This window comes from Ranitomeya variabilis, chromosome 3, assembly GCF_051348905.1.
Source record: "Ranitomeya variabilis isolate aRanVar5 chromosome 3, aRanVar5.hap1, whole genome shotgun sequence".
Lineage (NCBI taxonomy): Eukaryota > Metazoa > Chordata > Amphibia > Anura > Dendrobatidae > Ranitomeya > Ranitomeya variabilis.
This window is the reverse complement of record NC_135234.1, coordinates 230,265,240-230,409,418: the sequence shown is the minus strand read 5'-3', so window position 1 is coordinate 230,409,418 and position 144,179 is coordinate 230,265,240. Positions and strand designations below refer to the sequence as shown.

Sequence of the window (144,179 nt, the reverse complement as noted above, 5' to 3'; positions counted from 1 at the left end):
AAGCAAATTCACAACAGTACCCCCCCCTTAGTGAGGGGTCACCGAACCCTCACCACGACCACCAGGGCGATCAGGATGAGCGGCATGAAAGGCACGAACTAAATCGGCCGCATGAACATCAGAGGCGACCACCCAGGAATTATCCTCCTGACCATAGCCCTTCCACTTGACCAGGTACTGAAGTCTCCGCCTGGAGAGGCGAGAATCCAAGATCTTCTCCACCACGTACTCCAACTCGCCCTCAACCAACACCGGAGCAGGAGGCTCAGCAGAAGGAACTACAGGCACAATGTACCGCCGCAACAAGGACCTATGAAATACATTGTGAATAGCAAACGACACAGGAAGATCCAGACGAAAAGATACAGGATTAAGGATTTCCAATATCTTGTAAGGCCCAATAAAACGAGGTTTAAATTTGGGAGAGGAGACCTTCATAGGAACAAAGCGGGAAGAAAGCCATACCAAATCCCCAACGCGTAGTCGGGGACCCACACCGCGGCGGCGGTTGGCAAAGCGCTGAGCCTTCTCCTGTGACAACTTCAAGTTGTCCACCACATGATTCCAGATCTGCTGCAACCTATCCACCACAGAATCCACCCCAGGACAGTCAGAAGGCTCCACATGACCCGAAGAAAAGCGAGGATGGAAACCAGAGTTGCAGAAAAAAGGCGAAACCAAGGTGGCGGAACTAGCCCGATTATTAAGGGCAAACTCAGCCAACGGCAAGAATGTCACCCAATCGTCCTGATCAGCAGAGACAAAACACCTCAAATAAGCCTCCAAAGTCTGATTGGTTCGCTCCGTCTGTCCATTAGTCTGAGGATGGAAAGCAGACGAAAACGACAAATCAATGCCCATCCTACTACAAAAGGATCGCCAGAACCTGGAAACGAACTGGGATCCTCTGTCTGACACAATATTCTCAGGGATGCCGTGCAAACGAACCACGTTCTGGAAAAACACAGGAACCAGATCGGAAGAGGAAGGCAGCTTAGGCAAAGGAACCAAATGGACCATCTTGGAGAAGCGATCACAAATCACCCAGATAACGGACATGCCCTGAGATAGCGGAAGATCAGAAATGAAATCCATGGAGATATGTGTCCAAGGTCTCTTCGGGACAGGCAAGGGCAAGAGCAAACCGCTGGCACGAGAACAGCAAGGCTTAGCTCGAGCACAAGTCCCACAGGACTGCACAAATGACCGCACATCCCTTGACAAGGAAGGCCACCAAAAGGACCTGGCCACCAGATCTCTGGTGCCAAAAATTCCCGGGTGACCTGCCAACACCGAGGAATGAACCTCGGAAATGACTCTGCTGGTCCACTTATCCGGGACAAACAGTCTGTCAGGTGGACAAGACTCAGGCCTATCAGCCTGAAATCTCTGCAACACACGTCGCAGATCCGGAGAAATAGCTGACAAGATAACTCCATCTTTAAGAATACCAACAGGATCAGCGACTCCAGGAGCATCAGGCACAAAGCTCCTAGAAAGAGCATCGGCCTTCACATTCTTTGAACCTGGTAAATACGAGACAACAAAATCAAAGCGGGAGAAAAACAATGACCAGCGGGCCTGTCTCGGATTAAGGCGTTTAGCAGACTCGAGATACATCAGATTTTTGTGATCAGTCAAGACCACCACACGATGCTTAGCACCCTCGAGCCAATGACGCCACTCCTCAAATGCCCATTTCATGGCCAACAACTCCCGATTGCCCACATCATAATTTCGCTCGGCAGGCGAAAACTTCCTAGAGAAAAAGGCACAAGGTTTCATAACAGAGCAACCAGGGCCTCTCTGGGACAAAACGGCCCCTGCCCCAATCTCCGAAGCATCCACCTCAACCTGAAAGGGAAGTGAGACGTCAGGCTGGCACAAAACAGGCGCCGAAGTAAACCGGCGTTTCAACTCCTGGAAAGCCTCCACGGCAGCAGGAGCCCAGTTAGCTACATCGGAGCCCTTCTTGGTCATATCCGTCAAAGGTTTCACAATGCTAGAAAAATTAGCGATAAAACGACGGTAGAAGTTAGCGAAGCCCAAGAACTTCTGAAGACTCTTAACTGACGAGGGCTGAGTCCAATCAAGAATAGCTCGGACCTTGACTGGGTCCATCTCCACAGCAGAAGGAGAAAAAATGAACCCCAAAAAGGGAACCTTCTGCACACCAAAGAGACACTTTGAGCCCTTGACAAACAAAGAATTTTCACGCAAAATTTTAAAGACCAACCTGACCTGCTCCACATGCGAATCCCAATTATCAGAAAAAACCAAAATATCATCCAGATAAACAATCAAAAATTTATCCAGATACTTCCGGAAAATGTCATGCATAAAGGACTGAAAAACTGAAGGCGCATTGGAGAGCCCAAAAGGCATCACCAAGTACTCAAAATGACCTTCGGGCGTATTGAATGCGGTTTTCCATTCATCACCTTGCTTAATGCGCACAAGGTTGTACGCACCACGAAGGTCTATCTTGGTGAACCACTTGGCACCCTTAATCCGGGCAAACAAGTCAGACAACAGCGGTAAAGGATACTGAAATTTGACAGTGATCTTATTTAAAAGCCGATAATCAATACAAGGTCTCAAAGATCCGTCCTTTTTTGCCACAAAAAAGAATCCCGCACCAAGAGGGGAAGAAGACGGACGAATATGTCCTTTCTCCAGAGACTCCTTGATATATGAACGCATAGCGGTATGTTCAGGTACCGACAGATTAAACAGTCTTCCCTTAGGAAATTTACTGCCTGGGATCAAATCTATAGCACAGTCACAGTCCCTATGAGGAGGCAGTGCACTGGACTCAGACTCACTGAAGACATCCTGATAATCAGACAAATACTCCGGAACTTCCGAAGGCGTAGAAGAAGCAATAGACACAGGCAGGGAATCCCCATGAATACCACGACAGCCCCAACTTGAGACTGACATAGCCTTCCAGTCCAGGACTGGATTATGGGTCTGTAACCATGGCAGCCCTAAAACGACCAAATCATGCATTTTATGTAAAACCAGGAAACGTATCACCTCGCGGTGTTCAGGAGTCATGCACATGGTAACCTGTGTCCAATACTGCGGTTTATTTGCTGCCAATGGTGTAGCATCAATACCCCTAAGAGGAATAGGATTTTCTAATGGTTCAAGAGTAAAACCACAGCGCTTAGCAAATGAGAGATCCATGAGACTCAGGGCAGCACCTGAATCTACAAACGCCATGACAGGATAAGATGACAGTGAGCAAATCAAAGTTACAGACAGAATAAATTTAGGTTGCAAATTACCAACGGTGACAGGACTAACAACCTTAGCTATACGTTTAGAGCATGCTGAGATAACATGTGTAGAATCACCACAGTAGTAGCACAAGCCATTCCGGCGTCTATGAATTTTCCGCTCATTTCTAGTCAGGATTCTATCACATTGCATTAAATCAGGTGTCTGTTCAGACAACACCATGAGGGAATTTGCGGTTTTTCTATCACATTGCACCGAATTAGGTGTCTGTTCAGACAACACCATGAGGGAATTTGCGGTTTTGCGCTCCCGCAACCGCCGGTCAATTTGAATAGCCAGTGCCATAGTATCATTCAGACCTGTGGGAATGGGAAAACCCACCATAACATTCTTAATGGCTTCAGAAAGGCCATTTCTAAAATTAGCGGCCAGTGCACACTCGTTCCAATGTGTCAGCACGGACCATTTCCGAAATTTTTGGCAATACACTTCAGCCTCGTCCTGCCCCTGAGACATAGCCAGCAAGGCCTTTTCTGCCTGAATCTCAAGATTGGGTTCCTCATAAAGTAAACCGAGCGCCAGAAAAAACGCATCAAGATCAGCCAATGCCGGATCTCCTGGCGCCAGCGAAAAAGCCCAATCCTGAGGGTCGCCCCGTAAGAACGAAATAACAATTTTTACTTGCTGAGCAGAATCTCCAGATGAACAGGGTCTCAGGGACAGAAACAATTTACAATTATTAACGAAATTCCTAAACTTAAACCTGTCTCCGGAAAACAGTTCAGGAATCGGTATTTTAGGTTCTGACCTAGGATTTCTGATAACATAGTCTTGTATGCCCTGCACACGAGTAGCCAGCTGGTCCACACTTGTAATCAAGGTCTGGACATTCATGTCTGCAGCAAGCATAGCCACTCTGAGGTAAAGGGGAAGAAGAAAAAAAAAAACTCAGAATCTTCTTTCTTATAATCCCTCTTCTGCAATGCATTAAACATTTAATACTGGCCTGGCAAACTGTTATGACCCCAATGGCGAGGGTCTCAGAGGAACGTGGAAGTCTGCAGAATACAAAAATCCAGCTCATAGGGCAGTGGTAACTGGGTTGACCATATATCTACTCCTAACGCCAACACTAGAAGTAGCCGGGGATCATTCCTACGTTGATTCTAGATGACACGCGCCAGCCGGAGAATCTAGCTACCCCTAGTAGAGGAAAACAAAAGACCTTTCTTGCCTCCAGAGAAGGGGACCCCAAAGCTGGATAGAAGCCCCCCACAAATAATGACGGTGAGGTAAGAGGAAATGACAAACACAGAAATGAACCAGGTTTAGCACAGAGAGGCCCGCTTACTGATAGCAGAATAAAGAAAGGTAACTTATATGGTCAACAAAAACCCTATCAAAATCCACACTGGAAATTCAAGAACCCCCGAACCGTCTAACGGTCCGGGGGGAGAACACCAGCCCCCTAGAGCTTCCAGCAAAGGTCAGGATATAGATTTGGAACAAGCTGGACAAAAATACAAAACCAAAACAAATAGCAAAAAGCAAAAGGCAGACTTAGCTGATATAACTGGAACCAGGATCAGTAGACAAGAGCACAGCAGACTAGCTCTGATAACTACGTTGCCAGGCATTGAACTGAAGGTCCAGGGAGCTTATATAGCAACACCCCTAACTAACGACCCAGGTGCGGATAAAAGGAATGACAGAAAAACCAGAGTCAAAAAACTAGTAACCACTAGAGGGAGCAAAAAGCAAATTCACAACAGTACCCCCCCCTTAGTGAGGGGTCACCGAACCCTCACCACGACCACCAGGGCGATCAGGATGAGCGGCATGAAAGGCACGAACTAAATCGGCCGCATGAACATCAGAGGCGACCACCCAGGAATTATCCTCCTGACCATAGCCCTTCCACTTGACCAGGTACTGAAGTCTCCGCCTGGAGAGGCGAGAATCCAAGATCTTCTCCACCACGTACTCCAACTCGCCCTCAACCAACACCGGAGCAGGAGGCTCAGCAGAAGGAACTACAGGCACAATGTACCGCCGCAACAAGGACCTATGAAATACATTGTGAATAGCAAACGACACAGGAAGATCCAGACGAAAAGATACAGGATTAAGGATTTCCAATATCTTGTAAGGCCCAATAAAACGAGGTTTAAATTTGGGAGAGGAGACCTTCATAGGAACAAAGCGGGAAGAAAGCCATACCAAATCCCCAACGCGTAGTCGGGGACCCACACCGCGGCGGCGGTTGGCAAAGCGCTGAGCCTTCTCCCGTGACAACTTCAAGTTGTCCACCACATGATTCCAGATCTGCTGCAACCTATCCACCACAGAATCCACCCCAGGACAGTCAGAAGGCTCCACATGACCCGAAGAAAAGAGAGGATGGAAACCAGAGTTGCAGAAAAAAGGCGAAACCAAGGTGGCGGAACTAGCCCGATTATTAAGGGCAAACTCAGCCAACGGCAAGAATGTCACCCAATCGTCCTGATCAGCAGAGACAAAACACCTCAAATAAGCCTCCAAAGTCTGATTGGTTCGCTCCGTCTGTCCATTAGTCTGAGGATGGAAAGCAGACGAAAACGACAAATCAATGCCCATCCTACTACAAAAGGATCGCCAGAACCTGGAAACGAACTGGGATCCTCTGTCTGACACAATATTCTCAGGGATGCCGTGCAAACGAACCACGTTCTGGAAAAACACAGGAACCAGATCGGAAGAGGAAGGCAGCTTAGGCAAAGGAACCAAATGGACCATCTTGGAGAAGCGATCACAAATCACCCAGATAACGGACATGCCCTGAGATAGCGGAAGATCAGAAATGAAATCCATGGAGATATGTGTCCAAGGTCTCTTCGGGACAGGCAAGGGCAAGAGCAAACCGCTGGCACGAGAACAGCAAGGCTTAGCTCGAGCACAAGTCCCACAGGACTGCACAAATGACCGCACATCCCTTGACAAGGAAGGCCACCAAAAGGACCTGGCCACCAGATCTCTGGTGCCAAAAATTCCCGGGTGACCTGCCAACACCGAGGAATGAACCTCGGAAATGACTCTGCTGGTCCACTTATCCGGGACAAACAGTCTGTCAGGTGGACAAGACTCAGGCCTATCAGCCTGAAATCTCTGCAACACACGTCGCAGATCCGGAGAAATAGCTGACAAGATAACTCCATCTTTAAGAATACCAACAGGATCAGCGACTCCAGGAGCATCAGGCACAAAGCTCCTAGAAAGAGCATCGGCCTTCACATTCTTTGAACCTGGTAAATACGAGACAACAAAATCAAAGCGGGAGAAAAACAATGACCAGCGGGCCTGTCTCGGATTAAGGCGTTTAGCAGACTCGAGATACATCAGATTTTTGTGATCAGTCAAGACCACCACACGATGCTTAGCACCCTCGAGCCAATGACGCCACTCCTCAAATGCCCATTTCATGGCCAACAACTCCCGATTGCCCACATCATAATTTCGCTCGGCAGGCGAAAACTTCCTAGAGAAAAAGGCACAAGGTTTCATAACAGAGCAACCAGGGCCTCTCTGCGACAAAACGGCCCCTGCCCCAATCTCCGAAGCATCCACCTCAACCTGAAAGGGAAGTGAGACGTCAGGCTGGCACAAAACAGGCGCCGAAGTAAACCGGCGTTTCAACTCCTGGAAAGCCTCCACGGCAGCAGGAGCCCAGTTAGCTACATCGGAGCCCTTCTTGGTCATATCCGTCAAAGGTTTCACAATGCTAGAAAAATTAGCGATAAAACGACGGTAGAAGTTAGCGAAGCCCAAGAACTTCTGAAGACTCTTAACTGACGAGGGCTGAGTCCAATCAAGAATAGCTCGGACCTTGACTGGGTCCATCTCCACAGCAGAAGGAGAAAAAATGAACCCCAAAAAGGGAACCTTCTGCACACCAAAGAGACACTTTGAGCCCTTGACAAACAAAGAATTTTCACGCAAAATTTTAAAGACCAACCTGACCTGCTCCACATGCGAATCCCAATTATCAGAAAAAACCAAAATATCATCCAGATAAACAATCAAAAATTTATCCAGATACTTCCGGAAAATGTCATGCATAAAGGACTGAAAAACTGAAGGCGCATTGGAGAGCCCAAAAGGCATCACCAAGTACTCAAAATGACCTTCGGGCGTATTGAATGCGGTTTTCCATTCATCACCTTGCTTAATGCGCACAAGGTTGTACGCACCACGAAGGTCTATCTTGGTGAACCACTTGGCACCCTTAATCCGGGCAAACAAGTCAGACAACAGCGGTAAAGGATACTGAAATTTGACAGTGATCTTATTTAAAAGCCGATAATCAATACAAGGTCTCAAAGATCCGTCCTTTTTTGCCACAAAAAAGAATCCCGCACCAAGAGGGAAAGAAGACGGACGAATATGTCCTTTCTCCAGAGACTCCTTGATATATGAACGCATAGCGGTATGTTCAGGTACCGACAGATTAAACAGTCTTCCCTTAGGAAATTTACTGCCTGGGATCAAATCTATAGCACAGTCACAGTCCCTATGAGGAGGCAGTGCACTGGACTCAGACTCACTGAAGACATCCTGATAATCAGACAAATACTCCGGAACTTCCGAAGGCGTAGAAGAAGCAATAGACACAGGCAGGGAATCCCCATGAATACCACGACAGCCCCAACTTGAGACTGACATAGCCTTCCAGTCCAGGACTGGATTATGGGTCTGTAACCATGGCAGCCCTAAAACGACCAAATCATGCATTTTATGTAAAACCAGGAAACGTATCACCTCGCGGTGTTCAGGAGTCATGCACATGGTAACCTGTGTCCAATACTGCGGTTTATTTGCTGCCAATGGTGTAGCATCAATACCCCTAAGAGGAATAGGATTTTCTAATGGTTCAAGAGTAAAACCACAGCGCTTAGCAAATGAGAGATCCATGAGACTCAGGGCAGCACCTGAATCTACAAACGCCATGACAGGATAAGATGACAGTGAGCAAATCAAAGTTACAGACAGAATAAATTTAGGTTGCAAATTACCAACGGTGACAGGACTAACAACCTTAGCTATACGTTTAGAGCATGCTGAGATAACATGTGTAGAATCACCACAGTAGTAGCACAAGCCATTCCGGCGTCTATGAATTTTCCGCTCATTTCTAGTCAGGATTCTATCACATTGCATTAAATCAGGTGTCTGTTCAGACAACACCATGAGGGAATTTGCGGTTTTTCTATCACATTGCACCGAATTAGGTGTCTGTTCAGACAACACCATGAGGGAATTTGCGGTTTTGCGCTCCCGCAACCGCCGGTCAATTTGAATAGCCAGTGCCATAGTATCATTCAGACCTGTGGGAATGGGAAAACCCACCATAACATTCTTAATGGCTTCAGAAAGGCCATTTCTAAAATTAGCGGCCAGTGCACACTCGTTCCAATGTGTCAGCACGGACCATTTCCGAAATTTTTGGCAATACACTTCAGCCTCGTCCTGCCCCTGAGACATAGCCAGCAAGGCCTTTTCTGCCTGAATCTCAAGATTGGGTTCCTCATAAAGTAAACCGAGCGCCAGAAAAAACGCATCAAGATCAGCCAATGCCGGATCTCCTGGCGCCAGCGAAAAAGCCCAATCCTGAGGGTCGCCCCGTAAGAACGAAATAACAATTTTTACTTGCTGAGCAGAATCTCCAGATGAACAGGGTCTCAGGGACAGAAACAATTTACAATTATTCACGAAATTCCTAAACTTAAACCTGTCTCCGGAAAACAGTTCAGGAATCGGTATTTTAGGTTCTGACCTAGGATTTCTGATAACATAGTCTTGTATGCCCTGCACACGAGTAGCCAGCTGGTCCACACTTGTAATCAAGGTCTGGACATTCATGTCTGCAGCAAGCATAGCCACTCTGAGGTAAAGGGGAAGAAGAAAAAAAAAAACTCAGAATCTTCTTTCTTATAATCCCTCTTCTGCAATGCATTAAACATTTAATACTGGCCTGGCAAACTGTTATGACCCCAATGGCGAGGGTCTCAGAGGAACGTGGAAGTCTGCAGAATACAAAAATCCAGCTCATAGGGCAGTGGTAACTGGGTTGACCATATATCTACTCCTAACGCCAACACTAGAAGTAGCCGGGGATCATTCCTACGTTGATTCTAGATGACACGTTGAATCTAGCTACCCCTAGTAGAGGAAAACAAAAGACCTTTCTTGCCTCCAGAGAAGGGGACCCCAAAGCTGGATAGAAGCCCCCCACAAATAATGACGGTGAGGTAAGAGGAAATGACAAACACAGAAATGAACCAGGTTTAGCACAGAGAGGCCCGCTTACTGATAGCAGAATAAAGAAAGGTAACTTATATGGTCAACAAAAACCCTATCAAAATCCACACTGGAAATTCAAGAACCCCCGAACCGTCTAACGGTCCGGGGGGAGAACACCAGCCCCCTAGAGCTTCCAGCAAAGGTCAGGATATAGATTTGGAACAAGCTGGACAAAAATACAAAACCAAAACAAATAGCAAAAAGCAAAAGGCAGACTTAGCTGATATAACTGGAACCAGGATCAGTAGACAAGAGCACAGCAGACTAGCTCTGATAACTACGTTGCCAGGCATTGAACTGAAGGTCCAGGGAGCTTATATAGCAACACCCCTAACTAACGACCCAGGTGCGGATAAAAGGAATGACAGAAAAACCAGAGTCAAAAAACTAGTAACCACTAGAGGGAGCAAAAAGCAAATTCACAACAGGAAGCTCTAGGGGGCTGGTATTCTCCCCCCGGGCCGTTAGACGGTTCGGGGGTTCTTGAAATTTGATAGAAATTTTGATAGGGTTTTTGCTGACCATATAAGTCATCTTACTATCTTCTGCTATTAGTCAGTGGGCCTCTCTTTGCTAAATACCTAGTTCATTCTTACGTTTGTCTTTTCTTCTTACCTCACCGTTATTATTTGTTGGGGGCTTGTATCCAACTTTTGGGGTCTTTTCTCTGGAGGCAAGAAAGGTCTATCTTTTCCCTTCTAGGGTTAGTTAGTTCTCCGGCTGGCGCGAGACGTCTAGAACCAACATAGGCACGTTCCCCGGCTGCTGCTATTTGTGGTGCTAGGATTAGATATACAGTCAGCCCAGTTACCACTGCCCTATGAGCTGGTTTTTTGTGTTTGCAGACTTGGTATTTATTTCTGAGACCCTCTGCCATTGGGGTCATAACAGCTCTGTGAATTAAAACATCAGGTTCGATGGAACCACACTTCATGACGTATTGCAAATGGCTGCTGATCATCATAACGAATAGCCAGAACATGTGATTGTCATTTCTTTTTTTTACATTGGATTTTGTGTTACACCAACTCTGCACCAACCATGTTGGAGTGGGAAGTTCTGGAATAGTCATTTTATTCGGTAAATGAACCTGTTCATACATTCTGTAGACCGCCACCAATATGTTGCTGTATCTTCTGCTAAGGCCTTGTCTAACAAGAAACTGGCTGTATGAACGAGAAAACAGATGGCTGATAAATAATATTATTAGCACAGGTACCATATAGTGCCTAAAATTAGGCAAAATTCTATTTGCCACTAAAGACAAAGCAGACAACTGATGTAAAACAGATTTTTACAGCATGTTACATTGCATACATTCTTACAAGTAACAGAGTATACTGCACTTACCGAATGACCTCTACTGCGTTTGCCTTATTGCATTAATAGTCATAGAGGTCATAAGGGTTTATTGTCAGAGAATGTAAACTGATACATCGGCCGCTTCTCATATTAATCCGCATCCACTGGAAGTTATTTAGAGAAATGGCTTAAAGAAAAATTGAAGAATGCATGAATGAATGAAATAACAGATCTATATAATGTTCTTACTGTGGACCATAGCTGGGGAACATAGCCTTAGAATATTGTACTGCTATTTTTAGCAACACTTGGCTCTAAAATGGGTATTTATTATGTAAAGCCCCAAAGTATGGTGCTTTGTTTATTTAGCGTAAGTTGTAATTATTTTTTCCTATAAATATGTTATAATATTTCTGCATTCCAATTCTGTTCTTCCTCACAACGGTGAAAGGAAAGATGTTTAATCTTCACATTCTAATCTGCTTAATCTTTCATGTGCAGAAATCTCTAGCTTTCTGCCGGGGATAATCTGTATGTTAGCTTTTGCGGCTGCTATTTTTTCGGGTTTGATGTGTTATGGAAAGCTCCCGGTTAGCTCACTTATGCGCCAGCTGGTGTTTCTCAGACACAGGCAGGAGCATCTGAAAGATGCTGATCGGGTTTCCATGGTGACAGATCCTCGGCTCTGGATGCTCAGAGTCGGAAGGGTTGAATTCACAGCACTATTTATAGCTTGCCATCAGGGCACTTATGGAAATAGGTCTGCAGAGGACACGTGTATGGGGGTCTCGTCACCAGTCCTAGGGCACAATAACTGCAGCCATTCACATGGGTGTGCGACTTACAAACGATCAGTTCTCTAATAACACACATATCGTGGTAACACCAAGATACTCATTAAAGTGGTAATTGTAGATTTCAAGACGAGAGAGCATGAAACCCCCGAAGTTCAGTTTACTCGTGCTGTGACTCATGATGTTCATGATCCAGGGCAACGTTTCTGCGCACATTACTATAAACCAGCCATTATGTTTCCAAACCAATGAACTGTGAATTTCATTAGCATCGTCAGCTCATTTTTGGGATGATTGTCAAAATGGTAAAACAGATCAAGAATGATCTAATAGCAGCAGGTAGTAGACTATGAGCAACAGTGATGTATACTAGAACAACATATTATTGCTTACAAACTAGAGATTGGCAAATCTATTACTCAAGGAATGGGTTAAAAAAAAATTATACTCACCTTTTCTCACCTGCTCCTATGTTACTTCCTCAGCCTCATTCTTCCAACCCAAGAATCTCTTTATTCTGGTGCTGAGGCCAATCACATTCCTCAGATTGACCTCCTACAGTCATGTGTTGGAGTGACGCATGTCATGGTCTCAGCGGTCATTGTTACTGTAAAAGAAAGTTGTCCTGGAAAGTTAAGAGAACAATTACCTGTGAACATGTGCAGTAAAAAGCTCGTCTATTGTGACCCAGAGAGAGCTTGACACTATGTGGCATAGATTATCTCCAGGTCACAGTGGTCTTTCAGCATTTAGAAAGCCATGGTGGACAGCGGTGTGAGCAACCTCTTCTTAACTCAGCTGAGCACTTTCGTATCTGCGGTGTTAGATCAGAAATATGGTGAACAGCAGTGTGAGCAACTCCTCTTACCTCAGCACCTCTGGTATCTACAGGATTAGATCAGAAAGACAGGGTGGAAAGTAGTGTGAGCAGCCTCTTCTTAACACAGGACTCCTAGCATCTCCAGTATTAAATCAGAAAGACAGTGGACAGCAGTGTGAGCAGCCTCTTCTTACCTCAACACTCATGGTATTGCCAGTATTTGATCAGGTAAACAGGGTTCTCAACAGTGTGAATAGCCTCTTCTTGCCTCTGGTATCTCAAATATTAGATTAGAAAGACTACAAGCATCAGTGTGAACCTCTTCTTACCTCACCGTCCCTGTTATCTCTGGTATTAGATCAGATAAATAGGGTGAACAGCAGTGTAAGCTGCGGCTTCCTATACTAGCACTCTTGGTAACTTAATTATTTATCAGATACAGGGGTTTACAAATGTATTCACCTCCTTTGGCATTTTTCGTGCTATGCTGCTGCACAACCTGGAATTTCACTGTTTTTTTTTGAGGGTTTGCATCAGTTCATGTAAAAAACATGCCTACAACTGTGAACATTCGATTTTCTTTTTAGGGTATGTGCGCTCATTTCGTTTTTGCTTGCAGAAATTTCTGCAAGGTTTCTGCATCTCTTGGCAGAAAAACGCAGCGGAAAATACACGCGTTTTTGATGCGTTTTTGCATGTGTTTTTTCATGTGTTTTTGTAAAGCCATAGAGCTAAATAACGATATATTATTTAAAAAAAAAGAAAAAGAGAATAGTGATGTTATTTCCCTGTTCAACCTCTTCTTTTTCATTCTCCATTTTGGAATTGAAGACCATAATGTCATTACTAGGGTGGAGCGACTTTTGCTTTTTTAGGATCGAGTCGGGTCTCGTGAAACCCGACTGTCTCGAAAGTCGGATCGTGTGAAATCGGCCGATTATTGTGAAAAGTCGGGGGCCAACCGAAACACGAAACCCAATGCAGGTCAAGGGGGATTTTTTTTTTTTCCTCCTCCTCCTCCTCCTCCTCCTCCTTCTCCTCCTCCTCCTCCTCCTCCTCCGTTAAGATGGCGGTTTTACCCCCTGTGACGCCGCACAGCCGGAACCTATGTCATCATGCTGCCCACACTCCATTGGCTGAAAAAATGGCGGGGAAAGCGCCATATGAAACGCGACTTTGGCGCGAAGATCGCCGACCGCATGGCCGATCCCACATTGGGATCGGGTCGGGTTTCATGAAACCCGACTTTGCTGAAAGTCGGCGACTTTAGAAAATGTCCGATCCGTTTCGCTCAACCATAGTCATTACATACCATGTTCAAATTTATAATGCTTACACACATAAATACAAGTGAATATATACAGTGGGGAAAAAAAGTATTTAGTCAGCCACCAATTGTGCAAGTTCTCCCACTTAAAAAGATGAGAGAGGCCTGTAATGGACATCATAGGTAGACCACAACTGTGAGAGTCAAAATGAGAAACAAATCACCATGTCTGATTTCGCAAGATTAATTTTGCAAATTATGGTGGAAAATAAGTATTTGTTCACCTAAAATCATACAAGATTTCTGGCTGTCACAGACCTGTAACTTCTTCTTTAACCCCTTAATCCCATATGACGTACTATCCCGTCAAGGTGACCTGGGACTTAATTCCCAGTGACGGGATAGTACATCATATGCGATCGCGGCCGGGTGTCAGCTTACTATCGCAGCTGACATCCGGCACTATGTGCCATGAGCGGTCACGGACCGCCCCCGGCACATTAACCCCCGGCACACTGCGATCAAACATGATCGCAGTGTTCCGGCGGTACAGGGAAGCAGAGAGGGGGCTCCCTGCGTGCTTCCCTGAGACGATCGGCACAAGGCGATGTGCTCACCTTGTACAGAGCATCTCCTCCCTGCAGGCCCCGGATCCAAAATGGCCATGGGGCTACTTCCGGGTCCTGCAGGGTGGTGGCTTACCAAGTGCCTGCTCAGAGCAGGCGTTGGTAAGCCAGGAGCAGGGCACGTCAGATCGCTGATCTGACACAGTGCTCTGCAAAGTTTCAGATCAGCGATCTGTCACTATACAGTGATGTCCCCCCTGGGACAAAGTAAAAAAGTTAAAACATTTTTTTAAATGTGTTAAAAAAAAAAAAATCCTAAATAAAGAAAAAATATATATATTGTTAACCATAAATACATTTCTTTATCTAAATTAAAAAAAACAATAAAAGTACACATATTTAGTATCGCCACGTCCGTAACAACCCGACCTATAAAACTGCCCCACTAGTTAACCCCTTCAGTGAACACCGTAAAAAAAAAAAAAAAAACGAGGCAAAAAACAACGCTTTATTATCATACCGCCGAAAAAAAAGTGGAATAACACGCGATCAAAAAAACGGATATGGTACCATATCCATGGTACCGCTGAAAACTTCATCTTGTCCCGCAAAAAACGAGCCGCCATACAGCATCATCCGGAAAAAAATTAAAAAGTTATAGTCCTCAGAATAAAGCGATGCAAAAATTATTTTTTCTATAAAAAATGCCCAAAAATGGTACCAATAAAAACGTCAACTCGTCCCGCAAAAAACAAGACCTCACATGACTCTGTGGAACAAAATATGGAAAAATTATAGGTCTCAAAATGTGGTAAAGCAAAAAATATTTTTTGCAATAAAAAGCATCTTTTAGTGTGTGACAGCTGCCAATCATAAAAATCCGCTAAAAAAAGCCGCTATAAAAGTAAATCAAACCCCCCTTCATCACCCCCTTAGTTAGGGAAACATAAAAAAATTAAAAAAATGTATTTATTTACATTTTCCCATTAGGGCTAGGGTTAGAGCTAGGGCTAGGGTTAGGGCTAGGGTTAGGGTTAGGGCTAGGGTTAGGGCTAGGGCTAGGGTTAGGGCTAGGGTTAGGGCTAGGGTTAGGGCTAGGGCTAGGGTTAGGGTTAGGGCTAGGGTTAGGGTTAGGGCAAGGGTTAGGGCTAGGGTTACAGCTAGGGTTAGGGCTAGGGTTAGGGCTAGGGTTAGGGCTAGGGTTAGGGTTAGGGCAAGGGTTAGGGCTAGGGTTAGGGGTGGGGCTAGGGTTAGGGTTGGGGCTAGGGTTAGGGCTACAGTTAGGGTTGGGGCAAAAGTTAGGGTTAGAGCTGGGGCTAAAGTTAGGGTTGGGGCTAAAGTTAAGGTTAGGGCTACAGTTAGGGTTGGGGCTAAAGTTAGGGTTGGGGCTAAAGTTTGGGTTAGGATTACATTTACGGTTGGGATTAGGGTTAGGGGTGTGTCAGGGTTAGGGGTGTGGTTAGGTTAGGGATATGGTTGGGATTAGGGTTAGGGGTGTGTTTGGGATAGGGTTTCAGTTAGAATTTGAGGTTTCCCAATTTTTTAATTTTCATGGCTCTACATTATAAACGTCTGTGAAACACTTGAGGGTTCAAAGTGCTCACCAAACATCCAGGTAAGTTCCATAGAGGGTCTGCTTTCCAAAATGGGGTCACTTTTGGGGGTTTCACTGTTTAGGCACATCAGGGCTCTCGAAACGTGACATGGCGTCTGATCTCAATTCCAGCCAATTCTGCGTTGAAAAAGTAAAACAGTGCTCCTTCCCTTCCGTGCTCTCCCGTGCGCCAAAACAGGGATTTACCCCAACATATGGGGTATCAGCATACTCAGGACAAATTGGACAACAACAACTGGGGTCCAATTTCTCTTGTTACCCTTGGGAAAATAAAAATTTGCGGGGCTAAAAAAACATTTTTGTGGGAAAAAAAATAATTTTTATTTTCACGACTCTGCGTTATAAACTGTAGTGAAACACTTAGGGGTTCAAAGTTCTCGCAACATCTCTAGATAAGTTCCTTGGGGGGTCTAGTTCCTAATATGGGGTGACTTGTGGGGGATTTCTACTGTTTAGGTGCATCAGGGGCTCTGCAAATGCAACGTGACGCCTGCAGACCAATCCATCTAAGTCTGCATTCCAAATGGCGCTCCTTCCCTTCTGAGCTCTGCCATGCGCCCAATCGGTGGTTCCACCCCACATATGGGGTATCAGCGTACTCAGGACAAATTGGACAACAACTTTTGGGGTCGAATTTCTCCTTTTACCCTTGGTAAAATACAAAACTGGGGGTTAAAAAATAATTTTTGTAAAAAAAAATTTTTTTATTTTCACGGCTCTGCGTTATAAACTGTAGTGAAACACTTGGGGGTTCAAATTTCTCACAACACATGTAGATAAGTTCCTTGGCGGGTCTAGTTTCCAAAATGGTGTCACTTGTGGTTGGTTTCTACAGTTTAGGTGCATCAGGGGCTCTGCAAATGCAACGTGATGCTTGCAGACCAATCCATCTAAGTCTGCATTCCAAATGGCGCTCCTTCCCTTCCGAGCTCTGCCATGCGCCCAAATGGTGGTTCCCCCCTCTTATGGGGTATCAGCGTACTCAGGACAATTTGGACAACATCTTTTGCGGTCCAATTTCTCCTGTTACCCTTGGAAAAATACAAAACAGGGGGCTAAAAAATAATTTTTGTGGAAAAAAATGATTTTTTATTTTCACGGCTCTGCGTTATAGACTGTAGTGAAACACTTGGGGGTTCAAAGCTGTCAAAACACATCTAGGTAAGTTCCTTAGGGGGTCTACTTTCCAAAATGGTGTCAATTGTGGGGGGTTTCAATGTTTAGGCACATCAGGGGCTCTCCAAACGTGACCTGGTGTCCCATCTCAATTCCAGTCAATTTTGCATTGAAAAGTCAAATGGCGCTCCTTCCTTTCAGAGCTCTGCCATGCGCCCAAACAGTGGTTTACCCCCACATATGGGGTATCGGCGTACTCAGGACAAATGGCACAACAACTATTGGGGTCCAATTTCTTCTCTTACCCTTGGGAAAATAAAAAATTGGGGGCGAAAGGATCATATATGTGAAAAAATATGATTTTTTATTTTGATGGCTCTGCATTATAAACTTCTGTGAAGCACTTGGTGGGTCAAAGTGTTCACCACACATCTAGATAAGTTCCTTAGGGGGTCTACTTTCCAAAATGGTGTCACTTGTGGGGGGTTTCAATGTTTAGGCACATCAGGGGCTCTCCAAACGCAACATGGCGTCCCATCTCAATTCCAGTCAATTCTGCATTGAAAAGTCAAATGGGGCTCCTTCCCTTCTGAGCTCTGTCATGCGCCCAAACAGTGGTTTACCCCCACATATGGGGTATCTGCGTACTCAGAACAAATTGTACAACAAATTTTCAGGTCTATTTTCTCCTGTTACCCTTGGTAAAATAAAACAAATTGGAGCTGAAGTAAATTTTTTGTGAAAAAAGTTAAATGTTCATTTTTTTAAACATTTTTAAACATTTTAAACATTATTCCTGTTAAACACCTGAAGGGTTAATAAACTTCTTGAATGTGGTTTTGAGCACCTTGAGGGGTGCAGTTTTTAGAATGGTGTCACACTTGGTTATTTTCTATCATATAGACCCCTTAAAATGACTTCAAATGTGATGTGGTCCCTAAAAAATATTGGTGTTGTAAAAATGAGAAATTGCTGGTCAACTTTTAACCCTTATAACTCCCTAACAAAAAAATTTGGGTTCCAAAATTGTGCTGATGTAAAGTAGACATGTGGGAAATGTTACTTATTAATTATTTTGTGTGACATATCTCTGTGATTTAAGGGCATAAAAATTCAAATTTGGAAAATTGCAAAATTTTCAAAATTTTCGCCAAATTTCCATTTTTTTCACAAATAAATGCAAGTTATATTGAAGAAATTTTACCACTAACATGAGGTACAATATGTCACAAGAAAACAGTGTCAGAATCACTGGGATCCGTTGAAGCGTTCCAGAGTTATAACCTCATAAAGGGACAGTGGTCAGAATTGTAAAAATTGGCCTGATCATTAACGTGCAAACCACCCTTGGGGCTTAACGGGTTAAGAGACTCCTCTGTCCTCCACTCATTACCTGTAGTAAAGGCACCTGTTTGAACTTCTTATCAGTATAGAAGACACCTGTACACAACCTCAAACAGTCACACACCAAACTCCACTATGGTGAAGAAGAAAGAGCTGTCGACGGACACCAGAAACAAAATTGTAGCCCTGCACCAGGCTGGGAAGACTGAATCTGCAATAGACAAGCAGCTTGGAGTGAAGAAATCAACTGTGGGAGTAATAATAACAAAATGGAAGACATACAAGACCACTGATAATCTCCCTCGATCTGGGGCTGCACGTAAGATCTCACCCTGTGGGGTCAAAATGATCACAAGAATGGTAAGCAAAAATACCAGAACCACACGGGGCGACCTAGTGAATGACCTGCATAGAGCTGGGACAACCATAACAAAGGTTACCATTAGTAACACACTACGCCGACAGGGACTCAGATCCTGCAGTGCCAGACTTGTCGCCCTGCTTAAGCCAGTACATGGCCGGGCCCATATGAAGTTTGCTAGAGAGCATTTGGATTATACAGAAGAGTATTGGGAGAATGTCATATGGTTTGATGAAACCAAAGTAGAACTGCTGGGTAGAAACAAAACTCGTCGTGTTTGGAGGACACAGAATGCTGAGTTGCCTCCAAAAAACACCATACCTACTGTGAAGAATGGGGGTGGCAACATAATGCTTTGGGGCTGTTTCTCTGCAAAGGGAATGGGGCCATATATTGTGAGATTTTGAGTGCAAACCTCCTTCTATCAGCAAGGGCATTCAAGATGAAACGTGGATGGATCTTTCAGCATGATAATGATCCCAAGCACACCGCCAGGGCAACAAAGGAGTGGCTTCGAAAGAAGCATATAAAGGTCCTGGAGTGGCTTAGCCAGTCCCCAGATCTCAACCCCATAGAAAACCTTTGGAGGGAGTTGAAAGTCCGTGTTGCCCAGCGACAATCCCAAAACATCACTGCTCTAGAGGAGATCTGCATGGAGGAATGGGTCAACATTAGTGTTGAGCATTTCGATACTGCACGTATCGGGTATCGGCCGATACTTGCTGTATCGGAATTCCGATACCGAGATCCGATATTTTTGTGATATCGGGTATCGGTATCGAAACAACATTAATGTAAAAATGTGTAAAAGAGAGAATTAAAATAAAAAATATTGCTATACTCACCTCTCCGACGCAGCCTGCACCTTACCGAGGGAAGCGGCAGCGTTCTTTGTTTAAAATTCGCGCTTTTCTTTCCTTTACGTGAGTCCCGGCTTGTGATTGGTTGCGTGCCGCCCATGTGACCGGGACGCAACCAATCACAGCAAGCCGTGACGTAATTTCAGGTCCTTCAGGATTTTAAAATTACGTTCCGGCGTTGTGATTGGTTGCGTCGCAGTCACATGGGCGACGCAACCAATCACAGCAAGCCGTGACGTAATTTCAGGTCCTTAAGGATTTTAAAATTACGTCCCGGCTTTGTGATTGGTTGCGTCGCAGTCACTTGGGAGACGCAACCAATCACAAGCCGTGACGTCACGGGAGGCTGGACACGCGCGCATTTTAAAATGGGCGCGTGTCCAGCCTCCCGTGACGTCCCGGCTTGTGATTGGTTGCGCCGCGATCAACCAATCACAAGCCGGGAGGCTGGACACGCGCGCATTTTAAAATTTTAAAATGCGCGCGTGTCCAGCCTCCCGGCTTGTGATTGGTTGACCGCGGCGCACAAAATGAGTGAGGATGAACTAAACCAAACAAGGGGAAACTGCCAATGTTGTCAAAACATCAATTGTTGCATAATAAGTTTGGTCGAATTTGCAGGATGTGTCTCACATTCCCATGTATCACCTCTCAGCTGATGTATTATACAAGCCTCCCGGCTTGTGATTGGTTGACCGCGGCGCAACCAATCACAAGCCGGGACGTCACGGGAGGCTGGACACGCGCCCATTTTAAAAAGCGCGCGTGTCCAGCCTCCCGTGACGTCACGGCTTGTGATTGGTTAATGGCGGCCATGTTGCCGGGACGCGGACCAATCACAGCAAGCCGTGACGTAATTTCGTCACGGCTTGCTGTGATTGGTCCGCGTCCCGGCAACATGGCGCCGTGACCAATCATAAGCCGGGACGTCACTGGAGGCTGGACACGCGCGCTTTTTAAAAAGCGCGCGTGTCCAGCCTCCCGTGACGTCACGGCTTGTGATTGGTTAATGGCGGCCATGTTGCCGGGACGCGGACCAATCACAGCAAGCCGTGACGTAATTTCGTCACGGCTTGCTGTGATTGGTCCGCGTCCCGGCAACATGGCCGCCCTGACCAATCACAAGCCGGGACTTCACGTAACCAAGTAAAAGAGCGAATTTTAAACAAACAACGCTGCCGGTTCCCTCGCTGAGGTCCAGGCTGCGTCGGAGAGGTGAGTATAGCGATATTTTTTATTTTAATTCTTTCTTTTACACATTAATATGGATCCCAGGGCCTGAAGGAGAGTTTCCTCTCCTTCAGACCCTGGGAACCATCAGGAATACCGTCCGATACTTGAGTCCCATTGACTTGTATTGGTATCGGGTATCGGTATCGGATTGGATCCGATACTTTGCCGGTATCGGCCGATACTTTCCGATACCGATACTTTCAAGTATCGGACGGTATCGCTCAACACTAGTCAACATACCACCAACAGTGGGTGCCAGCCTTGTGAAGACTTTTACAGAAAACGTTTGACCTCTGTCATTGCCAATAAAGGATATATAACAAAATATTGAGATGAACTTTTGTTAATGACCAAATACTTATTTTCACCATAATTTGCAAAATAAATCTTGCCAAATCAGTCAAGGTGATTTTCTGGATTTGTTTTCTCAATTTTGACTCTCATAGTTGTGGTCTACCTAGGATGTCAATTACAGGCCTCTTTCATATTATTAAGTGGGAGAACTTGCACTATTGGTGGCTGAATAAATACTTTTTTTCCCCCACTGTTTATGCAGCGCCCCAGAGTCCTGGTCGTTGCAGTACTGTTGCTCCGCCGCTAAGGGGGGCTATGGTACGTCTGATGGCACTGAAGGAGTTCATCTGACCAGGTATCACAGACACCAATACACTTCACAGTCTGGCCTCCGGGGGGAGCTAAGGGTGCTATGTATTAGGCCACTCCTCACAATCTGGTAAAACTGGGGGTTAGGCAGGAAGTTAGATCAGAAAGCTGACTGGGTTGGAACCAGGCAACACCTTGTGGCAGAGTGTTTGTAGGGGAAGATTCAGAGGGGTCCCTGTCAGGGGTGGGATCCTGACAGAGGCCTAGCAACCAGAGAGAACGCTACGGGACCGCGCCTGCACGATATAGCGGCGGTACCCTAAGAAAGGACAAGAAGCGAGGTTTATTGTGCTGAGTGAGAAACGAGAGCAACGCAACAAAAAGAATACCAGTAGGAGTCGTGCTGTAAGACGAGGCAACATCCTACTGAGGCGCAAAACCGGTGGCCGGAACGCCGAGGAAGTATAGAGCTCCAAGCCAAACTTCAAACCTACGGCAGGACAGTCAGTTATAGGCGGGCTGTCTCACCCAATTGACCTAGGAAGACACAGGGGGGTAACAACAGGAGTGGGGCGACGCTAGAGTCCCGGAAGAGCTCCGAGCCTCCCCGTCATACGGGTGCGTCCTAACCATAAGATCTGGGGGACGTGGAAGAACATCAGAATCGAGTTGTGAGGGAACACGAGAAACAGACACAACAGTTGTGGGGACTATCCTGTAAGCACAGCAGGGGAGGACCACAACACACAAGCGCTAGAAGGTAGGCACAGATTTCCACCTGCAAAGGGAACTCTGGAGGTGCCATCGGACCGGCCGGACTTGCGCAGCCTGGTTAACCGTATTCCAGACTGAGGACCCTGAAGCCTTCAGTAAAGAGGTAAAGAGACTGCAACCTGGTGTCCTCGTTATTTACCGTGACCGGCACTTCACCGCACCATAACGACATCCCATACCCCCCACCTTCATTGTACGCCCCTCAGCAGGGTCACGGACCGGGTCTAGCCACCGTGACAACCCCAGAGCAGAGACTCAGAGGCCCGGTACCGGGTACCCCTCGGCCCTGCAGCAGTGGGGGCGCTACAACTTGGCGTCACGAACAGGATCTACTTAAGCCTAAAGAGTCAGGTCATGTGTGCCTTGGAACTGTGATTTATTATACTTGGACTGTGACTTATTGCAAAGACTGTGGATTGCCATTTGCCACCAAAAACCGCCGCCATTGCAGCGCTGAGGAGAGCGCAGGAGAAGAAGAGGGGCGTGGAGTAGGCGTGGACCAGCTGAAGAGCGCGAAAGACAATGGCCGCCCAGTCTAAACATTTTTGCATCCTGAGGACGTGTCCGTCAACAGCCGAGGTCCGCCTTCTCATCCTCTTTGGAGGGTGGAGACCATGGAGACGGGGCCGCCCATGAAAGAGACCGCGGGAAAAGGACACTGGAGAGGAAACAAAGATGGCGACGCCGGGAGTACCGCGTGGGAACGACCCGACCCAGCATGAGGTTGTACCACCCGACACAGCCCCAGATGCCCCATCGTTGCAGGGACTGGCCCTTACGGAGTTACCGACGGGCAGACCCAACTGGCCGCCGTCTGAGGAGTGTGTGGCCGCAGCCGAGGCCCGGCAGATAGCACACCGCCTTGAGGCCGACGCTCGGGTGATCGCTCGGCTGGGTCAGCCTACGGAGGTCCGCCTAACTCCGGTGTCCCCTGCTTCCTCCATCCCGGCCGCGGCAGAGTGTGAGCTGCAGGCACAGGGCCTGAGGATCCTGCCGGAGGCAGAACACCTGCGGTGCCTGATGACAGCATGGCGGAACAGACCCCAGCCTGCAGCCCAGGTCGATCTGACGAGCGTCGAAGAGACCCCGCCGTCACACTGGGGTGTTGTGGTATCCTTCAACTCCCGGAAAGGAAGGGGAGTTATTCAGGAGATCGGGGAGCCACTACAGGTCCGCGTTGATCGGGAAGAAGTGGAGCCCTGCAGGGGAATGTACGATTGCGACCTGGAGCCTGGCGACGCAGTGACCTATACCCGGTGGAGGAGGGAAGCTGGCGAAACTGGCTGGATAGCTCGAGGCGTCCAACGGTGCATCGCCCTCCAGGCTGCTGCCGGAACGTCGGAGGAAGAGTCTCCTGCAGGGAAGGTGCCGGAGCCCGTCCCCACGGAACCTCAGGAGGTCCGGGCCCACCGCGTGCCCCTGGGTCGCGCTCGCCCACAAGCAAGGAGGGCATCCCGACGAGGGATCCTGTCGTTGCTGGAGCCGGGACCGGTCCTTCTCACGTCAACGCGACCCGTTGGCCGGGTGAGACCCGGAAGGAGACCGCCCCCTGCGATTCCAGAAACTGAGTAAGCAAGAATGCTTCCTTATGTATATAGTTAACTGTTTGTCCTTCTGATGTTTTTGCTGCTACAACCCGATCAGGGTTAACTCTTAAAGGGATCCCTTTGTTTACCCGGGATCCCTTCTTCTGCTTTTTGTTTTTGTTTCCTGTTTATTCATCATTGAAAGAACTGCTGAATCATGAACAATGCATGATTACAAACTTTTTGTACATAGTTTGCACCTTCTTAAAGGTGCTCTCTACTGGTTTTACACAAGGAAAGGACTCTTTGCGAAGACACTGGTCTTGGAACCAGCACCGGAGTCCTTACTGCGAACAGACTTGCAGCTTGAGAAGTTGCACTACCTCATAGAGACTTGGTCCTCTCTTAAAGGGGATGTTCACATATTGCACTTATGAACAGTGTTGCCTTGAGATGGTTAAATGGCAATAATGTCTTGAAAGAAGAAGTTAAATGTAGTTGATTGTGAGAAATGTTTAATGATGTTGATAGAAGAATGAGGACAGAAAGTGAACCTGTACGGGGTTAGTCAGTGAGTCCTCCTAGGAGCCATACAGAGATGGCTCAGTAATCCGAACTGAAAGATGGATAAGTTCTATACCGTGTATAGTAGTAGAAAGGCAGTAGGCCCGGGCGGAAAGGGGCGGTCCTGTAACAGAAAGGAGAGGCAGTGGGCCTGGAGCAGTTAGGACAGGCGGTCCTGCAGATGTAAAGAAGGAGAATGCAGAAAAGTTGATTAGCCTTATAATGTTTTATAAGAAGGTCTTTAGTGGATTCAGCGAGTACGTCCTTAAAGGCAATGTTAAATTATTGTTCACTTGTGATTGTTTTGTATTGTGCACTTAGTAGAATACCCGGTTGGGTAAGAAAAGTATTTATAGTATGTTATTTAAAGTATTTAACCATGTTTGTAACGTTCAAGTGTCCTCACCTCCCATAATGGGAAGCTCTGTTAAAAAGTTTACTGGTACTTGCATTTTCAAAATTGTATGTCTTTTTGCTGACATGTATTGTTGTTTTCTTCCCAGTCCAGAAGTACTGGATTTAACCGGGGGGGAGTGCAGCGCCCCAGAGTCCTGGTCGTTGCAGTACTGTTGCTCCGCCGCTAAGGGGGGCTATGGTACGTCTGATGGCACTGAAGGAGTTCATCTGATCAGGTATCACAGACACCAATACACTACACAGTCTGGCCTCCAGGGGGAGCTAAGGGTGCTATGTATTAGGCCACTCCTCACAATCTGGTAAAACTGGGGGTTAGGCAGGAAGTTAGATCAGAAAGCTGACTGGGTTGGAACCAGGCAACACCTTGTGGCAGAGGGTGTTGTAGGGGAAGATTCAGAGGGGTCCCTGTCAGGGGTGGGATCCTGACAGAGGCCTAGCAACCAGAGAGAACGCTACGGGACCGCGCCTGCACGATATAGCGGCGGTACCCCAAGAAAGGACAAGAAGCGAGGTTTATTGTGCTGAGTGAGAAACGAGATCAACGCAACCAGGAGAATACCAGTAGGAGTCGTGCTGTAAGACGAGGCAACATCCTACTGAGGCGCAAAACCGGTGGCCGGAACGCCGAGGAAGTATAGAGCTCCAAGCCAAACTTCAAACCTACGGCAGGACAGTCAGTTATAGGTGGGCTGTCTCACCCAATTGACCTAGGAAGACACAGGGGGGTAACAACAGGAGTGGGGCGACGCTAGAGTCCCGGAAGAGCTCCGAGCCTCCCTGTCATACGGGTGCATCCTAACCATAAGATCTGGGGGACGTGGAAGAACATCAGAATCGAGTTGTGAGGGAACACGAGAAACAGACACAACAGTTGTGGGAACTATCCCGTAAGCACAGCAGGGGAGGACCACAACACACAAGCGCTAGAAGGTAGGCACAGATTTCCACCTGCAAAGGGAACTCTGGAGGTGCCATCGGACCGGCCGGACTTGCGCAGCCTGGTTAACCGTATTCCGGACTGAGGACCCTGAAGCCTTCAGTAAAGAGGTAAAGAGACTGCAACCTGGTGTCCTCGTTATTTACCGTGACCGGCACTTCACCGCACCATAACGACATCCCATACCCCCCACCTTCATTGTACGCCCCTCAGCAGGGTCACGGACCGGGTCTAGCCACCGTGACAACCCCAGAGCAGAGACTCAGAGGCCCGGTACCGGGTACTCCTCGGCCCTGCGGCAGTGGGGGCGCTACATTTACAGTATATGTAATACCAAGCCCAAGGTTTAGTAATGAACAGGTGTCAGCAAAATACCCTCATCAATAAAACGGTACATAAAGAGTTAAATAAAGACACACACACACACACACACACTCACCAGCCTATGTAGGAGCATTAACATAATTAGCCTACATATGCTGTAACAAAACAGCAACTCTCAGAAATCTGAGTGAAATGCAATATCTGTTTATTTTTCAAAATTAAAAAAAAAATTACATGTGCTCCTGCATAATTTTCATAACCAGCAATGGGAAAGCCGAAGGCTGAGGGCTGATGATAATATTCTGGAAAGCAGCCAATAGCCATAAAGGTTCCCACTCTACTAATATCAGCTCACTGCTGTTTGCTTAGCTTTTAATGGATAGTTTACAGGGGCACCTCAGAAAAAAACTGACATGGGGTCAACTTATAAAATCAAACCAACAAGGGCTAGGCAGACAGCTGCAGGCTGATATTAATAGCCTGGGAAGTGGCCATGGATATTGGCACCCCCCAGGCTAAAAACATCAACTCTCAGCCGCCCCAGAAATGGTGCATATTATAGATTTGCTAATTCTGGCATTTAGCCTTGCTCTGCCCACTTGCCCTGTAGCGGTGGCAAGTGGGGTTCATATTTGTGGGGATGATGTCATCTTTGTATTGTCAGGTGACATCAAGCCCACAGGTTAGTAATGGAGAGGCGTCTATAAGACACCTATCCATTAATAACCCCATAGTGATATTGTATAAAACACAGACACCCAGAATAAAGTCCTTTATTTGAAATAATCACACAGACCTCTTTATTGAATCTAAATTTACCATGCTTACTTACTGAATGCCTAATCCCCGACGCCCTCGTCTCCTACAAAAAAAATCAAAAAATAATAAACCAACATATAATACTATCCTATCCAACGTAGTGCATTTAATACCGACTGTCCCACAGCAACCTCACGTGTAGAACAGTCACATCGAGAGATGTAACTGCTCTGCGATACACTGACAGAAGGTGATCGCTCCCGCAGTGTATCACTGTGCTGCCATGGGGATAGAGTTCTTTGGCTGATGAGCTGTGTTGGTTTGGCACCAGACATAGTGTTTACCTTGGTGGACAAAAAGTTCAATTTTGGTCTCATCTGACCACTGCACCTTCCTCCATACATTTGGGGAGTCTCTGGGCAAACAGTACACCTGCATATGGTCTCACAGTGGGTCTGAGGATCATCCTGGTACCTAATGGCAGCCAGACCCTCTAAAGAAATGCTACCCCACACCATTACTGACCCACTGCCAAACAGGTTATGCTGGAGGATGTTGCAAGCAATAGAATGTTCTCCACAGTGTCTCCAGACTCTGTCAAGTCTGTCACGTGCTCAATGTGAATCTGCTTTCATCTGTGAAGAGCACAGGGTGCCAAAGTCGAATCTGCCAATCTTGGTGTTCTCTGGCAAATGCCAATAGTCCTGCATGGTGTTGGCTGTAATCGCAACACCCAATTGTGGATTGCTGGAGGTCATTTTGTGGGGCTCAGGCAGTGTTCCTCCTGTTCCCCCAAGCACAAAGAGGGAGGTAATGGTCCTGCTACAGCCCCCTTGACATCTCCTGGTGTAGTGACCTGTCTTCTGGTATCTGCTCCATGCTCTGGACACTGTGCTGACAGACACAGCTACCCTTCTTGCCACAGCTCGCATTGATGTGCCATCCTGGATGAGCTGCACTATCTGAGCAACTTCTGTGGGTTGTAGACACTGTCTTATGCTACCTCTAGGGGTGAGAGCAATGACAAAATGCAAAAGTGACCTAAACAACAGCCAAAAAGGATGAGAACAGAGAAATGGGCTGTGGTCACCCCCTGCAAAACCACTCCTTTATAGGGGTTGTCTTGCTAATTGTCTATTATTTCTACCTGGTGTCTTTTCCATTTGCACAACAGCAGGAGGAATTGATTCATAATCAATGTTGCTTCATAACTGGACAAGTTGATTCCACAGAAGTGTAATTTATTTGGAGTTACATTGTGCCGTTTAAGTGTTCCCTTTATTTTTTTGAGCAGTGTATAAAGTAGTGGCATATATCTGTATGCCAGATTATTAGTCTGTGCACTATTAGTTCAGAGGTAGTTATTAGGGCATTCCTAAGTATTCGAATGCCACAATCATTGTTGTGATATTTAAAGGGTTAAATGGCAGTGATCACCTCTTTTAGTACCCAGGAGGCCGTATAAATTAGACCAAGATCGGGACGCAATGCCTGGATACTTCCGAGTGTCCGACATGCTCTGTTTGAGTACCGAGTACTCGAGAATTTGTATACCTAATATTAGCTGGGGGGGCTTCCCAGTATCTATGCTGAGTACTTTCCCAATATAGCAGGTTGTTTAGCTCACATTACATGCATAGATCATCGGCAATGAATGTGACAGGTGGCGTACAGGTAGCTTATTGTAGGCAGCACTTCCCTGGTTACAGAGGGAGATGTGCTGCCACCAAACAATGGTTTTACAGGGGTTATCCACTACCTGGACAAGCCCTTTGTAAAGGAAGCTGCCCACTGTTTGATCTAAAACTAACACTGGTTCTGTTAGGGTATGTCTCCACGTTCAGGATTGCATCAGGATTTGGTCAGGATTTTCCATCAGTATTTGTAAGCCAAAACCAGGAGTGGGTGATAAATACAGAAGTGGTGCATATGTTTCTATTATACTTTTCCTCTGATTGTTCCACTCCTGGTTTTGGCTTACAAATACTGATGGAAAATCCTGACCAAATCCTGATGCAATCCTGAACGTGGAGACATACCCTTACACCACCACATTGCCCCTGACACTGTTATGCCACTTTTGGTAGCTGTGCTCTCACTTCTTTTACTTGTCTGACATTTGTCCAAAGAACGTGAGAGGGGCAGTAACCCAACAGCGGCCACTGATTGGCAGCAGATCTCAGGTGGCACCGGGAGACTAAGCTCTGACATCGCTGGAATGGCGCAGGCACCAAAGTTGAGTAGAGCTGTTATTTTATGGGGGGTAATATAGCAATTTATAAGGGGTTGTCCGAGTGGTGGAGACCTTTGAAGGCTATCCGATCTCACGCGAGCCTCTGGAGACCTGGTGCTGACCGTCAGGATGGCACTAGGCCAGGAGGTGACTGTGTTTTATTTACAAGGGGGAGTACTTAGTTTACATAGGCATTGTTCAGGTAGTGGACAAACCCTTTAATGTCCACATTAACGGTACAATCAATGGCAAATGAGTAGTGGCTTATTGGTGGCCATGTTTCCATAGACCATTGCTTGGAATGAAATGTCCACATGAATGTTTGATTGACTATTGGCCTGTGATAAAGGGTGCAGTGCTCGGCTAGCTTCATCAGTCCCATAGACAATGAATGGGGAGGTATTGCTGTGCTCAGCCATGCTGCAGAATACCCCTAAACTAGAGATCAGTGGGATTCCCAGCAGTCAGCTATTTATAACTGGAAGCCCCCATATATGTGCAGTAACCAGTAGAAGAGCACAGAGGATGCTTGCAGCATCCCTCATGCAGGCAGGCCGGCACATCGCAGCAGCCCCACCACTGCCCTCCCCCATCCTCCCCATTCACAAGTGACAAGCATCTCTGGATGACTCAAGCCTGGCGTCAGCGGCCCCCATCACTGGCGTCTGCAGGCAGGTAAGACGACCCTCGGAGCTGGCAGTGCTGACGTCACGCCTGCGTGCTCCTGGTGAATGGGTCTGTGGTCCCCTCCCCTGTGGTCCCCAGTGGTCCTCCCATCCCCGATGCTGGCGCACAGTCCCTCCTACCTGCATTAATCCAGGCGCATCCGTCCTCGCAACATCACATGTCGGGTAAGGGCTCGCGTTTTCTGCTGGTGGCACATCTGCCAGGCTGTGCCCTGCTGATGGCGGTGTGAGGGGCAGGGGGCACAGCCCCCTCCAGATTGCTGTTATGTCTGGTGGTCCCCAGGGTGACATTGAAGGATGCCCTCACCTGCGCAGGGCTGTGCTGGTCCCAGTAACACTGGTGTGGAGTGATGGGGGAGCAGGACGTGTGCCACCTGGAGGCCTGGCACAGCTCCTCACACCTTGTATCTGGGCTGTGCCCAGCCTCGCCTCTCATTGTGTGACCTTGAGTGCTATCATCCTCAGAGCTTCTGAATATTTCATCCCCGCTGCCATGACATTGTGTGACATTTGCAGCAGTCTGGGGCTGGCCAGCATCTTGCATTGTTACATTGGTGCTGGGCTGGTGGTTAGTTTGGCTCTGGTAGAACTTCTGCCCGTGCCGTGTGTGTCTGTGCCACCAGCATTGTGCCCACTCTATCCCACCTGTAGCCCAATCTGTGATACCGTACAGCTCGCCAGCCCTACAATGGCCCCTGTGTGTGATTAACACTCGCATGCCTCATGGGATTTGTGCTCTCCTATTATGATCACGTCACACGGCTGCTTTTCCTATGGAGTGGCTTGTGCTGGATATTATTAACCCTTAAATAGCATGCTAGTGGGTCCTATAGCGTTCAGTCAGTGACGTACACAGACAAGGTCCCCTGTGGGCTCTTTGCTCTGGTTTGGAGGTAGATGTGGCCCCCCTGTCCGACCCTGCTCTGTGATCTATGGGAACTGGGCGGAAATCAGAATTCAGGGCAGACTGGGAATGCAGCGTATTAGGAAGTGATCCCATGAGATCCATTATACACAGGGACCTGTCCCATAACATTACATTGCAGGGATGTGTTATTATTGCAGCCCGGTGTGTGATTTCCTGACGGAGCGTGGCGGAGTTATGGGGCATCTGATAGTAAATTCATGCGGGCTATCACTCACTAATTGCTTTGTTGCCTGGTGACTGTACACGACTGATTGATAGTGTGTGCTGCTCATGGCAATGCCTGGTCCTCGGTGTGCTGCCTGGTGGTCTTTAGCCTGAGAAACCATGTGCTTCTCCCTATGGAAAGACATAAGGAATAATTCTTCATGGTTTCACTTGTGGAGAATGGAGATCTCTTCCATAATTAATGTGCCTCTGACCGTGTCTGCATCTGTCAAGTATTCCATTAATACATTGTTACGAATACATCGCTTTGTTGTCTTTTTATGTATTCGTATATTTTCAGATAGTCCCACAATTCCCTGTTGGGGCCTGGCTCATGGCATACAGATGGCTATGATGTGTAGGGATCCGGTGTGGCGGAGCTGGTGCCCTTATCTCACTAATACCTCAGTGATATGGCATGACGCAGGCCTCCTCCGGTGCCTCTTGGCATCATATTACCTTCCCGTTACAAGTAATTCAGTTATATGACCACATATAGAACGCTTTCCCTAAAAATGCCATAGGACAATTGATTCTGGCATGGTAAGGCATTCTAGCAAAGGAACGTCTCTGGAAAACACTAAGGCCTCGTTCACACTTGATTTTCTGTTTACACCATACGGGATGGCAGGGGCTCAGCCCTTGTACAGGTGTCTAGATATCAGATAGTAGGAAGCTAATTTGCACTCCAGAAGAGAGGATCTAACGTTTTGCTCACTGGCTCGGACCTTCATCAGGTGCATAGATGGCTTCTTCATGGATCAAGTTGTGATGAAGGCCAGGATGGTGAGAGAAGAGCAATTCCTACTGCCTCATATCTATATACGTGACTAGTTCTTAGAATTGACTTTATTCACAATTCCATGATTTTTCATGTATGCAAATGTTACAAGTGTCATCAGTGTTTTGTCTTTTTACCATCATTGATTTTCACATATGGAACAATAAATCAGTGACAAAGTTCCTCCTATCTATTCCAATGATAATCACGGACTACACAATGATGACATCCGTGCGCTGTCCGTGATTGTCACAGACCCATAGACTTCTATGGGTGATTTTGATCTGTGACTCCAATCAAAACGGACATGTCTTTAAGGGGGATACTCAGTCCACATAAAAAACACGGCACCATAGACTTTGAATTGGTATGTGTTCTATCCGTAAAAACCGTGCATAGAACATGTAAGTGAAAAACGGATGTCTGAATGAAGCCTAATATTTAGTATAATTGGACAGCACATTCAGAAACTGATATTTATTGTCTTTTTTTTGTTGCACCACCTTATAAAATAAAGATAATTCCTTGAATGCACATAGAGGTAGGAGATCCTGTATGTACAGTCCAAAAAATTAAAATGATATTTTAGATATTCCACAATCAGGACCTGATGTGTCTGGAAACTTGCAGCTAGGCGTAATATCCGAGGCTTGTGTGTCTTCTGCAACAATTTTAGGCTTTGATTACAAGAATTGCTATGACATAACAAATAATTGTAAAATTATTACTATTTTTTTCTGGCTAATAGATCAGGATCAGCACATGAAAATGTGTATGGTGGCCTCTCAATGGTTCTCCTAATGATGGGGTAAAAAAAGAATGGACATATTGGATTTCAGCATGCCTCATCATTTGTTCCCTTGTTAGATGACCCGCTGTCAGAGAGGTCTAGAATCATCTTATTTCCCCCATATATTGAAATATTAATGGAGTTGGATTGAATGGGTCCTCCGAAGATAAGCTCAGATAAAAGTGTATGTGATGGAGTATAGAACATTTACTTGTGAAACAAGACAGGACTTGGCGGTACCATAAATAGTCGGTGTAATGATGACACATCGTTGCATAAAGCTTTACATAACTGAACGCGTGGTGCACAGGCCAGACTAGTCATGATGAGCAGATCACATCAGTGGGGTTCATTCATAAGCTGGAACTTCATGATCAAACAGTGATGAGAAAATCATCTAAGCTTCGATATCAGACGCCAACACAATGGAAAGTAATCAGAATTCTAGACAACGGAAGCTGCAACCTTGACTTTCCGGGAAACGTGTTGTGTCAGATGCAGCTAGCAAAACTGCACTATTGATCATCTGCTAAAGATACAGAGCTAGTTGGAGAATATGGCATTGGCTGAGTTCGGTGTAATCAATAGACCTCTAACCAGTTGCTCTACAATTAAGAGTTAATTTATCTAAAGAGGATTGCCAAAATTCCGATCAAGGTCTTGGAGCTCTGAAGCTGTAGCTCCATTTTTCTGATACAGTGCGCCACATTTCCTGTATAGACATAAATTAAAGGGAATCTGTCACCAGGTTTTTGCTGCTGCATCAGAGCGCAGCATGATGAATAGTTACAGACCCTGATTCCAGCGATGTGTCACTTACTGGGCTGCTTGCTGTAGTTTTGAGAAAAATACCAGTTTTATCAGCGGAACTTATCACTAGAGGACCTGCTGCCATATAGTTCTCCATATTTATGAGTGCTGTATAACCCCGCCCCCACCACTGATTGGCAGCTTTCTGTCTATGCACAGTGTACACACAGCTGTCAATCAGTGGTGTGGGTGGGGTTGTACAGAGTCTGCAGCATATAAAACAGTGATTTTATCAAAACTGCAGCTAGCAGCCCAGTAAGTGACATGTCGCTGGAATCAGGGTTTCTGCCCCTACATCATGATACTCTAGGATGGGGTAGAAAAAACTTAGTAAGAGGTTCCTTTTAATAGATTACATGCTGGCTGTCAAGAGCTGCGACTAGCGACTACAAGCGACTGGCTCCCTCTAGAGGCGACTGCAGTCAGCCAGCAAGGAAGATTTTCAACCACCGTTTCCCAAAGCGTAGCTCTAATCCCTGATATCAAACCAGTGATAATCAGCAGAGATTCACTATTAGAGATAATGTATTTTAGAATTTAAGTTAAAGATAGAACATCGTGCCATTTCTTATCCCTCTTAGTGTCTTCCTTACACCAAGGCCTTGTGCCAGATCAGCTTTAAAGAGGTCCTATCACCAGGCCAAAAGTTTTCTCTTGTATGCCTGCTGCCCTCCTAAGTAATACTGTTTTATGTTTTATTTTGTTTTGTTTTTAATCTGTCATTTCAGTTGTAGAGACTTGGGCTGTTTTCGTTTAGTGGTTCTTTTTAATTGTCTTTACCAATGGGGCGTGACTCACTGGAATATCCAGGGCAGGTCTTATAAACTGCTCTGCATAACTTCCCTGTAAGCCACGCCCTCTTGATAAAGTCCATAAAAATTTGCGCTAAATAAAAAGGCCCCATACCTCTGGAACCGTACGGCAGACTAAAATGATACAAAAATCAGAATATTCAGCTAAGCAGTGGGAATAAAATAAGCCAAAATTGGCCACTTTTGACCTGGCTACAGGTCCGTAGTAAGTCACATGACTGCCAGGACCCTTGATTTTTCAGCAGAACATTGACCTATTCATCACTGTTTCCCAGCCGATTTGTATTTTTCATGGTGCATCCTGGTGCCATTTCTTCCGGATGTAAAAGAAAAAAATAGGTTTGGTACTGGTTTAGCCAGTTTAAAAAATATATATATTAATGTCAGTATTACAGGGGTTGTCCGGCCTTAGGGTACAAGTCTGCAGTTACTCTATGTGACCGCAGACCTGTGAATCCTCACAGCGCGCGCACTGCACACTGTGAGGATTCGCTGATGCGGGCAGTCATTTGTCCGCAAGTATGCAATTTGTATTCTCTTGGCTACATTCCGACTAGACTTGTCCGGCGTCGCTCAATGCAAGTCCATGTAGTCTACCGCTTCCAGGGGAGAATCATCACAGAAGTGTGTATGATGTAAGGATTCACAAGTCTACAGTCAAGTAGAGTGACTGCGGACTTGTAGCCTAAGGCCGAACAAACCCTTTAATGACCTACAGGAGTAAAGAGCTATAAACAAAAATCAAGTTATCCATTGTAGAACTTGCTAATCACTGGGGGTCTGACCGCTGGTTCCCAGTAATCCCAAGATCGGGACTCTGGAAGAAGATTTTACAGTACTAAAAAGACTGGAAGTGCCGGTTCACCTTGCTACCCCTTGATGCGATTGTGGGGTCCTGATGAGTTACCATGACAGCTGGGGGCCTGCTGAGCTTCAAATCAGAAGAGCGCTATTTTCACATGGAAGTATATAGTGCAAGCATTTGTGTTCAGAAAATAATTTTAGTAAATAATTTTTTATTCAATTTTACGTTGGGATGAAATTTATTCAATTCCACGAATAATTCAATTAGTTTTTGTTCAGAGCTAGATTAGGATTAAAGTTGAGTTAAAAATGTTGCAGAACCTTGGTTCAGTGGCCTGGTCGGTGGTCTATCACATCTGGCCCAGGGCCGTGCAAACCTCCTCCTATGTGCTGGAATCCCCGGCTCCTCTTCCGATTTCTGTGCCCAACGCATGATGTGACACATCTATGACTTCATGCCAGTCCTACTAATTAAAAAAAAGCTCTGGGATGGTAGGAGGATATCTTGCAAGAAGTGGGAAAAAAATGATTTCAGGCATTTAAGCCACACAAGAGGGCAGCTGCACCGCTAACCTTTTGATCAAAATGACCATTGATTGAGTTAATGGGACAAGGACACAGCACCTTGCCATGTCACTACTAACTAGGCGTGCAAGATGGATTAATCTAAACATAAAAGAGATTTAGTGGCAGCTACAGGGCTGAAGGTGATAATGCAAACATGGTTGCTGGACCAATGTTCTTGGTTAAATTGTCATTCTCTTGACAGATGGATTGGGTAGAAGCATCAATGAGAAACAACATGGAAATAACTTGGTGTGTGGTTTCACCTTAGCTATAAATTAAAGTGGCAACAACTAAACCCATGAAAATTAATTTTATTGATATATAATCATTTAAAAACACTTACAAATAGGAAAGGTACAAGAATATTGGAGACGAGAAGTACGGTAATATATTGCTAGCGGACAGATGAATGCATTGTAAGCCTTACTAAATGATCCAATACCAAGTAGGTATCAATTACCGTACAATGGTATATTTCACAAATAATGACTCCATTTTCCAAAGCTGGAGTACTAGTAGTACAGTGTAAAGGAATATTCACTTACAAAGCTGGGTAGTTAGATCATCCAACATTCATTCTGGTATAATCTTATAGTTATCAATAGATTACAGAGAGGTATTTTTTGTGTTGGTTGACCACAAGATGCTTGATGTTTGTCTGTTTTCATAATTTCATAGGAGTAGCATTTTGTGGATGAATCACTCGTTGCAATGAGGTGGTTTTGGTCTAATTACCCAGCTTTGTAAGTGGATATTCCTTTACACTGCACTACTAGTACTCCAACTCTGGTACATGGAGTCATTATTTGTGACTCATTCCTGCCCCCCATATGTCTCCATCCTGCCCCCATATGTCCTCCCATCGTGTCCCCCATATGACCTCCAATCCTGCCCCATATGTCTCCATCCTGCCCCCAAATGTCTCCATCCTGCCCCCATATGTCCTCCCATCCTGTTCCCCAAATGACCTCCAATCCTGCCCCATATGTCTCCATCCTGCCCCATATGTCTCCATCCTGCCCCCAAATGTCTCCATCCTGCCCCCAAATGTCTCCATCCTGCCCCTAAATGTCTCCATCCTGCCCCCAAATGTCTCCATCCTGCCCCCAAATGTATCCATCCTGCGCCCCCATGTCTCCATCCTGCCCTCCCTTTTGTCTCCATCCTGCCCCATATGTCTCCATCTTTCCGCCATATGTCGCCATCCTGCCCCCATATGTCTCCATCCTGCCCCCATATGTCCTCCCATCCTGTCCCCCATATGACCTCCAATCCTGCCCCATATGTCTCCATCCTGCCCCATATGTCTCCATCCTGCTCCCATATGTCCTCCAATCCTGTTCCCCATATGACCTCCAATCCTGCCCCATATGTCTCCATCCTGCCCCATATGTCTCCATCCTGCCCCCAAATGTCTCCATCCTGCCCCCAAATGTATCCATCCTGCGCCCCCATGTCTCCATCCTGCCCTCCCTTTTGTCTCCATCCTGCCCCATATGTCGCCATCCTGCCCCCATATGTCTCCATCCTGCCCCCATATGTTTCCATCCTGCTCCCCATATGTCCTACTATCCTGCCCTCCATATGTTCTCCCATCCTGCCCCATATATCTCTACCCTGCCCACCAATGTCTCCATCCTGCCCCCATATGTCTCCATCCTGCCCTCATGTCTCCATCGTGCCACCCTATATATCCTCCAATCCTGCCCCATATGTCTCCATCTTGCCCATATATCTCCAGACTTTTCTCCACATGTCCTCCTATCCTGTTCCTCATATGTCTCCATACTGCCCTCATGTGTTCTCCATCCTGCCACCACATTTTTCCATCCTGCTCCCTCATATGTCCTCTCATCCTGCCCCCTAATATTTCTCCATCCTGTCCCCCATATGTCTCTATCCTGCCCAGGGCTGCCACCAGGAATTTCAGAGCCCATCAAACACCAGATCACATATATAGCCATCAGCTTTTGTTTTGACCAAAATATTTTGTTGAGCCGACACCATGACAAGATAGACTCTATTGACAGGGCCCTACTCTACTCTAACCTATTAAACATTTGTTACAATATTTAAAATATTCAATACTCTTTTTAGGTATATTTAGATTTTTTTAAGGGAATGTGTCACATACATTTTTTAAAATTACCAATAATACCAAATCCAGAGACAAACACCACCACACCATGGCCAGACAACATATTACCACCACATAGTGACCGAATAATACCACATACAGGGAACAAATATCGTCACACCATGACTTGACCACATTATTACCACAAAGTGACTGAATAATACTACATGCAAGATACAATACTGCCACACCATGACTAGCCGACATATTACCACCACATAGTAATTGAATACTACAATACTGATCATTAATTAAAAAAAACCCACAATACTAATATTACCATCAGTGTCATAATATACAGGAGCTCTGTTTATAGTATACAGTGTATAGTGTCAGAGTACAGGTAATAATGACTCACCAGTGACATTATACACAGGAGCAGTGTACAGGTAACACACTGACTTACCAGTGATGTCTCAAGTTGAAGATACTCACTTTCGCTTTGCTTCTTCATTCAGTGCAGACCGCCATCACTTCTTCCAGCCAGGACTCGTCTCTGCAGAAAATAACACAGTTATCTAGCGCACATTCCCCAATTTTTCCCCAATTTCTACACTACGCCAGGTGAAGAAAAAAAAGCGACGGTGTCACCCTGCACAGTAACCAACAACCTACTCTGCACGGGTCCTGCATGGCAATAGATTTTAACTGAATGTGCATCCAAGGATGCACATTCAGTTACTGAGCAAATGGCCGAATCCTGCAGATCGGGCTCCCTCCTCGCCGCAGCAAATGTTAGGCCACACCTCTGACCACACCCATTCATAACTAGCCACACCCATATCCACGTCCCAACCACACCCATTTAGCACTGCTGATCACACTGTTTCATAAAGAATAATTATAAACAAAAAAATATGGCCACACAGTGCTCCATACTGTATAATGGCCACACATGATGCTCCATACTGTATAATGGCCACACATGATGCTCCATACTGTATAATGGCCACACATGATGCTCCATACTGTATAATGGCCACACATGATGCTCCATACTGTATAATGACCACACATGATGCTCCATACTGTATATTGGCCGCACATGATGCTTCGTACTGTATAATGGCCACACATAGCTACTCCTACACACGCGGCTGCGCTCCGTACACACGCGCTCCACTCCATACACCTCGTACACACACGGCTCCTCTCCGTACACCTCGTACACATTTAGCTCTGCTCCATACACCTCATACACACACGACTCCGCTCCGTACACCTCATACACACACGGCTCCGCTCCATACATCTCATACACATTCAGCTCCGCTCCATACACCTTTTGCCTTTTGAAAAGATTTTTTATAATTTTTTCTATTTTTTCTCTGGCGCCCCCTTAGGGTCGGCGCCCTAGGCGGCCGCCTAGTTCGCCTATACGTTCGGGCCGGCCCTGTGAGTCTCATCAGTTATATAGAAGAAACTAGTGCATGCTGCGTTTATGGGATTTTCTTTTATGCTCCGATTTGGACCATGAAAAAAAAGGCTTATCTGAGCAGCCTAATTGAATAACATTGGTCCTAGTGACGCCAATATTTTGCGAACAGACTCAGGCCGAAAATACGATTGTGTGAACTTGGCCTTACTGCGACTGAAAAGATAAAGGGACTTCCTGGTATGTGCAGAGGACAACAGAGGGTGAGTGCAGGTGTCGAGATCTGAAGGGCTTTTCAGAAACGTAATTGTGACTTCTCCTAATTACCGTTGGGGTCTCGTAGATCAAGTATGTGTGCGCCAGCAGCACATGTATGGTGGGACAGATGCATAGGTCAAGGTACATTTTGGAGCGCTTTTTCTGTTAAGAACTTGGTAGGGAAACATAGAGATTGTGCAGATGGGCATTATGGGAAAGGTATGGCAGGTGTGGACATATACACTCACCGGCCACTTTATTAGGTGCACCATGCTAGTAACGGGTTGGACCCCCTTTTGCCTTCAGAACTGCCTCAATTCTTCGTGGCATAGATTCAACAAGGTGCTGGAAGCATTCCTCAGAGATTTTGGTCCATATTGACATGATGGCATCACACAGTTGCCACAGATTTGTCGGCTGCACATCCCAAAGATGCTCCATACAAGGCAGGATGGATCCATGCTTTCATGTTGTTTACGCCAAATTCTGACCCTACCATCCGAATGTCGCAGCAGAAATCGAGACTCATCAGACCAAGCAACGTTTTTCCAATCTTCTACTGTCCAATTTCGATGAGCTTGTACAAATTGTAGCCTCAGTTTCCTGTTCTTAGCTGAAAGGAGTGGTACCCGGTGTGGTCTTCTGCTGCTGTAGCCCATCTGCCTCAAAGTTCGACGCACTGTGCGTTCAGAGATGCTCTTAGGCCTACCTTGGTTGTAACGGGTGGCGATTTGAGTCACTGTTGCCTTTCTATCAGCTCGAACCAGTCTGCCCATTCTCCTCTGACCTCTGGCATCAACAAGGCATTTCCGCCCACAGAACTGCCGCTCACTGGATTTTTTTTCTTTTTCGGACCATTCTCTGTAAACCCTAGAGATGGTTGTGTGTGAAAATCCCAGTAGATCAGCAGTTTCTGAAATACTCAGACCAGCCCTTCTGGCACCAACAACCATGCCACGTTCAAAGGCACTCAAATCACCTTTCTTCCCCATACTGATGCTCGGTTTGAACTGCAGGAGATTGTCTTGACCATGTCTACATGCCTAAATGCACTGAGTTGCCGCCATGTGATTGGCTGATTAGAAATTAAGTGTTAACAAGAAGTTGGACAGGTGTACCTAATAAAGTGGCCAGTGAGTGTATATACATATACAAATATTACATATGCTAGATCAATGCACATTATTAAAATAAGTAAATTAGGGGATTCAAGGGGTTTTTACATGAACAAAGTTAATTTTAATCAATAGATCTTGGAAGAATAATAGCTTCCACAATTGGATGTGTTAAAAAATGTTACTGTGCTGACATAATCTTATAAATGTGCCCCTGCTTTGTGCTATGTAATGGCTGTGTACTCTTTTGCATCCTCCCCTGCCCAGGAGATGTGGTATGATCAGACCATGTCCCTATATGGCAAGACATAGCCATTACACAGTACACAGCAGGGGCACATTTATAAGATTATCTCAGCACAGGAACATTTTTTTTAACACATCCAATTGTGGAAATTACTATTATTCTTATTAATTAAAATGTAATTTATTTGTGGGGAAAACTCCATTAAGTGTTTGGATGTGTGGCAACTAGAGATGGGCAAACACCTGGATGTTCGGGTCCGGGTTCGGCCAAATAGTTACAAAAATTTTGGTTTGGGTACCAGAACAGTACCAGGACCCGAACCCAGACCCCATTCACTTGAATGGGGGGCCCGAACATCCAGTGTTTGCCATGCTGTCATGTGCATAACAGCGCAGCAAACATTGCTTCTGATCAGTCACCGCCAGTCAGCCAGGGCAGTTCTCACGCTGTCAAAACACAGCGTGAGCAGGCAGCTGCGATCAGAGGTATAATGTTTACCTCTGGTCGCTGATGTCAGCTGATGGGACTACTGATCCCATCAGCTGGCACCTGCTGCCGCTAATAACAGTGAGAGGACGAGCGGCTGATGGGAGTATTCATCAGCCGGCGCCTGCGCTGTAAATTAATAATTAAAAAACAAACAGTGTGGGATCCCCTGTAATTTTGATAACCAGCCAAGCAAAACTCAAAGCTGGGGGCTGCAACCCTCAGCTGTTAGCTTCAGCAAGGCTGGTTATCAAGGATAGAGGGGTCTCCACACCGATTTTTTAAATTATTTAAATAATTTAAAAAAACAGCATGAGTCCCCTCCATTTTTGACAGCAAGCATTGCTAAAACAGATAGCTGGTGGCTGGTATTCTCAGTCTTGTAAGGGGCCATAGATATTGACCCCCCTAGCCTTAAAATAGCAGCCTGCAACCACTCAGAAAAGGCGTGTCTATTAGTTGCCACCTACTGCGAGACCCGGCAGCTCTGAACAGCAGTGACATCAAAAACCACACCGCTTCTCGGAGTTGCCGAGTCACGCTGGCCTCTATGGGACTCGGCGACTCTGATGAGCGGTATAGTTACTGATGTCACCTCTGTTCAAAGCCGTTCAGTATGCTCTCCCAGGATCATTCTCTTCATCAGTAGGGGTTGATGCACAGCAGATTTCACAGTACATTTTTCGTTCATTATTAAAGAGTAGCTAAACTTTTAGGATTTTTTTTATATGCTGAAGGCCACTTAATTCTGCACAGATTGGTGAAGAGCTGGGTCCTGATAGCTTGAAAGACCTCTGAGTGTAGTTGAGGAAGCAGGAGCAGGTGCATAGAATGGAATAATTATTGAATATAAAGTCAAAGACATACCGTAGATTCAATAGAAAGTGTTACGCACACAGGTGGCGCACGTGGTTTGTGGAACCACTGTGTCACGGGGCTGGGCTTACCTAGGAGGAGTGTAGCTAAGCAGCTACCAGGTGTTCATTGGAGCTCCTGATGGTGGACTCAGGCTTGGCTGCAGGTAGCCGACAGGTTTCCTAGACAGTCCCCAGTACTGCAGCTGCTGACCCCAGGGGTCAGGTATGCAGACACGGATAGGACTAGGGCTCCTTTCAGACTACTAAGTTCTGGATCTTCTGTAGAACGGTTACTGACACGGAAATGGACTCGAGCTTTGTTTAGACTACTAGGTCCAGGATCATCTGTAGAACAGTTACTGACACGCAGTCTCAGACAGGGCTGATTCGGAGACGGTTACAACAGTCCAGATACACGGAATACTTGGATAGGCACACGTTCAGACACACGAGTCTCGGATATTTATTCAGGGACTGGCCGCACACCAACCAGGGACTTTGGGTTCTGAACTGACCGCACATGGGCCAGGAACTTCAGATTCAGGACTGGCAGCAGAAGGTCCAGGGTGTACGGTTTCAGGACTGTCCAACACAAGTTCCAGGGACTTTGGGTTCAGGACTTTGACTGCATTAAGACCAGGCACTTTGGGATCAGGACTCTGGCCACACCATGACCAGGGGACCTCACAATTTCATTAGGAGTCTACCTCACTCACTAATGATTCACTGTGTTGCTTGGCATTGTGGATGTGTACTCTGTTACTAAATGCCTTCCTGCTATTGGCTGGGGGCATTTAACTATGTGCACGCACTGTCCCTTTAAGAGCAGGGTAGTGCTTGCATGCACACTAGATGTGCTGCCGGAAATCCGTTGCGCACACTGCAGGAGACAGGAAGCACGCCGGGGACCACACCGCGCAGGTCAGGGCAGTGAGTATGTCGGCGTCCCTTCATGGAGGAAGTAGGGGAACCATACAGGGGTGCCGGCAAGCAGTGTTACAGAGAGTCATAAAAGTGATTGGACCCTAGTGCAGTTTCTATGAGCTATGTTGCGACATGTTAAACATTAATCTAGTACCGACAGATATTCAAAAATAAGACACTTAATCACAACTGCAAGAGCATGCATCTCTGTACTATGGTAAAAATTACCGCTCTTACAATCTTACTCTGGTTTACTAAAATAAATGAGGTGTTGGTAATGCAGGAGCTCTCTTTAATAATTAATAACTCTTATGATCTTTTTTTACAAAACCTGGTATTATTGGCTGGATTTTAAATCTTTGGCTATGTGGCCCTTATTGAGGAAATCTGAATCATCATTCTTTGGGCCCCACCTTTGAACACTTTCCCCAGTGGCATAACTAGAGTCTGATAAGTATCGGTGTAAGATTTGGACCAGGGCCCCCATGCTTATTATATACACTCACCGGCCACTTTATTAGGTACACCTGTCCAACTTCTTGTTAACACTTAATTTCTAATCAGCCAATCACATGGCGGCAACTCAGTGCATTTAGGCATGTAGACATGGTCAAGACAATCTCCTGCAGTTCAAACCGAGCATCAGTATGGGGAAGAAAGGTGATTTGAGTGCCTTTGAACGTGGCATGGTTGTTGGTGCCAGAAGGGCTGGTCTGAGTATTTCAGAAACTGCTGATCTACTGGGATTTTCACGCACAACCATCTCTAGGGTTTACAGAGAATGGTCCGAAAAAGAAAAAAAATCCAGTGAGCGGCAGTTCTGTGGGCAAAAATGCCTTGTTGATGCCAGAGGTCAGAGGAGAATGGGCAGACTGGTTCGAGCTGATAGAAAGGCAACAGTGACTCAAATCGCCACCCGTTACAACCAAGGTAGGCCTAAGAGCATCTCTGAACGCACAGTGCGTCGAACTTTGAGGCAGATGGGCTACAGCAGCAGAAGACCACACCGGGTACCACTCCTTTCAGCTAAGAACAGGAAACTGAGGCTACAATTTGTACAAGCTCATCGAAATTGGACAGTAGAAGGTTGGAAAAACGTTGCTTGGTCTGATGAGTCTCGATTTCTGCTGCGACATTCGGATGGTAGGGTCAGAATTTGGCGTAAACAACATGAAAGCATGGATCCATCCTGCCTTGTATGGAGCATCTTTGGGATGTGCAGCCGACAAATCTGCGGCAACTGTGTGATGCCATCATGTCAATATGGACCAAAATCTCTGAGGAATGCTTCCAGCACCTTGTTGAATCTATGCCACGAAGAATTGAGGCAGTTCTGAAGGCAAAAGGGGGTCCAACCCGTTACTAGCATGGTGTACCTAATAAAGTGGCCGGTGAGTGTATATATACTGCATATATGTCCCTCATCCTGGTATATCTATATATATATATATGACCTCCATCCTGGTATTTATGTCCCTTATCCTGGTATATATGTCCCTCATCCTAGCCCATCCTGGCATATATTCCCCATGCCGGTATATGTCCCTTAATCTGGGCCCCATCCTGGTATATACAGTGGGTAAGGAAAGTATTCAGACCCCTTTAAATTTTTCACTTTTTTTTTATTGCAGCCATTTGGTAAATTCAAAACAGTTCATTTTTTTCACATTAATGTACACTCTGCACCCCATCTTGACTGAAAAATAAACAGAAATGTAGAAATTTTTGCAAATTTAATAAAAAAGAACAAAACTGAAATATCACATGGTCATACGTATTTGCTTAGACACTCATATTTAAGTCATAAGCTGTGCATTTCCCTGAGATCCTCCCTGAAATTGTTCTACTCCTTCAGTGGAGTGTTTAGCTGTGTTTAATTAAACTGATAGAACTTGATTTAGAAAGGCACACATCTGTCTATATAAGACCTCACAGCTCACAGTGCATGTCAGACCAAATAAGATTCATGAGGTCAAAGGAACTGGCCAAGGAGCTCAGAGACAGAATTGTGGCAAGGCACATATCTGGCCAGGGTTACAACAGAATTTCTGCAGGACTCAAGGTTCCTAAGAGCACAGTGGCCTCCAAAATCCTTGAATGGAAGAAGTTTGGGACCACCAGACGTCTTCCTAAACCTGGCCGTCCAGCCAAACTGAGCAATCGTGGGAGAAGAGCCTTGGTAAGAGAGGTAAAGAAGTACCCCAAGATCACTGTGGCTGAGCTCCACAGATGCAGATGGGAGAAAGTTCCACAAAGTCAACTATCACTGCAGCCCTCCACCAGTCAGGCCTTTATGGCAGAGTGGCCCGAAAGAAGCCTCTCCTCAGTGCAAGACATATGAAAGCCCGAATAGAGAAGCTAAAAAAACACATGAAGGACTCCCAGACAATGAGAAATAAGATTCTCTGGTCTGATGAGACGAAGATAGACCTTTTTGGTGATAATTCTAACCGGTATGTGTGGAGAAAACCAGGCACTACTCATCACCTGCCCAATACAATCCCATCAGTGAAGCATGGTGATGGCAGCATCATGCTAAGGGGGGTGTTTTTCAGCTGTAGGGACAGGACGACTGGTTGTTATTGAAGGAAACATGAATGCTGCCAAGTACAGAGATATCCTGGATGAAAACCTCTTCCAGAGTGCTCTGGACCTCAGACTTGGCCGAAGGTTCACCTTCCAACAAGACAATGACCCTAAGCACACAGCTAAAATAACAAAGGAGTAGCTTCAGAACAACTATGTGGCCATTCTTCAGTGGCCCAGCCAGAGCCCTGACCTTAACCCAATTGAGAATCTCTGGAGAAACCTGAAAATGGATGTCCACCAACATTCACAATCCAACCTCACGGAACTGGAGAGGATCTGCAAGGAAGAATGGCAGAGGATCCCCAAATCAAGGTGTGAAAAACTTGTTGCATCATTCCCAAGAAGACTCGTGGCTGTACTAGCTCAAAAGGGTGCTTCTACTCAATACTGAGCAAAGGATCACATGGTCATAAGCAAAGGATCTTATGACCATGTGATATTTCAGTTTTTCTTTTTTAATATATTTGCAAAAATTACTACATTTCTTTTTTTTCAGTCAAGATGGGGAACAGAGTATACATTAATGAGAAAAAAATGAACTTTTTTGAATTTACCATATGGCTGCAATGAAACAAAGAGTGAAAAATTTAAAGGGGTATGAATACTTTACATACCCACTGTATATCCCCATCCTGGAATATGCCGCTTTTCTTTAATGTATATAAGAAAATAAACCATTATACTCACTAGGGGCACACATAGAAGTCATGGGGCCCCATAGCAGAAGTATAATGCTCTCCCTATAGTCCTACATATAGTATAATTTCACAGACCATAGTCCTTAATATACTAGAATGTGCCCCCCATAGTCCTCCATATAGTATAATTTGAACACTGTAGTCCTCCATATGGTATAATGCACCCCATACTCCTCCAAATAATATAATGCATGCCATAGTCCTCTATATAGTATAATTCATGTTCTATAATCTTCCATACTGTATATAACACACAAACCATGGTCCTCCATATAGTATCAAGCACAGCCCATAGTCCTCCATATAGTATCATGCACCCTATAATATGATACACCTCTATATATAATGCACAGCCCATAGTCCTCCATATTAGTATAGTGCACATCCCATACCTTCATATAATGATGCACAGCCCATAATCATCCATTTAGTATACTGCACAGCCCATAGTCCTCCATATAGTATAATACACAGCCCATAGTCCTCCATTTAGTATAATGCACAACCCATAGTCATCCATGTAGTATAATCCATAACTCATAGTCATCCATGTAGTACAATGCACAGCCCTTAGTCATCCCTGTAGTATAATGCACAACCCATAGTCATCCATGTAGTATAATGCACAGGCCACAGTCATCCATATAGTATATTGCACAGTCTATAGTCATACATGTAGTCTAATACACTACCCTTAGTCATCCATGTAGTATAATGCACAGTCCATAGTCATCCATGTAGTATAATGCACAGCCCATAGTCATCCATATAGTATAATGTACAGCCTATAGTCATACATGTAGTCTAATACACTGCCCTTAGTCATCCATGTAGTATAATGCACAGCCAATAGTCATCCATGTAGTATAATGTGCAGTCTATAGTCATCCATGTAGTATAATGAACAGCCCATAGTCATCCATGTAGTCTAATGCACCTCCCTTAGTCATCCATGTAGTGTAATGCACAGCCCATAGCCATCCATGTAGCATAATGCACAGCCCATAGTCATCCATATAGTATAATGCACAGTCTATAGTCATACATGTAGTCTAATACACTGCCCTTAGTCATCCATGTAGTATAATGCACAGCCAATAGTCATCCATGTAGTATAATGTGCAGTCTATAGTCATCCATGTAGTATAATGAACAGCCCATAGTCATCCATGTAGTCTAATGCACCTCCCTTAGTCATCCATGTAGTGTAATGCAGAGCCCATAGCCATCCATGTAGCATAATGCACAGCCCATAGTCATCCATATAGTATAATGCACAGTCTATAGTCATACATGTAGTCTAATACACTGCCCTTAGTCATCCATGTAGTATAATGCACAGCCAATAGTCATCCATGTAGTATAATGTGCAGTCTATAGTCATCCATGTAGTATAATGAACAGCCCATAGTCATCCATGTAGTCTAATGCACCTCCCTTAGTCATCCATGTAGTGTAATGCACAGCCCATAGCCATCCATGTAGCATAATGCACAGCCCATAGTCATCCATATAGTATAATGCACAGTCTATAGTCATACATGTAGTCTAATACACAGCCCTTAGTCATCCATGTAGTATAATGCACAGCCAATAGTCATCCATGTAGTATAATGTGCAGTCTATAGTTATCCATGTAGTATAATGAACAGCCCATAGTCATCCATGTAGTCTAATGCACCTCCCTTAATCATCCATGTAGTGTAATGCACAGACCATAGCCATCCATGTAGCATAATGCACAGCCCATAGTCATCCATGTAGCAGTATAGTCACCGTGTACTAACAATTTTTTTTTTTAAATAATACATTTTCTCCGCTCCCCTGCTGTTAGCGACAGCAGCACATAACATCACTGCCATGTGACCCCGGTCATGTGCATGCTGACGTAAGCTGCTGGCCTCTGATTGACTGGCGGCGTGTATTGCCAGAGGACGCACATCCAGCTGAAGTATTTGCTGTCAGCGGCGAGCCCCTCACCCGTTGGACCCGGCCGCTGCGGCGATTGAGATAGTAATGTCCCTGTTTTTCCCTATCACCATCCCTACCTTCCTCCTCCCTACTTTCTTCTCTATTTGTTTCTTTTGCCTTTCTTCTTATCTCTGTATTCTATATTCTTTCTTGTTCGTCTACTATTTTGTGTGGATTACTCTGCTCAGTCTGGGTGATTTTTGATATGTACTTTCTTATCCTGCTCCTTAAGGTTCATTTTGTGCTATCCAGTACATAATACACCGCGCGGTGGTAGTACTGACTATTGGCTTACATCTGAGTGAAGCACCATATACAGGGGTGTGGTATCCATCTGTAGCTTGAGAAATCAGAGTGAGCGCAGGTGCCCTGTACTACATTACTATATCATTTTGTGCTATTGTCTTTTCAGGGTTTGAGTACCAAGTTAATAACTTAATTTGTTATTTCCTCTCCCTCAGTAATTGTTTATATTTATTGGCACAGTTAGTGCAATGTGATTGTACTTTTTTCTCTTTATTAATTTAATAAAAACAGACAAGGTTTAAAAAACAACAACATTAATCTTGTTATTGTTTGGATTCTTTTCTGTAAACTAAGATGTCTTTTATTTTTGGAGTGGGCTCCATATTCTACTTTCCGGAATAGTAACAGTTGTACAAGGTTCAAGGATGAGATGTCAGTTTTGATTGCATCAGTTTCTCTTTGTGCATAGTGAGTAAAGGTCAAATGAAGGATTTTTCAGGATTTCATTAAACTATAGACAAAATATAGAATTGTTTGGTTGGTTGCAGATGTCATGTTAAACCTCCCCCGGGATATGATTCATGTAATGACATCCAGTAAGTGTGATTATGTGCATTAACAGCATAGTTTTCTCTTTTCAAGTTTCTCTGGTGGTGGGATGGCTTTTACGTTTTTTTTTTTAATCCAAATTATGTTAACTAAGTACCCTATATTATTTTTATGCACTATTGCTATTTATTTATTTACTGCAGGGTATGTGCTCACTTTGTTTTTATTTTAGGTTTTGGCTGTTTAGTGGTCAGTGTGAACATGCGCCTACACACTGCATGCACACCGACTTATATTCCAGTTCATATCTAGTTTATGGTACAGCTTATCATTGGCTTTTCAGGTTTCCAGCGCATTCTCAATTTCTACATAAAGTTCCATCCCCTCTTCAACATAGCCCTCCTGCTACAAATTTAGTGCGGTGTGACCCACAGCAGTATGCTTTGGATAGTTGCTAACCTATAATCTTGATACAGACCTTTAAATGCCCCTGCTCTGTAATAACGCCTGCTGTAATAGTGCTCGCTGTACTTTAATTCCTTCCTTTTGACCCCACACATCAGTAGTGCTCCTTGAACCCCCAAATAATAATACTTCATGCTTAGTGCACTCAACATATTAATGATGTTCCCTTAGTGACCCCTACATTATTAGTTTTCCCTTAGTGTCCCACACAATAATGGCATCTTTCTTGTATTCACTACTCACTAATCATGTTTGGAGCGCCCCCAGACGCAGGGCCGCGGGGTACTCGGTCCTGGGGTTGTCACGGTGGCTAGACCCGGTCCGTGACCCTGCTAAGGGGCGTCCAATGAAAGGTGTGATGGTGGTGCGTGGTGCAAGGTGCGATGAATAACGAGGACACAGGGTTGCAGTCTCTTTACCTCTTTACTGAAGGCTTCGGGATCCGCAATCCAGAGCACTGCTAACAGGGCTGGCTGAGACCGGCCGGTCCGAAGGCACCTCCAGAGTTCCCTTTACAGGTGGAAATCAGTGCCTACCTTCTAGCGCCTAGGTGTTGTAGTACCTCCGTGCTGAGCACCACGGGATAGTCCTCACAACTGTTGTGTCTATTTCTGATGTTCTTTCTCTCTCCGTCCCCCAGATGATATGGATAGGACGCACCCGTATGACGGGGTAGTCCTGGAGTTATTCTGGGACCCTAGAGACGCCCCTCTCCCACAATTGCCTCCCTTGTCTGCTTAGGTGATTTAGGTGAGACAGCCAACCTATAGTTAACTGTCCTGCCGCTGTTTGAAGTAATGCTTAGAGCCCAATACTTCCTCGGCGTTCCGGCCACCGGCTACGCGCCTCAGTATGATGTTGCCACGGTCTTAGGGCACGACTCCTACTGGTTCTACTCTCCTTTGTGCTGTGATCTCGTTTCTCACTTCTCCACAATAAACCTCGCTTCGTGTCCTTTCTTAAGATGCCACCGCAACGGGTGCAGGCGCGGCTCCGTAACGATCTGTCCTTTTCGCTAGGCCACTGTCAGGATCCCACCCCTGACAGAGACCCCCCTGAATCTTCCCAGGAACTCCCTCTCTCACAGGATGTTGCCTGGGCAAAACCCAGTCAGCTTCTCTCTAACTTCCTATCCAGCCCCCAGTTTTACCAGAGTGTGAGGAGTGGCCTAATACATAGAACCCTTTGCTCCCCCTGGAGGCCAGAGTGTGAAGTGTAATGTGTGACTGTGATACCTGGTCAGGTGAACTCTTTTAGTGCAATCAGACGTAACATCACTCCCCTTAGTGGCAGAGCGACATTACTGCAACAACCAGGACTCTGGGGCGCTGCATGTTCCCTTAGTGTTTCCCACAGTGTACGTGCACCATTAGTACCCTCCACAGTATAGTTGCCTTCTACTAAAATAACAAAATTATACCACACAATTTTATAATTACCGTAGTCTTCGTTTGCACAATGTTGTGAATTTGGATTCTGGGCTCCCCCGGTGGCCGCTTGTGGAATTGGACTTGTCATCCTCTTTCCTGTTTCACCTGGTTCCATCAGTAGTGGGTGTCGCTATTTAAGCTCATTTCTCTGGTGGTTTCTTGCCGGTCAACAATGTTATCTGATGCCTCTCAGTGCTTGTTCCTGCTTCTAGACAACTTCTAGATAAGTTGGACTTTTGTCCATGTTTTGTTTTGCCTATTTGTTCCAGTTCACAGCTGAAGTTTTGTTACTGTGTCTGGAAAGCTCTCGTTGATCAGGGATTGCTACTCTGGCGTTATGAGTTAATGCCAGAGTTTAAGGTAATCTCTGGATGGTGTTTTGTTAAGGTACCGTCACACTAGGCGATATCGCCAGCAATCCGTGACGTTGCAGCGACCTGGATGGCGATATCGCTGTATTTGACACGCAGCAGCGATCTGGATCCCGCTGTGAAATTGCTGGTCGCTGCTAGAAGGTCTGCACATTATTTGGTCGCTAGGTCGCCGTGTATCGCCGTGTTTGACAGCAAAAGCGACGATACCAGCGATATTTTACACTGGTAACCAGGGTAAACATCGGGTTACTAAGCGCAGGGCCGCGCTTAGTAACCCGATGTTTACCCTGGTTACCAGCGTAAAAGTTAAAAAAACAAACAGTACATGCTCACCTGCGCGTCCCCCAGCCTCTGCTTCCTGACACTAAAGCGCCGGCCCTAAACTGAAAGTGAAAGCAGAGCGGTGACGTCACCGCTCTGCTGTTAGGGCCGGAGCTCAGTCAGTGTCAGGATGCAGAGGCTGGGGGACGCGCAGGTGAGCATGTACTGTTTGTTTTTTTAACTTTTACGCTGGTAACCAGGGTAAACATCGGGTTACTAAGCGCGGCCCTGCGCTTAGCAACCCGATGTTTACCCTGGTTACCCGGGGACCTCGGCATCGCTGGTCGCTGGAGAGCGGTCTGTGTGACAGCTCTCCAGCGACCACACAGCGACGCTGCAGCGATCGGCATTGCTGTCGCTATCGCTGCAGCGTCGCTTAGTGTGACGGTACCTTAAGTGTTTTTCTGCTGACCATGAAAGTATACTATCTGTCTTCTGCTATCTAGTAAGCGGACCTCAAATTTGCTAAGACTATTTTCCTGCTGCGTTTGTTGTTTCATCTGAACTCACCGTCATTATATGTGGGGGGCTACTGTCTTCTTTGGAATATTTCTCTAGAGGTGAGCCAGGTCTTATATTTCCCTCTGCTAGCTATTTAGGTCTTAGGCCAGAGCTAGGCATCTAGCTATAAATAGGAAATGCTACCTGGCTATTTCTAGTTGCGCGGCAGGCTTAGTTCATGGTCAGTATAGTTCCATCTTCCGAGAGCTTGTCCCTCTATAGGCTTGCTATGATCTCTGTCTGCAGAGATCATGACAGTTTGACCGGCCAATAAAGTGTTAAAGACCCAGGTTGAGAAAGGAGAGTTATAAGAAGTCTGCTGGAATTTTCTTTTTTTTTTTTTCCCTCCAGTCTGCCTTGCTGCAGTCTTTTTTCTCTCTCTCCTCCTAATCTCTGTATGGCTCTGTGTGCACCTGACAATAATGGATCTCCAGAGTGTAACTGTGGGTTTGAATAATCTCATCACGAAAGTACAAAATTTACAAGATTTTGTGGTACATGCTCCGGTATCTGAGCCGAGAATTCCTTTGCCGGAGTTCTTTACAGGGAATAGAGCTAGCTTCCAGAATTTCCGAAATAATTGTAAGCTTTATTTGTCCCTGAAGTCTCGTTCAGCTGGAGACCCTGCTCAGCAGGTTAGGATTGTGATTTCCTTGCTCAGGGGTGACCCTCAAGATTGGGCCTTCTCATTGCCAGCAGGGGATCCTGCGTTACGCGATGTGGATGCGTTTTTTCTGGCCTTGGGCTTGCTTTATGAGGAACCTCATTTGGAACTTCAGGCAGAAAAAACTTTGATGGCACTATCTCAGGGGCAAGACGAAGCTGAAGTTTTCTGCCAAAAATTCCGTAAATGGTCTGTGCTTACTCAGTGGAATGAGTGCGCCTTGGCGGCAACTTTCAGAGAGGGTCTCTCTGATGCCGTTAAGGATGTTATGGTGGGGTTCCCTGTGCCTGCAGGTCTGAATGAGTCCATGACAATGGCTATTCAGATTGATAGGCGTCTGCGGGAGCGCAAACCTGTGCACCATCTGGCGGTGTCTATGGAAAAGACGCCAGAAAGTATGCAGTGTGATAGAATTCTGTCCAGGAGCGAGCGACAGAATTTTAGACGGAAGAATGGATTGTGTTTCTATTGTGGGGATTCTACTCATGTTATATCAGCATGCTCTAGGCGTACAAAGAAGCTTGATAAGTCTGTTTCCATTGGCACCATTCAGTCTAAGTTTATTTTGTCTGTAACCCTGATTTGCTCTTTGTCATCCATTGCCACGGACGCCTATGTTGACTCTGGCGCCGCTCTGAGTCTTATGGATTGGTCCTTTGCCAATCGTTGTGGTTTTGATTTAGAGCCTTTGGAGACTCTTATTCCTCTGAAGGGGATTGACTCCACCCCATTGGCTAATAATAAACCACAATACTGGACACAAGTAACCATGCGTATCAATCCGGATCACCAGGAGATTATTCGTTTCCTGGTGCTGTATAATTTACATGACGATTTGGTACTGGGATTGCCATGGTTGCAGTCTCACAACCCAGTCTTGGACTGGAGAGCAATGTCTGTGTTGAGCTGGGGATGTAAGGGTATTCATGGGGACTTACCTTTGGTTTCTATTTCGTCGTCCATTCCCTCTGAAGTCCCTGAGTTCCTCTCTGATTATCAAGACGTCTTTGACGAACCCAAGCTTGGGTCGTTACCTCCGCACCGTGAGTGCGATTGTGCCATAGATTTGATACCGGGTTGTAAATATCCAAAGGGTCGGTTGTTTAATCTGTCTGTGCCGGAACATGCTGCTATGCGGGAATATATAAAGGAGTCTCTGGAAAAGGGACATATTCGTCCATCTTCTTCTCCCTTGGGAGCTGGGTTTTTCTTTGTCTCAAAAAAAGACGGCTCTTTGAGACCATGTATTGATTATCGGCTTCTGAATAAGATCACTGTTAAGTATCAATACCCATTGCCATTGCTTACTGATTTGTTTGCTCGTATAGAGGGTGCTAAGTGGTTCTCTAAAATTGATCTTCGTGGGGCGTATAATTTGGTGCGGATCAGGCAGGGGGATGAGTGGAAGACCGCATTTAATACGCCCGAGGGCCACTTTGAGTATTTGGTCATGCCTTTTGGTCTTTCTAATGCCCCTTCAGTTTTCCAGTCTTTTATGCATGATATTTTCCGCGATTTTCTGGATAAATTTATGATAATATATCTGGATGATATTCTGATTTTTTCTGATGACTGGGACTCTCATGTCCAGCAGGTCAGGAGAGTTTTTCAGGTTCTGCGGTCTAATTCTTTATGTGTGAAGGGGTCTAAGTGCGTTTTTGGGGTCCAGAAAATTTCCTTTTTGGGGTATATTTTTTCTCCCTCTTCCATTGAGATGGATCCCGTCAAGGTGCAAGCTATTTGTGACTGGACTCAGCCCTCCTCTCTTAAGGGTCTTCAGAGATTTTTGGGCTTTGCCAACTTTTACCGCCGATTTATTGCTGGTTTTTCGGATGTCGTTAAACCACTGACTGATTTGACCAGACAAGGCGCTGATGTTGCTAATTGGTCCCCTCATGCTGTAGAGGCCTTTCAGGAGCTTAAGCGCCGTTTTGCCTCTGCCCCTGTGTTGCGTCAGCCTGATGTGAATCTGCCTTTTCAGGTTGAGGTTGACGCTTCGGAGATCGGAGCTGGGGCAGTGTTGTCGCAGAAAGGTTCCGACTGCTCCGTCATTAGGCCTTGTGCCTTCTTTTCTCGCAAATTTTCGCCCGCAGAGCGGAATTATGATGTTGGGAATCGGGAGCTTTTGGCCATGAAGTGGGCGTTTGAGGAGTGGCGCCATTGGCTCGAGGGGGCTAGGCATCAGGTGGTGGTATTGACTGACCACAAAAATTTGATTTATCTTGAGACTGCCAGACGCCTGAATCCTAGACAGGCGCGCTGGTCTTTATTTTTTTCTCGCTTTAATTTTGTGGTGTCATACCTACCGGGTTCTAAGAATGTTAAGGCAGATGCCCTTTCTAGGAGTTTTGACCCGGACTCTCCTGGTAATTCTGAACCCACAGGTATCCTTAGGGAGGGAGTAATTTTGTCGGCCGTTTCTCCTGATCTGCGGCGGTCCTTGCAAGAGTTTCAGGCGGATAGACCGGATCGTTGTCCGCCTGATAGACTGTTTGTTCCGGATGATTGGACCAGCAGAGTCATCTCTGAGGTACATTCTTCTGCATTGGCAGGTCATCCCGGAATTTTTGGTACCAGGGATTTGGTGGCAAGATCCTTCTGGTGGCCTTCCCTGTCACGAGATGTGCGAGTCTTTGTGCAGTCATGTGACGTTTGTGCTCGGGCCAAGTCTTGTAGTTCTCGGGCTAGCGGACTGCTGTTGCCCTTGCCTATTCCTAAGAGGCCTTGGACACACATCTCGATGGATTTTATTTCAGATCTGCCTGTTTCCCAGAAGATGTCTGTCGTCTGGGTGGTCTGTGACCGTTTCTCTAAAATGGTCCATTTGGTTCCTCTGCCCAAGTTGCCTTCTTCTTCTGAGTTGGTTCCTCTGTTTTTTCAGAATGTTGTCCGATTGCACGGTATTCCTGAGAATATTGTTTCCGACAGAGGTACCCAATTTGTGTCTAGATTTTGGCGGGCATTCTGTGCTAGGATGGGCATAGATTTGTCTTTTTCATCTGCTTTTCACCCTCAGACTAATGGCCAGACCGAGCGGACTAATCAGACCCTGGAGACATATCTGAGGTGTTTTGTCTCTGCTGACCAGGATGATTGGGTTGCTTTTTTGCCATTGGCGGAGTTCGCCCTCAATAATCGGGCCAGCTCTTCCACCTTGGTGTCCCCGTTTTTCTGTAATTCGGGGTTTCACCCTCGATTTTCCTCCGGTCAGGTGGAATCCTCGGATTGTCCTGGAGTGGATGCGGTGGTGGAGAGATTGCATCACATCTGGGGGCAGGTTATGGACAATTTGAAGTTGTCCCAGGAGAAGACTCAGCGTTTTGCCAACCGTCATCGTCGTGTTGGTTCTCGGCTTTGTGTTGGAGATTTGGTGTGGTTGTCTTCTCGTTTTGTCCCTATGAGGGTCTCTTCTCCTAAGTTTAAACCTCGGTTCATCGGCCCTTATAGAATATTGGAGATTCTTAATCCTGTTTCTTTCCGTTTGGACCTCCCTGCGTCCTTTTCCATTCATAACGTTTTTCATCGGTCGTTATTGCGCAGGTATGAGGTACCTGTTGTACCTTCAGTTGAGCCTCCTGCTCCGGTGTTGGTTGAGGGTGAGTTGGAGTACGTTGTGGAGAAAATTTTGGACTCTCGTGTTTCCAGACGGAGACTCCAGTATCTGGTTAACTGGAAGGGTTACGGCCAGGAGGATAATTCTTGGGTCAATGCATCTGATGTTCATGCTTCTGATCTTGTTCGTGCCTTCCATAGGGCTCATCCTGGTCGCCCTGGTGGATCTGGTGAGGGTTCGGTGCCCCCTCCTTGAGGGGGGGGTACTGTTGTGAATTTGGATTCTGGGCTCCCCCGGTGGCCGCTTGTGGAATTGGACTTGTCATCCTCTTTCCTGTTTCACCTGGTTCCATCAGTAGTGGGTGTCGCTATTTAAGCTCATTTCTCTGGTGGTTTCTTGCCGGTCAACAATGTTATCTGATGCCTCTCAGTGCTTGTTCCTGCTTCTAGACAACTTCTAGATAAGTTGGACTTTTGTCCATGTTTTGTTTTGCCTATTTGTTCCAGTTCACAGCTGAAGTTTTGTTACTGTGTCTGGAAAGCTCTCGTTGATCAGGGATTGCTACTCTGGCGTTATGAGTTAATGCCAGAGTTTAAGGTAATCTCTGGATGGTGTTTTGTTAGTGTTTTTCTGCTGACCATGAAAGTATACTATCTGTCTTCTGCTATCTAGTAAGCGGACCTCAAATTTGCTAAGACTATTTTCCTGCTGCGTTTGTTGTTTCATCTGAACTCACCGTCATTATATGTGGGGGGCTACTGTCTTCTTTGGAATATTTCTCTAGAGGTGAGCCAGGTCTTATATTTCCCTCTGCTAGCTATTTAGGTCTTAGGCCAGAGCTGGGCATCTAGCTATAAATAGGAAATGCTACCTGGCTATTTCTAGTTGCGCGGCAGGCTTAGTTCATGGTCAGTATAGTTCCATCTTCCGAGAGCTTGTCCCTCTATAGGCTTGCTATGATCTCTGTCTGCAGAGATCATGACACACAATCAGTAGACCAGCACTCCACAAGCTTCTTTAAACTTGCAATGGGGGCAATTTTGGACAAACAGGCATAATGCTGTCACTTTATTACGCCACCTGTGCTGGTGTTCTATGCCCAAATTTATGCACCTACTTGCATGAAGCCATTGATAGCAAAGTGAATAGTGGAGCAGTTGGTGCTCAACTAAGGCACTAGGGGAAAAATCAAGGGCTTGTATTTCTACTTGCTTGTTTTTGAACAATCTCCCACTTTTCTATGTAATTTAAAAAATAAAAAAGCATTGGGTTTATTTGGGAGACCAAACTAACCTTTGTTTTCTTCAGCAGCTCTGCTTGGCATTGAGTGTAACTGCCCAGTTAATTGCTTACATGTATTCCCAAGTCTTAGGGTACTGTCACACAAAACGATTTACCAACGATCACGACCAGCGATACGACCTGGCCGTGATCGTTGGTAAGTGATTGTGTGGTCGCTGGGGAGCTGTCACACAGTCAGCTCTCCAGCGACCAACGATGCCGAAGTCCCCGGGTAACCAGGGTAAACATCGGGTTACTAAGCGCAGGGCCGCGCTTAGTAACCCGATGTTTACCGTGGTTACCAGCGTAAAAGTAAAAAAAAACAAACACTACATACTCACATTCCGGTGTCTGTCCCCCGGCGTTCTGCTTCTCTCCACTGTGTCTGCGCCAGCCGGAAAGCACAGCGGTGACGTCACCGCTGTGCTCGCTTTCCGGCCGGCCGGCGCTCACAGTGCAGAGAAGCAGAACGCCGGGGGACAGACACCGGAATGTGAGTATGTACGTTTTTTTTTTTTTTACTTTTACGCTGGTAACCACGGTAAACATCGGGTTACTAAGCGCGGCCCTGCGCTTAGTAACCCGATGTTTACCCTGGTTACAAGCGAACGCATCGCTGGATCGGTGTCACACACAACGATCCAGCAATGACAGCGGGAGATCCAGCAACGAAAGAAAGTTCCAAACGATCTGCTACGACGTACGATTCTCAGCAGGGTCCCTGATCGCTGCTGCGTGTCAGACACAGCGATATCGTATGGATATCGCTGGAACGTCACGGATCGTACCGTCGTAGCGACAAAAGTGCCAATGTGTGACAGTACCCTTAGTTCATATTTAGGCACCCATACTATTTTGGGAGCCCAAGTGTATGCCATCTACCTGCTTGTAGTATTAAAAAGTAGCTTGTCTGTACATAAAATAATTGTTTTGATTTAGTTTTCCTTTAATCACAATTTCTTAATGTAACGTAGTAATAATAATATTATAGTGGATTTTATGTTGTACCAAAAGTTCCAGACCATAGTAATTACATGCAAAGCCATAACTTGTCTGACTGCCAAAAAGGTACATACTGCTGTAAACCCGATCCAAATATCTTATTAATCCGTCTGTAGCTTGCTGATAGATCACGAAGGAAAGCATAGAGAATTTTGACTGTACCTGACGGAGCTATAATACCTTAATTTTATATCTGCAGCTCTTGATAACTAATCCAGGAATAAAATTATGTGAATTTTGTAAATTTTTATTTAAAGAGTTCCTATCACCCTTCTGGGGCTATCCTATTTATTTGTGGGTAGCCCCAGACTGGTGATAGGTATTATTGAAGCATGTTTCTATGTGGCACACAACATTGTATATATCTGTTAGCTAATAATCACTTGTGTGTACTTTTTTTTTAGGTTACATTAATTATCATGTAATTGAGCATTTTTACAAAAAGTAACTTTTTTCTAAGTTTGTAGAATCTAAATTTTTCTTTTTTCCAGGCCAATATTGCATGGAAGCCAGTATTAAATAACTCCTTGTGCTGGATTATTTCTGTGCACCAGAATCTACCTTGGTGTTCTTGAACTCACACTTCTCCAAATGCCTAAAAACAGTAAAGTGACTCAGCGAGAACACAGCAACCAACATGTCACAGAATCTGTTGCTGACTTGCTGGCCCATGAGGAACCAATAGATCATAAAGCGAGTGCACTAAATGTATCTGGTGAAGAGAGTAGAGGAAAACCGCTGGAAGATATTTCTGAATTAGAGGACAGACCGGCATGGAACAACAAGCTGCAGTACATTCTTGCACAAATTGGATACTCTGTGGGTTTGGGCAATGTTTGGCGATTCCCATATCTGTGCCAGAAAAATGGTGGAGGTAAGTACAAATGATTGTGAAACAGTATGGGTCTTTTGTATATATTAGGACTTTTTTTTCTTAGTGCCCTACAGTGTCCTACTGTAGTCTTCTGTCTCTTTGGCACTGTGGTAGAGCGGTACAAAGAGGTAGTCACAGGGATTCTTTCCATTTAAGTTTTCAAATGGTTTATTAAAACGTACTGCATAAACCAGTGCAAAGTTAAGTAAATAAACACGGCCTTCTGGCATAATGGGAAAAACAAAATAGCATACAGTACAGTCTGTGTGGGTGCGGGGATCTACCCACTCAGGAAAAATAACACATGGTTCAGTTCTCTTTAAGACGAGCACAGCTCTGGAGACCTTGTTTCTGAACACACCGAACAATGAAGGAGTCCAAAGACTTCATGTTCATCTTCTGTACCACATCGTGGGGTGGAGATATGGTGAACAGCCTCCCACCCATTCTTCAGCTGCCAACAAAAACCCAGCCCTTAATATGGCCCATTAACCCCTCTCAGCACTTAGTATGCTGGAGCATTTTTCAAGGTTCATATGACTGAGGCCAACATCCTCAGTGACACAAATTTCCCCTCCTGCATTTTACCAGTGACCTTCTTACAGCAGATTAAAGGCTAGTTCACATTTTTTATTTTGGTAGTTTTCTTTGGAACCAAATCTTATAATGGATGTGGAAAAGAGGGCAATTTATAAAACTTTCCAACTGAACATGGGGGTCTTAAAATCCTTACTGCCCTGTTCATTAATTCAAGAGAACAGAAGATATGTGTAAGTGGTATTCGGTAGGTTGTATATATTGAAACCTCTACAAAACTCCATGACTTTGAGATGACTACCCTTTATCTAGACCTTTTATAAATCAGCTGTGGTTGTTGGCTTAAATGGGAACTGTACTTTCAAAAATCTGTATATAATTCAATAATACAGACAATTGTATGAAACTTAGTAATATATCTTATCAGAGATAGCTGCTTCTCCCCCATTTATCAGACACAAATCTTCCCTTCCCCGACACCACCTCCTGAACTTATAATCAACTCTGAAAAAAGAACAGATCAAGTTCATCATCTTTAGACAAGACTGACTGTTAGGCCTTGTTGTGTCGCCGCCCGTTGAAGAGGGGAGGGGCAATGAGGAGATAAAAGCACAGTAAGAAGACAAGCAGAAGGAGAAACAGAAATATAGTACTGAGCTTTCTAACAAGTCTTTTACATCAGAGCTTGATTCACAGGCAACTCAGTGCTGCTGTATAATTTCCTCCATGTTGCTGCTTGTTTCTATTTGCTAAAGTAGGAAAGAAGAGCAGGATACCTTCTGTGCTGTTTATGGCTTAGATCACAGCAGGTTGTCTCCTCCCACTAGCTCTGAGCAGATTGCAAATTAGAGACAGAGACTGCACAGGGGAAAACTGTTGAAAATGCAGGATAAAAGTCAATTCATCATGAACACACACAGGACCAGATTATTCTGAGATGTTACTTGAAAGTATGGTTGCCTTTTAAAGTGGTTCCACTGCATATAGTCCCAAATATTAGGATATATTTAGGGTAAGACAGGAAAACTTTCTTTCAAATATGATCTTTATTACATGGCTTTAGGTACTCAGACTAGGAGAATGTTCATGCTTTATTGAACATCAAGGACTTTGTCAGGGTCGGACTGGGACTCAAATTCAGCCCAGGCATTTGAAGTTACACAGGCCCACTTGTCACATGGTGACTGTATAATATCTTTGTACACTTGTAGATTACAAGAAGTGAGGGGAGTGTAACACGACTATATAACATATAATTACAGCTGTATCCAGCATTACAGCTCAGTCCTATTTATGGCTTTTAGTTGCAGTACCAAGAAAAGCCGCTACTTACCTACATAACTGGATCTCGTAGATAATGAAGGGATGAGACGACCAACGGCTATGGAACCTCATTCTGATGCTCCATATACTTTGCCTACAGCCACTTTTGGTTCCGCTGCGTAGCACGAGACCCGGTGACTCTGAAGAGCAGTGATATCAGTAACGTCACCGCTCTTCAGATATTCCAGGTCTTGCGCTGAGCTCAGCGACTGTGAAGAGTGGTAGTGTTACTACTGTCACCGCTCTTCAGAGTCGCTGGGTCTCGCCAGGTCTGGGCTAGTAGTGGGGTTGTCTGATAGACACCTCTCCATTACTTACACCAGGGATTGATAGCAGCTGACATTACACAGCTGACATCAACCCTAAAAATCATTACACATACAAGAATTAAATGCTCTGGCAGCTGGGAAAAGCAGTAGAGTTAGCGCTATTCCCAGGCACCAGGTGCTAACTACAACTGTCATCATCCTTGCCTGGTCTCCCTGCGAAGCATTTCTGTTGTATTTACATGCGCTGATCTCAGGCCACTAAATGAGTCTGATCGACATTAGGGAAGTCGTTCACTTGTTTCCCGGCCTCTTTACACCAACTGAGAAAGAATGAAGGGAACAGAACAATCACAATTAGATCAATCTGTCCCCATACAGCATCATGTTATCAGCAGCACATCTACAGTTTACACCAGCGATGTGCTGCTGAGAACAAGGATTTCTGTTCCCACATAAATAATTCAATCACTCGATGAATAGGCAGCATTTTGCTTGTTTAGTATAATACACGCCATAGTCCTCCATATATTATAATGTGCGCCTCTGTCCTCCATATATTATAATACATTAGTATAGTATAATATACTCCTCATTGTCCTTCATGTAGTATAATACACTCCGTGTAATACACTCCTCAGTCCTCCATATAGTATAATACACTCCTCAGTCCTCCATATATTATAATACACTCCTCATAGTCCTCCATATATTAAAATACACTGCAATTCCTCCATATAGTGTAATACACTCCTCAGTCCTCCATATAGTATAATGTACTGCCACAGTCCTCCAAATAGTATAATACATTCCTCATAGTTCTCCATATAGTATAATGCCCCGCCATTGTCATCCATGTAGTACAATTCACTTCACATAGTATAATGCACCCCATAGTTCTTCATATAGTATAATGTATTCCCCATAGTCCGTGATACAGTATAATGCTGCCCACATATAGTATAATGATGCCACCCCAGAGTATAATGCAGCCACCCCACAGAATATATTGTAGCCCCGAGTATAATGTAATGTAACCCCCCCAAAGAATATAATGCAGCCCCCTCATATAGTATAATGCAGCCCCTGCATATATAATATATGGTAGCCCCCTCATAGAGCATAATGCAGCCCCCCATAGAATATAATGTAGCCCCTCCATAAAATACAATACAGCCCTCATATAGTATAATGCAGCTCCCCATAGAATATAGTGTAGCCCCCTCATAGAGTATGATGCAATCACCCCTCATAGAATATAATACAGCCCCCCATAGAATATAATGTAGCCCCCAGAGAATGTAATACAGCCCCCCATAGAATGTAATACAGCCCCCCATAGAATGTAATAGAGCCCTCCCCATAGAATGTAATACAGCCTCCCATAGAATGTAATACAGTCCTCCCCCATAGAATGTAATACAGCCCTCCCCCATAGAATGTAATACTGCCCCCCATAGAATGTAATACAGCACAGCCCCAATAGAATGTAATACAGCCCCCCATAGAATGTAATACAGCCCCCCCATAGAATGTAATACAGCACAGCCCTCATAGAATGTAATGCAGCCCCCCATAGAATGTAATGCAACCAGCCCCCATAGAATGTTGTGCAGCCAGCCCCCATAAAATGTAATGCAGCCAGCCCCCATAGAATGTAATGCAGCCAGCCTCCATAGAATGTAATACAGCACAGCTCCCATAGAATGCAATGCAGCCAGCCCCCATAGAATGTAATGCAGCCAGCCCCCATAGAATGTAATGCAGCCCCCCATAGAATGTAATGCAACCAGCCCCCCATAGAATGTAATGCAGCCAGCCCCCATAGAATGTAATGCAGCCAGCCCCCATAGAATGTAATGCAGCCAGCCTCCATAGAATGTAATACAGCACAGCTCCCATAGAATGCAATGCAGCCAGCCCCCATAGAATGTAATGCAGCCAGCCCCCATAGAATGTAATGCAGCCAGTCCCCATAGAATGTAATGCAGCCAGCCCCCCATAGAAAGTAATGCAGCCAGCCCCCATAGAATGTAATGCAGCCAGTCCCCATAGAATGTAATGCAGCCAGCCCCCATAGAATGTAATGCAGCCAGCCCCCATAGAATGTAATGCAGCCAGTCCCCATAGAATGTAATGCAGCCAGCCCCCATAGAATGTAATGCAGCCAGTCCCCATAGAATGTAATGCAGCCAGCCCCCATAGAATGTAACGCAGCCAGCCCCCATAGAATTTAATGCAGCCAGACCCCCATAGAATGTAATGCAGCCAGCCCCAATAGAATGTAATAAATTTCTCCCATAGAATGTAATACAGCACAGCCCCCATAGAATGTAATACAGCCCCCCCAATAACCCCACAATCCAGTTATCACTCATTGGTATATTTAAAAAAAAAAAACCACTCTCTGAGTCCTCACCTCTCCTCGTGCCCTGCGCTGCTCCCGGCTCCGGTCTTAGCAGCTGCAGTCTGCCCGCCCATCATCGCGCACCCGCAATGTCAGAGGCAGAGCGGGGAATGATGGGAGAGGGAGCGTCAGCAGACGCTCTCTCCTCCATCATTGCATTCAACTGTACCGGCGTCATAGATGCAGGTATAGTTGAATGCGGCGGCACTGGCGGGGGGTGAGTCGGTGCTGGGGGGGGAGTTGGCACTGGCGAGCAGCCCACTACTGCCACCGGCCCTGGACTGCCCGATGGCCAGTCCGGCCCTGGACTTTGTGAGCTGCGGAGGGTATGATACTAAATTGGTGGCATCTTATCATCACTTAAAAAGTAACCATCATTTCAATTTTTATTTCAGAAATCAAAAGTACACATGAAAATAAGTAACTTTGTAATATATAATATCAGAGAAATCTGCTTCGTTCACATCCGAGATTGATCTTTTGCCATCAATTCATGGGTATAATCTCTAAAATCCTTTTTTTCAATGAAGACAGATTTTCAGTTGGTGTTTTTGGAATTCTATGGAGAGGGAGAAGCTAGAGGCAGATACATATTGTGCTCCAAGGTCTCTTGAAAGCACAGTTACAGCTTATTATATTTTATTAGAGAATATCCCTCTAAGCAAACTCTAACTATAAATGAAGTAACCTGATAAAACAATCAATCATCAGCAGTTTACCTGCTCAGAGTTGGTCTTCAGGGAGCAAATATATAGCTTTATACTGTAAGGAGTACAAATTAGATGCATATACGGACAAGTGAAGGATAACTGTGTGTTGTGTGTTCTGAATGCTCCCATGAAATTCTCCATTATTGCAGTACACATAAGCTTGTAGCTTGATACACCATGGAAACAGCAGCTCTTCTACATTATTCAAAGCCTTTAGTCAGAAGGTGATACTAGGAAACATAGCGCTAGATACTGTAGGATCATTCACCCAGAATGTAAATAAAATTCAGAATACTTGGAATTTTTTTTGTTGGGAACTGGTTTTGTAGAAAGTTGAAATATAATAATTAAAGGGAATCTGTCCGTAGGATCAACCCTCCTAAGCCATCTATCTATATGGACATGTAGGTCATAGAAAATTGAATAAAATGATACCTTGATATCTGCAATTTGATGTCATATTTCAGAGAAATCCATGTTTTTGTTACATGTAAATGAGCTCTGAAGATCTATGGGCCTGACCTAGATCTCACTGAGAATCTGCCTCCAGAGCTGATTTTAAATGGAAGGAAGCATTATTAGTGTAAGACATGTAATAACTGGCATACCGAAAAAGCAATGAAGGACAGCATCCAATCCAGGTGAAATGTTCAAAAAAAGGATTTCTTTATTTGCCAAATTGCAACGTTTCAACCACAAGGGTCTTTTTCAAGCATGAAACGTGGTTGAAACGTTGCAACGTAGCACCGCTTTTAGGGTTCAGGCAGTACTTGCTCTAGCCAAGTGAGCGCTGTCAATTACAGTCAGGCAATGGCTCAGAATGCAAATGGAGGAAGGCATAACGGTGCATCAAGCTCTTGGCCATGCCCCTTCATTTGCATATGGAATATAAAGAGTTTTCAGACTAATTCCAACAGTGAAATATATACGGCTAGTATGATTTTTATAGGGGTTAAGTCCCCTACATAACATTAATTATTAGTTCAGTTTGCATTTCAGGGGGGGGGGCAGCCTCTCTTTAATAGCTCATTTGAATATTTTAAAAAATGTGGATTTATGGAATAAGACATTGGATCGCAGATATGAAAATGTAACACCCCAGGAAGCCGGATGTTACAGTGGTGTTGCCTTCCTTTCTGGGAGGGTGATGCCATGCCTGGAAGCGACAAGGATCCCTTTAACAGGTAGCACATAAATGAAACGTTCTAATTCCAGGCCAGAAGGGGGAGCTCTAGACCCGGTTTCAGGGGAGCTTCCCTATATATATTCTGGCTCGAGGATGAGTTAGTTAGTTAGACAGAGGGAGAGAGTCGAGAGGAGAGCTGGAGCCATGCAGACATGAGGTTCTGCAGCTCCTGACTAGAGTGGAGGAGTCAGACAAAGTTGAGTTGGAACACCCACCAGGGCCGTGGGGTACCCAGTACCGGGTCCGGTATTCACTGGGAGATGTCACGGTGGCGACCCGGTCCGTGGCCCTGAGCGCCCATGTAAAGGGGTAGTTGAATAAAGTTTATGTTAGTGACACCACCTGTGGTATTCGGTCAGTGAGGACCGACACTGCTTTAAGGGGTCCTCTGGGGTGATGTTATGGCAGCTGGATGGTATAACTTCCCACAGGTGAAGTATATCCCCAGGGCTCCCAGTGTATAGATGGTGAATAGTGCAGTAAAGAACGAGTACACAGGTTTGCAGTCTCTTTGCTTGGTTTACTGTAGCTTCAGGCAACCGCAGTCCAGGGCACCAGATCACAAGACAGGCAGGGTCCAGCCGGTTTGGAAGCAAATTCAGAGTCCCCTTTACCAGGTGGAGTTAAAAGCCTTTCTCATAGCGCAGTGGTGTTGTAGTCCCTTATTGCCTATGGCTTCTGATAAGGTCCTCACAGTTCTCTCTGTCCTCCATAAAGGTGGGACATAAACCTGTATGGCAGGTGACTCGAGCCTTTTTACAGGATCTCTATCATGACCCGGGCTCTATGTGTCACTGTGCCTCCTGGGTATTAGGGCAGACAGGTGATGTGTAATCCAGTTGTCCTGCCAGTTTCTGCTGTCAGTGTTAGAGTCCCTCACAACTTCGGTGTTCTGGCTACCGGTAATCTAACCAGCCAGGGAGGTAGCTAATTCACTGCTCTGTTCCACTGGTGTTCCTTCTGTGCTTCACTCTCCCACACGCTCACTACAATCTGTTTGGCTTTCAAGATTATCTCTATCCAGGAGCTGCAGCCACTTTCTCGTGACTGCATGGCTCTCATACGTTCTTCCTGCCTCAGACTGCTCCAGAAATAGGATCAAAAGCTCCCCCTTGTGGCCTGGAGTGTGATCATGTTGCATGTCTGTGTTACCTGGTGAGAGTTATCCTTCATTGCTTCCAAGTGGGACATCACTCTCCCCATGAGGAAAGCAATGCCACTGTGATGATCAGGACCCTAGGGCATCACACTCCCCCCCTGTTAAATCAAGTACTCCCGGACTGGGAAAAGAAGAACAACAATACAAATTAGCAAAAAGACATACAAATTTTTAAATGCTGTAAACATGTAAAACAAGTTGATTAATGTAAACTGGAACTTCCCTTTATGAGAGGAGTTGATGCTTGAATGTTACAAGAACATATTTACATGGTATAGATACTTTCTTCAAAAATATAGAACTTTTACTATGTTATGCTATGGAACATCAACTACCCCTACAGGTATACTATCTAGATTTCTCTTTATTCAAAGTGCAAAACTGAACTTTAGTTTTATTTTCAATTTTTAAACCTTTCCTGTATCTCAATACTATCTGTATATAATACTATCACTTATGACACCAGCTCACTTCTTCTAACACCATCAATCACTTTCCTACAAGTGCAAACTTTCAGCTTTATTCTTAGTCACTATCTCTCACTAGTATTTTCCACGTACAATACTATCTTTAATACTATCAAACATTATCACTTTAATAAAGTGCAACAAGTCAACATTCCCTTTAAGGGTGCAAACAATTTTCAACATTTTGCTGTACAGAGGTAGTGCATTTAATTGTACAATTAATATTCAAGTCAGTTTTATGGGACCAAAGGTTCCCTTTCACTAGCACCTGATTTATCCTCTCCAGTCGAGTGCTAACCATCTATACTTGTATAGATCGCTGATCTGACACAGTGCTCTGCAAAGGGTCAGATCAGCGATCTGACACTATATAGTGATGTACCACCCTGGGACAAAGTAAAAAAGTTAAAAAAAAAATTATATTGTGTAAAAATATATTTTTTTAAATTCCTGAATAATGAAAAAAATAAAATAAATATTGTTCCAATAAATACATTTCTTTATGTAAATAAAAAAACAATAAAAGTACACATATTTGGTATCCCGGTGATCGTAACGACGCAACCTATAAAACTGTCTCACTAGTTAACCCCTTCAGTGTGAACACCGTAAAAAAAAAAATAAAATAAAGCAAAAAACAATGCTTTATCGTCATACTGCCGAACAAAAAGTGGAATAACACATGATCAAAAAGACAGATATAAATAAACATGGTACCGCTGAAAACGTCATCTTGTCCTGCAAAAAAAGAGCCGCCATATAGTGCCATCAGCGAAAAATAAAAAAGTTATAGCTCTCAGAATAAAGCGATGCAAAAACAATTATTTTTTATATAAAATAGTTTTTATTGTATAAAAGTGCCAAAGCATAAAAAAGATATAAATGAGGTATCGCTGTAATCGTACTGAGTACTGACCCAAAGAATAAAACTGCCTTATCAATTTTGCCACACGCGGAACGGTATAAGCGCCCCACCAAAAAAATTCATGAATCGCTGGTTTTTGTTCATTCTGGCTCCCAAAAATCGTAACAAAAAGGGATCAAAAAATGTAATGTGCCCGAAAATGGTACCAATAAAAACATCTACTCGTCCTGCAAAAAACAAGACCTCACATGACTCTGTGGGTCAAAATCTGGAAAAATTATAGCTCTCAAAATGTGGTGATTCAAAAACTGGTTTTTTTGCAAAAAAATGCGTCTTTTAGCGTGTGACAGCTGCCAAACACAAAAACCCGATATAAAAACCCACTATAAATAGTAAATGAAACCCCCCTTTATCACCCCCTTAGTTAGGGAAAAATAATGCAATAAAAAATTGTATTTATTTCCATTTTCCCATTAGTGTTAGGGTTGGGCCTGAAGTTAGAGTTAGGGCTAAAGTTAGGGTTAGGGTTGGGGCTAAAGTTAGGGTTAGGGTTGGGGCTAAAGTTAGGGTTGGGGCTAGATTTGGGCTTAGGATTTGGATTACGTTTATGGCTGGGATTAGGGTTAGGGTTGGGATTAGGGATAGGGGTGTGTCAGGGTTAGGGGTGTGGATAGGGTAATGGTTGGGATAAGGGTTAGGGATGTGTTGGGTTTAGGGTTGTGGTTAGGATTGGGATTAGAGTTAGGGGTGTGTTGTGGTTTAGGGTTGTGGTTAGGGTTGGGATTAGTGTTAGGGGTGTGTTTGGGTTAGGGGTGGAGTTAGAATTGGGGGGTTTCCACTGTTTAGGCACATCAGGAGCTCTCCAAACGCAACAGGGTGTCTGATCTCAATTCCAGCAAATTCTGCATTGAAAAAGTAAAGTGGTGCTCCTTCCCTTCTGATCTCTGCTGTGCGCCCAAACAGTGGTTTACCCCCACATGTGGGGTATCAACGTACTCAGGACAAATTGGACAACTTATGCTGTCCAATTTCTCTTGTTACCCTTGGGAAAATAAAAATTTGGGGGCTAAACATCATTTTTGTGGGAAAAAATGATTTTTTAATTTCACGGCTCTGCGTTATAAACTTTTTTTTAAATCAAATACTTTTTATTGAAGAAAGCAGAAAGAATAACATTACATGCATTAGAGTACAAATGATAATACTTCCCCATTTTTTAATAAATGTAAATACACCAAACACATCCCTCCCCACTCCCATAACAAGAAAACCATCCCCAACCTCCCACCCCCACGCCACTCTTCTACAATCTTTATCCATGTATTACAATGTTGTACACTCTTTTATAACCCTAATATCCTATTTTTGACGAGTTCTGCGGAAGCCAGTCCGAGAAAGTCCAACCAGCCCCCCCAGATATTCTCGTAGTGGTTCATCTTGCCTCTTTTCATGTATACGCTTCGCTCCATAAGGATTACAAAATTAACTCTATTTACAAATTCCTTCCTAGTGGGAGGATTTTCATCTAACCAGTGCAATGTGATAGTCTTCCATGCAACATGGCTATTGCTAGCCTACCCCATTCATCCGACGCCACCTCCTCTACATGTCCTAAAATACATGTCAATGGATCTCGAGTAATAGTTGCTTCTGTCACTCTTTCCACCAAATTTCGGACCACAATCCAAAATGCCTGTAATCTTGGACAAGACCATAGCATATGAAGGATAACAGCTACAGCCATCGTACATCTCGGGCATCCAGAGTCCGCCCTTAGTCCAGCTTTTTTCATCCAAACAGGTGTCCTGTATACTCTATGAATAGTAAATAACTGCGACACACTCCCAGATTCACTTATAGATATTCTAGGGACATATTGTAAAATCGACTCCCACTGATCATCCGATATATCTCCCAAATCCCTTGTCCATTTGGATCTAGCCATCTATGGGCGTCTTTCCAAAAACTTATCCGCCAATCCCCTGTAAATTAGCGATATAAGACCCCTAGTACCCCTCTGAGGACCAAGTATATTCAACATACTGTCACTCTGTATTACTATCGGTGACCTTCTCCACTGTCTAGAGAATGCGTGTCGCAACTGTAGTTACTGGTAGAACATAGCATGCTCCAAAGGGAACTCTTTCCTGAGTGTTTCAAATGTTTTAAATGTCTCACCATCTAGCAGCTGCGACACATACCATATACCTATTCTTGTCCCGTGTCCAAAATTACAGTTTTCTCCCACATATGGGGTATCAGCGTACTTAGCACAAATTGCACAACAACTTTTTGGGGTCCAATTTCTCCTGTTACCCTTGGGAAAATAAAAATTTGGGTGCGAAAAGATCATTTCTGTGAAAAAAATATGATTTTTTATCTTTACGGCTCTACATTATAAACTTCTGTGAAGCACTTGGGGGTTCAAAGAGTTCACCACAGATCTAGATAAGTTCCTTAGGGGGTCTACGTTCCAAAATGGTGTCACTTGTGGGGGGTTTACACTGTTTAGGCACATCAGGGGCTCTCCAAACGCGACACGGCATCCGATCTCAATTCCAGCCAATTTTGCACTGAAAAGTCAAACGGTGCTCCTTTCCTTCTGAGCTCTGCCATGCGTCGAAACAGTGGTTTACCCCCACATATGGGGTATCAGCGTACTCAGGACAAATTGTACAACAACTTTTGTGGTCCATTTTCTCCTGTTACCCTTGGTAAAAAAAAATAATAATTGGATCTGAAGTAAATTTTTTGTGAAAAAAAGTTAAATGTTCATTTTTTTAAAACATTCCAAAAATTCCTTTGAAGCACCTGAAGGGTTAATAAACTTCTTGAATGTGGTTTTGAGCACCTTGAGGGGTGCAGTTTTTAGAATGGTGTCACTTTTGGGTATTTTCTATCATATAGACCCCTCAAACTGACTTCAAATGTAATTTGGTCCCTAAAAAAAAATGGTCTTGTAAAAATGAGAAATTGCTGGTCAACTGTTAACCCTTATAATAATTTATAATAATTTGGTTCCAAAATTGTGCTGATGTAAAGTAGACATGTGGGAAATGTTATTTATTATGTATTTTGTGTGACATATCTGTGTGATTTAAGGACATGAAAATTCAAAGTTGGAAAATTGCTAAATTTTCTCCAAATTTCCATTTTTTTCACAAATAAATGCAAGTCATATCAAAGAAATGTTACCACTTTTATGAAGTACAATATGTCACAAGAAAACAATGTCAGAATCACCAGGATCCGTTGAAGCATTCGAGTTATTACCTCATAAAGGGACAGTGGTCAGAAATGTAAAAATTGGCCCGGTCATTAACGTGCAAACCACCCTCGGGTGTAAAGGGGTTAATGACCACCGGACCCGGCCCAAGTACCCCAAGGCCCTAGTGGGCGATCCAAAGATATAATTTTATTAATTCTCACAGCTGATAAAAGATGCAGTGTACGGGTGTTATTGTATTTGCAAATGTTCACTGTAAGGCCCCATACTTATCAAAAATATGTTAAAATGTAGCTTTTAATTATTTGATTAGAATATACTTATTTGTAAAGTGTAAAAGTTAACACAGAACCTCCATCAGAGTATCAAAAAGACACTTGCAAAGGTATAATAGGCAGGTGCCTATCCCTATTACAAAGCTGAACCACCCTACCTAACAGAGGAGGTTAGCACCTTATCACCTGCACAATGGCGCCCCTGCTCGACAACGACTCACCCTGCTGGCCCTAAATGGGATGTCTGGGTGTGATGTTATGATGATATGTATGTGGCACCATAGTTAAGATGAAAATGCGGCTGATGTATATATCCTCAAAGGAGATAACAAACAGAATATATACGTAGAAATATTTTATATACTGCCCCTATGTATTTAGTGCTGCCTAATAGCGGGGGTTGGCACCATAGATGCAGTAAAAATGGCACACCCGTTTAACAGCGGCTATGTCTCCTGTCCCTCACTGGTGTATTAAACATACATTAGACTGAGGAGAAAAATAGGAGGTAAGGTGCTTATGATATCTATAATATAACGCTGGGAGCGTCACTCTGTCCGAAGCCTTTATAGACTGTGCAAGCGCAAGCGCCGGCGCAGTCTGGACCCCACAGAGTGACGCTCCCAGGAGATCGCGGTATGCATAAGCACTGAACGCACACCGCGATCTCCAACGGAGAAGCAGGGACGAGCCAGGAGGGTGAGTATGCAATACTTACCTGTCCCGTTCCACCGATGCAATTCCAGGCCATGAATGTCCCCCTGCTCCCGAAATCGGCGCCTGCGTAGTCCGCGCTTTCTGGCGCCATTTTCTTGAAGACACACTGCATGTCTTCAAGAAAATGGCGCCGGAAAGCGCGGACACCTGTGACGTTCAGTTCAGAGGGCGCGATGACGCGCTTAATGCGCGCCACCCTCTGACTGAACAGTCACAGCCAGAGGACCCGGAAGACGGAGTGGTGGAACGGGGGACAGGTAAATATAGCAAGTGCCGGGGGCCTGAGCTAGCGGCGACTCCGGCACCTGACCTCCACAGCGCGCCGGTGTCCCCGCCTGCTCAGGCCCCCAGCACTCGGCGCCCAGCACAGCCGCCCGCACTCTCAGCACCACCACGCACAGCCGCCCGCACTCACCACAGCCACGCACAGCCGCCCGCACTCCCCACCGCCCGTTTAACAGCGGCTATGTCTCCTGTCCCTCACTGGTGTATTAAACATACATTAGACTGAGGAGAAAAATAGGAGGTAAGGTGCTTATGATATCTATAATATAACGCTGGGAGCGTCACTCTGTCCGAAGCCTTTATAGACTGCGCAAGCGCCGGCGCAGTCTGGACCCCACAGAGTGACGCTCCCAGGAGATCGCGGTATGCATAAGCACTGAACGCACACCGCGATCTCCAACGGAGAAGCAGGGACGAGCCAGGAGGGTGAGTATGCAATACTTACCTGTCCCGTTCCATCGATGCAATTCCGGGCCATGAATGTCCCCCTGCTCCCAAAATCGGTGCCTGCATAGTCCGCGCTTTCTGGCGCCATTTTCTTGAAGACACACTGCGTGTCTTCAAGAAAATGGCGCCGGAAAGCGCGGACGCCTGTGACGTTCAGTTCAGAGGGCGCGATGACGCGCTTAATGCGCGCCGCCCTCTGACTGAACAGTCACAGCCAGAGGACCCGGAAGACGGAGTGGTGGAACGGGGGACAGGTAAATATCCCGTCTGCTCAGGCCCCCAGCACTTGGCGCCCAGCACAGCCGCCCGCACTCTCAGCACCACCATGCACAGCCGCCCGCACTCCCCACAGCCACGCACAGCCGCCCGCACTCCCCACCGCCACGCACAGCCGCCCGCACTCCCCACCGCCACGCACAGCCGCCCGCACTCATCACCGCCACGCACAGCCGCCCGCACTCCCCACAGCCACGCACAGCCGCCCGCACTCCCCACCGCCACGCACAGCCGCCCGCACTCCCCACCGCCACGCACAGCCGCCCGCACTCATCACCGCCACGCACAGCCGCCCGCACTCACCACCGCCACGCACAGCCGCCCGCACTCAGCACAGCCGCCCACACTCAGCACAGCCACCCGCACTCAGCACAGCCACCCGCACTCAGCACAGCCGCCCGCACTCAGCACAGCCGCCCGCACTCAGCACAGCCGCACTCGGGCAGAAGAGCCGGAGAGAGAAAGATGGGAGCAACATATGGCAGAATGGAAACAGGAACAGGCAGAATGGGTGCAGCACATTACAACAGAATGGGGGCGCAGGATGCTAGCAGCACATGACAGAATGATTGCGCACGATGGGAGCAGCACATGACAGGATGGGGGTGCAGGATGGGAGCACATGACAGGATGGGGTGCAGGATGGGAGCACATGACAGGATGGGAGCAGCACATGACGGAATGGGGGCACAGGATGGGAGCAGCACATGATAGAATGGGGGCACAGGATGGGAGCAGCACATGACAGAATGGGGGCACACACAGGACAGGATGGGGGTGTAGCATGGAGCAGCATATGACAGGATGGGGGCGCAGGATGGGAGCACATGACAGGATGGGGACTCTGGATGGAGCAGCACATGATAGGATGGGGATGCAGGATGGAGCAGCACATGACAGGATGGGGGCGCAGGATGGAGCAGCACATGACAGGATGGGAGAGCAAGATGAGAGCAGCACATACCAGGATGGAGGCCATATACCAATATAAATGCTCGCCACCCGGGCGTAGAACGGGTTCAATAGCTAGTATATATATATATATACGGTAATTGCCCCTATGCCTTGAGCTGCCTAACAGAGGGGTTTGGCACCCTAAAAATCAGCGAGAATGGCGCACCCACTCGTCGGTGGCTGTCCCTCACTAGATGTTAAAGATAATAAGGAGAAAATAGGAGGTAAAGTGCTTAATGCCTCAGTACATGATAAAGAAGTTAGTGGTGTTACTACCCAGAGTGCTCATTTGTAGAGTAGTCCAGCAGAAAAATACATGTACAGCATTGATTAGTATGATCCATCATGCAAAACAGGACAGTTATAGAAAGATCAAAATGAGGGGGGGCCATAACAAGTTCCCAAAGTCAGCTAAATATATACTAGTATTAGGTCCTTTGTGTTATCAACCAAAAAAGGATTAAATGCCCAGGGGCCCTGAGGGAAGCGTAACATTACATGATACCCAGAAAACACCCTTGTTACTAAAATTCACTATGAAGTCTCGGGAGTTTAAAGATGTGACTTTGGCATTACTTACCCACGCCATAATGTGCCCATCTATTTACTAATAAATCTTTTCAGTTTGAGAAGCAATAGCACATCACCATGTACAATGGTGCAATAGAAATGTGTTTTTTTTTCAAGTGAGTAATCTTGATGCCATCTGGCAGTGTGACTGATGAATCTGGGTTTGCAAAATGACAATCGGACACTTCCTGTTTGAATCCTTCTAACTGTAAGGGCTTATGGATTAGGAAAAATAGTCTAAGACCCCCATACACATTAGATAAAAGTCGTCTGTACCATAGAAAAAGGACGACCATTTAATGTTCATTTAAAGCTGCTAAAAAGAAAGCTAATTATTATTTTTAGTCTTATGAAGAGATAGCAATATACAGTGGCATAGCTAGAGTCTGGTGGACCCCAGTGCAAGACGCCCTTGAGTCGCCCGCCAGGGCCGTGGGTACCCGGTACCGGGTCCGGTGTTCACAGGGGGATGTTACGATGGCGACCCGGTCCGTGGCCCTGGGCGCCCATGTAGAAGGGAAAAGTCTTTACAGTGATTTGGTGAATAGAGTTTATGTTCGTGACGCCACCTGTGGTATTCGGTCAGTGGGGACCGACGCTGCTTTAAGGGGTCCTTTGGGGTGATGTTATGGCAGCTAGATGGTATAACTTCCCACAGGTGAAGTATATTCCCCGGGCTCCCGGTGTGTAGATGGAAGATGGTGGAAGGTGCAGTAAAGAACGAGGACACAGGTTTGCAGTCTCTTTACCTTGTTTACGGAAGACTTCAGGCAGCCACAGTCCAGGGTACCAGATCACAGGGCAGGCAGGGTCCGGCTGGCTTGGAAGCATGTTGGGAGTCCCCTTATCCAGGTGAAGATTAAAGCCTTCCTCTAGCGCGGTGGTGTTGTAGTTCCTTACTGCCTATGGCTTCACATAAGGTCCCCACAGTTTTCCTCTTTGTCCCCCATATAGGATAGGACATAACCCGTATGACTGGTGACTTGAGCCTTTCTACAGGGACTCTAGCATGCCCCAGGCTCTATAGGTGTCACCGTGCCTCCTGGGTATTAGGGCAGACAGGTAACTTGCAGTTCAGCTGTCCTGCCGGTCTCTGATGTAAGTCGTGGAGTCCCTTACAACCTCAGTGTTCCAGCTACCGGTGTCTGCGCCTCAGAAGGAGGCAGACTGCTCGTGACTGGTCTCCCACTGGTCTCCTCGCCTGTGCTCCTCTCTCCTACATGCTCACTGCAATATATTCGGCTTTCATATAATCTCTTCCCAGGAACTGCAGCACTGCGGCTACACAGCTCCGTACACCTTCTTCTGCCTCAGACTGCTCCAGTCTGCTTCCTGGCACTAACTGACTAACTTTCCCTCCAAACTACTATATATATATATGGGGAGTCACCTAGTAAATAGGATCAAAAGCTCCCCCTGGTGTCCTGGAGTGTGAACATGTTGCATGCTTGTGTTTACCTAGTGACAGTTATCCTTCCTTGCCTCCAAAGGTAACATCACCTCCCCCTTGAGGGAAGCAATGCTACTGTGACGACCAGGACCCTGGGGCGCCACACCCTCCATCGTTGTATATATGTCCCTCATCCTGGTATATATGGGAATTTGTACTGCACAGCTTGATATATACTGCACAGCCCATAATCATCCAATAAAGTATAATGCACAGCACAGTCATCCATAAATTATAATGTACCTTCATAGCCACCAATAAAGTATAATGTACAGCCCATGTAGTTACCCAGAAAGTATAATGTACAGCCCATAGTTACCCAGAAAGTATAATTTACAGCCCATAGTTACCCATAAAGTATAATTTACAGCCCATAGTTACCCATAAAGTATAATTTACAGCCCATAGTCACCCATAAAGTTTAATGCACAGCCAATAGTCACCAATAAAGTACAATGCACATCCCATAGTCACCCATAAGGTATAATGCACATCCCATAGTCACCCATAAAGTATAGTGCACATCCCATAATCATACATAAAAGTATAATGCACATCCCATAGTCACACATGAAATATAATCCATATGCCATAGTCAATAGTATAACATATAATGCACCTCCACAGTTATCCATGTAGTAGTATGGCCATCCTCTTGTAAGCCAGCAGCTGACTTCAACGAGCGATAGGAGCGCATGACGTCACTGCCATGCGTCCGCGGTCACATGCACGCCGACATCAGCTGCTGGCCTCTGCTTGGCCGGCAGCGTGCATTGCGGTGCACAGACCGATAAGTCTGCATGGGGCAATACACTTCAGCTGAATGTGCGTCCAAGCATGCACATCCAGTTGAAGTTTATGCTGGCGTCGGCAGGCCCCTGACCCGCTGTGCCCAGTCGCAGTGGCGACCACTGAGATCGCAGTCGTTACATTACTGCAATATATTAGGAGCATAAAAATTTTGATGGGAGTACTTTTTTAATAAATTGTTCATTTTCATACTGAGAATCACAAGTGATTAAGTGTTTTCTTTTACTCCCCCTATTATTCATGTCCCTTTAATGCTTATGGAAGCCTCCCAATTCTCTTCTACAAGTGATGTTGAGGGAAAGAAGGAACCGTCTGTTGAATTTCTACTGCAACAGTTTTCGTCAGCAAGTAGAGGAGCCTCTCTTCTCATAGACACACAGGAACTATAGGCCGAAGGGGGCTTTCCTTTCTATGGGGAAGTCGGGAGAGTCAGCTGTCTACCCACAGCTACCTATACGTCCTAATTCGTAAAGGGGTTAAAAGTAAGCTGTCAGCAGGTTTTTGCTAGGTAATCTGACAGCAGCATGAGTAAGGGACAGCAACTGCGATTCCCGCGATGTATCACTTAGTTTACTGGATGCAGCAGTTATGATAGAGTCATATAGAGTCATAGACTTCTGTGTTGAGGATCTAACAGAGCTCAGTAGTTGATCTGTGCGTAACCCTGTCCACACCACAGCTTTCTGCATGCATTACTTAGTGACAGAGAGCTGGTAATCAAGGCTGGGAGCGGGGTTGGACTAGGAGGCACGAGACACCTAGTCCTGTATTGATAATCACCTGCTGATTAAACACTGATTTTATTGAAACAGCAAAACACAGCCCAGTAAGTGAAACATCACTGTAATCAGTGTATCCTCTCTTACTTTATGGTGCTCTCAGATTACATACCAAAACCTGCTGAAAGATTCCCTTTAATGTGATAGTGCTGTTCTCATGTCTGTGTTATCATTGGCTTGGTGCCTAAAAGCCCAAAAGACAAGTGTATCTGACTACAGAGGGTTACAAATATGAGTTTTGTTTTGTGGTAATCTCGAATACTTCTGAAAGCTTTATACCTTTTCATAGCTTTTGGACTTTCCGCTCTACCACGTGTCTAAAACCAATGTCTGTCTCTATAACCTACATAACTACTTGGCTCAGCATGTCTAATCGGCCTTCATGGACTCTATAAAGTCACTGACATTTGGGTCCAGTTCCAACAACCTTTTCCTATTTGTCTACCTCAGCCATCTTATTCTTATTAAAAGAAGAAAAATGCAGTCAGTCTCTTTCTTCAAAGACTGTTGAAAAGAACAATACATTGGATTGAAGAGCACATCAATTATTAACACAACTACAGGGTCTCCAGACAATGTGTGCTGCGGTGTAGTAGACCATGCGTTTCAGTAAGGTCACACTACTAGTATCACTCATGGTTATATCCTACACAATCCAAACCGATGTAAGACCAAACATGCATTTCTAGAATAACCTTCCTGTTATAATGTTAATTTTGTTTTTGTTTTCCTTTTTGTTGATTTATATTTTTCTTTTCGTTCCTTTGTTTGACCTTGAATGACATACTGACGGCTTTATTCTTTATTACCACAGGAGCATACATGGTCCCCTACCTGATCCTACTCATTTTGATTGGCATTCCTCTCTTCTTCCTTGAGCTGGCTGTGGGGCAGAGAATCCGCAGAGGTAGCATCGGAGTCTGGAATTACATATGTCCTCGGCTTGGAGGAATTGGCTATGCTAGCTGTGTTGTAAGCATTGGCTTCCAATAGTTCTATTTTACCATGTTCCTTAGGTCAGATTCACACATCTGGTTAATAGTGTGGGAAAAAACAACACCACCATAAGCCTTAGAAATATACAATTTAGCTACCACTAGCTGTACCCAAGGAATTGTTGTAGAACCTAAAACGAGATTCTTCTACAAACATGATCATGGCTTACAGCTTTTTTGCCCCATGAATTTGCAAGGTAAGAAGACTACCATAAAAATCCCTGTAGTACAAGAAAAAACAAAAACAAACCAAAAGTATGTTAGTAATAAAGAAAAAAAGAATAAGGCTATTAATTGCTAAGTAATCTTCTCAGGGTCGAAAAACATTGTTTTCGACTCTGGGGGGGTTTTGTTTCTAGTATTAAGATGACCACCTATTGGGGCAAAAACAGAATAAAATCTCCTTTTAGGTTATATCTTTATAATATTAAGTGAGTATTATGTGTATTGTATTCCCCTTCCTTTTAAAAATTTTCAATAAAAACAATTTGATGGAAAAATACCATAAAAATATGGGCAGCAAATGGATGCAACATAGAAGGCATCTATGTCCTGTCTATTCACATGGACCCATTTATTAAAATAATCTTGACATTAGTCAGTCAATCTGACCAAACTGGGACATTGCTACATTTTTTTTGTTTCGAACCAATGGACTGCCAAAAAAGGGAACATGTGAAATGAGCCAGAGTCTAGAGCTGGGGTCACACTCGGCCTGCGGGGCATCGGGCTCCCGGGATATCCTTTGGACAGCAGAGAGCACACTGTATCAGTGTAAAACTGACAGATCTACAATCCCACAGAATATTAGGTCAGCGATCAGGCAAGTAAAGGTTAAAGACCCACATTGAGACTAAGTAAAAAAAATAAATAAAAGGAAAAAGAAATTGTAAAAATTTAAAATAAATAAATAAATAAAAATAACCTATGGAAAAAATAGCAGAAAAGTATTTTGCCTCTAAAAACTCTGTTTTATGCGAGAAAAAAACAAAAAAGTATTGCAAAGTCTACAGTGACCCATGCTAAGAAACTGTGCCATAACACGTGCAAAAAACATCTTAAAAAAAAATAAAAAAACCTTGAAAAATGTAGCAGTTTCTTTACACTGACGCACAAAAAATGGAATAAAAAGTGATCAAAAAGTCATAAAGAAAAAAAATGGTATCACTGAAAATGTCACCTTGTCCTGCAAGGAATGTGGCCTGTCAACTTCATATTTTTCTTATGTGCGACCCATTAAGCTGGCTGAATTTGAGACATCTGGTCTATCTGGCATCTGAGTGCTATCCATTAAAAAACACAGATAGTGTACATGAAAAACAAAAGAAAGGCATGACCAAAAAAAGATGAAAAGTAATTGGTATGTTTAGATGTTATCATTTTTTTATGACAAGTACACAAAACACAGCTCCCATTATTTGTAATAGGGAAAAATGTAATTTTGACATGTATTTTTCATGAAGTCTTATTCAAGCGATTTTTTTTTACATTTTTTATTTCATAATCCGTTAGATTAGATAGGTACACAAGACGCATGCCGACGTAGGCGGAGCTGAATGGAAGAGGTGCGGCAGTGGGCGGGGCTTAACAGAGGAACTACACAGCCCTCCGCAGCTCTGCCCTACACAAGTGTGAAACCAGCCTAAGATGGATGAGGATTGCAGCAGAATGCTCGGACTGGCTGTCGACACTCCCAACCCGAGCGTGACAGCATGTCACACTGGGGTCGGAGTATCCGACGGCCAGTCCGAGCATTGCATTGCGATCCTCGTCCATCTTATACGACTTGAGAAAAGTGACTTCCAATCACACAAAATACTCTGTGGTGAGGCGGCTAGTCACAGCCACTTATGATGCAGGAAAGAAGCGGAGCTGGAATCGACACAAAACATTAACTGGTAAGTATTTTATTGCACACACTGATCATTCATTACGGATCGCTAATGGATAGTTAAATGAAAAAAGCACACTAGAGTGGTAATTTAAAGTAAATGTCTGTCCTGTAAAACCATTTTGTTTATTCATTTCAATTAGCTGAGTTTTGTATACTAATTAATATCTTAACCCCTTCAAGTCGCGGCCCTTTTTTGTTTTTGCGTTTTCGTTTTTCTCTTCCCTCCTTCCCAGAGCCATAACTTTTTTATTTTTCCGTCAATATGGCCATGTGAGGGCTTATTTTTTGCGGGACGAGTTGTACTTTTGAACAACACCATTGGTTTTACCATGTCTTTTACTAGAAAATGGGAAAAAAATTCCAAGTGCGGTGAAATTGCAAAAAAAGTGCAATCCTACACTTGTTTTTTGTTTGGCTTTTTTGCTAGGTTCACTAAATGCTAAAACTAACCTGCCATTGTGATTCTCTAGGTCATTATGAATTCATAGACACCTAACATGTCTAGGTTATTTTTTATCCAAGTGGTGAAAAAAAATAAAAAACTTAAAAAAAAAAAATAAATAAAAAGTGCCTTTTTCCGATACCCGAAGCGTCTCCATTTTTCGTGATCTGGGGTCGGGTGAGGGCTTATTTTTTGCGTGCCGAGCTGCCGTTTTTAATAATATCACTTTTGTGGAGATACGTTCTTTTGATCGCCCGTTATTGCATGTTAATGCAATGTCGCGGCGACCAAAAAAACGAAATTCTGGCGTTTCAAATTTTTTTCTCGCTACGCTGTTTAGCGATCAGGTTAATGCTTTTTTTCTATTGATAGATCGGGCGATTCTGAATGCGGCGATACCAAATAAGTATAGGTTTGATTTTTTTTTATTGTTTTATTTAGGATGGGGCGAAAGGCAGGTGTTTTAAACTTTTATATTTTTTATATTTTTTAAATATTTTTAAAAACATTTTTTTTTACTTGTGCCATGCTTCAATAGCCTCCATGGGAGGCTAGAAGCTGGCACAACTCGATCGGCTCAGCTACATAGCAGCGATCATCAGATCGCTGCTATGTAGCTAAAATGCAGGCTTGCTATGAGCGCCGACCACAGGGGGGCGCTCACAGCAGGCTTGCATTAGTAACCATAGAGGTCTCAAGGACCTCTATGGTTACTGTCCTGACACATCGCCGACCCCCAATCATGTGACAGGGGTCGGCGATGCGCTCATTTCCGGCCGCGCGGCCGGAAGCGGTAGTTAAATGCCGCTATCAGCGTTTGACAGCGGCATTTAACAGGTTAATAGCGGCGGGTGAATAGCGATTTCACCCGCCGCTATTGCGCGCACATGTCAGCTGTACAAAACAGCTGACATGTCGCGACTTTGATGTGGGCTCACCGCCGGAGCCCACATCAAAGGGGGAGACACGACGTGCGCAGTAATAGTACAGTGCATGTCGTGAAAGGGTTAACATATCTTTAAATGGAATCTGTCAGCAGGATTTCACATCCCAAACTATTCATATGTGCATGTAGATCTTTAAAGGACAAGTCCAGTAATATTTAAATGGCCAGTCCATTCCTGCATTACTGAGAAATCAGCCTTTGAAGTAATATGCAAATGAGGATGAAGAACTATGGTAGATCTGAAGCCTCTGTCACTCCAACTATATTTCCCACCTATTTCTGCTTGACTGTCGACTCCTTTGCCTGAAGTTACACAGCACAAAGGCTGTCAGTCAAACAGGAAGAGGCAACACTGAGCTGGCGTGACGGAGGCTTCAGATTTTCAGCCTCATTTGCATATTAATTCAAACACTTATTTCTCAGTAATGGAGGAATGGACTAACCATGTAAAAATATTGTTGGATGTGCCTTTGAAAGAGCTACATGCGCATATAGTTTTAGGGGTAACATCATGCTGTCAGATTTTTCTGGCAGATCCTTTTTTCCAATACAGAGTTCTAAGTCTCTTGTGTACACATATACTTAAAATAAAAGTACTTGCAGCTGCCAATAGGGGGGGCTAAGGAGTGAATAGCATATTTGTTTCTCTGCAACTGAACACTAGTAATGGATGCAGTGAACTAGAGATGCCTGCTCTATCTATGCAGGAGAATGGAATTTCTGGGTCTGCAAAGCAAAGCATCGACCACTATCACTAATATTGTAAGATACATTATGAAATTATTAATCAATAGAAAATTGTGATCTGAAATGACATGGTGTTAAAGGGTTATTCCCACATTTATAACGACCTCCTATCCAAAGGAAATATAACAAACGCACACCCTGCCATAGAGAATGAAGGAGCCATGGTGAGCATGTGCACCTGCACTTCAATATTAATTGCCAACGCAGTGCTCCATTTTTTTAGTTGTCCCATCCGTCAGAACAGTTTTCTCCAAGAAAGGAAACAATAATGTTGTTTTAACCGTTTCAGTACGCATCTATCCTAGACAAAGTATTTGTTGCATTTTTATTACTGTATTCCAAAACCTATAGCTGTGTAATTCATCCACCAACGTTGCCGTACGAGGGCTTTTTTTTGTATTTTTAATGGTACCATATTGATGTACATAAGACGGGTCCAAAACCTTTAGTATTTTTTTTTCTTTACTAACAAATACTGCTATTTTTTTTCTTTATGACGATGTGGATTCTCCATGTGCCATATTCAACTAGTTATGTTTATTTTTATGTTTTGCTACTTTTGTGCTTTAAAAGCATTTGAAAAAAAGTTTATTTCTTATCTATCACTCCTCCAAAAAAAGTTATGTTATCATTTACCATTTACTTGTTATCTTCACTCTTTTTTTAAGATTTTACTTCTTTAGCATTAGAAAATGCCCTAAAATATCATTTGTATAGCCTTATTTTGAGGGGCATGTTTTTTTTCTAGATCTTTTTCTCAACAAAATTGTATAACTCCTTATGTGGGATGAGTTGAGGTGTTCATTAATAATATTTTCGGGCATATGTAATTATTTTAAAGGAAACCGGTCAGCAGGTTTTTGCTCTCTCATCTGAAAGCAGTATGATGTAGGGATAGAGACCCTGATTCCAGCAATATATAACTTACTATATTTTTCGGATTATAAAACGTACTTTTTTCCCATCATCTAATGACTAGCTTTAAGGGTCTGAGTTAATTATTCCCTTAGCTCACTAATACGGGTGGATTAGGATATATCACAGAAGGGGACATCGGTGAAGGATTTGTTAGAGAGTCATGAATTAGCTTGATGATCACCTCATTCTTAAGTATTTAACTGTTAGGAGCTCACATACACTTTTACAGAGATGTTCTTTTCTAGTTCTGATAGTTGCCTACATTTCTTCTCGTTTACTGCTTTCATTATATATTTTATTATCATTACCGTACTTATATTTCAGTCTATATAAATATCTGGATTTAAGGGATCTTTACAAGATAATATATAGTATAATATATGACATTTATGGCATGTACATAGCTATAGTAACTGATATTTGGGGGCACCACCTCTGGTCCCCTGACCCTCTGTTCTCCTTGTGAATTAGCCCATAGTTGCGGCCTGATGGGTGGAGAAGAAATGGTGAGGTGGCTACATATATTGTATATATTGGACTTTCCATTAAAGGGCTGTTCCCATTGTGTACATCTATAGCATATACGAGTCCCACCAATGGGATCTGCATCTGAGAATGACGCTCTCCGTGGAAAGGTGGTTGCATTTCACATACACTACTAATCCAGTCACTTGAATGGGAGATGCCACCAACACTCCATCAATGACCACTGCGCACAGGGGACCAGTTCTTGAGATAAACGTGAGGACCTCCATCTACCATAAATTCACGGCAATGCGACTATATCTTTTCATTCCATTGATTTGAGCATGTCAATCAGTTTTGTAATTCATTATTATTGTCATTTCTAATAACTTAGATGCCTAATGGTTTAGGGACTTATCAAAAATATAGAAATTTTGTGACTTAGTGAATAGATTTAAAAAAGGTCTGGTTCTTTCAGGTAAGTATGAGACAACGACAAAGGCTTTTCAGTCGCTGATTTTCATTTCGGTTCCATGATGATCATGCCAGGTACTCACTGATAGATGTAAATCGGCTCTGCCAGTGCAAAATGTAGCCTAAAGGGGTTGATTTCCCCTATAACTGGGTACAGTGGAAAACTACATAATGAAAAAATTGATTATGAATGTCCGCCGGGGTTCTCTTACAATCGCTTATTGAGGATATGTGAATGAAATATATACAAAAAAATACACCGCACCACCCAAACTGTTCTCAGAGCCTCACATCTTCCCAATACTCATGGTCATTTTAAAAGATGAAGAAGAACAAGTGATGTACAATTCCATGAATTCATTAGAGTAATTACACGATGTGAGTTGGCAGAACATGTAATTACATTTACCACGGCAGAGAGAGATTCCACTAATCTGCATTTAATAAGGGTATTTTTCACTTGTTCCTTAGGTCTGCTTCTTTGTCGGGCTTTATTACAATGTGATCATTGGATGGAGCATATTCTACTTCTTCAAGTCTTTCCAGAATCCTCTACCGTGGTATGAATGTCCAAGTGTCAAAAACGGCTCTGTAATCCGTAAGTTGATGATAAGTTTTATATTGCATTGTTATTTATGATGATATGACAATGTTCAACTTTTTTGTTAAATTCTTTAAATAATGATTTTTTTTATTTTAAACTGTATATATCAGTATAAACATTTTTTTTCTCCTCAGCATTGCAGAGATTTGGGCTTCAATAGTTTATAAGCAAATTTCCACTTCCACCAAGGGGCGTTATTATAGATTCTTGTCTGGGGCATTGACTTTTTTCCCATATGACATTGTCCAATCATAAAAAAGCAGTGTAACAGTGGCATGTAAAAGTTTGGGCACCCCTGGTCAAAATTACTGTTATTGAGAACAGTTAAGCAAGTTGAAGATTAAATTATCTCTAAACGACCTGAAGTAAAAGATGACACATTTCCTTTGTATTTTAGGCAAAAAAAAGATTTTTTTTTACATTTTGAATAAAGGAAAATGGGGCTATGTAAAAGATTGGGAACGATGCATGGTTAGTACCTAGTATCACCCCGTTTTGAAAGTATCACAGGTTGTAAACGTTTTTTGTAGTCAAGAGTCTTTCAAATCTTGTTTGAGGGATTATCATCCATTCTCCCTTGGTAAATTCTTCCAGTTCTGTGAGATTCGTGGGTCGTCTTGCATGCACTGCTATTTTGATGTCTAGCCACAGATTTTCAATGATGTTCAGATCAGGGGACTGTGAGGGCCAGTGTAAAACCTTTTGCTCGCACCATTTGAGGTAGTCTATTCTAGATTTTGAAATGTGTTTAGGATCATTATCCATTTGTACAAGCCATCCTCTTTTCAACTTCAGCTTTTTTACAGATGGTGATATGTTTGCATCAAGAATTTGATGAAATTTCATTGAATCCATTCTTCCATCTACCGATGAAATGTTCCCCGTGCCATTGGCTGCAACACAACCCCAAAATATGATTGATCCACCCCCATGCTTAATAGTTGCATTTTCCTGAAATTCTGTGCCCTTTTTTCTCCACACTTATCTTTGATCATTGTGGCTAAAGAGTTCTATTTTAATCGCATATGTCCACAGAACTTGTTTCCAAAATGCATCAGGTTTGTTTAGATGTTCTTTTGCATGCTTCTAATTCTAAATTTTATGGTGAGGATGCAGGAGAGGTTTTCTTCTGATGACTCTTCCATGAAGACCATATTAGTGCAGTTGTCTCTGAACAGTAGAACAATGTACCACAAATCCAGGGTCTACTAAATCTTTCCAAAGTTCTTTTGTGTTCCAGCGGGGGTTATGATTTGCCTCTCTAGCAATTCTATGAGCAGATCTCACTGAAATTTTCTTTGTCTTCCAGACCTTATCTTGACCCCCATTGCTCCTGTTAACTGCCATTTCTTAATTACATTTTGAACTCAGGAATGGGCAACTTGAAAATGCTTTGCTATCTTTTTATAGCCTTCTCCTGTTTGTAGGCCTCCGCTATCTTCATTTTCAGAGTGCCAAGCAGATGGCTGTTGTTATTTGGCACAAGTTTTGATGAGGCTAGGTTTTTACACTGCTGCAAAATTTGCATCACCTGGCCTTTCCTAATGATGATAGTAAACAAGTCATAACCATAACAGGTTAATTAAGTAAGCAAGTCATAACCATAACAGGTTAATTAAGGTCTGAAACCTTGGTCAAAGTTATCTGAGCACACAAATGTCCAAGGGTGCCCAAATTTTGCATTGACCCATTTTCCTTTTCGTACATTTTAAACTGTAAAAAATGACAGTATTTTTTGCCTAAAATGCAAAGGAAATGTGTCATGTTTAACTTTTGGCCTTTTAGAGATTATTTCATCTTCAGCTCACTTAACTGTTCACAATAACAGTAATTTTGACCAGGGATGTCCAAAGTATTACATGCCACGGTATACAGAGGAAAATAAAACAAACAGAACATGGAGACATCTCCTATCTGCCGTGGCCTCCTGATATTACAGTGACAGGAGAGGAAGAGAGCTACACTGTAATGTCAATACATATAATGCTTTGGATGAATCACAAGTAGTTTGAAATAATGCCTTAATAACTGGGATAGGTACAGTATGTGATAATTGCTGCTTGCACAATCATCGTCCCTCAATTGCTGCTTCCCTCTGCAGCTCTACTCTCCCTGCACTGTTATGTCAGTAAGTCAATTCCTCCTTCACATGTCCATGTTTCCAGGGCGTGTAGCATCCATTTTTTTCACTAATACCACAAGTACTCATAAAAACAAACGGTGCTATGCACATGTTGTGCTTTTACATGGACAGTGCGTCCATACAGAACACACGGATACAAGTCTATTTTTTTCTGTCAGTATGGATGAAAAGGGCCCATACAAGTCTATGGGTCTGTGAAAAACGTGCAGCATACAGATGGCATCCGTGTACTGTCCGTGTTTAATATTGAAAGTATAGGAGAAACTTTGTAATTTCTTTCTGTATTTATCCATACCTGAAAAACACTGATAATACACTGATGGAAAACACTGATAACATTGGTACCGGTTTTTCACATACGTGCTTTATACAGACATGTGAAGGAGGCCTAAGGGTATGAGGAGATCTTACTGTGATCAGGTTTAGACACATCAAGTCTCCCTGACTTTCTCTGCGGACAGTTGCATTCTTGCCCCTGTATAACATTGCCTTCTTATGATTGAGCGATGGCATACAGCGGCACCACGCTCCCCCCAGAGAAGAATCTCTGCTACTGCCCCCTTGATTTAAGTGAAAATCTGCATATTGCCGTGGAAAAAAAACAACAAATTTTTTTAATCAGTGTCGATGTGCTGTTGCTTGCTAATTTTGTGTTCCTGGGCAGTCCAGCATAAGAGTTTATTTGTAGCATGTACTGCAATGTAAAGTTTTCCAAAATATAAACTAATTAAAAACTATAATAAAATAACTGCAGCACATGCTACAAGTGATTTTCAATATACAAAAAACCATAAAAGTTTGAATTAGGCCCCTGTTCCCCATTTGAAAATAAATACATTATTTTATTATGCATATGCAAAAGTCCAATGTATCAAAATATGTAATTATTTAACATAAGAATGCTGTTTTTCAGTTCCGGCACTTCCCCTAAAAATGTAAGTCAAAGTGAGTAACTACATCATGATGTTACAATTGTCCGTTTTTGCGCTTTCATTTCTTTCCTCCCCTTTTCAAAAAGCTATAACTTTTTTAGTTCCCATAGCCGTGTTAGGCCTTTATTTTTGCGGGACGAGTTGTACTTTTGAATGACACCACTCATTTTATCATGTGATGCACTAGAAAGCAGGAAAAAAAATTCCAAGCGCGTTGAAATTGCAAAAAAGTGCAATTCCACAATTGTCTTTTTTTTTTCATTTACCATGTTCACTACATGGTCAGACTGGCCTGCCAATATGATTCTCGACTCCAGGTCAGTATGATTACGCAGATAACAAACATTTATATGTTTTTTTAATTTAAGTGGTGAAAAAAATTCAAAAATGTGTAAGAAATTTTTTTGTTTATGTCACCATTTTCCTAGGCCCGTAGTATTTTCATTTTTTGGTATATGTGGCTGGGTGACGGCTTATTTTTTCGCCCTGAACTGACATTTTTATCATTACCATTTTGGGGTAGATACGATGTTTTGATCGCCTTTTATTGCAATGTTTCGGCGGTCAAAAAAACGTAATTCTGGCAGTTTGAATATTTTTCTTGTTAATCTGTTTACAAGTCGGATTAGTTTATTTTATATTTTGATAAATCAAACGTTTTGGAATGGAGCGATGGCACTTATGTGTATTTTTTAAAATTGTTCTATTTTTAATAGGGTAAAAGGTAGGTGATTTGAACATTTGTGGGTTTTTTTTCATAGATATAAAAACTTTTTACTCACTTTTTGCTGTATTTGTTAGTCCCCTTAGGGGACTTGAAGCTGCGATCATCCGATCACTTGTACTATACATAACAGGGCATCAGCTCTGCTATGTGTAGCAGAAATCACGATCTCCTGTGAACGCTGGCCCGCTCATAGGAGGAGCATAAGGAAAGGCACTGGGGTCATCTGCAGACCCCCGGCTGTTATGTCAAACCATTGGCGCCCCATGGTTTCATGACAGGGGTGCAGATGGGTGGGAATAATTATGTGCTTTCGCCCAGCAGGATTTAACTGGTTAACAGCCAGCACAGCTCCACCCACGGTTGTTAAAGGCACATGATTGCTAATTAAATCAGTCATCATGTGCGGGGGGGGGGGGGAAGATATGGGCTCTGCGTGAGAGCCCACATCAAAGGCATGGACACAACCTTTGATGTAAATGTATGTCAAAGGTCATGAAGGATTAAAGCATCTTAAGTACCCGAAAAAGCACACACAAAAATAAGCTTCCATACAGCACGATCAATATAAAATGTATTAGTCACTGAAAATTTAAATATAAAACAATGTTCAAATTTTTTAAAAATTCATTAACCCCCTTAAGGAACTGCCAATTTTTCGTTTTTATGCTTTTGATTTTTTTTTCCCTCTCCTTCTTCCAAATCCATAAAGTTTTTATATTTCCATCGTCATTGCCGTATGAGGTCTTATTTTTAGCGAGACGTGTTGTACTTTTGAATGACACCATTCATATTACCATACAATGTACTGGACAATGGGAAAAAATCCCAATTGAGGTAAAATTGCAAGAAAAAAACCTGCAATTCTGCATTTAGTTTTTGGATTTTGTTTTTACGGCATTTATTGTGGGGTAAAAATAACCTGGAAATATGATCTTCCAAATCTGTTCGATTGCAACAATACCAAAATTATTTTGTCGTTATTTTCTAAGACCTATAACGTTTTAATTTGGCAATTGATGGAGCCGTGTTAGGGTTTGTTTTTTTGATACTATTTTGGGGTGTATATGACATTTTGACAGCGAGTTGTGGCAACCAAGGAACAATCATTCTGGCGTTTTGATTTTTTTTCTCTTACATGATTTACCTATTTGGTTGATTAATTTAATATTTTCATAGATCAGACTTTTATTAATGCAATGGTTCCACATTTGCATTTTCGTAAAATGTATATTTAATATTTTGAAGATCTTTATATAAAAAAATATTTTTTAATATTCCTTATCTTTTTTTTCTCTTTCCAATGTATTAGTCCCCTTAGTACAAGCAATCGTCTGATCACTTTTACTATACACTGTATTCTCACAGTATTGCTGTATAAAGCACAAATCACAGTATTCTAGAAGTGTGACCCCAACAGATCCAGGATCTCGTCATGGGGTGCCCACTGCAACTGTAAACTTGCCAGACTTAATGTAAGGGCCCCTTCACACTGGTCGATTCTGCTACGATTACGACGCATTTGCGTCATATTCGACATCGCAGTACGAGCTCGTAGCCAGCGGTCACACTCTACGATGTTAACGCTTTTTCTGACGTAGTTGCGATGTGAACGTCACGCGTCGCAATCGTACGCTACCCTTCACACCGCCATAGTCCTACGACTCCGAGCGTGACGTATTACCAGCATGGGCGTGCTAAAACGTCACGCCCAATCAGGAGACAGGTATGCGGAAGCCCAACCCACGTAGTCGCATTACGAGCTCGTATGACCGCCGTCACATACTACGATTTCGACCGCCACAGCGAGACATTTACGACGAAAGAAAGTTCTGCTCTTTCTTTCACATCGTACGATGCTGGGCTGCGTCGCAAATCGTAACGCCATGTCACACTTTGCAACCTCGGAACGAGGACGGATAAACGTCACAAATCGAACGCTCGTTCAGACTTTGATTGCACAGTGTGAAGGGGCCCTAAATGCTATTTAACTGCAGATTATCACTACATCTGCAGGTAAATAGAGATTTTGGAGGTGACAGTTTCGTTTTAAGGTCCAGAAATGGGATTAGACTTTATGTCACTATGAAAGGCGCCCAATATAGTGATTAGGATCCCATCGATGACTCAATTGCTCGGCTTGCGGTCAAACCCATAATACTGCTGTGTGCATTGGTCCAAAGACAGTGTCTAGAAAATCAGTATTTCTCATATTAGCAAACTAAATGCCAGTTAATACAATGCTGAAACCAACCATTGCTATGTTTTTTCAGTAGTGGAAGCGGAATGCGACAAGAGTTCAGCTACGACGTACTTCTGGTATCGGGAAGCTCTGGATATTTCAAACACAATATCAGAGGGAGGAGGTCTAAACTGGAAGATGACCATGTGTCTGTTCTCTGCTTGGTTCATTGTGGGATTGGCTATGATTAAAGGCATACAGTCATCTGGCAAGGTGTGTTAATGCAACTGCTGCAGAAGAAAGACCCTTTTTGACCAAAATGTATGCAATAAATAGCAGTGTGTAGATTGTGGGAGAAAACATTGTTTAGCTACAATGCAGTTAAAGCATTAAAAAGTAACCATCATTAGATCTTTCCATTTTAATTCATGGGAAGAATCTGTACTCAGTGAAGACAGCTTTTCCTATTCTCGGTATTCTATAAAAACAGATTTTACCCATGAATTGTAACTGAATAATCAGTGTATGAGGAGAAAGAGGCATATTTCTCTGCTAAGATATATTACAAAGTTTCTTATTTTCATGTGTACTATCTATTAATTAAAAATGAAAATGATGGTTACGCTTTTAGCACAAAATTGAAAAGGGTTTCTTAATTTTGCATTGTCTGTTCAGTACAATCACTTTTTTTTCTGTATTAGGGCATATGGATGTCTGGTACACGCTGCCTGTCCAGTCGTTATATGATACATAGAATTCAGAAATTTTCCATTCTGCTTTATATTTCAATTCCTTAACATTTTACCATCTCTGAATAACGGCAGTGGGTTTAGTACATTCTTGTGTATATCCAGGGACTGAAATATTGATAAGGAAGGTGAATTAAATTGCTGTAAGCTACATCCATTAGAACAAATCCATACTTTCTCCGTAGTTGCCTACAGTGTTATCTAGATAAACTGATCCAAAGAAAAGAGTGGAAAAACATGAAGCACAAAATACGGTCTTAGGCCGGCGTCACACTAGGCGTAAGACAATACGGTCCTTTTTTTTACGGCCGTAATACGGAGAAATGTTCCCAAAATATTGATCCGTAGTCAGGGTGTGTCAGCGTATTTTGCGCATGGCATCCTCCGTATGTAATCCGTATGGCATCCGTACTGCGAGATTTTCGCGCAGGCTTGCAAAACCGACATCTAATGGATTTATGTGCTCAAATGTTCGTTAAAACATATATACAGTATATATATATATATATATATATATATATATATATATATATATATTTACTGTATTTATATTAAATTCAGCGCGAGATATGTGAAAAGCCGGTTATTCAATTGCCGGCTTTTTCTTTCTCCTTCCCAAACCCGACATGATATGAGACATGGTTTACATACAGTAAACCATCTCATATCCCTTTTTTTTTTGCATATTCCACACTACTAATGTTAGTAGTGTGTATGTGCAAAATTTGGGCACTGTAGCTTGTAAAATAAAGGGTTAAATGGCGGAAAAAGTTGGCGTGGGCTCCCGCGCAATTTTCTCCGCCAGAGTGGTAAAGCCAGTGACTGAGGGCAGATATTAATAGCCTAGAGAGGGTCCATGGTTATTGGCCCCCACTGGCTACAAACATCTGCCTCCAGCCACCCCAGAAAAGACACATCTGGAAGATGCGCCTATTCTGGCACTTGGCCACTCTCTTCCCACTCCCGTGTAGCGGTGGGATATGGGGTAATGAAGGGTTAATGTCACCTTGCTATTGTAAGGTGAAATTAAGCCAGATTAATAATGGAGAGGCGTCAATTATGACACCTATCCATTATTAATCCAATAGTACGAAATGGTTAATAAAACACACATTTTTAAAAAGTATTTTAATTAAATAAAGACACAGGTTGTTGTAATATTTTATTATACTGGTAATCTACCTGAAGACCCTCGTCCTGTAACAAAGGAAAAATAAAAAATCAACAATATCTCATACCTTCCATCGCCCAGGTCAAGTCCCACGAAGTAAATCCATCTGAAGGGGGTTAAATCATTTTACAGCCAGGAGCTCTGCTAAAGCAGTGCTTGTGGCTGTAAAACCCCCGGGAATGAATGGATTGCAGGGGAATGACCTGTAGTTACCTTGAGTTGCGGTGATGCGCCCTCTGCTGGATGTCCTCATGAACTAGTGCCTGGGAAAAAATTTCCACGCTTGAGTTCATATGAGGACATCCAGCAGAGGGCGCCTCACCGCGACTCAAGGTAACTACAGGTCATTCCCCTGCAATCCATTCATTCCCAGGGCTTTTACAGCCACGAGCAGTGCTTTAGCAGAGCTCCTGGCTGTAAAATGATTTAACCCCCTTCAGATGGATTTACTTCGTGGGACTTGACCTGAGCGATGGAAGGTATGAGATATTGTTGATTTTTTATTTTTCCTTTGTTACAGGACGAGGGTCTTCAGGTGGATTACCAGTATAATAAAATATTACAACAACCTGTGTCTTTATTTCATTAAAATACTTTAAAAAAATGTGTGTTTTATTAACCATTTCGTACTATTGGATTAATAATGGATAGGTGTCATAATTGATGCCTCTCCATTATTAATCTGGCTTAATGTCACCTTACAATAGCAAGGTGACATTAACCCTTCATTACCCCATATCCCACCGCTACACGGGAGTGGGAAGAGAGTGGCCAAGTGCCAGAATAGGCGCATCTTCCAGATGTGCCTTTTCTGGGGTGGCTGGGGGTAGATGTTTGTAGCCGGGGGGGGGCCAATAACCATGGACCCTCTCTAGGCTATTAATATCTGCCCTCAGTCACTGGCTTTACCACTCTGGCGGAGAAAATTGCGCGGGAGCCCACGCCAATTTTTTCCACCATTTAACCCTTTATTTTACAAGCTACAGTGCCCAAATTTTGCACATACACACCACTAACATTAGTAGTGTGGAATATGCAAAAAAAAAAGGGATATGAGATGGTTTACTGAATGTAAACCATGTCTCATATCCTGTCGGGTTTGGGAAGGAGAAAATTGAATTACCGGCTTTTCTCTAACACCGTTGCGTATTTCTCGTAAGTCACACGCATGGTCCGCGTGTAATCCGTATTTTTCTCGCCCCCATAGACTTTCATTGGCGATTTTTTTGTGCAATGCGGTGAAAAACGCAGCATGCTGCGATTTTCTACGGCCGTACAAGACCTTATATTACGGATGCGTAAAATACGGCTGATAGGAGCTGCCCCATAGAGAATCATTGGGCCGTGTGCAATGCGTATTTTACGGACGTAGTTTATGCGCTCATACGTCCGTAAAACTCGCTAGTGTGACGCCGGCCTTATCTGGGTAACAATCTTGAGGATGGCGCTCACCTGGTCGGGTTAGGTGCACACAACCTCTAGTAATGCTTAAGGCTGCTGTGGACCCACGAGATGATAATGGTAATGGGTTCATTCTGCGCTGCCATGTAGGATGGATGAATTAACCGTAGACTTGTATGGGTAATTTTGTTCTGTGTCTCTGATCAAACCTGTATCATACCAGAAGTGGATTTGTTGCTGGAATGTCAAACACAGAATCCGAGGACCAAGGATAGATAAAAGTGGTTTTTTGTCAACGCGTTTTGAAATCAAACCAGCTTCTTCTTCAGAACCACCATTTTGAATTGCGATGACAATAAACCACTTTTTCTATCCTTGGTCCTCGGATTCTGTCTTTGATATTCCAGCAGCGCAGAACAAATCCACTCCTCCTGGTATGATATTGTTGAATTCTCATGGATGCTACAGCGGCTGCTATTATCACACTATTAGTGGGTGTATAACACACCACCCCACCAGATGAGCATACCATATATTTACCCACTGTGCGTAACCTGGATAAGACCCTATTTGCACTTTACATTTTCTGTAGCTTCTGATCAAAACTGGACATGTCTTTGTGATTTCTTATGTTTTTTTATTTCTTATGTTTTTTGTGGACATGTGAACAGCCCCATAGACTATAAAGAGTACATTTCATATCTGTAAAAAACAGGGATAGAACACATACAGTATGTGAAAAATGGACATCTGAATGAAGCCTTATATGCATTAACTCTTAGCCCTTTTCGCCTTGCAGTGTATGATTTTTTGCTTTAAGGGGTTATACTCAAAATCACAGTGTGGTCTTATAATTATATACACATATATTTAATAATTTGTGCCAATGTAACCTATTGTTGTCCCATTTTGCAAATAGCACCCTCCTAAGGATTACTTCCAGGCTCTATTTTTCCTTCAGTTGCCATTGGAACCATCCTTTAGTAGTTCCAACTCATGGTCTACATTGTGCAGTGCAGTCTTTCTCCACTGACATCCTATCCTCACAGCTGTGCTGTCTCTAGATCAGAGTTCTGAAGTCATTCAGGGAGGGTAATGCACAAGAGCAGAGAGTGTACAGGATCAGAGAGTGCACGGGATCCGAGAGTGCACAGGATCTGAGAGTGTACAGGATCAGAGAGTGCACAGGATTAGAGAGGATCAGAGAGGGCACAGGATCAGAGAGGGCACAGGATCCGAGAGTGCACAGGATCTGAGAGTGCACAGGATCAGAGAGTGCACAAGATCCGAGAGTGTACAGGATCAGAGAGTGCACAGGATCCGAGAGTGCACAGGATCCGAGAGTGTACAGGATCAGAGAGTGCACAGGATTAGAGAGGATCAGAGAGGGCACAGGATCCGAGAGTGCACAGGATCTGAGAGTGCACAGGATCAGAGAGTGCACAGGATCAGAGAGTGCACAAGATCCGAGAGTGTACAGGATCAGAGAGTGCACAGGATCAGAGAGTGCACAGGATCCGAGAGTGTACAGGATCAGAGAGTGGACAGGATTAGAGAGGATCAGAGAGGGCACAGGATCCGAGAGTGCACAGGATCTGAGAGTGCACAGGATCTGAGAGTGCACAGGATCAGAGAGTGCACAGGATCAGAGAGTGCACAAGATCCGAGAGTGTACAGGATCAGAGAGTGCACAGCATCAGAGAGTGCACAGGATCCGAGAGTGTACAGGATCAGAGAGTGCACAGGATCAGAGAGTGCACAGGATCAGAGAGTGCACAAGATCCGAGAGTGCACAGGATCAGGGAGTGCACAGGATCAGAGAGTGCACAGGATTAGAGAGTACACAAGATCAGAGAGTGCACAGGATCAGAGAGTGCACAGGGTCAGAGAGTGCACAGGGTCAGAGAGTGCACAGGATCAGAGTGTGCACAGGATCAGAGTGTGCACAGGATCAGAGATTGTACAGGATCAAAGAATGTACAGGATCAGAGCATGCACAGGATCAGAGCGTTCACAAAATCCAAGAGTGCACAGGATCAGAGAGTGCACAGGATCAGAGAGTGTACAGGATCAGAGAGTGCACAAGATCCGAGAGTGCACAGGATCAGAGAGTGTACAGGATCAGAGAGTGCACAGGATCAGAGAATGTACAGGATCAGAGAGTGCACAGGATCCGAGAGTGCACAAGATACGAGAGTGCACAGGATCAGAGAGTGTACAGGATCAGAGAGTGTACAGGATCAGAGAATGCACAGGATCAGAGAGTGCACAAGATCCAAGAGTGCACAGGATCCAAGAGTGTACAGGATCTGAGAGTGTACAGGATCCGAGAGTGTACAGGATCCGAGAGTGCACAGGATCAGAGAGTGTACAGGATCAGAGAGTGTACAGAGGCATATGTTACATTTTGCAGTAGATTTGCTTGATGTTAAGAGAGAGATTGTGCTAGTCAGGAGCACACAAGAGAGGGAGAAAGGAGTCAGCAGCACTGAAGATAAGCAAGTGCTACTGGGAAATGCAGTTTTAGCAGATACAAATAGGGCCCTCTATTCAGCTATGTGAAGTTGGATGCTGTTATGTCCCATGAATGAGACATTTTACAGACTGTCCTATACGTTTTACATGCTGTATTGCAGTCTCTCATATTGTTTGTTGTTGCTATGTGTTCCTGTGTTTTGCATAGCTGAAATCCTCCCTTTCTATGAAGTTTGTCCCTTCTGTCTCCCTGTCTCCCTCTGCTGGGTGTCATGTCACTTCCTTCTTCTCCCTGTGTCTCAGTCTCCATCTTGGCTTCATTAGAGGCACATGTGCTTTCAGCTTGTCTGAAGAAAGTCTTTTTTACCTGCTGCTGTTTGTATGCATTCAACAAGAATTCTTAAAGAAATCAAAGTCTTTTCTGGATTCTTCATAACATGTGCTTGCAGCTGAGTTAAGCTACACACGAACGTCGCCAATTAAGGTGGAGAGATCCAGCATCTCACAGAGCCATATTTGCAGCCACAGGCCCCGGGGACAGAATAGTGAAAAAAGACTTACCAGATTCATCTGTAAAGCCACCAACAGCTTCTATAAAGCTACAGAACTTCCTGCAGAGCATCCGCTCTCAGCATACAAGAAACTATACAGCTCCCCTTCTCCCTGTGAATCAGGATGGCTGAAGGAATGACTACACGGTCTCTGCCAGACCCATTGTTAGAGGAAGCGTGCATAGAACTTGATCCATCATCTAGTGAGAAGGCTAGACCTCCCACAAAGCCCTCATGGAAAGTAAGGGAGAATCTAGAATCCAGTAAACGTGATCTTCTCCGTGCTATAGCAGAGCTATGGCAAAAACTGCTGAGTCTCATAGACAGCCTGTCTCAGCCTGCTTCTCTCGAATGACCACCAGAGGGAACCCTTGCACAACTGTGTTCAGATTATCAACTGTATGCAGTAACAGCAGATTAGTACATCTCCATGTTACAGAGACTTAACCCCTCAGTTCCCTGCAAAGAGCTGCAAGCTTTCCAACAACTTATCTCTGAGAGAGAAAGCATGATGCGCGATATAAAAGCCAAGACAGAGGCAAGAATCAAGCTAATAGCCGAGATGTCATCTTGTATTTCCGGCTCAGCCAAACAGTTAAAGCGATGATCTAAGTCACGCTCTTCAAAATCCTCAACCCTCAGCGAACAGCTCGTAAGAGCACGTGCAGAAGCTGAGGCCACTAAAATACAAGCTGCCTTTGCTCAAAAGAAAACTGAGATGGAAATAGAGGCAGCCGAAACAGAATGCAGATAGGCAGAAATAGAGGCCCTAGAGAAGGAAAAAAAAAGCAGAAATAGAGGCCCTAGAGAAAGAATGCGAACACATCGCAGCCATGGCAAGGTTAAAGGTCCTAGAACAAGCTATCAGTGGGAGCCAAAGAGACAGTGTCAGTTTAAGTGATTTTGATACTGAAGACCCTCTTTAGCGTACTAGAGCATATGTACAAAGCCAATACAGCACTCCCCCTGGTCCTGTAATCCTTCCTGACCGAACAGATGCTCCCCTGAGACAACAGGACACAGAGTGTTTACCCGCATCCTGCACCCAAGGTCAGTACAATACGCTGCCAACCCTGCATCCTGATCCTCCTCTGTGCACCGGAATGTACTAGAAAACTGCACCTCACCAAACCTTATACACAGAAACATACGTGCAGGCCAATATGCAGGCAAGTCACCACACTCTGGTCAGTCACAGAATTCCAGTCCCATGTGTGGCAGAAACTAAGCTCATTAAGCCAGTTAATGGACTGAATGCCTACGCTGCCCCATATGTTCCTTCATTCCCAGGTCAAAGCACAGACTGTATGAACAATGCTACCCAGCCAGCAACGGTCCTTCCAAAATCGGAGAATGCCGATATGACTGGCTTTGCAAGGTACATGTTTCGGTGTGATCTAACTAAGACCGGTCTTGCAAAGTTTGACGATAAACCTGAGAACTACAGGGGTTGGAAGTGTACCTTTAAAACAACAATCAGTGACCTTGGCATCACCGCCGCTGAAGAGCTAGACCTGTTAATCAGGTGGCTTGGGCCACGGATCGGGTCAAGAGACTTAAATCCGTCCACATCAGTAATCCTATCGCGGGTCTCACCGCTGCATGGAAGAGGCTAGAAAGAAGGTATGGCTGTCCTGAGGCCATAGAAAAGGCTCTGTTCAAGCGACTAGAGGATTTTCCAAAGGTATCTAGTAAGGACAGTACAAGGTTCCAAGAGCTCAGCGAACTTCTGTTAGAGCTTCAGCTGACCAAAGCAGACCCGTACCTGCCTGGCCTCAGCTACCTAGACACTGCTCATGGGGTAACCCCAATAGTTTCCAAGCTGCCGTCCAATATCCAAAATAAGTAGGCCATACTTGGATCAAAATACAAAAGGGAAACCAAGTCTCCTTCCCTCCATTTTCCTACTTCTGCGAGTTCATCGAAAATATTGCAGAGTGTAAGACTGATCCAAGTTTTTCCTATGGAGAACACAGCGACCCTGTTTCATCTCCTAAACACGAGAGTCTACGTCTTAACTACAGGAACCGCCAAGCTCCAATGTCCATCCAGAAGACTGATGTTCTTCCCACACCTACTGTATCACAAGATAAGAGCAACAAAGGTGAGAAGGTTGAGAATCCTAATCGTATGTGTCCCATTCACAAGAAACCTCACCCCTTAAAGAAGTGCATCGGCTTCAGAAAGATACCACTACAGGAACGCAAAGAGCTTCTGAAGAACTTTGGGATGTGTTACAGGTGCTGCGCTTCTACTGAACACTTTGTTAAGGACTGTAAAATATCTATTAAGTGTTTGGAGTGCGACAGTGAGGAGCATGTGCAAGCGCTCCATCCATCCCAATCTAACACTGCACAGCTTAGGGTACCGTCACACAGTGGCATTTTTATCGCTACGACGGCACGATTCGTGACGTTCTAGCGATATAGTTACGATCTCGCAGTGTCTGACACGCAGCAGCGATCAGGGACCCTGCTGAGAATCGTACGTCGTAGCAGATCGTTTGAAACTTTCTTTCATCGCTGGATCTCCCGCTGTCATCGCTGGATCGTTGTGTGTGACAGCGATCCAGCGATGCGTTCGCTTGTAACCAGGGTAAACATCGGGTTACTAAGCGCAGGGCCGCGCTTAGTAACCCGATGTTTACCGTGTTTACCAGCGTAAAAGTAAAAAAAAAAAAACCGTACATACTCACCATCTGATGTCCGTCAGGTCCCTTGCCGTCCGCTTCCCGCTCTGACTGTCTGCCGGCCGGAAAGTGAGAGCAGATCACAGCGGTGACGTCACCGCTGTGCTCTGCTCTCACTGTACGGCCGGATCTCAGTCAGAGCAGGAAGCGGACGGCAAGGGACCTGACGGACATCAGATGGTGAGTATGTACGTTTTTTTTTTTTTTACTTTTACGCTGGTATCCACGGTAAACATCGGGTTACTAAGCGCGGCCCTGCGCTTAGTAACCCGATGTTTACCCTGGTTACCAGCGAACCTCGGCATCGTTGGTCGCTGGAGAGCGGTCTGTGTGACAGCTCCCCAGCGACCACACAACCACTTACCAACGATCACGGCCAGGTCGTATCGCTGGTCGTGATCGTTGGTAAATCGTTATGTGAGACGGTACCCTTACACCTTCCCCCACCACAAGGCAAGGCGGGGGAGGATGCTGTTCAAACAGTGAGTTCTATCACAATATCTTCTTCACGCACGGAGAAGGCCTCCAGGACAAGTCGGGTGCGAAGATATGCCTGGTGAATGTGTATCCCAAGGGTCGACCAGAGAAAACAGCAACGGTGTATGTTATCCTGGACGATCAGAGCAACCGGTCACTTGCAAGGTCAGAACTCTTTGATATGTTTGACTTAAAACAAAACTCTCACCCCTACACCCTGGGCACCTGCAGCAGTGTTACGGAGGTCTCTGGGAGAAGAGCCAATGGACTCATGGTGTCTTCTCTTGAGAACAATGTGGAGTTACCCTTACCCACTCTGGTTGAATGCAACCAGATACCATCCAACAGAGAGGAAATCCCAACTCCAGAGGCTGCACTCCATCACCCTCATCTAAGGACTTTGGCAGGCAAGATACCAGCTCTCGACAACAGCGCAAACATTCTGATCTTGCTTGGCAGAGACATTCTGCGACTACACAAGATACATCAGCAAATCAACAGGCCACACGACGCTCCATTTGCTCAATGCTTTTGACCTAGGCTGGGTTATCATAGGCGATATCTGTATAGAAAAGATGAAGAGACCCACGAGGATTTCCTCATTTAAGACTCACGTCCTACCAAATGGTCGCAACACTTACTTTCAACAATGCCCTCATCATTACTGGGTGAAAGAGAAGATAAGCGATAACAAGTGGAAGAAAGAAACCTCTGACGATGCGAACATATTCCTGTCCTGCAATGATGACCTCGGGTCAGCAGTGTTTAACTCTACAAGAGAAGACAACCAGCTAGCACCTGCAAGGGAGGACAAAGAGTTCATAAAGACTATGGAAAAGGAATTCGCCCAAGACGATTCAAATAGCTGGGTAGCACCTTTACCTTTTCATTCTCCAAGAACAAGGCTACCTGATAATCTGCAACAAGCAACGGCAAGGTTTTCATCCCTAAAATGCACCTTAAAGAGAAGGCCAGAGATGGAGAAACATTTTGTCGACTTCATGCACAATATCTTCGTCAGAGGTCACGCAGAACCCGCACCCCCGCTAAAAGAAGGTGGTGAATGCTGGTATCTCCCATCCTTTGGTGTCTACCATCCTCGCAAACCCGACCACATTAGAGTGGTGTTTAATTCCAGTGCTCAGTATGAAGGCATCTCCCTAAATAGCCTGCTCCTCACTGGGCCTAATCAAAACAACAGCCTTATAGGAGTACTGATTCGCTTCAGATAAGAACCTGTCGCAGTAATGGCCGAAATTCAACAAATGTTTCATTGTTTTATCGTGAGAGAAGACAGCAGAAACTACCTCAGATTCCTATGGCACAAAGACAGCGATGTCCGCAACAAGGTCATAGACTACAGGATGAAGGTGCACGTCTTCGGGAACAGCCCCTCACCTGCAGTGGCCATCTATGGACTAAGACGGACAGCACAGGAAGGTGAGAGAGCGTATGGGCTGATGCTTGTCTATTTGTGGAAAGAAACTTCTACGTAGATGATGGACTGCGCTCTAGGACTCAGGAAATGCTGTCAACAGCAAACCTTAGACTCCACAAGATCATCTCCAACAGTAAAAAGGTAATGAAAGCATTTCCAACTGAGGATCACGCTGCTGGTGTAAGGGATCTTGTTCTGGGGTCTGACGTTCCGCCCATGCAACGCAGCCTTGGTCTGCTTTGGGATATTAAGCAGGACACGTTCACTTTCCAGGTGTCAGCTTGTGATAAACCTTTCACTAAACTAGGAGTCCTATCTGCTGTGAACAGCATCTATGATCCTCTCGGGTTTATCACACCCATCACCATTCAAGGCAAGATACTGTTGAGACAGTTGACCGCTGAGAGTACGGATTGGGACACTCCGCTACCATCCCAGAAACAACAAAGGTGGGAGGTGTGGAAGAAGTCTCTGAAGGTCTTAGAGCATTTCCAAGTCCCACGATGTTATTCCTCAGGCACCCTTTCAGCCACCATCAGAAGAGAAGTCCACATTTTCTCCAACGCTTCTATAGAGGCTACAGCAGCCGTAGCCTACCTGAAGACCTTGGAAGAAGATAACAAGGTGCAATGTGGATTCATCCTCGATAAGGCAAAACTAACCCCGAAACCTGCTCACTCTGTTCCAAAAATCAAACTTTGTGCCGCCGTTCTGGCAGTGGAGTTAGCTGAAGCTATAAAGGATGAAATGGACATTGCTATTGATTCATTTACCTTCTACACGGACAGTAAAGTGGTACCAGTAACATTTGACCCTGATGCATCAATGATCTTGTCCAATGTCTTTTGGCACCGCTGGAAAACTGAATGCCTGCACTTGCTTCAAAGCTGTCACAAATGGCAGACTGCAAAACCTAATCTCCAAGAGGGAGACCTTGTCTTCCTTAAAGATAAAGAAGCTCATCGCAACGACTGGCCAATGGATCTTATCACCAAGGTTACACCAAGCAATGACAGGAAGATCCGTAAGGTAGAAGTCAAGGTTATGAAAGGCGGTTCAACTCGTATTTTCTTCTGTCCAGTCACTGAGCTTGTGTTACTTTTACCAAAGGAGGAACTCACATGAAAGTCATTGTTTATGGACACAGCTCACGGCGGGGAGCCTACCGCCATATATTCCTTCAGCTGTGTTGGAACATTCGAACATTTGAACTTTCTCCAGCGGATTGTTGGGTTGATGGAAGTGTTTGCACGTTGCGGCTTCCCCAATCTGAAGATGGGTTATGTTTGGACTCGGACTATGCCGCTGATGAGGACTTCATGCCTCCAACTGAACATTGGACCATGCCAATTGGACTAAAACTGTTGTTGTTGTTACTTGCATGCTTGTTTTCCTTTTGTTTTTCAGTTCTACAGTGACATCCCCAGAGGACATCATAAGAATTATGAAATCTAAAGATTTCAGACGGGAAGTGTTATGTCCCATGAATGAGACATTTTACAGACTGTCCTGTACGTTTTACATGCTGTATTGCAGTCTCTCATATTGTTTATTGTTGCTATGTGTTCCTGTGTTTTGCATAGCTGAAATCCTCCCTTTCCATGAAGTTTGTCCCTTCTGTCTCCCTGTCTCCTTCTGCTGGGTGTCATGTCACTTTCTTCTTCTTCTCCCTGTGTCTCAGTCTCCATCTTGGCTTCATTAGAGGCACATGTGCTTTCAGTTTGCCTGAAAAAAGTCTTTTTTACCTGCTGCTGTTTGTATTCATTCAACAAGAATTCTTAAAGAAATCAAAGTCTCTTCTGGATTCTTCATGACGTGTGCCTGCAGCTGAGTTAAGCTATCTGTGACCATCGCCAATTGTAAGTAAGGTGAAGAGATCCAGCATCTCACAGCCATATTTGCAGCCACAGGCCGAGGGGACAGAATAGATGCACAAATGTACAAAAAGAGTTAAAAAAAAAATAGAACGTTACAAGAAAAAAATATCCTGTTGCTCTAAGGCTGTATATTTATAATAAGTATGCATTTACTGTGCTTTGTGAAAAATAATGTGATTCTGGGAATAACCCTTTATGCACATTGAACAAAAATAATATGAACGTAACACTTCTGTTTTTGCTCCCAATTTTTTATGAGCTGAACTCAAAGATCTGGGACTTTTTCTATGTACACAAAAGGCCTTTATCTCTCAAATATTATTCTCAAATTTGTCCAAATCTGTGTTAGTGAGCACTTCTTCTTTGCCAAGATAATCGATTCGCCACACAGGTGTGACATATCAAGATACTGAATCATGACTTTTGCACAGGTGTGCCTCAGGATGGCCATAACCCCAGCTTAATCAATTAAGGACCCTAATTAGAATAAAAACAATTGATATCCCCCTCTCACAGCGGCTGTGTCCCGCTGTTCCCGAAGAGTGACTTGACTTGTTGTGTCACATATGGGCTGCAGCCTGTGTTAGTCATGAGGCGAGTTCCAGACTACCACAGACTCCCCGCAGACACTGTAGCTAAACTGCAGTCACATATCACAGCCATGTTCTTATGGAACTAAACTACAAAGCAAGCACAGGCACGTACCTAAACATTTATATCTGCACTCATTATTTCTGAATAACATTTCACTTTGAATTTACCTCACTGTCCTTTTAAGAAGTTACTAAACCCATTGTTTTCTCATCCCAGGTAATGTACTTTAGCTCCCTCTTCCCTTATGTGGTTCTGATATGCTTCCTTGTCCGTGGATTATTACTAAGAGGATCTGTTGATGGTATCCTTCATATGTTAACGCCAAAGGTAATTTTCTTTGTTATTTTCCAATAACATGGTTACCAACTTTCAGGCTTCCAAGAAAGAGTCTGATATGATTATTATCTGCCCTAGGTTGAGAAGATGCTGGATCCACAAGTATGGAGAGAGGCAGCAACTCAAGTTTTCTTTGCATTGGGTCTCGGCTTTGGTGGTGTCATTGCTTTTTCGAGCTACAATAAGCAAGATAATAATTGCCAGTTTGATGCAGCTCTTGTCTCTTTCATCAACTTCTTTACTTCTGTACTGGCCACTTTGGTGGTATTTGCTGTCCTTGGGTTCAAAGCCAATGTGATGAATGAGAAGTGTGTAGTTCAGTAAGTACTCAGGCTAAATTACTCAGAAATTACTCTACTTATACATATTTATAAAGCACAGATTCATCTGACTTCAATTTACAAAATTATCTTTAATTCATGTACAAGTAAATACATTTTAATGTTGCGTATGGTAAAATTTATGGGATTATAAAAGTTGATGAAGTTGAGATACTTTGACTTTTGTTTCATGAAGTTTGTGTGACAAGAACCAGATATCTACTTTACAAGGAGATAGAGATTGGTCTTAATCTTACAAGCTGTAAAAGCCTATGGGTAAACTAGGCAAGTTTAAGGATATGGATGCAATCTGCCTGATCACTCAAGTATAAGGCTATGATCCCACGATCAGCTTTGGTTGAGTTTTTCTTGTTGTACCATTTCTGAACCTATTATTTAAATTAGGTTACCTGCATTTTTTCATTGCGGTTTTTTAACATGCATTATTATCACGTTTTTGATGCTGCGGTTTTTTTCTCTGGTGTGTCACTCTTTAACCCCTTAAAGTCTGCCGATACGACTTTTAACGGCAGCAGTTAAGGGTACTTATGCCTCAGCGCCACTTTTTTTTTTAAGAAAATCTCTGGGGTGTCGGCTACGGAGAAAACATGACGGTTTTTACAGTCCCCTGTTAAGTGATCTTCGTTATTCACTAAATAGAGTCGATCACAAAAAAAAGGTCTGATTTACAATTCATGATCTAGTATACCAAAGAAGAGAGAAATGGGATCGACCGAGCACCCACCAGTACCCCCGTCATCCCTGGGTCCTACTGCCTCGTCCTCCGGCCCATCATCTTCCTGAAAGAAAATGATGGGCGCATGTGCAGTGCGCCCGCCGAGTTTTGCCCACCGAGTTTTGCCAGCCGGTACCCGACAACAATAGGGAATTTTTCATATTGGTTCATTTTGATCACTGTGATAGAGTCTATCACAGTGATCAAAATAAAAAAAATAGTCCACAAACCCCCCTTTGTCAACCCCTTAGTTACATAAAAATGATATAATATTTTTTTTTCCATTCTTTAAAGTTATGGTTAGGATTGGGGTTAGGGCTGTGGTTAGGGTTGTACTAGGGTTAGTGCTAGGGTTGTGTTAGAGTTGGAGTTAGAATTGTTTTTTTTTCAAAAGTAAACGTGATGACGATATGACATCTAGTGTTGAGTGCAAGTGCTCGCTACTCGAGTTTTCATCGGGTGCTCTGGTATGCACTGAGTATCACAGATCCCCACATTTTTGGGGGGGTGTCTAACAGCCATGAAGCATCCGGGACTCGAGCACCCGCGATAATTCAGTGCATACCTGATCGCCCGATGCCAATTGGAGTAGCAACACTAATGAATGGAATTATGTTTTCAAAATTGTGCTGATATAAAGTAGACATGTGGGAAATGTTATTTATGAACTATTTTGTGTAACATAACTCTCAGATTTAAGGGCACAAATTAAAAGTTTGAAAATTGCTAAATGTTCTGAATTTTTGCCAAATTTCCATTTTTTTCATAAATAAACACAAGTCATATTGAAGAAATTGTACCATTATCATGAAGTACAGCATGTCATGAAAAAAACAATCTCAGAATCAGTAGGATTCATTGAAGCGTTCCAGAGTTATTATCACATAAAGTGACAGTGGTCAGAATCGTAAAAATTGGCCCGGTCACTAAGGGGTTAAAAAAAACTGCTTTGTTTTTTAAACTTATTGGTATTTTGATTTCACTGAAATGAGGTGTGGATTATATGCAGTTTTGATGCTTTTTTTCCTGCGGATTTTGCACATCTAGGGTAAGCCTATGGAGAAAATGTACTTGCAAGAGAAATTGACAGGCTGCTGATTAGAAAAACAAACTGCAAGTGAGTTTATGCAGCACAATTAAAAAGCCAAGAAATTCCATACACTTTTCTGGAATTGTAAGATGCTGCGTTTTTGAAGCAGGGAAAATACGCAGTATCAAAAACATGATAAAAGCTCATAGTGGGAACGTAGCCTAACAGTGCACTGTGTGAGGGAGGCTGGCAGCTCTAAATAGGACTTTGTTTATCAGGTCCATGGGAATCCTCGCCTTCCTCCAAAGCCCCTAAATAAGGAATTTGCCTTAAGCAGGACTCTTGGTTACGTTTATGTAGTGGCTGCTGGCCAGCGGTGCAAGCTGGCAAAGAGAAGTATTGTCACTTTGAGTTGAATACAGGAGGTTGAAGTTAGCAACAAAATCAAGAAATAGGTTGGTAGTTAAATACAAGCCAAAGACTGGAATCATACAGGCAGAATCAGAGCTGAGTTGCAGGAGTGAGAACTATAGATTTATAGAATTTTAGAGTTGGAAGGGACCTCCTGGGTCATCATGTCCAACCCCCTGCTCAAAGCAGGATTCACTAAACCATCTCAGACATATATCTGTCTAGCCTCTGAAGACTTCCATTGAAGGAGAACTCACCACCTCTCGTGGCAGCCTGTTCCATTCATTGATCACCCTCACTGTCAAAAAGTTTTTTCTAACATCTAATCTGTACCTTCTCCCTTTCAATTTCATTCCAATGCTTCTCATGTTTCCGTGTGCAAATGAGAATAATGATGATCCCTCTACACGGAGACATCCCTTCAGATATTTGTAGACAGCTATTAAGTAGGACATAGTTTGCAGACCGGTCACCATCCTGGTGGCTCTTCTCTGAACTTGCTCCAATTTTTCGATGTCTTTTTTTTAAATGTGATACCCAGAACTGGACATGGTATTCCAGAAGTCTGACCAACGAGGAGTAGAGGGGGATAATTACTTCACGTGATCTAGACTCTATGCTTCTCTTACTTTATGCCAGAACTGTGTTTGCCTCTTTTACTGCCTCATCACACTGTTAACTTATGTGAAGTCTGTAATCTATTAGTATACCCAAGTCTTTTTCATACATACTGTTGCTTAGTTCTATTCTTCCCATTTTGTAAATGTAATTTTCATTTTTCTTTCCAGATGTAGAATCTTGCATTTCTCCCTGTTCAATACTATTCTATTAGTCACTGTCCATTGTTCAAGCTTATCTAGATCCTTCTGAATCCTTTATCTGTCTTCTCTAGTATTAGCTATCCCTCATACAGCAAGACATAGTATGTTTGGGTGACACCACAAGTGATTAAGGAGATAATGGAATGAAAATTAAGGTATACCCCAAGCCTTCCCCTTACCATGGGCTGCAGTCACTTTCATTCTCATGACAATATATGTGAAATTCTCCCTGCTTGTTAAGTAAAGAATATTTTTTAACCAATTAAAGCTCAAATCATTTTTTTGTGAAACAACATCTATGAAATTGTCCATTATATAAACTCTAACATACATTTCAGGCTTGACATTTTCAATATTTGCAAACACCGGTTCCTGCTTTCAGCCTATGGGTTGATACAAATGTGTCTAGGAAATACTATGTGAGCTAATCACAGAAACAGTATACATTTCTATTTCATTTTACAGTGATTAAAGGGGACAATTACTTGCCGAATGTGGCCTCTGGGTCCCTTTCCTGACCTCTCTGGCAAAAGCTGATGCGTTGGTAGAAAAAATGCAGCATCAAATACATGTGTTTTTGACACTTTTTTTTTGCACAAGTTTTTAAGGTTTTTCCCATTCTTTAGTATGGGTGAAATCTGCAGCAAAAATGCTGAGAGAATTGAAGGCCCTGACTGACACTGACACACCATTAGGGCCAGCTGCCAGACAGGGTCAGGGGCATGGAACGCTGCCAGGCAGAGTAAATGTAATTTTCTCCTCGCATCGTACCGGCTACGTGCAGGCAATAACGCTATTACCCTCCAGATGACAGCTTCCATTTAGTAGAAGGTTGACTTTAGTCTGCCATAATTAAAGCTATATGCACTGGAGCATGCAGGTCGTTTTTTTGAGACCGCTCCTACAAGCTTGTGTTGCTTGTCTCGTTTTTTCTTTTCATGTAAAATATACTTTCTTTCCTCTTAGAAATGCAGAGAAAATCCTCGGCTACTTGAATTCGGGAATCCTGAGCCATTTCCTTATACCCCAACATGTCAACTTTTCTCACTTGACAACAGCAGACTACGCCGATATGTATGAAGTCATTAAAAAAGTGAAAGAAGATGGTTTCCAAGATCTCCACCTGGATGCCTGCTTATTGGAGGATGAACTGGATCAGGTGATTATAGTATTTGTACATTAGACGTCCCTGAAATCAGCTTTATACGTGATGCATAAATTAGGCGCTGTTCACATCACGTTTGGACCATTCAGATTTATGAAAACCGTGTAAAAGAAAAATCTCTTTGTTGTCCATAGCAACCAATCACAGTATAGCTTGTATTTTACTACAGCAATTTAAGAAATGAAAGCTAAACACTGATTGGTTGCTATGGGCAGCAAAGAGAGTTTTGGGGCTTTTTTAGAGTGAGTTTTAATAAATGGGCAGAATCTAGGATACTATATATGGCATATGATTGTTAATTAGAAGCCTTCAGAAACTGAAGATGGGTAGCCTGAGTGTTTCACAACGGATATCATTTCCTATTAATCTAGCTTTTAGGAGGTCTACGCAGTGGCCTCAACACTACACATACGCACCTTCTACATTAAGCCCAACGTCAGTACGGATCCTCAGAAGTTGGGACTGAAGTTACTAATTTGGAGATATATCATTCTGCTCTGAGCAGTCTACATTTAGATGTCTAAAATCACTGGAGATGAACTATCAGAACTAACATCAATGAATGAGTGGTTGTGAGCTTGGAGCTCTCTGCTCTTTGATCAATGATATACACTCACCGGCCACTTTATTAGGTACACCATGCTAGTAACGGGTTGGACCCCTTTTGCCTTCAGAACTGCCTCAATTCTTCGTGGCATAGATTCAACAAGGTGCTGGAAGCATTCCTCAGAGATTTTGGTCCATATTGACATGATGGCATCACACAGTTGCCGCAGATTTGTCGGCTGCACATCCCAAAGATGCTCCATACAAGGCAGGATGGATCCATGCTTTCATGTTGTTTACGCCAAATTCTGACCCTACCATCCGAATGTCGCAGCAGAAATCGAGACTCATCAGACCAAGCAACGTTTTTCCAATCTTCTACTGTCCAATTTCGATGAGCTTGTACAAATTGTAGCCTCAGTTTCCTGTTCTTAGCTGAAAGGAGTGGTACCCGGTGTGGTCTTCTGCTGCTGTAGCCCATCTGCCTCAAAGTTCGACGCACTGTGCGTTCAGAGATGCTCTTAGGCCTACCTTGGTTGTAACGGGTGGCGATTTGAGTCACTGTTGCCTTTCTATCAGCTCGAACCAGTCTGCCCATTCTCCTCTGACCTCTGGCATCAACAAGGCATTTCCGCCCACAGAACTGCCGCTCACTGGATTTTTTTTCTTTTTCGGACCATTCTCTGTAAACCCTAGAGATGGTTGTGCGTGAAAATCCCAGTAGATCAGCAGTTTCTGAAATACTCAGACCAGCCCTTCTGGCACCAACAACCATGCCACGTTCAAAGGCACTCAAATCACCTTTCTTCCCCATACTGATGCTCGGTTTGAACTGCAGGAGATTGTCTTGACCATGTCTACATGCCTAAATGCACTGAGTTGCCGCCATGTGATTGGCTGATTAGAAATTAAGTGTTAACAAGAAGTTGGACAGGTGTACCTAATAAAGTGGCCAGTGAGTGTATATTGATGGGGAATCTGGAGCTCCACACACTAAACCACTGATATTAGTTATTATTAGACAAATCAGACATTTGAATCTGGACTGTTCTGATCCCTTGTTATCTAGTAATCATTTAGACGTTCGTAGTCTAAGAGCAGTTGGATATCTTCCATATCTTTCCACATGTGCAGTGACCCATGCAGCGTGTCTAATAAACTGATACTTGACACTGGCACTTGTAAAGGCACTTTTCACACCATTGTTTCTGTTCCATTTTTTTGGAACAGAATAATGAAATTCAAGGTGTGAACGGAGCCCTTTTATAATGGGGAATTCCTGCTACGCCCAACAGGTGCTGACCAAGGCTGGTGGTATCATGTCTACAGATGTCTACCTGGTCACTTGTCCTAATGAATAGAACTGCATGACACCTACCCAATATTTGTTACCGTCCTCACTCACCTCCTGATGTGGAAGTGCTCAGACCTGGAATACCAATGTATTATCGCTTATTCTTTGTACAGTGGGTAAAATAAGTATTGAACACATCACCAATTTTTTAAGTAAATATAATTTTAAACGTACCCTTCACATGAAATTCTTACCAGATGTCAGTAACAACCCATCCAATCCACACAGGCAAATAAATCATGCCATAGATGTCCATTAATTGATTTATGTGTAATATTGAGAGATGACACAAGGAAAAAGTATTGAACACATGACGCAAGAGAGGTCCAAAAAGCCATGGAAAGTAATGACACCAGCTAAAATCTATCAGTAATTCAAAAGCAATCCTGCGAATTAGTGAAAAATAATATCATCTGATTCATATGATGGCCTATAAAAAGATGTCTTATTACCAACGTGCCATGCAAGAAACCTGTCATGATGGGTAATACCAGTGAGTTGTCTTAAGACCTTTGCAACCTTATTTTTGCAAAACATTCTATAGCATTGACAGAAGTATTTCTAAATGATTGAAGATTCCAGTGAGCACTGTTGGGGCCGTAATCAAGTAATGGAAAGAACATTATTTCACTATAAGCCGGCCACGACCAAGTGCTGCCGACAAGATTTCAGACAGAGGAGTGAAAAGAATTATCAGAAGAGTTGTTCAAGAGCCAAGAACCTGCGGAGAGCTACAGAAAGACCTAGAATCAGCAGGTACAATTATTTCAAAGAAAACAATAAGTAATGTACCCAACTTCAGTGGCCTGTGTACACACTCACGACGCAAGACTCCATTGTAGCACAAACAGCATGTTCAAGCATATTTAATATTTGTTTAATAACATTAAGACAAGCCTGTGAAATACTGTCAGAATATAGTCTGGTCAGATGAGACCAAAACTGAACTGTTTGGATGCCATAATATCCACCGTGTTTGGAGGCTAAAAGGCACTTACTTCACTTCACATCAAAAACACCATACCAAGAGTAAAGTTTGGAGGTGGGAATATCATGGTGTGGGGCTGTTTTTCAGCATACAGCACTGGCAAACTTCATATACAGTAGTCGAAGGAAGGATGAATATACAAATGTACCGATACATTCTTGATTAAAATCTTCTGCCATCTATCAGGATAATGAAGATGAAACGTGGGTCCACATTTCAGTAAGAAAATTAGCCCAAACACACAACCAATTAAACTCTCACTTGGTTTCAGAAAAAGAAAATAAGGCTACTAGAATGGCCCAGCTAATCTCCTGACCTGAATCCAATAGAAAATTTATGGAAGGAACTAAAGCTAAGCGTTTCTAGAAGGAGCCCACGGAACCTTCAGGATTTGAACAGAATTTGTGTGGAAGAATTGGGCCAAAATCACACCTGAGCAATGCATGCGACTAGTTTCTCCATACCGGAAGTGTTTTGAAGCTGTCATCAACAACAAAGGCTTTTGTACAAAGTATTAATTAAATTTCAGTAAGCATGTTCAATACTTTTTTCCTGTGTCGTTTCTCATTATTATACCTAACTTAATTTATGGCCATCTCTGATTTTATGTCTGCCTGTGTGAATTGGATGGGTTGTTACTGACATGTTACTAGCACCTCTAGAAATATATTTGCTTAGAAAAATGGTGAAGTTTTCAATTCTTATTTCACCCAGTGTATATGGCCTGAGCTGAGATACGTTAGGTCACATTATATACAAAGATACATGTGTGTCCACATTATTTTCCTATTTCTATTCTACATGGACAGAAATATGAAATGACCAAAGTGCCAGACTCTGTGCATGTCGGAAACAAGTGGCACCGAACAGACCCTATTGACTATATAAGGGGGAATTGGTTCAGGCATGGTTGCTGACATTTTTACAGGAAAAATATGACTGCACAATGTACTATTTTGGAATGTACTATTGTTGGATTTAAGTTACTATATATGTCACTGTCAAAACTCCTAAGGCTTTATGTAAAAAAGAAATTTGCATCCATAAAATTCATTTATATTGCAAGCTGTACACTTAGGTGGTGTCACCTGTAAATGCTCGTGATACCGCCAGACCTGTCGGATCATTTCCATACTTCTTCCTTAGTATGCATCTTTTTATGCATAATGACACAGCAAAGTGTTGACATCAGTATGTTTAGTGTCCTAAACCCAGTTAGATTGATGAATTTGCCATTAATAAAGGGTATACAAATTTACTGATGACTTCTTTATAAATGCATCTTACGGGGACAGTGCCTGAGTAGTGAAGATGGTCAACTGGGTCAGGCTTCGCTAGCAGAACCATACTATGACACTGCCACTTCCTCAGTATTGCCACTGTACGGGGCAGTATTGTGAGAGCTATTAGTCTACCACCTAGATAAAAACATAATGTTAAAGTTAAATATCTATTTTAGCCCTAAGATCATAAGTGCACCAAATACTCACTCTTAATCAAGAAATAAATAGTCTTCAGATCTAGGTGGCAATTTCACTTCATGTTAAAGGGAATCTGTCACCAGGTTTTTTCCACCTAATCCGAGAGTGTAGAGACAGAGACACTGATTCTAGCGATGTGTCACTTAGTGGGCTACTGTAGTTCTGATAAAATCACTGTTTTATTAGCAGGAGATTATCACTAGAGGCCTAGTAAGCTTGCTGCCATGTAGTCCTCAGTATTCATGAGCTCTATATAACCCCACCCCACTACTGATTGACAGTTTTCTGCCTATGCACAGTGTTCATAGAAAACTGCCACTCAGTGGTGTGGGTGGGGTTATATAGAGCTCAGCAATCAGAGATCTGCAGCAGATAATACAGCACTTTATCCCAATAAGTGATACATCTTTGTAGTCAAGGTCTCTCCCCCTACATTATGCTGCTCTCAGGTGGGGCAGCAAAAGCCTGGTGAGTGGTGACAAATTTCCTTTAAGACACACCACAAAACCATACCTTTTTATCTTTGGTGGGTATTTTTTTAGGAAAAGGTGACAATTATAAATAGGTCTAAGATCTTTCATAGACCAATGTGTTTTGTCACTAGAGAATGTGCACTTTGAATAACGTGAATTTTGATTGTTACGTTCTTGCAGGCAGTACAGGGAACCGGATTGGCATTCATTGCATTCACTGAAGCCATGACCCACTTTCCAGCTTCTCCATTTTGGTCCGTCATGTTTTTCTTTATGCTGATCAATCTTGGTCTAGGAAGCATGATTGGCACTATGTCTGGTATTACCACTCCTATTATTGACACCTTTAAAGTACGGAAAGAAGTTCTGACCGGTAAGTGACGTGAAGTCGACTTATGTTTGCTGTATCTGTGCATGGAAAGTCCTCCTATAATAATCGTGTGTAAAATATATAAAGGTTTGTTACCGATGTACAAATTCCTATGCAAAATGACATATGAGGCTTATTGTCATAATGGAAATGGGTTGGAGCCAAATAGAAATGGTTTAGATGTGTTCTAAACTGGTCTTTGGCCCAAACGTAGAAGAGAACTTCCATTACACCGCCTGTTCCTCATGTGACCAGTGATGTGGTAAACGGGGCTGGCTGGCTGCCTCATTTCAATAGCCATACTAGCCCTCTTCTCCAGCATAGCGGAGGAGGGGGCTCAGCTATTGAAATGTGGCAGACAGCCAGCCCCCTTCATACACATCACTGGTACTGTGCTGACATAAGGAATGGGACGGAAGCTCTCTCGTATTTAAGGACCAACGCAGAAATTGAACTGCTTTTTATTTGGCCGGACAACACGTTAAAGCTGTTCTCCCGCTGTCTGAGATCATTGGGGCCTATCTAGAGACCACTATGATTGCTAAAACAAAGGCTGCTAACATAATTCCCTTCAGGTTCCATTATCTGTGCTCTGCTCTGCTATGGAGACATTAACATTGTGGGAAAACCACTTTAGAAAAAGCAGTAGGCCTTGTAGGGCTTTCACTTGAGGTTATGACTTCAAGTGATTATTATTACATTTTTGTTTTCTAACTTGAAGCAGCTACAAATGGCCTGTACAGTAAGTACTGCATTGTACTGGCCGAGTAGCAAGGTGGTCCCTTTGGGTTTAAGGGGAATCTGTCATCAGGTTTTTGTAATGTAATCTGAGAGAAGCATAATATAGAAAGCCTGATCAGCGATGGACTGGACTGCTTAGTGTAGTTTTAATAGAATCCCTGTTTTCTCTGTTGTAGATGTATTATTATATTACATACATAATTATATGATACCTAGTCAGACAGTGATAATATCCTGCTGATAAAACACTGATTGTATTGAAACTAGAACACATAGCCTAGTCATTGACATATCCTTGGAATCAGGCTCTCTTGCTCTATATTATGCTGCTCTCAGATTAAATAGCAAAAACATGCTGAGAGATTAGCCTTGAAGGGTTTCTGCCAGGAGGATTTCACCCCTCAATCTATTTATATGTGCATGTAGATCTTTCAAAGACAAACACAGCAATACTTTTACGTGGCCAGTCCGCTCCTCCATTACTGATATATCAGCGTTTGAATTGATATGCAAATGAGGCTGAAGGACTATGTAGATCTGAAACCTGTGTCACTGCATCTCTAGTCCCCGCCTCCTCCTGCTTGACTGACAAGTAACACAGCATACAGGCAGTCAGTCAAGCAGGAGGAGGCGACACAGAGCGGGGAATAGAGCTGGAGTGACAGAGGCTTCAGATCTACAAATAAATGTTCAGCCCCGTTTTCATATCAATTCAAACGCTGATTTCCCAGCAACAGCAAGAAGAACGGACTGGTCACCTAACAGTATTGCTGGATTTGCCTTGAAGGAACTACATGGACATCATGTACAGCACCATGGAATTAATGGCGCTATATAAATAAATAATAATAATAATAATACTGTATAGTTTGGGGTGGGGGGGTGAATTCTTGCTGACAGATTCCTTTAAAGACAGAAGGATGTCACACTATCTGTCATTCTCAGTAGAACATTCTTTGATGGTCTGGTTTAATCAAGCTGCAGATATTTTGCCAATTTTTGGTAAAATTAAATCATTAAACTTTTAACCATGATCTGTTATAGCCAATCATAGATGCAACGTTGAATACTTATCTCAAATGGACGGCATAATTATTATGCCAGTGGACAGTGTTAATAAATTACCTTAATTCCTGAAATAATATTTTTGTTAAATGATTTTTAATCTGCCACATGCCTAAATGCAAGTATCGGATGAGCATTTCCCAACAGGAAAGTATCCTATGCCCTCCTCACCAACTGCTCCCTTGGCCATGCCCTACTAAGAACACCCAGATAGATATGTTTAAATCTGATTCTTGTCACATGTCTAGGACGGCAGAGTTAATTCCCTGTAATTCCCTATAAGTGCTTACACTGAGGTTTTTATAGAGTTATGGAGATGAAACTGAGTGGAAGGTCTCCAGACCTTCATCAAAAACTTGGAGCTTCTGCTCAGGTTCCACTCCAAAAATGATGTGTACAAACACTAAGGATATCCTAAAATGTTTTTTACAACTATGTTTCCTATCAAACAATGCCTTTAAATGTACACCCGAGGACATGGGTTCCATGCAAATGAAGTTAGCAAATTTTAATAGATTCTCATGAAAATCAGAAAAAAGTTCTGTTTGGGTTTTTATATGGTTTTAATTGCAGTAGTCGATGTTGTATTGAAGATACCTATTTCCAGTCCTTTAGACTTATAAACTATTTCCACCTGCATTTCTAGGATTTTCGTAGCTCTGGAATTTCTGCATATCTGCTCCTATTGTAAATGGTAATGTTTTGTCCTTAGGCACTTACCGGTAAATATACTTTGACAATATCAAATATTGTGTTGATGTATTCTTTTCTAGATTTTTTATTCCTTCCCTGTGTGGTAGAATTACAGCTTTGCAGACCCGTATTAACAATGACAACACTAGACAACCAGTAGAGATGAACCAGTACAAATGGGAGGTGATGAACACCTACTGTACCTTATGTCATACAGATATGTGTAAAGTTTCCCTCTTTAGACAATGCCTGTGTGACCGCCATATAAGCATGTTCACCAACCAGACCATACAATGTAAATATGTCTACGAGGAGGGACAGAATCATTACCATTTATGACTCCTGATGCACTGATGATCGGCTGGTGGCCATGGCATCTTCTCCACTATCTGGAGGATTACTTCTATGCATCAGTCTGTGGAGCGCAGACCTTTGGCTTAGCATGTTTACGAATGTCAGACTCAATTGATTTAACTTTTACAGCAAAACCATGTGGATCCTGAATGTGGAAGTTCTGCTGACAGCTGAACTGTCCCGATCCGCTGTGGGTTGCATGTATGACTTGCATGTCGATACTGTTACATTCATGTCCCATGCGCATCATTTCACTGTATAATTTTTCTTTCTGCTAATCCTTGTAGTCAGCTGTTGCATCCTTGCCTTCCTGCTGGGCTTGATCTTTGTTCAGCGTTCCGGAAATTATTTCGTCACCATGTTTGATGATTACTCTGCCACACTACCACTCACCATTGTGGTCATCCTGGAAAACATTGCTGTAGCTTGGGTGTATGGCACAAAGAAGTAAGAATTCTCCCACTCCATGTTTTTGTCAGACCTCCCCCCCCCAATCCCTTCCATCCTGAACCTTCTCTCTTCAAGTAGGTTCTTTCTGATCACATACATACAAAGGCAACAAAGCAGAAATATCTGCAAGAGGAAAGATGTACTTAGCACTGTCTAGGTCTTATTGGGCTTCAGCATGAAAGCTAAAAAAAATGCTGAAAACCTATTCCTATTAATTCAATGGATTGTCCAGGACTGAGACATTAGTAGTCTATTTTAAAGGGGACCTGTCAAAAACTTTTAACCCCCTCTAACCAACCATTAATATGATTATATAGCCCTTTAAAAGATAAGCCAGCCGATCCCCTTATGGCCCCAAAGCACTGCTCCAGTTTTCAAGTGCCTTGGTGTGTGATGAAGGACTTCTAGTTTATCACCATCACACTGTATTTGTTACTTAGCAGCAACCTCCCCTCTATGATTGACAGGTTGTTTTTGTTCTGGTATATGGCCACTGACCTGTCAGTCACCCAGGGGAGGGTCCTGCTAGGTAGGAGATCCAGCACAAGGCTGACAAGCTAGAAGTGTATCGTGACACCACCATGCACTTCCAGATACAACTTCAGGATGTGATTTCTAACTTCTGGAGAGGCAATTTCAGGTCATAAAGGAATTAACTGGCTTATCTTTTAAAGGGCTACACAATCATAATGGTTTGGACAAGGAAAAAAGTTTATTACTGATTCTCTGTAACTTCCCATTAACTTCTATAGGAGCTGAGCTGCAGTACCTGAGAATGGCCTCTACATAGTGTAGAGAGCAGAACTCAACAGCTCCATGCATTAATTGCCTCCAGCCACGGCGAGACCTTGATGGAGGTGCCGGGAGTCAGACCCCTACTGACCTGAAGTTGATGTCTTAAGGATAGGACATCAGAATCATAATCCTGGAAAATCCCCACATAAATCCTGATTGATATAAATCCATATTGACATACGTACAGTTTGGACACTTCTGGTCAAAATGACTGTTTTATTGAACAGTTAAGGAAGTTGAAGATGAAATGATCTCTAAAAGGCCTAAAGTTAAAGATGACACATTTCCTTTGCATTTTAGGCAAAAAAAAAAAATATTGTCATATTTTTTCATTTTAAAAATTACAAAAAGAGAAATGGGCCAATGCAAAAGTTTGGGTACTCTTGGACATTTGTGTGCTCAGATAACTTTGACCAAAGTTTTAGACCTTGATTAGCTTGTTAGGGTTATGGCTTGTTCTCTATCATCAATAGGAAAGGCCATGTGATGCATATGTGCCAGCTTTATAAAAACCCAGCCTCCTCTAACCTGCAAAAAAGCAGCAGCCATGGGTCCTTCTAAGCAGCTGCCTAGCACTCTGAAAATTCAACGCTGGGGTCACTGTTTCCGCCTTCGGACAAATCGAACATAAAGAGGAAATCGGCGCTGCAGCTGATCTTGGACTTCCTCTTCCTGCTCAATTCGACAGAAGGCGGGGACAGTGGTTTGTGGTTTGGGAACACTGGCACTCAAGGTTACTCCAGGGTCCCATTTACTTAACACAAGTCAAAAGAAATTCCATATGGCTACAGCCAGGTCTGTATACATGGGCATACTTTTAGTCTGTATGTAAGAAAAACTTCATTAGGCCTAAAACAGTTTTGCCTGGAATGTTTGTTTAAGTTACTAAAGAAAATCTATCATCAAATGTATGCTTTCCAATCTGATGTCTGCATAAAATAGGCATAGAATCCCTGTTCCTAGTGACATGTCACTTATTAGGCTCCTTTGTGTAGTTTTCAGAAAATCACTGTTGTACTGTATGTGCTGCAGATCTGCTAGTACAGTATTCTCAATGATGAGCTCTATCAAACTCTCCCTGCACCATTGATTGACAGCTTCCTGTATACACTGTGCATAGGCAGAAATCTTCCAATCAGTGGTGAGGGGCTTGGATAGCTAGATCTCATGTCTATCACGGACTACATACCAGGTGCTTACCACTGAGAGGACTAGCAGATCTGCAGCAGATAAAAATGCAAGAAGAAAACTATAGCAAGAAGCCCAAATAGCAAACTATAGCATGAAGCCGGTGTTCAGGATCAAGGTTTCTGGCCCAACTTTGTGCTGCTCTTAGGGGAGAACAAAAACCTAGTGAAAGATTCACTTTAACCTTTTTGCAGCTCTTTAGTGCTCCTATCCCAGTGTCAGCCACACATTGCTGCGTCACGCCAGTGACAGCTGTGTGCTACTTCTCTTCATTAATCTTCTTCTTGGCATGCAAAATACACTGCGCAAACAACAGGGGGCACTCCCATGTATCTGCACTGATAGCTATGATCAATTCCGGAAAAAAACAGTACTGACAATTCATTCTCTGTAGGGATGATGCTGTGTTATCACAGCCTTGTCTTACAGTATTATTTTATACACGTGTTCTTATAGACTGGAGTTGTGCATAATAGCATTATAGGCCACAGGTTTTCCATTGCAGTAGTTTTTTTTTTTTTTTTTTTAAAGAACATTCTCTTGTTTCCTGTGCAAAATCCATTAAAGTACCTAAACCTAAAATCACTCTGTGCAAACCTTCGGCTTGTAGATATGTTCATTATGTGATGTACTTTGTGTTATCTTTATATGTTTTGCTTTGCTCAGCAGTTACTCTGCTGGATCTTACAATTTCTCTTTCTGCATTTTCAGATTTATGCAGGAGCTCACGGAGATGCTTGGATTCCGTCCATACAGCTACTACTTTTATTCATGGAAGTATGTTTCCCCAATTTTTATGGCACTTCTGCTGTCGGTTAGTGTAATTCAACTAGCTTTCAGTCCACCCGGGTACAGTGCTTGGATCAAAGAACTGGTAAGTAGAGTGTGCCCAGATCACACATTGTGGGTTGAAGTTTTGTGTTAGTGTTTGCTATTAGTGATGAGTGCAAGTGCTTGTTACTTACGTTTGCCTAGGGTATGCACCGAGTATCGCTGGTGCTCGAGTAACATGTTCAAGTCTCGCGGCCGCATGCTTCACAGCTGTTAGACAGCCACACAACACAATACACATGACAACCATGGGCAATCCCAGCATGTTTTGTGGCTGCCTAACAGCTGCAAAACATGTGGGCGCGGGGATTCGAACCTGTCACTCGAGCACCAGCGATTCTCAGTGCATACCCGAGCACCCTAGGCTAAATTGGAGTAACGAGCACTTGCGCTCATCAGTATTTGCTATAGAAAATAAAATAAAAGAGAAAAAAAACATGGGACAATAGAGATAAGAACATACTGTAGTCTGGAGGTAGCAATAACGACCTGTGTATGACAGATATATGAAGGAAGTAGACATTTGTAGTAGGGAAGAGTTTGTTTCTCTGATAATTGACTCTAGCATTTAGAAGGTGAAGCTCATCACATGCAAAGCCACAGGAGATTTTTGACTTGGAAGTAATGAAATCATAGGAATCATTATGCCCACCTGACTCAGGCTTAAATCTGCATGTAGTAGGCTTCCAGTAGTGGCAGCTGCAGAAAGACGATTTAGAGGAACACTAAACATAGAAAATCTACAGTAATCAATAATAATTCCTCCTCTGATTTAAAGATTTTAGCTGATCCTTTGTGTTCTCATAATTAGAGTTAAAACTGGAAAATATATAAAGTAACTTCTGGAGATGAGTCATGTTTTCTGTCCTCTTCCACTCAATAATGTCTGGGTCTGGCTGTGAGACAACTGTCTGCAGCAGGATCCTCCCCACTTTGCCCTCTCTGCACTGGGACACAAATACAAACAAACCTAACCTTGCAGTAAAGCAATTTTTCCGCTAATACACCACTTTGGAATTGTGTGGCACAACAGCCCAACCTTAAAGATAAGGCCCCTCAATTATCCCTTTCCCAGCCTCTTACCTAAAATAAAACACCACTGTATAAGGTTGGATGTAAAAAGGCTACAGCAGCCTCATTTATTAAAATAAGAACAATACATAACATCAAAATGTTGACGATTTCTTCCAAGCAACTCAATCCCGCTACAGCCAAAGATTCTCAGAGTCTCGGCGACTCTTCACTCTTCGCAGGATGCACCAGAAAGATTCAAATGAACTCCCTCGAGCTTTAATTCCTAGTTTAACGATTTTCTCCAAACATCTTGATCCAGCAACACCCAAAGATCCTCAGACTCTTCACTTTTCCCAGAATACGCCAGGAATATGCAAGTATTTCTCTCTAGCTTCAAATCCAACAACTTGTCTGCAGGCAAACTGCATTCCATATTGACAGAATCAATCTCAATGACCAAAAACTTCAACACCGTTGACGGTCCCTCTGTCTTTTCATGAGCCAATGGAATACCAAAACGTTGATTCACCTGTTCTATCGTCCTGGGCAGCGACGAACAAAACGGGGACCCCATTGTTCCAATACAAAAGAAGTCATCGAAGTAATGCAAAACTGAGTCCAAACCGGACTTCTCTCTCACTATGGATTCAATGAAACAGCTAAATTTCTCAAAATAAGCGCATGAAATCAAACAATCCATAGACAAACAACAATCCACATAAAAATTATCATCCTAAAAACAGTCTAACAAATGAAAACTCTCCAGATGCAGTGGAAGCAAACGGAACGTAGACTCAATATCCGTTTTAGCCATCAACGACCCTCATACAAACTTACGCACCCAGTTGACTGCCTTATAAAAATGTACATAGGAAGCTGACACCAACTCTGCACTTATACCGAAATTAACTGACGAACCGGTCGGATATGACAAATAGTGTATTTTCCTAACCTTATTAGGCTCCTTTTTAGTAACCATTCCCAAGGTGTAAACCCACAAATCGAGTCACAACGGGGAATCATCCATGCTGCCAAGCGCAACTTCTTTCTGCAATTTGTCGCTAACAAAAATTGAAATTGTTTAGCTTCATAGTACCCTGTTCAACCAAAGATGACATCTTAAAACCAAAACTGAAACCCTTACGCAACAATCAGGCCGCCTCCCTGTCAGGATACCGACTCAAAAAAGGTAGCATCCGATCTATTCTCGCCAGAGTCTTCCCTTTTTGCTGAAAACTCACTGGCTTTGCCCTTTACCTTCTTAAAACATTTGGTATGGCTGTGGGATCCCCCACATCTGGAGTATTCATGCCTAAACTTGCATGGTGATCCAAAACGGCACTCTTTTTTCATTGAATTGCCAGCACATGCCTTTTCTTGTACCAGAAAAGAATGCTGGCGTCATTTCCAGAATTTCCAGAAAAGGACTGTGATGACAATTTTGAGGCTGCCATTAGGCGCAACCATAAGCAGGGACTTCAGCTGCATGCCTGCAGCTAACACTCCTGGTACCTCCCTGCTGCTTCTTTGCCCTGTCATGCTGTTCCCTAGCACTGACAGCACCACTGACTCCTGGCCCTTCTGCTGTTACACCCCTGTCTGATGCACTGTGTACCTGCCACTGTGCCTGTCACAAATCTTCTACTGGCATGTCCTGCTGTTGGGCTCTGCGTGGCCGCACTTCCGGGTTCGTGGCCAGCTCATGTGATGATACCGACTGCATCATCACCCCAACCCCACACCGGAAGAGGGCCAGTGATGTTACTCACCTCCCCCATGATACCAGGCCAGTGCTGTGGATTCCTTCTAAAGCGTCACACTGGCAATGAAGACAGAGGCACCGCTGGCGGCCCAGGAGGGTCTCTGCTAGGGCTCTGGATCCTGCGTCTTTATTGAAGAGTCATATCATGGCTGAGTCTCTCCTGAGGCTGGGACCTCCTCAAGTGCTCTGGAGGTTCCAATTATTCAGTCACCTCACTGACTCCTCCAGCTGTAGTCCATTGCTCCATCTGTCTATGTAGCCGCTGCTAGCCTCTCTGTTCCACCAGGGACCTAATCTCTTGAAGCAAAGCCTCCATCTTAACAGATGTAACAGATGTAAGTCAACAATGTAAGTTCATCAGTCACTCCCACTAACCAATCCATAAAGACCCTCAAACCCCTTCACTCCTCATTCCCCTCCCCTACATTTGCCCACACAAATTACCCCCAAAAAATTAACCCCTTATAACCAAACAGCATCCCTCCTGAGTCATGGAACCCTACCCTAAGCCCCATGGGGGGGCATGCAGTCCAGGCTATTATTTTATGTCCAATGTTCTTTGGAGGGTTCCTTCAAGACTGTTTGTATCAGGAATATAAGAAAAACAAACTAATTTATATTTTTTTAGGTTTAGCATTTTCTAAACAGGATTTCTTAATACGATAGCCCTTTTTCAAGTAAAGATGGCCCCGCAATTGGTTTATTGTTGCATTCTTGGTTCTGAAACCCATGCCAAATACATTATTCTGCAGCTGCATACATTCTTGCCTAAAGAAATTTAGTATTACACTAATTCGTATAATTGGGAAATCATCTGATGCAAAGTCAGGCTGAGCTTTCAAAAGCAAAAGCTACACCATTCTTCATTACTGTGGTATGGTGAAATAACGCCAAATTTTAACATTGTAGTTTTTGCATATAATTTACTACTTCCTGTTAGGTTCATTGTTTATAGGGTTAGCTTTATTCTAAGATTTTATCACAGTTCTCCCTCTCCCTCAGTATGACTTTTATAACTTTTTTTACACCAGTCTATTCATTTGTCTTACAATCTATAATAATGTTACTGCCCCAGAAAAAAAAGGCGAGAGTCGGAGAGATTGCAGTCACTGCACATGACTAGGTCACATTTTGATTTTTGGCTTCAGTCGCATGTAGTAATAATTCCTGCCTCTCGAGTCAGTGGATGTCTGGTTGTAAAGACAGGTTTTTCCAATTATTTTTTATGTCAGTGAATTGTCTCTGGGGTTTAATATCACAATACCATTTTTCTTTTTCAGGCTGCAGAACAATATCTGTTGTATCCTACATGGGCTCTGTCATTACTTATTTGTCTTATAATACTAGCAATCCTACCAGTGCCTCTTATCTTCATTCTTTGGCAATTTCAATTAATACCTGATGGCTCCAACAGATTATCTGTGTCATACAAGAAAGGCCGTATGATGAAGGATATCTCGAATTTAGAAGATAATGATGAAACTCGCTTTATCTTGAGCAAAGTGCCTAGTGAGACCCCATCGCCAATGCCGTCCCACCGCACATACTTAGGCCCGGAAAATGCTTCTCCTTTGGATTTGGGCGGAGGATCAAATGGGCGGTATGGAAGTGGATATCTAATGGCAACCACTCCGGAATCAGAATCGTGATCCTACTCTATGGCTTATCTTACCATATTGTCAAATGCAATTAAACATTATGTTTTGTAAATTATAGCACTTTCTAAAACACTTCCCTGCAAAAGCCAGACAAAGCGATGGATTGCTTGTGTCCAAAAGCAGATGAGGATGTTTCATCCCAACGCTTCTCCGCTACATCAGAAAATGTCATCCGTACTGCAGTGTTCTCCAAATCATGGACTTCAGGCATAATTTGCGTCTGTTTTGTGAGTTTATCCAGCCCGCCACAAATATAGATCAATCTGAAAAGCTAGCGTGAGTGCAGCACTTGCATACTTTACGTTATTACACAGGTATGAAACATAATCAACCCATCTGTTCAATTTTTAGAAGCTTTTGCACATGACTAAGCACACATGCGGGTCCAGATAACCTGCATAATTAATTAGCACAACCAATATAGAACCTATTTAGGTCTGAACAGTACTGAACATATAATACAATAAGATAAAATAACTATTATTTATTAAAGTTTGGAGATAATCATTTTTAAGATGTTTTCAAAATTCCAGCCATAGTTTGCAAAATGAAATAATTAAATTTCTATTTATTGTTAGTATTTATTGTTAAATTTAATATTCAGATTCCCGATGCTTCCTCTTTAAAATGAAGTCTATAACTCTAAACGTACATATTACAAAGTGTATATATTTTATTTATTATTATGTTTTGCTTACTGTACATAGCGCCATCATATTCCATAGCGCTTTGCAAACATTATCATCACTGTCCCCATTGAGACTCGCAATCTAGATTTCAATAAGTATGTTACAAAGGAAGATTAAAGCACTATTTAGTTTAATATTTTTATATTTTAAATGGTGATGCAACCGTGTAATTACTATAATACCTCATGCACATAGCTGAGACTACAGAGCTATATAGCTGCATATTAAGTCATCCATTGTCCAAACTCACCCAAGTGAAGGAGTATGTTAAAAAAATGGATAGTAATTGAATGGCATTTGTATGTCCAAGTGCTGTCCATTTCTTACTGTCTAATGGGTAGGATAAGTTTGAAAAATTTATATATACAATCCTCAATATTAAAAGTGCAACACCAAGAAGGAAAAGTCATGGAGTTATGGAATGAACAGGATTGATATAAATGGAAACACAGAAATACACTCACTTACACACCTTGGCTGTTATCAATGAAGCTAAAGGTTGTTTGAGGGTTATTCTGCCAAATTCAATGCAGTTGGCACGCAAGTCATCAAGATCCGCTGCTGGCAGCTCCCTTTGCAGTTGTTGACCAACGATATACAAAATGTGCTCAATGGGAGGGAAGTCTGGATATGTTGAAGGCCATAGTAGCAAGTTTGGGCCACACAGGCTGCTCACAGTAATATGTAGTCTGATGTTATTGTGTTGAAAAAATGAATCTCATTGATTTGCTGCCCAATTACATCCAGCGTGGCAGAACATTCCTCAGACAACCATTAATAACGTCATTGATAGCATGCTAAGTGCATGTATTTCTGCACGTGGCTCTCATTTGTGATACTGAATAAATCATGATGTTCTGAAAATGTTTCCATTTTATCATTATTTGCACATAATTACCATGTCTATTGATACTGTGATTTTCAAAATTCCACTTTTCCTACTTGGTGTTGCAGTTTCAATGTTGAGGAGTGTATGTAAGAAAAATGGGTGCCACAAAATTGGACAAAAATTTTAGGAGAATCTGGTCTGGCACACTTATGAAAAGCTTTTATTTTTCTTCAGTATGAATTTAAAAGGTTCTTCATTATAATTTTAAAGTTTGGCTCTGTCAAATTTCCTTCTTTCCTTTAGGACTCATTTGCACTGCATGCAGCAGACTTCTGTGGCACTTAATACTACACAGCCATAGGCACTCTGTGTGCCACTGTATGCTGTTCTACTTCTTCACATAGTAGGAAGAGCATATCTGCAATTATCATCTATTGGTAAATTATTTAAAGAAGCACTCCTATGAAGTTATTTTGTTACTAAACCTGCATATATGTGCATGTAGTGTAGTGTGTATGTATTAATATACTCACCTACTGTACCCTCCTCCTGGATCCAGCACTGCTCTGCTCCTCTTCTCTGTGACATCACTGCTCTTCAGACTAACCGAATCATCTTCTTTCTGCATGACCCAGAAGTGGCTTTTACAATTTATACCTATAAAGCGCCAGAACAAGGCTCCAATGGCTTACATTGTAAATGAGACTTCCAGCTAACATATAGAACATGGAGAGATCTGAATAGTCTGAAGAGCGGTGACATCACTGAAAAGAAGAAGCAGAACGGCACGGAATTCCAGAGATAGTGATTGTAGGTGTTGATATTAACACATACTATAGTACATGCACTTTGCACAGATCTAGTAAAAAAAAAAAAATAACTCATGGAAGGGCTTTTAAAAAGTATCTGTATTTTTCTTTGCATTATGGATTTGAGCAGTGATTTCTATATGAAAATGTACTTTAAATGAACTCTCCAGCCAAAACTGATACACTGTGTTATGCCTAGTGGAAGACCTTGAGGTCCTGCATGGCATGGTGATCAAAGACATGATACCTGTGCCTTGCACCACCCCCTCAACCATAACAGGGGCATTAGATCTATCCAAACCATTGTTATTAAAAGACCAAATTGGCCTAAAAACAGAGCTGGTGCAAATCTTAAATATCCTGCATGATAAATATGGTAATGTTTCCTAGATTTTGTTCTTTTTTGTTTTTCCTTCTTGTACACATGCACTTTAGACGGAAATATTATAACTCAGGGTCCCTACATTTTTGGTTCACCATATAAATTTCACACTGTGGAATGGAAAAGTATGATAAATCAGTATTTACAGTGCTTTTTGTTTCTTTTTATAAAGAGAACCAGAGACCTCTCCTGATATGTCTGTTTTAGTTGATATTAATTAAAACGCAAGAAATAATTATTCTAAAGCATCTAATAATCCTGCATTGAGACATCCTTCTATTATTCCTCTTTGAAATTTATAAATAAATTAACAACTGGGTGTTACTATTCCTTTTGTTAATAGGATGTGTTTGTACAGTGTAGGCCTGGGTTTTGCATGGCCAACATTTCTGGACTGATTGTGGGTCTTTTGACCCAAGTTCCACAGCTTTATAGACATATATAGCTATCTTCTTAAATCAAGTGATTCATTAAATAAAGTTGTTGGGTTAGGATAGACATTGATGAGGCTGTTGGGTTAGTATACTGTAGGCATAGATGATGCTGTTGGGTTCGGATAGGCATAGATGAGGCTCTTGGGTTCGGGTAGGCATAGATGCAGCTATTGGATTTATATAGAGATATGAGACTGTTGGGTTAGGATAGACATAGATGTGGATAGGTGAGGATATGGATAGGTGAGGTTATTGGTTTATGAAACAGATGAGGCTGTTCAGTTAGAATAGAGATAAATGAGGCTGTTGGGTTAGGATAGACATAAATGAGACTATTGGGTCAAGATAGACATAGATAAATCTTTTGGGTTAAGATAGACATAGATGAGACTGTTGGGTCAGGATAGACACAGATGAGGCTGTTGGGTTAGGATAGACAAAGATCAGGCTGTTGGTTTAGGATAGACATAGATAAGTCTGCTGGGATAGGATCAACAGATGAGGCTGTGGTTTTAAGATATACATATATGAGGCTGTTGGGTCAGGATAGACATATATGAGGCTGTTGGGTTAGGATAGAAATAGATGAGTTAATTGTCTCAGGATAGACATAAATGAGACTGTTGGGTCAGGATAGACATAGATAAATCTTTTGGGTTAAGATAGACATAGATGAGACTGTTGGGTTTGGATAGACAAAGATCAAGCTGTTGGTTTAGGACAGACATAGATAAGTCTGCTGGGATAAGATCAATAGATGAGGCTGTTGTTTTAGGATATACATAGATGAGGCTGTTGAGTCAGGATAGACATATATGAGGATGTTGGGTTAGGATAGACATATATGAGGCTGTTGTGTTAGGATAGAGATAGATGATGCTGTTGGGTTAGGATAGACACAGATGAGGCTGTTGGGTTAATATAGACATATAAGGCTGCTGGGTTAGGATTGACATAGATGACGCTGTTGGATTACAATAGACATAGATGAGACTGTTGGGTTAGGATAGGCAAAGATGAGGCTGTTGGATTAAGATAGACATAGATAAGGCTGTTGCTTTAGAATAAGCATACATGAGATTGCTGGGTTAGTATTTACATAGATGAGGCAATTGAATTAGGATAGACAAAGATGAAGTTGTAAGCTTAGAATAGAGATAGATGAGGCTGTTGGGTTAGGATAGACATAGATGAGGCTGTTGGGTTAGGATAGACATAGATAAGGCTGTGGTTTAGATTAAGCATACATGAGACTGCTGGGTTAGGATTGACATAGATGAGGCTGTTGGATTAGGATAAACAAAGATGAAGTTGTAAGCTTAGAATAGAGATAGATGAGGCTGTTGGGTTAGGATAGACATAGATGAGGCTGTTGGTTTAGAATAAGCATATATGAGACTGCTGGGTTAGGATTGACATACATGAGTCTGTTGGATTAGGATAGACATAGATGATACTGTTGGGTTAGGATAGACAAAGATGAGGTTGTTGGGTTAGGATAGGCATAGATGAGGCTGTTGGTTTAGAATGAGACTGTTGTGTTAGGATAGGCAAAGATGAGGCTGTTGGGTTAGGATAGACCTAGATGAGGCTGTTGGGTTAATATAGACATATAAGGCTGCTGGGTTAGGATTCACATAGATGAGGCTGTTGGATTAGGATAGACATAGATGTGACTGTTGGGTTAGGATAGGCAAAGATGAGGCTGTTGGGTTAGGATAGACATAGATGAGGCTGTTGGTTTAGAATAAGCATATATGAGACTGCTGGGTTAGGATTGACATAGATGAGGCTGTTGGGTTAGGATTGACATAGATGAGGCTGTTATTTTAGGATATACATAGATGAGGCTGTTGGTTTAATATAGACATATGAGGCTGTTGGGTTAGGTTCGACATAGCTGAGGCTAGACATAGATAAGGCTGTTGGCTTAGGATAAACAAAGATGAAGTTGTAAGCTTAGAATAGAGATAGATGAGGCTGTTGGGTTAGGATAGACATAGATGAGGCTGTTGGATTAGGATAAACAAAGATGAAGTTGTAAGCTTAGAATAGAGATAGATGAGGCTGTTGGATTAGGATTGACATAGATGAGGCTGTTGGTTTAGAATAAGCATATATGAGACTGCTGGGTTAGGATTGACATAGATGAGGCTGTTGGATTAGGATAGACATAGATGATACTGTTGGGTTAGGATAGGCAACGATGAGGTTGTTGGGTTAGAATAGACATAGATGAGGCTGTTGATTTAGAATGAGACTGTTGTGTTAGGATAGGCAACGATGAGGCTGTTGGGTTAGGATAGACATAGATGAGGCTGTTGGATTAATATAGACATATAAGGCTGTTGGGTTAGGTTCGGCATAGCTGAGGCTAGACATAGATAAGGCTGTTGGCTTAGGATAGACATAGATGAGGCTGTTGGTTTAGAATGAGTCTGTTGTGTTAGGATAGGCAAAGATGAGGCTGTTGGGTTAGGATAGACATAGATGAGGCTGTTGGGTTAATATAGACATATAAAGCTGCTGGGTTAGGATTCACATAGATGAGGCTGTTGGATTAGGATAGACATAGATGAGACTGTTGGGTTAGGATAGGCAAAGATGAGGCTGTTGGGTTAGGATAGACATAGATGAGGCTGTTGGTTTAGATTAAGCATATATGAGACTGCTTGGTTAGGATTGACATAGATGAGGCTGTTGGATTAGGATAGACATAGATGAGACTGTTGGGTTAGGATAGACATAAATGAGGCTGTTGGTTTAGAGTAAGCATATATGAGACTGCTGGGTTAGGATTGACATAGATGAGGCTGTTGGGTTAGGATCGACATAGATGAGGCTGTTGTTTTAGGATATACATAGATGAGGCTGTTGGTTTAATATAGACATATGAGGCTGTTGGGTTAGGTTCGACATAGCTGAGGCTAGACATAGATAAGGCTGTTAGCTTAGGATAAACAAAGATGAAGTTGTAAGCTAAGGGTACCGTCACACAGTGCCATTTTCATCGCTACGACGGCACGATTCGTGACGTTACAGCGTCGTATAAGTATCGCTCCAGCGTCGTATACTGCGGTCACACGTTGCAATACACGGCGCTGGAGCGATAATTTCATGACGTATTTGCGATGTAGAAGCCGTTGGTTACTGTGCGCACATCGTATACAACCTGTGTCACACAATGCAATCATGCCGCCACAGCGGGACACTAGACGACGAAAGAAAGTTTCAAACGATCTGCTACGACGTACGATTCTCAGCGGGGATCCGGATCGCAGTAGCGTGTCAGACACAACGATATCGTAAATGCATCGCTGGAACGTCACGAATCGTGCCGTCGTAGCGATCAAAATTGCACTGTGTGACGGTATCCTTAGAATAGAGATAGATGAGGCTGTTGGGTTAGGATAGACATAGATGAGGCTTTTGGATTAGGAAAAACAAAGATAAAGTTGTAAGCTTAGAATAGAGATAGATGAGGCTGTTGGATTAGGATAGACATAGATGAGGCTGTTGGTTTAGAATAAGCATATATGAGACTGCTGGGTTAGGATTGACATAGATGAGGCTGTTGGATTAAGATAAACAAAGATGAAGTTGTAAGCTTAGAATAGAGATAGATGAGGCTGTTGGGTTAGGATAGACATAGATGAGGCTGTTGGTTTAGAATAAGCATATATGAGACTGCTGGGTTAGGGTTGACATTAGTGTTGAGCGATACCGTCCGATACTTGAAAGTATCGGTATCGGATAGTATCGGCCGATACCCGAAAAGTATCGGATATCGCCGATACCGATACCCGATACCAATACAAGTCAATGGGACACCAAGTATCGGAAGGTATCCTGATGGTTCCCAGGGTCTGAAGGAGAGGAAACTCTCCTTCAGGCCCTGGGATCCATATTAATGTGTAAAATAAAGAAGTAAAATAAAAAATATTGATATACTCACCTCTCCGACGCAGCCTGGACCTTACCGCTGTGAACCGGCAGCCTTCTTTGCTTAAAATGAGCGCGTTCAGTACCTTCCATGATGTCGCGGCTTCTGATTGGTCACGTGCCGCTCATGTGACCGCCACGCGACCAATCAGAAGCCGTGACGTCATCCCTCAGGTCCTAAATTCCTAGGACCTGAGGGATGATGTCGCGGCTTGTGATTGGTCGCGTGGCGGTCACATGAGCGGCACGCGACCAATCAGAAGCCGTGACGTCATGGAAGGTGCTGAACGTGCTCATTTTAAGCAAAGAAGGCTGCTGGTTACTACCAGGGCGCGTCCGAGGGTGAGTATATCCCTATTTTTTATTTTAATTCTTTATTTTTTACATGGATATGGATCTCAGGGCCTGAAGGAGAGTTTCCTCTCCTTCAGACCCTGGGAACCATACACTGGGAACTTCCGATTCCGATTCCCGATACTTTTGTGGTATCGGATCTCGGTATCGGAATTCCGATACAGCAAATATCAGCCGATACCCGATACTTGCGGTATCGGAATGCTCAACACTAGTTGACATAGATGAGGCTGTTGGATTAGGATAGACATAGATGAGGCTATTGGTTTAGAATGAGACTGTTGTGTAAGGATAGGCAAAGATGAGGCTGTTGGGTTAGGATAGACATAGATGAGGCTATTGGTTTAGAATGAGACTGTTGTGTTAGGATAGGCAACGATGAGGCTGTTGGGTTAATATAGACATATAAGGCTGCTGGGTTAGGATTCACATAGATGAGGCTGTTGGATTAGGATAGACATAGATGAGACTGTTGGGTTAGGATAGGCAAGGATGAGGCTGTTGGGTTAGGATAGACATAGATGAGGTTGTTGGTTTAGAATAAGCATATATGAGACTGCTGGTTAGGATTGACATAGATGAGGCTATTGGGTTAGGATCGACATAGATGAGGCTGTTGTTTTAGGATATACATAGATGAGGCTGTTGGTTTAATATAGACATATGAAGCTGTTGGGTTAGGTTCGACATAGCTGAGGCTAGACATAGATAAGGCTGTTGGCTTAGGATAAACATAGATGAGACTGTTGGTTTAGGATAGAAATATATGAGGCAGTTGGGGCAGGATAGACATAAATAAGGCTATTGGGTCAGGATAGACATAGATGAGGCTAGACATAGATAAGGCTGTTGGGTCAGGATACACACAGATGAGGCGGTTGAGTTATTGTCAGAAGATGCACAATCTGTAGACCTTGGATATCGGACGTGTGAAACCAACCTAGCACAATTAGCACTAATTTGATTACAATGTGTAGGGACACACTCTACTAAAAAAAGGATCTCGACACCAATTTGTCAGATGGTTAATATAGGAGGAATAACAGAGGGATGTCGCAATGAAGAGTTCTAAGTGAGAAAGCTCAAGAATTTTTTTTATTTCTTAAACGTGGAAGACAAGTATTTCCTAAAACAGACATTTCAGTAGTGGTGAAAGGTGTAATTTATTAGTCAGTGTTTGGCTATATTTTGTAAAATTCAGTATGTATTGTTGTTTTTTAGTACAACTTGTGATGTTGCCTGCAGCACCGGGTGAGATACCCTGGCAGCTGTGCATTGTGAATCCCACCTACAGTACGTACATAACATATATTTATTTTACGGTCAGGCCGAAGAAATCACTTTACATCTGACCTTCAACCTCCTCGAGATTGGTACCAAATGTTAATATCTGTAAACAGAATATTTTCCTATTGTAATATTGAAGCCGCTAGGACTTCACGTTAGTCAAACTGCATACTCTGAATTAGATGTATAATGAATATATATTGTTACATTGTATATTATATTGTACATGTCTGTGTAAATTTTGTCTCTCTAGTAACCTGTGAATTAATGTGTATACGTTGTATATATTGCTGTATTCTGTACATTAGCTTTACTTTTCCAGTAAGTTGGCTGTGACCGTAGCTTCCCCAGACCCGCTTGTCACCTTGTGTCATTTACTATGTGTATACAGTTCAATGCTAGCGATAGGGCTAGTTAACACTGTGTGTTATGGTTAGAATAATCTATGTGCCTGTATATTTTAGAGCCATGTAGAATGTATCCCTCTTTGGAAGCAAAAGAGAGGCGGAATGCACATATCAATTGGATGAAGCCTGCTCCAAACCTTATTACTGATAATATCCAGCCACCTGATCTCCTGCGAACTCCTGCAATTAATAGCCTGGGAGAAAGCCAGTCCTATGTAATGGGCCAATTAGAAGCATTTCTACAGCTCAGTATAATGCCTCATCGGTCTCTGAGGTCGGCTCCAACGATATCTGATCTGCCCTAAAAATACATAGGTTTAAAATAGCACATGACAAAAAGCACAAAGGAAACTGGATGAGATGTTATCGTCCCTGACAAAGAGCACAGATGTTTTGTAAATTCCCAATTCTATAGAAGGCCACCGTCACCCCCACTGTGCCCAGCAGTAAGGTAGAACGCTGGGTGTCGGTTACAGTAATTATGGCATAATGTAAGATGTTGGCTTTGTAAATAAAAGGATAAAAAAAACAAATAGCAATAAAAATAATAGGTGGAAAGGTTTAACTTACTGATTAAGATGTGAGAATAAGTGATCCTGTAGGTGAGGATTATTTCGAGACTAGATTCACCAGCACTTTAGGCTGCTGCACATATGATTACTGTTATATATTGCGGAAATAATCATTATAATCAAGTACTGTTACAATGAATCACTAGATGATACTGCGGTAAAGACATCTGTTCAAGCAGTGGAACTGTTATCGAGCAAATAGGAGAAACATATAATGGTTACCAATTGGTGATAATGTGCTCATGATGGGTAACATTGATGTGGACCATGTTCCTCCATACCTGAAAGGGTTTCCAGGGTTTTAAAATAATGGAGTTAAACGTAGGAAAATATAAAAAAAAAAAACCCTCAATATTTACCAATTCGGAGATCCAGCGCCAAAGCTTTGATGCTATGCTATGTTCTCTGTTTACTTCCGTGCAGTGATGATGTCATGTCCATTCATGTGACTATTCCACTCTGGAAAATAAAAGCAGTTACCTGACATCAATAAATGGGGAACTCATCTACTAGCTTTGTAAATCTCCCATCGTATCTTTTTATTCATTGTCTTATCTGATAATGGATAATTGTGATTGCAGAAGGTGAATATCATATATAGTGCAAGTATTGGGAAACATTCTGCACTTATTATGCAAGGAATTCCTAAGTAACATTTCTCAAGGATGGTTCCTCCACATCTTACTTAATGCTAGTTATGCCACCTCCTTTGGATGGCACCAGGGCCGGACTGGCCATCTGGCAATTCTGGCAAATGCCAGAAGGGCCTGTCTTGTCATGGGCTGCCTTGTCTGCTACATTGTTAACAGAATCAGTGTTCTCAAGACCCCCATACTGTTAAGAGTTGTGACGGAGCACAAAGTTGCTGACTCCATCACTTAACCCAGCAGGCCACAGGTATCATTAGACATATTGGTCTTGTAGTGAATCTTCAGGGTAATATTAGATATATATGCCATTTGGTTCATGGGACGGGGCCTGTGTGATTTCAAATGCTAGGGCTGAATTTCAGCCCCAGTCCATACCTGGATTTCACTGTTGTGTCCCAAAGATTACAGCATATCAGCTGTGGAGGATCTCCGCATCCATGGTCTTTGGATGCCATTCGCATATACTAATAAGCAAAATCCCAAAACTATATCGACAGTCCAGATAAAGGTGCACAAAAATAGTGCCCCCCCAGACAAATTACATCCGCTCCAAAAAATACATGTAGAAAAAAGGAGAACAAGGAGCAACAATAGGATTATATATAAACACGATCTTTATTAATATAAATATTAAAATTCCAATCAGTAATACGTCATAGTATAAATGTTCCAATGAAAAACAGAAGGAGAACTGCCACTCCAAAGTACCCCAATATTGCAGTAGCAATATTGGGGTACTTTGGAGTGGCAGTTCTCCTTCTGTTTTTCATTGGAACATTTATACTATGACGTATTACTGATTGGAATTTTAATATTTATATTTATATTAATAAAGATCGTGTTTATATATAATCCTATTGTTGCTCCTTGTTCTCCTTTTTTCTACATTCACATATACTGTATAAATGCCATGAGCATTGAGACTATGGCCCTGATTCATCAAGACCGGTGTTTTGTATGCCAGCCAATCTTGATGAAGCGTGCGCTGAAATGTTCTCCAGTCGTGGACTGGAGTATGCTTCTGTTATAATTTACGCTTCTTTTTGGCATAACTTCTGAATTTGTAGGCCATGCTTGGCTAAGTCCCCTCTCAACTAAGCTCCAACCACTTTTCAAAAAGTTGGCTGACAGGGTCGGGACTGACGTAAAAACACCCAAAGTCATAACTTTTTTGCTGAGTTATGAGCTGTGCAAAAGTTTTGTGACACTGCAAGATAAATCGGGGCCATGGTGTTCACCTGCCAGGCATTCGAACAACCAACTTACTGTTCACTAGAGTCTTGTTAACTAATAATAACTAATTGTACTAATAGCAGAAAAGGAGAGACAAGCATAGCCATACCAACCACATTCTGCAGAACCCTAAAAAACCACCATAAATAAAACTATTGATATGAAATGGTGCCTAGAAGAACTAGAATGAAGTGGCGCATTAGCAATAATTTCATAGTTTATGTCTTCGAGATTAATATAGGCAAGTATCTACCCGAGAAAAAGTGTAACGAATGCACAATATTTAATCCTTAGCACAATGGAAGCACACTGTTTATATGTCATTTCTGTAGATTAGAAAAGCATACATATACTAGAGTGTTGTATCATAATAATAAGCGACAGACGACTCGGTCTTCACTCCAGATGCTGTATTCCAACTCTTACCATTTACGGCTGGTCACAGATTACCTACCTCTAATAACGTGAGGAATATTGTTGGAAGCTGACTTGGATTGTGACATGACGAAAAATATTGCTTGCACATGTCCAACCATATATGTGTTGTCATTGGCGAGTCCTTCGAGCCGCAAGCGGAATTTCTTGTAATAATGGCTGATTATTTTTTTTTCAGTTGTAACTTGGCAATAGAGGCCACTGGTTTCAGTGTAATGAAATGACAGGCCCAGTTTCAATAAGATGGAAATTTGCTTCATGCTGTATATGTATATTATGCAGAATCTTAACACCCAGTGTGGTATATATATAGTAACAAGTCTCTTGCACTGAGAAATAGCTGCATCTTGTGGCTGAGACATCTTGTGATCGTTGAGGAGTGTATCTGACATTACGTTGCATCACTCCCTAATGAAGCATATTACATGTATCTGTTGTCAGATACAACTTCTGCTCATTGTGTGTACTAGATGACGTCTACGAGTGTTCTCCAGTGCTCTGTTAGTGTAGACATCAAAGTGTGTAACAAATCATACAGTACTCATTACATGGAATAAACTCTGTTCTTACAAGAATTATGTCTTTCGAGTCATTATTGCTTCACAAATTAATATTGTGTCTATCAGTAGTGTATATAGCATATGGGCAGGTGGGATCACCACTATGGGGGTACTTCATGCAAGCACTAATTTCAAAGTTAGCGGTCTGTTGAACAGATGCCGTTTAGTTCCTGCTACCCAGAGACAGGCTAGGGGTGGTTAGTACTGATATCCAAAATCTATGCTGCCCATGGTCATATTTGAGTGTGGATGGTATCCAATACGAAGACTTTTTTATGCCACCATTTGAAATGTGAGATATATGAAGGGTCCATATACCGAAGGGTGTACCAAGATGTACACCCTCAAGTTGGACTACTATGCTTTTGTGCCCACCTAGAATGACTCTGTATCTCTCTCTGTACCTGAATCTCATTGATCTAGTGTAGAGCACAGTATTGGTGGGTTCTAGGATTTAGCAGATCTAGTGACTGCTTTTAGGGTAAAAAAATGGGTACAAAAACATGACACATAGGAGTGCATCTATCATGCTTCAGGGTTGTGTTGCAGCCAATGGCACGGGGAACATATCCAACAACAGACTACATCAAAAGGTGCAAGCTGAAGGTTTTACAATGGCCCTCACTGTCCCCTAATCTGAACATCATTGAAAATATGTGGTAGATCTCAAGAGAGCAGTGCATGCAAGATGACCCAGGAATCTCACAGAGCTGGAAGCATTTCCCAAGGAAGAATAGATGAAAATCCTTCAAACAAGAATGGAAAGACTCTTAACTGGTTACAAAAAGCATTTACAAGCTGTGATATTTTCAAAAAGGGAGTGCAACTAGGTACTAACCATGCAGGGTGCTCAACCTTTTGCATCAGCCCATTTTCCTTTTGTAATTTCTAAAATGTAAAAGATGAAAAATATATATATATATATATATATATATATATATATATATATACTGTATATATATTTTTTGCCTAAAATACAAAGACGTATCATCTTATCTTTAGGCCTTTTAGAGATCATTTATTCTTCAACTTGCTTAACTGTTTACAGTAACAGTAATTTTGACCAGGGGTGCCCAAACGTTTACATGCCACTATATATACATATATAAAAAACAGATTCAAATGTAAAAAGCCCATATTCGGCATACATTTCATCCATCATATTCTATGTAAATCCTTTTGAATACTTTTTTTGATTGATGAACACTCCAAAAAGTCACCCCCCCTCCAGTTTGTGTTACCTAACATGACTTGAGTATTCTGGAGTGATTCAGGTTTTTTACTATATAAACCCAGAGAGAACTTAAGATAAAAACAAAGTGAGGAAATATGCTTCAATAAATAAATAAATTGTAATAGTACATATCAATAACATAGTGAACATAGTTGACACTATTTTGATCAAAAAAGTGTAAAATCCATCTGACCATGACAAGGTATATCCAATCAGGACAGGTCCTAACTCTTTCATCTAACTATGTGTCAGCAGACCTCAAAATAAATAGGGGCAGAGCAAGACCCAGACCTGACTGTTCAGACACCTGTCTATACAGACAAAATGCCCAGCTCAAAAAGGAGCCACACCACTGTACAAAAAACTGTGCAGAACCAAATAAATGAGCCGAAACATATGTTTGTATAAATGTAGATCAAGAGAGCAGACTATCAGTCATTACATGTCTCACACTGGTAATGCCTTCTTTCATTTAAAATAAGCTCTGGAGGCTGATTCTCAGTGAGATCTCTGTCCGACCAATAGATCTTAATACCTAATTTACATATTAAGAAAATTGTGGATTACTCGGGAATAAGACATCGGATCACAGATATTAAGGTATCATTTTATTCAACTTTTATTACCTGCATATCCATATAGACAACTTAGGAAGGATGATCCTATTGACAAATTACCTCTAACTATAAGACGCTGCCTTTTTTTTGTGCAACTGGAACATGTAGCGTCAAAAACTCACCAAAAGCTCATTGTGGGAACATAGCCTAAATGGGTTTCTTGAATTTATAAAAAATATATCAATAGGATAAAATGGAAATCCATCCAATCTTGCTTATGTGTTCCAAATACAGACCCCAATTCATCATTGCCATTTTTCCAGTTTTTAGTGGCTTTAGTATTTGCGTATTATCCTCTGCGTTTTGTGCTACTTTTTAAGTTGTTTTTTTTTTAAGTATTTTTATTTTTCCTTGACAACTTTTCTTATCCAAATGTTTCAGGTAAAGTTTTCAATTTGGCATACAGCGCCTTGCAAAAGTATTCGGCTCCCTGGAACTTTTCAACCTTTTCCCACATATCATGCTTCAAACATAAAGATACCAAATGTAAATTTTTGGTGAAGAATCAACGAGTGGAACACAATTGTGAAGTTGAACGAAATTTATTGGTTATTTTAAATTTTTGTGGAAATTCAAAAACTGAAAAGTGGGGCGTGCAATATTATTCGGCCCCTTTAGGCCGGTGTCACTCTCAGCGTATGAAAATACGGTCCGTTTTTTACGGCCGTAATACGCAGAAATGTTCCTAAAATAGTGATCCGTATGTCATCCGTAGGCAGGGTGTGTCAGCATATTTTGTGCATGTCATCCTCCTGTTATCCTACGGATATGTAATCCGTATGGCATCCGTACTGCGATATTTTCTCCCAGGCTTGCAAAACCGACATCTAATGGATTTATGGGCTCAAATGTTCGTTAAAACATATATACAGTATATACATATATGTCATTGAGACATATATATATATATATATATATATATACTGTATATATATATATATATACTGTATTTATATTTAATTCAGCGCTAGATTGCAGAAAAGCCGGTAATTCAATTGCCGGCTTTTCATTTCTCCTTCACAAACCCGACATGATATGAGACATGGTTTACATACAGTAAACCATCTCATATCCCTTTTTTTTGCAAATTCCACACTACTAATGTTAGTAGTGTGTATGTGCAAAATTTGGGCGCTGTAGCTGTTATTCCCTTCATGACCTTGGGATTTTTCGTTTTTCCGTGTTCGTTTTTCACTCCCCTCCTTCCCAGGGCCATAACTTTTTTATTTTTCTGTCAATTTGGCCATATGAGGGCTTATTTTTTGCGGGACGAGATGTACTTTTGAATGATACCATTGGTTTTACCATGCCAAGTAACAGAAAACGGGAAAAAAATTCCAAGTGTGATGAAATTGCAAAAAAAAGTGCAATCTCACACTTGTTTTTTGTTTGGCTTTTTTTCTAGGTTCACCAAATGCAAAAACTGACCTGCCATTATGATTCTCCAGGTCACTACGAGTTCATAGACACCTAACATGACTAGGTTATTTTTTACCTAAGTGGTGAAAAAAAATTCCAAACTTTGCTAAAAAAAAAAAAATACGCCATTTTCCGATACTCGTAGCATCTCCATTTTTCATGATCTGGGGTCGGGTGAGGGCTTCTTTTTTGCGTGCCGAGCTGACATTTTTAATGATAGCATTTTGGTGCAGATACGTTCTTTTGATCGCCCGTTATTGCATTTTAATGCAATGTCACGGCGACCAAAAAAACGTAATTCTGGCGTTTCGAATTTTTTTCTCGCTACGACGTTTAGCGGTCAGGTTAATGATTTTTTTTGTTGATAGATCGGGCGATTCTAAATGCGCCGATACCAAATATGTGTAGGTGTGATTTTTTTTTTATTGATTTATTTTGATTGGGGCGAAAGGGGGTGATTTAAACTTTTATATATTTTTTTTTTTTCACATTTTTTTAAACTTTTTTTCTTTACTTTTGCCATGCTTCAATAGCCTCCATGGGAGGCTAGAAGCAGTCACAGCACGATCGCCTCTCCTACATAGCAGCGATCTGCTGTTCGCTGCTATGTAGCAGAAAATCAGGTGTGCTGTGAGCACCGACCACAGGGTGGTGATCACAGCTGCCGGAGATCAGTAACCATAGAGGTCTCAAGGACCTCTATGGTTACTATTCTGAAGCATCGCCGACCTCCGATCATGTGACGGGGGTTGGCAATGCCATCATTTCCGGCCGCCCGGCCGGATGCGGTAGTTAAATGCCGCTGTCTGCGTTTGACAGCGGCATTTAACTAGTTAATAGGCGCGGGCAGATCGCAATTCTGCCCACGCCTATTACGGGCACATGTCAGCTGTTCAAAACAGCTGACATGTCCCGGCTTTGATGCGGGCTCACCGCCGGAGCCCGCATCAAAGCGAGGCTTCTGACCTTGGATGTACTATCCCGTCCGAGGTCAGAAAAGGGTTAAAATAAAGGGTTAAATGGCGGAAAAAATTGGCGTGGGCTCCCGCGCAATTTTCTCCGCCAGAGCGGTAAAGCCAGTGACTGAGGGCAGATATTAATAGCCTAGGGAGGGTCCATGGTTATTGGCCCCCCCTGGCTAATAACATCTGCCCCCAGCCACCCCAGAAAAGGCACATCTGTAAGATGAGCCTATTCTGGCACTTGGCCACTCTTTTCCCACTCCCGTGTAGCGGTGGGATATGGGGTAATGAAGGGTTAATGTCACCTTGCTATTGTAAGGTGACATTAAGCCAGATTAATAATGGAGAGGCGTCAATTATGACACCTATCCATTATTAATCCAATAGTACGAAATGGTCAATAAAACACACACATTATTTAAAAGTATTTTAATGAAATAAAGACACATGGTGTTGCAATATTTTATTATACTGGTAATCCACCTGAAGACCCTTGTCACCTGAAATAAAGTTAAAAAAAACAAACAACAAGATCCCATACCTTCTGTCGTTCCGTCAGTCCCACGATGTAAATCCATCTGAAGGGGTTAAATCATTTTACAGCCAGGAGCTTTGTTAATGCAGTGCTCCTGCCTGTAAAACCCTGTGGAATGAATGGAAAGCAGGGTGACCTGTAGTTACCTTGAGTCGCGGTGATGCGCCCTCTGCTGGATGTCCTCATATGAGCTCGAGCGCGGGAACTTCTCCCTGAGACTATCACAGAGCAGGTGCATTTATACGGAGACTTGATTACGCACAGTTGGATTATATTTATCATCATTAGGCATATAGGACAACAATGGATCATTCAGAGATCCACAATGAACTTCTGGAGTGAGTTTGCTGCACTGAATGTAAAGGGGCCAAATAATATTGCACGCCCCACTTTTCAGTTTTTCAATTTCCACAAAAATTTAAAATAACCAATAAATTTCGTTCAACTTCACAATTTTTTCCACTTGTTGATTCTTCACCAAAAATTTACATTTGGTATCTTTATGTTTGAAGCATGATATGTGGGAAAAGGTTGAAAAGTTCCAGGGAGCCGAATACTTTCGCAAGGCACTATATTTTTAGACAAATGTGCACCTTTTTAAAAGATTTTTAGCTTTTGAAGCTGTAAAGTCGCAAAAATTTGTTGAAGAAAATAAAAGAGCTTATTTGATTTTGCACCAAATTCATGAACCGTGTGTTCTATTTGGACGAATGTGGCGCAAAAAACATCAATGAATAAAACAAGCAAAAAAAAGAGAAGTGACTTCAAGAAATCGCAACTGATGAATCCAGCCCATATGTAGTCTAGAAATATGGACTATGTCCCTACAGGGCCGGTTTTAGACTAGAGAGGCACTGGGCAAAAGTTTAAAGTGGGAACACATTGTACCATCACACAAATATTTCAGTTGCATTTACATGTGTTGAGTTCAGACCGTTAAATGAGCATGATCGACAATATTGAAGTCGTTCAACTCTTATTTCCCAGCCTCTTTAGACAAGCTGAGAAACAATGAAAGAGACAGAACAATCACTAGTAGATCAATCTGTCCCCATACTGCGTTCTGTTATCAGCAGCACATGTAGTTTACCTGGGTGATGTGCTGCTCAGAACAATGATTTTTGTTGCAATATAAGCAATCCAATCACACAATGAATGAGCAGCATTTTGCTCATTTGTTGGATGATGTTTACACCTATGAACTCTCGTTTGCGCTACTGGGATTATTAAATGTGGATCCCACATAGACATTATGTGACATGAATATTGTATGTTACAAACACACATGTATGCACCAAACACATACAGTATACAGATACACGCAGGGTCGGACTAGGATATCTGGGGCACACAG

The 144,179-nt window shown here is 43.2% G+C and overlaps 1 protein-coding gene across 2 annotated transcripts; it reads left to right on the top strand.

Moving 5' to 3' along the window:
• The first annotated feature begins 29,564 nt into the window (after window positions 1-29,564).
• On the top strand, window positions 29,565-131,596 carry SLC6A17 (solute carrier family 6 member 17). 2 transcript variants are annotated; one of them, XM_077295218.1, is made up of 12 exons: window positions 29,565-29,672; window positions 58,914-59,296; window positions 78,820-78,977; window positions 85,358-85,484; window positions 91,563-91,744; window positions 105,110-105,220; window positions 105,308-105,549; window positions 109,514-109,706; window positions 114,735-114,927; window positions 118,065-118,224; window positions 120,922-121,084; window positions 125,098-131,596. In XM_077295218.1, exons 2-12 carry the CDS (start codon window positions 59,014-59,016, stop codon window positions 125,464-125,466), a joined length of 2,181 nt encoding a protein of 726 aa, XP_077151333.1. In that variant the 5' UTR covers window positions 29,565-29,672; window positions 58,914-59,013; the 3' UTR covers window positions 125,467-131,596. The 2 variants fall into 2 exon arrangements, with proteins under 2 accessions (XP_077151333.1, XP_077151332.1); XM_077295217.1 differs by lacking the exon at window positions 29,565-29,672 and adding an exon at window positions 29,715-29,848.
• The last annotated feature ends 12,583 nt before the right edge of the window (window positions 131,597-144,179 follow it).

Coding starts and splice junctions, on each gene's coding strand:
- SLC6A17 (XM_077295218.1), top strand. CDS start 59,014: ATGCCTAAAAACAGTAAAGTGACTCAGCGAGAACACAGCAACCAACAT. Junction 59,297..78,819: donor GTGCCAGAAAAATGGTGGAG/GTAAGTACAAAT, acceptor TTATTACCACAG/GAGCATACATGGTCCCCTAC. Junction 91,745..105,109: donor GCATACAGTCATCTGGCAAG/GTGTGTTAATGC, acceptor TTCTCATCCCAG/GTAATGTACTTTAGCTCCCT.